This window comes from Bubalus kerabau, chromosome 3 (genome assembly GCF_029407905.1).
Source record: "Bubalus kerabau isolate K-KA32 ecotype Philippines breed swamp buffalo chromosome 3, PCC_UOA_SB_1v2, whole genome shotgun sequence".
Taxonomy (NCBI): Eukaryota; Metazoa; Chordata; class Mammalia; order Artiodactyla; family Bovidae; genus Bubalus; species Bubalus kerabau.
The window spans coordinates 188,659,598-188,781,493 of NC_073626.1; the positions used below are offsets into that span (position 1 = coordinate 188,659,598).

The 121,896-nt window shown below is 54.5% G+C and overlaps 1 protein-coding gene across 5 annotated transcripts; it reads right to left on the minus strand.

The window, feature by feature from the left end:
* Positions 1-36,907: 36,907 nt before the first annotated feature.
* ACTL8 (actin like 8) lies at positions 36,908-119,787 on the minus strand. 5 transcript variants are annotated; one of them, XM_055574322.1, is made up of 3 exons: positions 119,638-119,787; positions 40,535-40,932; positions 36,908-38,166 (listed from the first exon to the last, which is right to left on the minus strand). In XM_055574322.1, exons 2-3 carry the CDS (start codon positions 40,880-40,882, stop codon positions 37,417-37,419), a joined length of 1,098 nt encoding a protein of 365 aa, XP_055430297.1. In that variant the 5' UTR covers positions 40,883-40,932; positions 119,638-119,787; the 3' UTR covers positions 36,908-37,416. The 5 variants fall into 5 exon arrangements, with proteins under 5 accessions (XP_055430297.1, XP_055430296.1, XP_055430295.1 ...); XM_055574321.1 differs by lacking the exon at positions 119,638-119,787 and adding an exon at positions 116,393-116,550; XM_055574320.1 differs by lacking the exon at positions 119,638-119,787 and adding an exon at positions 53,315-54,574.
* Positions 119,788-121,896: the final 2,109 nt, after the last annotated feature.

Here is a 121,896-nt window from a genome sequence, read left to right on the forward strand (position 1 = left end):
TGCATGAAAAGCAAAGATAACACATTCTCCAAATTAACCACGTCATAATTATTTACTGTATTTTACTATCTCCGCTCTGAAGGTTTCTAAGCCCACTGTATTTGTGTGATGAAACTGCTTTCTGATGACATCTTACTGCTCATCTCTTCCAACTCCACCTTCAAAGATTTTACCTCTTTGTGAAGCTGGTAGCTTGCCATCAGGCATAGTGGGAGTGTTTACACCATGGAAACTGGCAACCGCTACAAACCTGTTCCTGCTTTTATTAGCGTCCTGGAGAGATTGTTTTCACACAGTTATCAGCATATTACAGCCTTGGATGTGGTCACAAACCAAAGGACGGCTTTACGATTCTCCACTACACACCAGGAGGACTGAGAGCGAGCCATCTTCACTCAAAAAGGACATTCCACTGCAGGAAACAGCACCAACTTTGGAATCTTTGAGCCTCCCTGTGGGAGGTAGACAATTCAGTGCACTTTCCTTTTTGGGGTCCAACTGCCTTGCTCATCTCTACACGGGGGCCTCCGTGACCACAGGATCCAGGTAAACAGCTTTCCCAGAGATATCCAACTCCTTGGGAAATATCAACGCCCAGCCCCCTGTAGTCACCGCTACCCCTGTCAGAGCAGGTCCTCCTGTCTCTAATGAGCAACCGGCATGATGCCCACGGCTTCATCCTGGGCCTGCTTAGATGAAGTCGATTCGGCCACAGCCTCCTGTCCACACTGTACACTCGTCGCCTCTGCTTTCAGGGCCTCTGGTGGGTGTGTATGTAATTCGAGTGGAGACGATGCAAAGTAGAGAACAAAAGTAAAAGATGTCAGACTTGGGAAGCATTCATGTCCCAGCAGCCACCTCATCTGTATGCCCTGAGTGTCTAGGAGGATCTTGGATTCATCTTGCAGTTCCTCCTCGGTGGAGCTGAACATTTGTGGAGAGTCTCAGGTGCCAGATACACGCGTGCGTGCTCAGTGGCTTCAGTGGTTTCCAACACTTTGCGACTCCACAGACCGTAGCCGGCCAGGCTCCTCAGTCCGTGGGATTTTTGCAGCAAGTATGCTGGAGTGGGTTGCCATTTCCTTCTCCAAGAGATCCTCCCGACCCAGGGATCGAACCTGCGTCTCCTGTGTCTCCTGCATTGCAGGTGGATTCTTTCACTGCTGAGCCACCGACGAAGCCCAGGTATGTGCTGGGCACCTTAAAGACACTCTTATTTAACTACTTTACACAGTAGGTATCATCAGCTGCCTTAATTTACCAGGCGATGGAGGCTTGGGGAGGTTGAGGATCCTTCCCAAGGTCAGTCAGTCAGTGAAAAGCTAAAGCCAGAATCGCAGCACTCTCTCGGCTGCAGACACATGTATGCTGCACCTGCCTGAAATAGTTGCCCTAGAATAAGGCTTGGAGCGTGAGTATGATCTCAGCAATCAGAGCTGAGGAGGAGGCTGCCAGTGGCATGATGTAGACCAGCGTGAACTCAAAGAGGCAGGAAATAATGGGGATTGGCAGAGAACACTGAACAGCTAGAGGTTTGCACAGGAGATGAATGGATTCTCGGGGACGGGAAAACATGTGACTACAGAGAGGTGGTAAGAAAGGGTGAGTGGCCGGGTGGGCAGGGGTGAGGATGAACGTGAAGTATGGGAAGGGGGAGGGCTGGAAAGGCAGACTGTAAACAGCAGATGGTGGTTGGAAGGATGGCTGGAAGGACGGACAGTGAGTGGTGGACGGATATGGGAAGGAATGAATGAACGGATGGGGAAAAGAAAGAAGGGAAGGGAGGGACGAGATGAGAGATGGGTGACCAAAGAACGGGTAGGCAGGTGGAAGGGTGGTTAGTGAAAGGCAGGCGGGTGGATGGACAGGCTGACCAGCTGCTGGACGGGTATTAACAAGAGCACGTGGAAGAGCTAAGAGTGGACCTGAGCCAGTGAATATTGAAAATGTGGGCAGGGGGACGATAGAAGAGGAAACCCAGATGGGGGGGCGAATGAGCCAGCGGGTGATGGTGGGGAGCAGCATGGAAGGGCTTTCCAGGCCCTTGGGTTTAGAGACGGTGAGTGACGGGATGGATGAGCAGATGTGAGAGCGTGTGGACAGCATCGTGATGGATACAGAGAAGGAAGGGAGAGCAAACACGAAGGCCAAGAGAGGGAAGGCTCACCCAGCCGCGGGCACCGGGAAAGGCCCCTTTTCAGAGGCACCTTTTGAGGTCCCTAGGGAAAGAGAGTCGCACCCAGACGGGGACCGAGGACCAACCGGAGACGGGCTGACACAAGAGACGGGCAGCCGAGCTGTCTCGGAGGCTCAGCCCGGGCAGCCCCCTGAGACCCTGGTCGAGGGGGTTCTGCCCCTGCCCCCACCCCCTCCTCCCACTTCCCGCGCCTGCCTGCACCCCTGCTCACACAGCCTTTTCTTGGCAAGAGGTTCCCTGGAGTCGAGCTGTGGGGCCAGCCCGTTTGACCTTCTCTGTTCTTGGACATAATTACTGTTATCCTAGATAATCGCTTTGAAATGACGCTGCCATTACACACCTTCCTGCTATTTGGCCCATTTGTCTGACAGCAGCCCTGTCCCAGAGAACAGGGGTTGCAACGGAAGAGCCTCGGGGGTGTTTTCTCTCTCCTCCCAGGCACTAGGCTTGCCTTAACCCTTCCCATCTCTGCTCTGGTCAACATGGAGCTCAGGACATCAGGAAGACAGGCCCTCCGGGCAGGGACCGGACATCTCTGGAGAGACTAGGAGCTGGGGGGCTCAGGCGTGGATTCGGGCACCATGCTGGGCCAGAGAATGTTCCAGGGGGCGGGGAGCGGACACCCACAGCCAAAGCCAAGAGCCGTGCAGGTAAAGGGAAGAGCCTAAAGTGGGGCCACGAGAGACCCAGGCAGCAAGCTCAAGGCGAAGACTGACCCTGAGCGGGCTCGATCCCTGGAAGGTGGGTTAGCGTCACGAGCATCCCGGTTCCCCCTTGTGACGTGCAGGGCGGGGAACGTGCGGAGCGCTCCAAGGCACGGGGCCACAGTCGGGAGACCCGAACGACTCTGCCCAGAAAGGGCACTTCCTTGGGGCCCGAGTAACGACGCCTTTAAGCCAGAAGAGCCCCGTCGTGGAGACCTATGTCAAGTCTGCGAAAGGGGTGAAGGTAAGACAAGCCCCTCCCACCCTGGGAAGGACCCCAGCTTCCCAATTCCACTTCCGTGGTTTCCTACCCATAGGCAGCGCTCCCAGGAGGGCTTGACCCCCGCCTGTCCAGGAGCTCTCTAGGGCCAGCCTGCTTGGAACACTGCCTTTGGGATTTTCCAGGCTTACACCTGAATCCTGGCCCAATCGCTAGGTAGCTGTGTGACTGAGGAAAGTGCCTTAACCTCTCTGAACCTGCTTGCTTGTCTGCAAAGTGGTGATAACAATCCCACTCACTTACAGGGTGGATGCACAGCATCCAAGGCAGAGGTGCTCAGTGAATGAAAACGCGAGGACCAGGACACGCGGTGATGCTCCCACGTCCCAGCCCTGCTGCCCTGAAGCCTGATCTCCTGCCACACCAGGCGTTGGGTCCTGGCGTCTCCCTTCCCACTGGCTCCCATCTGGCTCAGCCTGTCGCAATAACAGCGCCCGTCAGCTCCACCTTGGGACCCAAGCCACACATGGGGGCCTGGAGTTTCTGTCAGATCATCGAAAAAGCAAGAGAGTTCCAAAAAACATCTACTTCTGCTTTATTGACTACGCCAAAGCCTTTGACTGTGTGGATCACAACAGACTGGAAAATGTTTCAAGAGATGGGAATACCAGACCAACTTACCTGCCTCCTGAGGAATGAAGGCAGGAGGAGAAGGGGACAACAGAGGATGAGATGGCTGGATGGCATCACTGATGTGATGGATGTGAGTCTGAGTGAACTCCGGGAGTTGGTGATGGACAGGGAGGCCTGGTGTGCTGCGATTCATGGGATCTCAAAGAGTCGGACATGACTGAGCAACTGACCTGAACTGAACTGGAGTTTAAAGAGACAAAAAGGACCCGAATCATGAGTCCTTCAGGTCAGGCAGCCTGGAGGTCACGGCCAGAGAGACCCACTGAGGGAGGTGCATCAGGCAGTGTCCAGCCCTTAAGCTGGCTGACCATCTACAAAGAAGGGGCTCCCAGCAGCTTGCTTGGCTCCCAGTCCACCTCCCAAGACTCTTGGAGCTTCCAAGCCTCTCCTGCCCTCTGCAGTTCCCGTCTGTTGCCTCGTCACCTGTCTGGACTGTTTCCTAACACTCCGGCTTCTGGCAGCCTGGCCTGACTCGTTTCCAATTTGTCTGCATTGACCGTGACCACGTCAGGTGAACAGAAATGACCGATGTAGCAATGCATGGAGTGTTCCTGATGGGGGGCACAGGGGGCTCCCAAACCCAGTGGCTTCTCCATTATAAGCTGGACCCTCTGTGGGCATCGTCCATCTCCTTTAATTACCTTCATTACACTTTTCCATTTAAACGTGTCCTCTTACTTGGAAGAAATCAGCGTTCCTGAACTGCTTGGCTCAGCCGCCCAGGAGAGGTGCGAGGAGAAGCAGTGAGGCCCGAAAAGGCTGAGATCCTCCAGGATCTCAGAAAGAACTTAAAAAGAAGCCCAAGCCATCAAAGTCTAGCCTCGGGGTTCTCCTCCTGCAGGAAGCCCTCCATGGTTTAAACCTGCCCAAATAAGATCCGAGTCGCTGCCATGATTTGGGCACTCACAGCCAATCATTGCACTCGGGGCTGGCTGAGTATTAACTCACTTAGTAATCTCCCCATATGTGGTGAGAAAATAGGCTCAGAGAGGCAGGGTAATGTATTCAAGGTCGCACAACTTGTGGGAGGTTGGGTAGGGATTCCAACCAGATTCCGAAGCCTGTGCTCGCCCCACCAGGCCACATCGCCCATCATGTCACTCCTTGACGGAGGGGCCTCTTTCCGTGTTTGAAGCAGGTTTCTCAGTGACGGAAAACTGTCAAAGTTTTCTACCATTATTCTATCATCTCCAAGAGGCTGGGGGGTCTCCACGGGCCAGGATCACTGACCTCACCAGACCAGGAGCTCCTCGAGGGTGGAAGCTGTGCCTCTCCTCTCAGACTGGGAAGCTGCACCTCCCCATCAGACCAGCTCCTTGCAGAGGGAAGCTGTGCCCCCCTTCACCAGACTGGAGCCCCAGCTCTCCCTCCCCACCCGGCCCTGCCCTGCTCGGGCTGCCTGCCGCGGCCCCCACCTGTCAGTTACTCCCCCTCCCAGCATCTGGCCGCTGATGCTGTCTCTTCCCTGAGGCCCCCTCCTGGGGCTTCTCTCTTCAAGATAAGCAGCACATCCGTCATCTCAGGAACAGGTGCCATCCACGGCCATGCCCAGCCTCCACCAGCTGGAGCAGAAGGGAATCCACCCCCTTGGTCAGAGCAGCACAGCCCATGCTCCCGCTAGGTCCTACCCCGAAGGCGGCCCAGAGCCCACGCCTGGAGCAGGCCACGGGCAGAGGGTCGGAGGCTTGCCTGCGCCCGGCTCCACCCCAAGGGAGCAGAGGGAAGTCCTCGCTACCCCACTGACCCTGCTTCGGACCCCCACTTCGAGTTCCATTCCCAGGCTTAACTGACCAGCTGCGTGGTGTTTGGCGAGTCTCCCCTCCACTCAGCCCCCAAACCTCTGTCCCCGCCTTGGCCCTGCCCCCACTACTCGGCAGTCTGGGAGTCCCCGTCTGCAGGGTGGAAATGACACCCCGTTCACCCTTCCCCTCATGGGCTGCCTCAGAGGATGGACCAAGCCGCGGTCAGGTGACCAGAGGCTCCACCCGGGCTGGGAGGCCAGCCTCCCTGCGCCCAGGCAGATGCTCCGCACAAGTGAGGCAGGAGGCTTGACTGTCAGGGTGGCACCCGGGGGTCGTGCCACTGTCTCGTATCCTGGGTCTTTCTCATGCACTGGAGTCAGATATTCTCGAATTCAAATCCTGCCTCTGATACCTATGAAAACATAATGTGTATAACCCTTGACCTGCGCTCCCGCTTGTAGAATCGATCCTCAGACATTAAAGCCCTGTTAACGATGGGCGTCCAGCCATCACAGGACTGTAAGAGCAGAAACCTCGAAACAGCAGGGAGGGGCATTCAGAGGACAGAGTGAATGCTGGAGACCATGCTGTCAGCCGCTCGAAAACCATAAAAGTCGTAGCCTATATCCATCGCATTGACCTGAGATGTTCAGAATACATTTTCAAGCAAAAGGATACCATTAAGGAAAACACAGATTAAAGGAGAAGTTACGGAACAGCGTGGCGCATTTTTGTGTCTTTACAGGTCTGCGAGTATCACTGAAGCCCCAGACGGGACGCCAACGTGAGGGACAGATGAGAAAGCAACGCGAGGCAGTCTAACCATATCCACACACATTAGCATCTGTTTAAACTGTCTTAATGAGGATACGAAGCAACGGCAGTTTTTAAAACTCCCATCTCCGTCACTGATGTACAGTGGGACTTGGGCATACCGCTCTGACGAGCCTCAGTTTCTTCATCTGCAACATGGAAATAATTGTATAAGCTAACAACGTCTGCCTTGTAGATTCACTGGGTGGACTGCAGAGATCACGGCGCAGAGCAGGTCATTTCCCCTCTGCGGGAAGTGGGAGGGGAGAAAGGGAAGGCCACACCTCTGCATCCAGCAGCCCAGCTCCCATGGGGCAGTCTCTGTGACTGGGGTGGGGTAGGCTCTGCCTTCATCCCCTGCCACCCTTCCCGGCCGTTGGAAAGGCTAAGCCAGACTCCATCGTTTTGCAGCAGAATGACCTAGACAGATGCCCATCCTGCTCTGACATCCAGTGGGCACCCGCCTGGGCACCCCCAGTTATCTCCCACTGGCCTCCTAGGCGTGCACCACCCCCCACCATACCTAGCCTCCCCGAGAGGCCCAGAGTGACTTCAGGGATGGGCAGGCTCTGCAGCGCGGCCTCTGGATAGTGCCTGAGTGAGGGGAGGACGAGGCTTTTAGGTAAACATCGCTTGTAACACCGAGGCTTACAGCTCCGCCCCGCAAAGCTCACCTGAGATGTCTGAAACCAGCCAGACGTTCCAAAAGCGCTTTGCAAACACAGCTCGTGCAGGCTGCTGCCCTTGGGGAATTGGGGTTAACTTCTGGGCTTCTGCATGGAGGAGCATAGAGATTTGTTGGATTCCACCAGGGAGGGGCCTTCCCCGGTGTCTCAGACAGTAAAGAATCTGCCTGCAATGCAGGAGACCGGGGTTCAATCCCTAGGTAGGGAAGATGCCATGGAGAAGAAAATGGCAACCCACTCCAGTAGTCCTGCCTGGGGAACCCCCTGGATAGAGGAGCCTGGCGGGCTAGGGCCAGTGGGATCACAGGGTCTGACACGACTGAGCTTTCACTTTCAGCAGGGAGGGGAAGGAGGGGGGTGGGGATGGGGAAGGGTGGAAGAGGAGGGGAGCAGAGAGGAGGCACGAATCGAATTCCTGGAGACCTGAGAGCCTGTGGGTGCCCCTGAGGAGGAGCGAGCCCACCGCCCCGAGCACCCGCTGGACACCGCCCCCCACAGAGGGGCCCCGCGGGGACTGATGCTGACCGCAGGCACAGGATGCCGCCTGCCGTCACCGTGACGCCTCCAGAACTCATCGCCCTGAGCAGCAGAGAGGACCGCGGCCCTGAGTCGAACCAAACGTGAACTCAAAAGGACTGAATTTACCTGCAATTGTCTGAGATTGCATTTTCTGCCCTCAGGCAGAAAGGGAGCTTGGGACAGAAATCCTGTTCAGTGAGAGAAAAATAAAGTCACAGTGTTTGATACCCCACACTAGGTGGCTTAGAGATTCCTCATCTCCACACAGCCCCCGGATTTGAAAACAACAGAAAGAGTTGCCGGGGTGAGGGGGCGCCCCAGATCCCCACCCTCTCAACGTCCCCCATGTCCCACGGGGAGGTTCCGGAAACACAATTTGAAAACTTCTCCCCCAGCCCAGGGGATGGGGTGTGGAGCGGAGGGTGGCCGCAGGCCGCCCACCCTTGCTCTTGGGGAGCCCCTGTCTCCCCACATTTGAGTTGTCATTTCAGATCAGAGCAGACGGCGGCCCCGGGGAATGTCCCAGGAGCAGGACTTGGCGAGCACACATCTGCTCAGAACCTGGGGAGGACGTGCTGGGGCTCCTAGAGCAGCTCCGCCCTCCCCAGATGCTGTGGGTCCCAAGGGCTGGATAGCTCCGCCTTGGTGCGATTGAACTTGGGGCCAATCATTCTGCACTGTGGGGCTTTCCTGTGCATCGTAGGAGGCGGTCATCGGCCCCTCTGGCCTCTCCCCACAGGCCTGTAGCAGCGCCCAGCCTCCAATGATAACCACACGTTGCCAGATGACCACAGGGAACCAAGGCCTCCCTGCCCCAGCTTCCCTGTGCTGAGCATTCCTGCTCTAAACGGTCCCTCTGGTCTCCTGATGGTTTTCCAGAGGTTCTCCAGGTCAGGGTTGCTCACCTAAGCCCCTCAAAACCCTGGTACCCAGTCACTTGATGGAATCCTTCAGACAGGTGGGAACATCTGGGTCTCGGCCAGCCCATGTGATCATGTGAGGGGGGACTGCCCACGTGGACCTGGCCATCTGTCCCCGGAAATTCCTACATGGAACCAAGCGCTATCAGAGGCAGCATGGGGCCTGGAGCAGCAGAAGCCATTCCAGGGATGCACAGGAGATAACCGCCAAGGCTGGCACTCCAACCCCGCGGGGGAGGGCTGGTGGGAGGAGAGGCCCTGATGAGTTTGGAGGGGGTCTTTCCAGGCCCTCCCCGGGCCCAGGAGATGAGTCTCTCAGCATCACCCAGGAACCAGGGAGTGGTGCTGTGAGCAGGGAACCCCAGCCCTGGCTGCCCACCCAGTGTGACAGAGGGATGGTGACATAGCCCCACAGACTCCAAGAAGCCTGATTTGGAGGAGCGGGCTTGGGGAGAGGCCAGCCGATGGGGCAGAGACAAGGGTGGCCACACGTCTGAGCTGGCCATCAGGATCTGACGCGTGGCTCCAGGCTCCCGCCTGCCCGCCATGCTCCCCACCGCAGCCAGCCAGGAGCAGTGCGTGGCACAAGAGCTGAGCGCCGGGCTCAGCCTCGCCTTCCACAGGCATCCCTGGCAGCCTCGGGAGCCCAGCTGCATGCTTGGCACGGGGGCCCCAAGATGACCCAGCTCCAAGGCTTGGGCTCCAGGGGAATGTCAGGGAGAAAGGCATGTAGGTCACTCTTAGGTCTGACAAGAACTAAGAAGGGGGAGCCGTGGGATACAGGGAATATCTGATCTCAGACCGACATCTCCCTTGGGCTACCTGGATGCCCTTCAGAATCGCTAACTCATCACGTCCCCGAGGACGTGTGCACTCTGCCCTCAAACCTTCCCGTCCGCCGGCTTCACCATTGCGGGCGGAGCCACCTCAAGCCTGGACCCCAGCTGAGAGCAGTGGCGGAGCCTGCGGCCATCCCCTTCCCATCACTCTCCTGTCCGGGCTGGCACCAAGTCCTGCCAACCCCAGTTCTCACACGTCTTTCAACTCTAACTGCCTCCCACACCCAGTACCTGCCTGAGTCCCTGTGCTCACACGTCCGGCTCTGGCGGTCTTCCCGGCCTCCAGGGAGGGTGCATAACACAGAGCTGAGAAACTGCCTGGGATCAAAACCCAGCTTCACCATAAGCTACTAGTTGTGGGATGTAGAACAAGTTTTCCAACCTTTCTCAATTTACTCGTCTTTAAAATTTGCATCGAATTATTAGAGAAACACAAATCAAAACTACAGTGAGGTTCCACTTCACACAATGGTCAGAATGGCCAGCATTACACAGTGTACACATAACACACGCTGGAGAAAAGGGAACACTCCAACACTGTTGGTGGGAACACAAACTGGTGCAGCCGCCATGGAAAACCTCATGGACGTTCCTCAGAAACTGAAAAGAGCGCTGTCATATGATCTGGGCGTCCCTGGTGGCTCAGTAGGTAAAGAATCCGCCTGCAATGTGGGAGACCTGGGTTCCATCCCTGGGTCAGGAAGATCCCCTGGAGGAGGGCATGGCAACCCACTCCAGTATTCTTGCCTGGAGAATCCCATGGACAGAGGAGCCTGGTGGGCTACAGTCCATGGGGTCACAAAGAGTCAGACATAACTGAGCAACTAAGCACCCATAAACACACACATGTGATTCACCAGGCCCGCTCCCAGGCATATATCTGGACAGAACTATAATTCATAAAGATACATGTATCCCTATGTTCATAACAGCACGGTTTACAATCGCCAGGACATGGAAATAAACGTCCATCGACAGATGAATGAATAGAGACGACGTGGTGCATATGTATCAGTTCAGTCCAGTTGCTCAGTCTTGACTGACTCTTTGCGACCCCATGGACTGCAGCGTGCCAGGCCTCCCTGTCCATCACCAACTCCCGGAGCTTGCTCAAACTCACGTCCATTGAGTTGGTGATGCCATCCAACCATCTCATCCTCTGTACGTCCATTGAGTTGGTGATGCCATCCAACCATCTCATCCTCTGTCATCCCCTTCTCATCCTGCCTTCAATCTTTCCCAGCATCAGAGTCTTTTCAAATGAATCAGTTCTTTGCATCAGGTGGCCAAAGTATTGGAGTTTCAGCTTCAGCATCAGTCCTTCCAATGAATATTCAGGACTGATCTCCTTTAGGATGGACTGGTTGGATCTCCTTGCAGTCCAAGGGACTCTCAAGAGTCTTTTCCAACACCACAGTTTAAGATCATCAGTTCTCCGGTGCTCAGCTTTCTTTATAGTCCAGCTCTCACATCAATACATGACTACTGGAAAAACTATAGCTTTGACTAGATGGACCTTTGTTGGCAAAGCAATGTCTCTGCTTTTCAATATGCTGTCTAGGTTGGTCAAAGCTTTTCTTCCAAGGAGCAAGTGTCTTTTAATTTCATGGCCATAGTCACCACCTGCAGTGATTTTGGAGCCCCAAAAATAAAGTCTGTCACTGTTTCCACTGTTTCCCCATCTATTTGCCATGAAGTGATGGGACCAAATGCCATGATCTTAGTTTTCTGAATGCTGAGTTTTAAGCCAGCTTTTTCACTCTCCTCTTTCACTTGCACGAAGAGGCTCTTTAGCTCTTCTTCACTTTAGTTCTTTTGAATCACTTTGCTGCACATCAGAAGCTAAACAACATTGTAAGTCAACTGTACTTCAATTAAAAATTAAAATTAAATTAGCATAGTAATAGTACCCACATTATAGGGTTGTTCAGAGGATTGAGTTAATATGTATGAAGAAGTCGTAACTGTGCCTGACACATAATAAATGAGCAATAACTAGCAACTGTTATCTTTCCTCACTCCATCCTCTCTGAGGCAGCTGGAGTGATCGTCCTCATCTGCAAATCTGCCTTCATCTCCCATGGAAAGTGCTTCCCACTAGACCCTTCACAACCGGGACTCCACTAAGCACTTGTGTCAGCTATCAACTGCTGTGTAAGAAATTATCCCAGAGGGTAGTGGCTTAAACCAATGAGAAACATCGATGATCTCACCCAGGTTCTGAGGGTTCACCTCAGCTGGGTGTTTCCAACTCTAGGTCTCTCTTGAAGCTGCAGTCACGGTGTCGGCTGGGGCGGTGGCCACTGGCAGGCTCGCATGGGGCTGAAGGATCCACATCTCTGACGGCTCACGCACATGGCTGTTGGCCGGAGGCCTCAGCTGCTCACCACAGGCTCCTCCCCGAAGGGCTGCCTGAGATGGCGGCAGGCTTCCCCGCAGGCAAGTGACCCCAGAGCAAAAGAGAAGCCACGTGCCTTTCAGGAGCTAGCGTCAGGAGTGACCTGCCACCACTTCCGCCCTTTCCTTCAGGAATACACAGCAACCCCAGTACAGTGTGGGAGAGGACTACACAGGGCAGGACACCGTTCTGTAGGTTGGCTCCCAAGCCACATCCTTCCCCAGCCCGCAACTCTCAGGCAAAGCTGCTGGAACGGGAACGGCTGCATTTCCTGGCACTGCCCTTGCCAAGCCTCTGCATTTTCACACATGCCGTTCCTGCTGCCTGGAAATCTTTTCCTTCACATCTCAGCCTGGCCAAGACTCATGTTTCAAGACTCAGATAAGGACTTTCTTTCTAGAAAATTTCTCTTAATTCTCTTAAAAGATTCTTCTTAAAGAATCTGCCTGCAATGTGGGAGGCCTGGTTTCGATCTCTGGGTCAGGAAGATCCCCTGGAGAAGGGAATGGCTACCCATTCCAGTATTCTTGCCTGGAGAATTCCAAGGACAGAGGAGCCTGGCGGGTTATAGTCCATGGGGTCGCAAAGAGCCAGATACGACTGAGCAACTAACACTTCACTTCACTGTGTCCTAAGCACTGGTACTCAATGCTTCCCATGTAGTAACTCCTTTGGTCTCCTAACAGCTCCACAGTGCAGGCATTAACTTACAGATGGTGGAACCGAGGCTCAGAGAAAGTAGCTTGTCCAAGGTCACCCAGCTGGTAAGAGGCAGAGGCCAAAGTTGACCCCAGCTGTCTGACTCTTAGCCATTATTAACGCGGTGCCAGCTCTCTCTGCTTGACGATAGACTCCAGGAGGGTTAGGGTTAGGGTTGTCTCTGTGTTTCCAGGGCCTAGGACATTTCCTGGATCATAACTGAGAAGAAAGGGCTTAAGAAAGAGGAACAAAGAAAAGAAACGAAGGGAGGGAGGCATCAGGCTCTGAGCTGGGTCTGATGGGTGAGGACTCAAGTCAGGAGGCTGAGCAGGCAGCCTGGGTCCACCCGGGTCCAGCTCACCCTCCTCCTGGGAACCTGTGGGATTCCCAAGGCCCCGGGCTGTTCTCTGATCCCCTCCCCTGGTGGGAGAGGGAAAGCACCCTGCCTCATCACACACGCCCCTGCAGACTTTCATAGGACTGGCTCTTCATTTTCATGTCTGCTCAGGCGCTTGTTCTATTAAAGAAATGATTTAATTAACTCCAAGAAATGCAATTAATTTTAATTGTTCATGATAATTCATTGTTTAATACCCTATTAATAATTATTAAAAAATCCTAATGCCCAGTTGCTGTCCTATAAAAGGATAATTAAACACTCGTATGGGAGACACTTCATTTTCAAGGGCTTCAACAACATCATTTCAGCCTCCGGAGCACAGCTTCCTTGACTCAATTAGAACTGTGCTCATGTGGAGGCTCCCAAAGGTGGTGACTTCTTCTTTCTTTAGATTTATTTTACCTTGGAGAAGGACGGGGTGGCCCAGAAGCTGGCAAAGAGCTTTCCAGCAGGAGGAGAGCTGCTGCTTTGCGGTGGGGGCAGGGGAAACCTGAGGAGGTTTCTGAGTCTTCCTCTAAGCCAGGCAGGCCTGTCCTCATCTGGTCACACAGCACCTCTGTGACCTCGGATGGACAGCTCAGTTAGGCAATTAGCACACATTCGTGAGCAGGCAAAGTGATGCCCAGGTAAAGCTTACATTCTGGAAGCGAGGGTTAGACTATGGGTGGATGGGTGGATGGATGGATGGATGGTCGGGTAAATGGATGAATAGATAGATGGATGATGGACGGACAGGCAGATGAATGGACTGATGGTTGGATGATGGATACATGGATGGGTGGATTAAGAAATAAATGATTAAGCAAATTCTGTGCTCTGAAGATGCGTAACTTGAGAGTTGCAACGTAAATTGTATTTGGGGCAAAATGAGGAGTGCAGCCCAGGAGGCAGCATCTCAGATGCTCTGAGAGACGCTCTGAGAAAATAAAACCGGGAAGATAGAGCAAGAATTAGCAGAGAGGAATGCTTATTAGCCAGACGGGCCACGAAAGGCTTTCTGAGGAGGTGGCTTTTGTCCTGAGATCTGTATTTTGACAGAGTCCGTCTTACAAGGATCTGTGGGAAATTATTCTAGGCAGAGGGAAGAGCAAATGCAAAGACCCTGGAATGGGGGTAAGCCTGAAGTTTTTGAGGGATATCAGGGTGGATGAAGTGGCGTGGACAGAGATAGGAGGAGGATGGTGGGTGACGAGGCGGGAGAGGAAGCTGGGGACGCGACTGCGCAAGACCTCGTAGGTCAGGGGTCAGCAAACCCCAGCCGGGGCCAAACCCAGCCCACTGCCTTTCTTGTAAATAAAGTTTTATTGGAACACCGCCACGTCTATCTACTCACCTGTGAACTGTGGCTGCTTTTGTGCTTTTTTTTCCTTTTTGGCATGGTTTCAACAGAGACCATATGGTCCACAAAACCAAAAATATTTACTATCTGGTTCTTACAGAAAAGGTTGTCAACTCCTGTTGAAGGGATTTTATTCTAACTGCAGGGGAACCCCCGGAGGGTTCTAAGCACGGAGTGTCATGGTCTAATTTCTATTTTTAAACCTTCGCTCTGGCAGCTGGGTGGAGAGAAGGCTGGAGGGGCGGCAGGCAGGCAGCCGCTAGAAGGGGCTTTGTGGCCTGGGCTCTGTTGATGGAGGGTCGCTCCATCAGAGGCCAGGCGGGGAGAGCAGGCCACCAGGAGCCCCGCCACCTTCCGGGGAGAGGAGACGGGAAGTGCTGCAAGGGCTGGGGCTGGAGAAAGGGTCTGAGCTGGGAGGTCTTCAGACGCTTCAGCTAAGCTTCTTGATGGACTGAAATCCATCAGTCCCTACCCTGAAGCTGCCTCATGAGGCACTGATATGTGACATTTCCCCAGCTGGGGCTTGGCGTCCCCTTACTGACAGTGGAGAGGTTGGCCCAGATCTCCAGGGGCCCGTTCAACTTGACCTTTCTGAGTGCCTTGGTCCACCTGGGAAGCTGAGTCTGGAGCAGTCATTCCAACCCTTGGTCCAACCATGCCTCCCACCGCCTCCCGCCTGCCATGGGAGCCGGAGGACAGGGAGGAGCAGGCTGGGCGGGTGGGGCGGCCGGGCCAGAGCTGACCTCGGAGGACCAGGCTGACCTGGCCCGGCCGGGGTGGGGAGGGCATGGCCGGAACAGGAGAGCTGCGGACTGGGGCCGGGGGCTCAGTGCAGTTTCCTGGAGTAAAGAGAGGAGGTGAGTGTTAGAGCTCCACCCGGACCTCTCAGCTCCAAAGACATCCTGGGAGCCGTCCTTCATTCATTCTAGAACACCTGCTGAGACTCCTCCGTGGATACAGCAGCGAATAAAACATACAAAAATCCCTGCCCTCGCAGAACGTTAAATTCCACAAAAATACTTGGAACACCTATTATGTGCCAGGAGCTGGGTGCTACCCCACTGCACGGAGCTCCCACGCTCACGGAAAACCACTGCCCTCCATCAAGGCCCCCGGTCACGCCTGAGAGGTGGAACATGGCCCAGGGAGCCTCACGGTCCCTCTCGCCTGCGCTGAAGACCCTTAGCAGACATTTGGCCCCAGCATACAGGCTGAGAACCCGAGGCCAGTCCCCAGCAGGGGCTTTATCAGGCTCATGGGGGCAACAGGCTCATGGGGGCAACAGGCTCATGGGGGCAAAGAGCAGAACTTGAACCTGGGCCTCCTGGTGTCATTAATCTCCCGCACTTCCTCTGTCGGGGGCGGCCAGCGTCTCATCTGAGAGTCCAGGAGCCCCTGGTAGAGGGAAGTCTGTGAGTTTGGAATGTTGCAAAAGGAGGCGAAGTCGCACCCCACCCCAAGCTCCCCCAGCCAGGAGGCTGCCTCAGTGGGCAAAGGCAGCCCCCCATTTATCCACAGGCATCTGACTCATGTTCCAGGGCCCTGGCTGGGGTGGAAAGCGCGACATTTTCCAGGCCCTTGGGGAGACTGCTTGGCATTGGAGCCCACAGTGGCCTGAAGAGCCCCCAGAACAGCTGGTGTTCAGGATTCGTGTCCCCCACCCCCAAACGGAACCCTCTACCCTACCGCCCCAACAGAGCCTGCCCAGGGTGTCCAGAGAGCAGGTGAGAACTGAGGACGGGTTTTGGGGAAGGGACAGTAGGGTGGCCTGGGTGCACTCAGCTCAGGGCTGCCTGCTCTGGGGAGGCCAGCAGAGCCCTGCCTCCAGGGGTCTGGGCTGGCAGCAGCTTGCAGAGAGATGAAGCTGGGGGCTGGCCCAGGGCCTGTTTCTCGGACAGTCAGTCGTCCCGTGTGCGCACCTGTGACATCAGGTGAGCGGGCTGGGGCACACAGGAGGGGAGGGGCAGTGCCCTTAGTCGGCCAGGGAGGCGGGGCGGCAGAGAGACAGAGACACACACACGTGCACACACACACACGCACACACACACACAGAGGCGGGGCGGCAGAGAGACAGAGATACAGAGACGGGTGCTGCGCCACACACGTGTGCACACACGCACACGCGCACACACACACACACGCACACACAGAGGCGGGGGGTCAGACAGAGACAGAGACACAGAGACAGGTGCTACATCACACAGGCGTGCACACACGTGCACAAGGGCGCTGCATCACGTGCACATGCACACACACACACACACACATGCACATGTGCGCGCACGCACAGGAACTCAAGCTCCCTGGAATCCTACCTGCATCCGTCCATCCCAGGCTCCGGAGGGGATCGGCAGATTTGCCCTCTTGAGAGGGACCAGGGTGGAGGGTCCCCGGGGCTCTTCACCGTGTCTCTGCCCTTAAAGTAAACGCAGATCCCGCTCCTAACGCAGAAAGCCCGCCCCCTCCTACCTCCCGCCTCCTTCACCTGGTGGTGTCTGGACCACGGGGAGGGAGCTGGGGGCGTGCAGGGCAGGGGCGGGCTCAGGGGGGAGAAGGAATGACGCCCCATAGCCCCCAAGGCCTGAGTGTAGCCCACCCCCACTCTGCCCCAGAGGTCACGGGGTGGAAGCAGGGCTGAGCGAGTTGGGGGGCACCGGGCCTGGCACCTCCTAAACGCCTACTGTGTGCCTGGCTCTGTTTTAAGGCACCGTCTCCGAAGAAGTGAGTGAAGTCACTCAGTCGTGTCTGACTCTTTGTAACCCCATGGACTGTAGCCTACCAGGCTCCTCTGTCTGTGGGATTTTCCAGGCAAGAGTACTGGAGTGGGTTGCCATTGCCTTCTCCATCTTCGAGAATCTCCTTAAAATCCCCCGAGTAGGCCTTCTTCCGTCCTGGTGATCCTGCGGTTTTGTGCAGGACACAGGGGCAGTGGGGTGCTCTGCGCCCTGAGGAGTCCGGGGAGAGTGTCCTCTGCAGGGGTGGGGGTGTGGGTGGGGTCGGGCACAGCCGTCTCAGCAGGGGCACCGGGCGGCCGCTGCCTTGGGAGGCAATAAAAGGGGAGCCATCTGCTCCCGCCGCCCCCAGTGGGAGCGCCGAGACAAGGGCCCAGCATCTTCCTAATTTCCACAGAGAAGCCAGTACGGCGGCTGCGTCTCCACCCTGAGCACTTAAATATACAATTTACTTGAAGGAATTACACGCTGCCGCCTGCTTTTAAAATAGAGAAAAGACCCCCCGCAGAACTGTTTCCTTTCCCCCAGCGGCGTCTTCAGCAGAGAATCTGTCCAACCTTCTAATTGCACCATCTGTGCGGGGGCGGGCCGGGCCTCCTCCCCTCACCCGCCCGCTTGTCGCTTCTAACTCCGCATCCCCACCTGCAGGGCTCTTGCTGCGCGGCCCTCCCTCTCTGACCCCACAGCTGCCGGGGCCACGGCCGCGGACTTGGCTGGACGCCCGGGCCCTTGACTCTCCTCGTTTAACACACACGGTGCTGGCCTCTCAGCCCCTGACTCTGGGGTCCGCAGGGTCTCTTTTGGTGGCTCAGATGGTAAAGAATCTGCTTGCAATGCAGGAGACCCGGTTCAATCCCTGGGTCGGGAAGATCCCCCGGAGAAGGCAATGGCAACCCACCCCAGTACTCTGGCCTGGGAAATCCATGGACAGAGGAGCCTGGTGGGCTATAGTCCATGGGATCCCAAAGAGTCGGACACGACTGAGCAACTACCACTTTTACTTTCAGTATCTCTTTTAAATTCTGCCCCTTGCAGAATGTTCTGGAAGCCAGGCCCAGGGACCTTTTGCTGCCCCATAAGCAAGAGGCTAGCGAGGCTCCAGAGACCCAGCTGCACTTTCTGCTCTCCAGGCTACCATCTGGACCTTGAGGACCAAAGCAGGCCTGGGCTCTGAGCCAGGCCCCTCCCTTGCTGGCTGGGTGACACAGGGGGAGCTGCTCAACCTCTCTGAACTCGCGATTCCTCCATAAGAAAAACGAAAGGCTGCATCTTCTTCTATTCTCCCAACCACCTTTCTTTCTTGGGGTTCCCTCCAAAGCAGACAAGGATTTGGGTGCAGGTCAGTTATGAAGGAGGTGATCCCAGGACACCGCGTGCCCAGCACAGGAGTCAGAAGGGAGAGGAAGGGGGAAGGGAGGCCGCGAAGGTGAGCACTGAGCACCTTCCCGGGAGAAACGGGCCCCGTCCCCCTGGGGCCCTGAGAGACTGCACGGGCACAGCTCAGGACTGCCGCCCCGCGCGGAACACTGACTCCCGGGTGAGGGCTGGCAGCGTGCCTGGGGGTGTCTGCCCGCACCATAGGGAGGCACAGCCCCACTCACCTCCCTGCGTGGCCAGCACAGCAGCGACCACACAGCGGATGCTTCGCGAGCAGCTGCTCAGCTGCCCCGTTGCCCACCAAGCAAACAGCCGTGTTTAAAATTCTGATCTCATTAAAATTAGGACAAACGGCAACGCCTGTGGGCGTTAGGCCGGGTACTGCGTCCCAAGCCACTAGGCCACTCTCCCCACCTGGGTCAAAGCCAAGGAAAGCTGAGACCAGGGTCATAGCCTCTGAGGAAGTGAATCTCCAACTTCTCCTCCCTTGGCTAGACTGGCTTTCTCTGCCCGACTGCCACCTGCCCCGGGGATCCTGCCCTCCCATCCCTAGTCTGATCAGCCTCTCCCATCGGGCCGCCTGCTCTGATGGCTGCTTCTCCCCGGGGGAAGCTCCACTTTCCCCGCCCCCAGGCAAGCTGGCTCACAGCTGGGCCCCCTCCCACTCCTGGTGACATGGGGACCTTGCATGACCTCCATCTGGGGCTGTTTCAATATTCACAGCCACCTCCCCTGGCCCGAGAGCTCCTGCCTGGAGTCTGAGCGTCTGCGGGCCAGCTCCTGACTCATGCAGTGTGGAAGAGGACCCAGCAAGAGCTGGACAGGCTGGCTCGAGCCGGTCTGAGCAGTGACCCACCCTTGCCATCTGCATCTAACAGATGGCCAGAGCTCTGCAGCCCCTGCTACCTGGACCCTCTGAGATGTCCCCACACCTTGATCAAACCCTACAGGCCAGAGTGCAGACCCCCTGCGCTGAGCAGAGGAAGGGGAAGATCACCCAAACATATCCTACTGTTAGCTCTGTGCCAGGCAGCACTGGAACCTCTGGGATTAGAGTGAACAAAACCGACCAAGTCTCACGGAGCGAATGTGCTAAGGTCCGTGGAGGAAGAGGGTGTGGCATGAAGACAGGCGATAAACAAGCCGATGGATGGCTTCAGGGCTTGATACACATTCTCTAGAGGGAAAGGGCAGGGCGATCTGACAGCATGACCAGCTGGGGAGGGGACGTGAATGGCGAGGGGAGACATCTGAGGTTGTTATGCGAGGCCTCAGCCATGCAGGGGTTTGGGCACAGGCTGTTTGGGCAGAGGAAGAGGAAACAGCACAGCGCACGCCAAGGCCCTGGGGTTCGGGGGCTCACGGTGCGTGTGAGGGAAGCTGGATGCTAACATGCAACTGTGGGGTCTCCATCCGGGATTAGGCTCAAAAACAATAGACAGCAGATGCCAAGCACGCCCGCATCCTCAGACAAGGCATGAGCCGCCCAAGCAGCGTTTACAAAGAAGGTGAGGAGAGCTGGCCCTGCCACCCCGCACTCCCACCTCCAGCTTAGAAGGGGGTGGAAAGACCGGGAGGAGCTGGAGATGAGGGGGGCGGGGGGAACTGTTGGGATTCTGAGAGCTCCCCCCTACCAAGAGAAGGTGGGGTGCCCACCCTTCCCTCAAGCCCAGGGAGAGGGTCTTCAGCAAGAGGGTTTGATATGAGACCCCTGGGTGCTTGGATGGTAGGAGCACAACAGGGATGAGTGATTCGGAAAACGCCAAGGCGATAGTGCCGGGGAGGGGAGGGCCGCCTAGAGCCTGGCGCTGGCCCAGCACGGAGCCCCTTGGGGGCCGACGTGGGCATCGCGGGAGGCGGGGGGAGAGTCACCTAAAGCCTGGCGCTGGCCCAGCACGGAGCCCCTCGGGGGCCGAAGTGGGCATCGCGGGAGGCGGGGGGAGGGCCACCTACAGCCTGGCGCTGGCCCAGCACGGAGCCCCTCGGGGGCCGACGTGGGCATCACAGGGGGAAGTGGGGGCAGATCAGAAAGGTCCCTGGAGGAGCAAGGAGCTCCCCGCACAAAGCAGCTGGGGACTACAGAGTAGGTGAGTGACGGTGGGAATCCCAAGGACCAGCTGCAGGCGTGGGTGACCCAGTTAAATCAGGCCATTTAGTCTTCGGTCCAGTCTGACTGGATGTCCTTGTTAGAAGAGGAGACCGGGACACAGAGAGACGCCAGGGACGTGCAGAGCAGAGACCGGTGAGACACAAGAGGGTGCCACCTGCCAGGCACGGAGGGGCCTCGGACCCCAGCCCTGCCCGCGCCCGGTCTGGGGCGCCCAGCCTCCAGAACTGCTGAGCGAAGAAGCTCCTGTTGTTTAAGCCCCCAGGCTGGATACTTTGTCAAGCAGCCCAAAAAAGCGAGTGTGTGTGTGTGTGTGTGTGTGTGCTCAGTCGTGTCTGATTCTGCAACCCCACGGACTGTAGCCCACCAGGCTCCCCTGTCCATGGGACTCTCCAGGCAAGAACACTGGAGTGGGTTGCCATTTCCTTCTCCAATGCATGAAAGTGAAAAATGAAAGTGAAGTCGCTCAGTCGGGTCCGACTCCTAGTGACCCCATGGACTGCAGCCCACCAGGCTCCTCCATCCCTGGGATTTGCCAGGCAAGAGTACTAGAGTGGGGCAAATCCAAGGAAGGAGTAAACGGGGGGTGGGGGGGGGCGGGGATGGGCAGGGGGTAAACGTACCTAACCCTAACTCTGCTTTGCCAAGGTGAAGGCACAGGCCTGTGGAAGCTCCGCTGCCTTTGCAATAAAGCGCATTCCTCAGCCTGACATTCAAGACCACCAGATCAGCTCCTATCACCCACCAATGCTCCTGAGCCACCTTCACCCTTGACAGAACTGGCCGCCAGCCTTCTAACTCTTAGGTCCTCCTCTGTACCCTTGCATGGGATGATCTCTTCCTCAAAAGCCCTCCTTTGTCTAACTCCAACCCATCGTCTCAGGGCAAGTCCAACAGCACCTCCTCCAGGAAGCCCTCCTGGGCTCTCCCCCGCCCCAGGCTTCTGCTAGCGTTGAGATCAGTTTCCTGAATGTCCTTCTCCACTGAACCGTGAGCTGAGACTGCGCGCTCCATGCCCACTTGCTCTCCGGGGGTCTGACAGCGCGCCTGGAACTTGGATTAATGGAAGGATGCATAGAGCCGCCCTCCCCAAAAGGCGTGCTCGGTGAGACAGAGCGTCTCTGGCGCCAGAGCCGGCAGGGGCTCCTGAGGCTGCCTGCTCCGACCTGGGGAGCCGGGCCGAAGGAGGAGCCTGCTGCTCAAGGTCACAGGGCACAGACAGCCCCACGGGCCCCAGACCTCCCGCCTCCCGGCCCCCCTCCCTGCAGAGTCGCGGTTTCTGCAGCCCTCTCGGCCCCCTTGACAAGCGGAGTTTAATTATTTACGACAGCGCTTTAGAGCGGCGGGTGAACCCACTGGAACGTATTTTGTAAAAGTAATGAAGGCTCCGTAATGTGCGACCTCACTACAGTTCCCATCACTAAATCTTGGCCCAGGAGTCGGGCAGACTACATCGGCATTTTTCATCCCCTCCTTTCTCCCGGAGAATTGCAGGGTCTGCAGATGAGGGGTGTTTGTGACACAGAGCGTAGCCAAGGCGTTTTTTCTCACTTGGGGGACGAAGCCGTGGAACCAGAGGCTGACTCCCGGCGGTCAGCTCCGGCCCCGCCCAGGACACACCCCTCAGAGGTGTCCCAGGGTCCCCGGGGGCAGCAGACACAGCGACACGGGACTGAGAGAGGGCAGGGTCTCTGTTCTGCCTCCCTGGGCCTCAGTTTCCCCATTTGTAAATCAGGGAGCTGCTATTTTTTTCCTAGAAGATTCCAGTCTTTTCCCTAAGCCACTAATGGGTTTATTACAAGACAGTCACAGACTCTCAGGGACTCCCAGCAGCCCTCGGGCAGACGTCCACGCCAGCCTGCAAACGAGGCAAAGAAAGGCCGAGTGACTTCTCCAAAGTCAAAGCGCTGGAGAGCCGCAAAGGCAGGATTTGAACCCAGGCCTTCGGGCTCCAGGAAACACGCCTTTAGCCACCACCCCACAGGCTTTGCACTGCCCGTTTCCAACAGGCCAGGGGCCGTGATGGGCTCCTCACACGTGGTGACGCTTCCTACCTCCCCAATAATGACAAAGCGTTTTCGCATCCTCATTTATAGGCGAGAACCCTGAGGCTCACAGCGAGCCCAGACTTAAAAGCTGGGCTTCCCACGTAACGACAAGGCCTTGGGTCTCTCCACTGAGCTCTTCTGTTGCCCCTGGACTGTGAGACACATTTCCTGGGCTCCAGTAGCCACGGTCAACAACACTCAGCCTCCCACGAATACCCGAGAAAGAGAGGCATTGCCCCCAACCATCGCCTGCAAGGGCTGGGCGCAGACTGAGCGGGACCGGGAACGGGGTTTTGTTTATTTCTGGCTGTGCTGGGTCTTCACTGTAGCGCGCAGAATCCTTGCTGAGACATGCGGGGTCCTTCTTTGGCCCGTGGGCTACTCTCTAGTTGTGATGCCCGGGTTCCAGAGCACGTGAGCAGCTGGGCTTAGTGGCCCCAAAGAATGTGGGGTCTTAGTTCCCTAACCAGAGATCAAACCCTACATTGAAAGAAGAATCCTTAACTGCTGGACCACCAGGGAAGTCCAGGGATGGCGTTTTGAGCCAGACTGAATTGGAAGGGAAATGGAAAACCAGCCCGAGTCACTGGGCAGTGGGGTGGGGAAGGTGGTGGAAACTCAGATGGAGGGTGAGCTTGAAATATGCCAGCATTGGGGAGGAAGGCTGACAGAGCTTTAAATGCTGTGATTTGGGATGGGAGGCTTAGGTGGTAAGACTGAGGGTCTGGACGGTGAGCCCTTCGTGGACAGGAGCCACCCATCTGTGACTCTTCAGAGCTTAAGACTTAGCAGGTGCTCAGTAAATGGATATGCATGCACGCTAAGTGCTTCAGTCACGTCTGACTCTTTGTGACCCCGTGGACTGTAGCCCGCCAGGCTCCTCTGTCTGTGGGATTCTCCAGGTAAGTGCAGTGGGTTTGCATGCCCTCCTCCAGGCATCACCCCTACCCAGGGATGGAGCCCACGCCTCAGGCCTCCTGCACTGGCAGGTGGGCTCTTCACCACTGGGGCCCGGGAAGCCGGAGCAGATACGAGGGCGGTTAAATGAGGTGACCCGATCAGACCTTGTTGTGGCAGGATACAGTCCATAGTCGCCAAGCGTCAGACACGACTGAAGCGGCTCCGCATGCACGCGTGCTACAAGCAGGCCATCGTGAGGCCGTGCGGTCACTACTTCGGATTTCTTCTTTGTCTCTATAATCAGACCCGTATCTCCCACAGAAAGGTCTATCAGGCAGCTACCTAAATACGCAATCCTGCTGGTGAGAAGCTTTCAAACCGCTTCAAAAGTCAATTCAATAAATGTACCCACAAGACCACGCCAGTGTTTAACTGAATGCCAGAAAATTCTGTGATCAGCTCATCTGAACATCTTGCTGGTGTTTGGACTCACACACTTTTGCTTGGTTCAGGAGAGAAGAAGGTACTGGCTGCCCATTCTCTACAGAGAACTAACGAATCTGATCACACGGACCACAGCCTTATCTAACTATGAAACCATGAGCCATGCCGTGTGGGGCCACCCAAGACGGACAGGTCAGGGTGGAGAGTTCTGACAAAACATGGTCCACTGGAGACGGGAATGGCAAACCACTTCAGTATTCTTGCCTTGAGAACCCATGAATGGTATGAAAAGGCAAAAAGATAGGATGCTGAAAGATGAACTCCCCTAGTGGGTAGGTGCCCAATATGCTACTGGAGAAGACAGGATGAGATGGTGGGATGGCATCACCGACTCAATGGACATGAGCTTGAGCAAGCTCCGGAGCTGGTGATGGACAGGGAGGCCTGGCGTCCACGGGGTCGCAGAGGTGGACGCGACTGAGCGACTGAGCTGAACTAACTGAACTGCCCGTTCTCTGTAGACTGCACAACTGCTCTCAAGGAAGGATGATGTGATCATTCATTCATTCAAAACAACATTTGCTGAGGGTGCGCTGGCACCATTCTAGGCACTGGGGCTTCAGCAGTGAGCACAATTCGAAGTCCTGCATTCATGAAGCTTACATTCTAGCAGGGAGACAAACTCCAGTGTTAAACACAAAGCAGCAAGAGGAGAGAGGGGTGCGGGGCTGCTGGGCAAGAGGAGAGAGGGGTGCGGGGCTGCTGGGCGAGAGGAGAGAGGGGTGTGGGGCTGCTGGTTTCTCAGGGGGTCAGGGAAGCCTCTCTAGTGAGGTGGCACTTAGTTGAAGAAGCAAGGGGACAAGCTAGCAGATGTCTGGGGAACAGCGGGGGGCAAAGGCCTGGGCCAGAGCACACCAGCAAAGTCAGGGACCACCAGGGGGGCTACACTGGGGGGCAGGGCGGAGGGGGGAGGGGTCCACGCACCCTCCAGCAGGGCTCAGAGACAGTGGGGCAGGGCGGGAGGGGGCGAGGGGTCCACGTGCCCTCCAGCAGGGCTCAGAGACAGTGGGGCAGGGCGAGAAAGGGCGAGGGGTCCACGCATCCTCCAGCAGGGCTCACAGAGACAGCGGGTACTGAGGCTTTTACTCTGAGTGAGAAGTGAACCAACGGCCAGCTTTCAGCAGGAAGGCCTTTCCAAGCAGAGCACGTGACATTGTGTTTAACAGGCCTTGGCTGCTGAGTGCGTAGAGAACTACCTGCGTTGGGGGCAAAGCTGCAAATGCTCAGGCAGGCGGGGGTCCCACACTGGAACCCAGGGGAGAGAGGAAGGCCCACCGTGGTAGCTAGAGAGCGGGTGAGACGTGACTGTTTCTGGATGTATTTTGAAAGCAAAGACAAAAGGAAGATTATTTATTGCTACTCGGGCTCATCCAAGGTGAATCTGGATTTCAAGGTCTTGGCCACCAGGCCAACAGTTTTGCTTCGAACTGCCCGTGGCTGACACTGACATTCTCCTTCTTCACCCTAATCCCCCAGAAGCCAGAAGAAAAGAGGGTTTTCACATTAAAACTGTTAACCACCTCAGGGCGGGTGCAAGACCAGCTCTGCCGAGGCTGCTCTAAGATGCGCTGGGCAAAGCTTGGGGGAGTGAGCCTTCGCAGGGGGTCCAACCATTCCTGGAACGTGAACTCACTGCCCCTGGCATGGCCAATAACCCCGGAAGCACAACAGTGGCTATTCGTGCCAGCGACTCCCGCCTTAGACCAGCTGCAAAGACGTGTGCTCATTCACCAGCATTGCGATCACAACAAGAGCAGCCAACATTCGCTGCACGCTTCCTGTGGCCAGGCGCTGTGCTCAGCACTCTGCTCGCAGCAGCTCCCTCAGCTCTGTCCACCATAAGGCAGGTAATATTACAATCCCCATTTCACAGATAAGGGGGGTGAAGCTCAGAGATCCTGAGAATCAGCCTCAGGTCACACTGAGAGGGATAGAATGGGATAATTAAATAGTTTAGGAGTCCCACTAGGGGATTAAAGACAGAGTGGGAATTTTAAGGGAGTTTGGGAGCCTGCTTTAAGCTAGTAACTACTGAAGAAAAGAAGCCGGTCACCTAGCAACAATCTGTACCCCCTCAAAGGAAGACCAGCTGCATCCAAGGTCCAGGCACACTCAAGCCACAAAGCCTGACTAGTTAGAGCACAAAGACTGTGAACGTGGGGCCTGGATCTTGTTACAAGGGTCAGGGAGTTAATGGTCCTTGAAAGTAGCCTTTCTGTATGTAGTCAAGACAGAAATACAGGTGAGATGGGAAAAAGCAGGTAAAGGGCGACTTGATGCCGAAACCTGAGATTAGTCACCGTATTTTACTAAATGTTACTGCCCTTTCGCTAATACACAGGCCTTAAACAGCACCATGACAGTTCCAGTTTGACCCTTTAGGGTCAAAGGAGGAACTAATCTAAGACTTGACGTCTGCCTCAGGCTGAGGAAGAAGGTGGTCTTCTCCCCGCCTCACTTCTTCTTTGATTATGAAAATGTAGCCCTCCTTGTTCTCGGGGCTGCGCTCCGTTGCCTGCCCCCTTGAATCTCTCACAAACTTCCTATGCTGATAAACTCACTCTTCGCCTCTTGGCCCCATGCTGAATTCTTTCTGCAGTGAGACAAAAGAACCTGAGCTTTGGTAAGTTCTGGCACCGGGTAAGCAGTTGCAGTCGAAGGACAGTGGACTCGAGTCCCTGCCTAAGGCAGGGGCTGGGGCTCAAGTCCCAGTCTGAGTTTTGGCTGGCTTTGAGTTCCAAACAAGCTGGGGTGCGGCTTCAGTCCAGCTGGAAAACGACAGCAGCAGAGCCTGGGCGCAGGCCTCTCTAACTGCTCTCGCGGCCCTTACAGCTCCTCGCCGGCCGGCTCTCAGTCCCTGGAAGGCCCCCCCCAGAGCTCACCACCCAGGCCCACTTCTCATCGTCACATCATCATTAGCCCCTGCCCCCTGGAGAAGACTCTTGAGAGTCCCTTGGACTGCAAGGAGATCCAACCAGTCCATCCTAAAGGAAATCAGTCCTGAATATTCATTGGAAGGACTGATGCTGAAGCTGAAACTCCAATACTTTGGCCACCTGATGCGAAGAGCTGACTCATTGGAAAAGACCCTAATACTGGGAAAGATTGAAGGTGGGAGGAGAAGGGGACGACATAGGATGAGATGGTTGGATGGCATCACCGACTCGATGGACATGGGTTTGAGCAAACTCCGGGACTTGGTGATGGACAGGGAGGCCTGGCGTGCTGCGGTCCCTGGGGCCGCAGAGTCGGACACGACTGAGCGACTGCACCACCACCACCGTCTCACCCTTCTCCTCTGAGGCGGGGCCAGCTCTCAACACACACACCCTCCATCCATGTGCCCCCGACTCCCCCAGCAAAGCTCCACCCATCAACCATTTCCTACCTACAGTGAGACCACCTTAACTCCAGGTAGGGGGGCAAGCAGGTTGGAAACAGGCTCTGTATTTAGAGATGAAAGCCAAGTTGGTTGCTTATTGCAAAGACAACAAACTAATACCTTACTAAGGCCGTCGGGGAAGGTTTTTAATGAATATGTAATGACTAAGGTGTTAGATGAAATGGCATGACCGTGGGGGATCTTTTTTTCTCCAACCTTGCTTAGCTGGCTTTCTTCCGATGGGCCAGGCACTTGACTAAGTCCATACTCACGTAAGCCTTACAGGACAGCCAGGGTTGATGGCTTGTCTGCAGCATTTTACAGATAAGGAGCTTGAAGCTCAGGAAGGTGAAGCCGCCTGCCCAGGGCAGCACAGTCAGGGGGCACGAGCGGGCACTGCCTGCGCAGCCCACTCGCACGGGGGCGTTAGGCTGGCTGGGTGAGGGGCACTCGCACAGGGGCGTTAAGCTGGCTGGGTGAGGGGGCGCACCAGCAGGGAAAACATCACACCTGCAATTCTGTTCTGTTTACTTCCAACAAACCCATTCTTTTCTCTTAAGTCACACAGCGAACTGCCCTTGTCAGAATCATCAAAGACCCAATTAACCCTGAGCACTGTGGCCCCTTCTTTGCGAACTTCCCCCAGACCCACAGCTTTTCAGGCTGAGAATATTACAAAGCTGGTAGAAAACCAGCCCAGCAAGCAAGCATTTATTCTAGAGCGATACTGTGGGGAGGGGAGGCGGAGGAACTCACATGCATAAGAAAACCACCCACAGCCGCTAAATTCTGGCTGCCAAGCCTTTATTAGTGGTGATAAAAGGCGGCAAAACAGCACAGGGCTTTCCACTCCCCGGTGGGGGCTGCAGTCCCAGGAATGAGTCATGTTTTGACTGGTGGAGTTATGGAATTTATAATGGAGGCCCCAGAGAAATTAAACACGGATTACAGCCAACTCCCTCCCCCAGCCGACTATCTCCAGCAGCAAGGGCGCTGCTGGGCTACTCCACCCCCTCCAGGAGCCTGGTTGCTGGCTAAGCAGCGACTCTGAGTCAGGGTTGGAGGAGATGGTCCTGGCTGCCCTGCCCACCCTTTATTGAATTCCCGGCGGGGGGGGGGGGGGGGGGGTCTGTCCTCTATGTCCTGGGCAGCACCAAGCACCCAGCAGGGCTTCAGTGAAGGAACTGAGTGAATCTGTATCTTCACCCTCATCAGTGTTCTTGTGTTAAACATCATTTTCTTCCCGGAGGGAGCTGAAAGTCGAGGGGTTGGCCACAGAACTGGGGGTCAGAAGAAGTGGCCTGAATTTAGGCAAAGGATTCCAATGAATTCTACCTTATTTAAGAAGAGTTTGGACCCACCTCTCACACTCTGATTTTAGGGCCACTTTAAAACTCCTAAGAGCCCCGAGAGTGGCTGTATATCAAGATCGTAACATCTTACTGGAAAAGTTCATCAAAAGGACAGGATGAAAAAAGGTTTGCCTGCAGCACAAGAACTTTGGGGATATACTTTGTGACGCCTGTAACTGCTTGGTTGCTCTTGGAGTCACTGATCCCAGCTTTTTGTTACAGATGAATAACTCGGACAGGAAATTAACCCTTAATGAGCACCTACTATGTGCCAAGCACGATGTTAAGCCACTTCAGAAACATTCTTCAATCTAACAGAGCGTAGAAAAGGGCTCAGTACAAAGTGTGTGGCTAATAAATATTCACTGAGTGAATAAGTAACTTAAAGCCCACATCAGCCCGGGGAGGTGGATGCCATCATCCCCTCCCTACAGTGGAGGCCGCAGAACCTAAGAGGGGCTGTCCTTTGTCCCAGGGGACACAGCAGCCAAGTGGGGAACAGAGACGCAAGCTCAGGTCTGCCTGACTCTGACCAGAGCTCTAAGGGAAAGACAGCCATGGTTCCTCCTTACTCAGCAGGGATTGGTTCTTGGAAGAGGAGACCATGCGGAGGTGGGAAATAAGGCCAGGGAGCTGTCCGGCATTCGCGGTGCTGAAAAAGTCCCTGGAGCCAAGCCCGGGCGTCTCAGTTGGTACAGGGCACATCTTGTTCTCAACCTGAATTCACCTCCTTCACTCGCCTTGGAGATGACTCTCCCCAGGCCCCACACCGGGGGCTGCCTCTCCAGTCATCCAGGATCAGATCAGATCCGTCGCTCAGTCGTGTCCGACTCTTTGCGATCCCATGAATCGCAGCATGCCAGGCCTCCCTGTCCATCACCAACTCTGGAGTTCACTCAGACTCACGTCCATTGAGTCAGTGATGCCATCCAGCTATCTCATCCTCTGGCGTCCCCTTCTCCTCCTGCCCCCAATCCCTCCCAGCATCAGGGTCTTTTCCAATGAATCAACTCTTCGCATGAGGTGGCCAAAGTACTGGAGTTTCAGCTTTAGCATCAGTCCTTCTAAAGAAATCCCAGGGCTGATCTCCTTCAGAATGGACTGGTTGGATCTCCTTGCAGTCCAAGAGACTCTCAAGAGTTTTCTCCAACACCACAGTTCAAAAGCATCAATTCTTCAGCGCTCAGCCTTCTTCACAGTCCAACTCTCACATCCATACACGACCACAGGAAAAACCATAGCCTTGACTAGACGGACCTTTGTTGGCAAAGTAATGTCTCTGCTTTTGAATATGCTATCTAGGTTGGTCATAACTTTCCTTCCAAGGAGTAAGCGTCTTTTAATTTCATGGCTGCAGTCACCATCTGCAGTGATTTGGGAGCCCCCAAAAATAAAGTCTGACACTGTTTCCACTGTTTCCCCATCTATTTCCCATGAAGTGGTGGGACCGGATGCCATGATCTTCATTTTCTGAATGTTGAGCTTTAAGCCAACTTTTTCACTCTCCACTTTGACTTTCATCAAGAGACTTTTGAGTTCCTCTTCACTTTCTGCCATAAGGGTGGTGTCATCTGCATATCTGAGGTTATTGATATTTCTCCCAGTAATCTTGATTCCAGCTTGTGTTTCTTCCAGTCCAGCGTTTCTCATGATGTACTCTGCATATAACTTAAATAAACAGGGTGACAATATACAGCCTTGATGTACTTCCTTTTCTACCTGGAACCAGTCTGTTGTTCCATGTCCAGTTCTAACTGTTGCTTCCTGACCTGCATACAAATTTCTCAAGAGGCAGATCAGGTGGTCTGGTATTCCCATCTCTTTCAGAATTTTCCACAGTTTATTGTGATCCACACAGTCAAAGGCTTTGGCATAGTCAATAAAGCAGAAATAGATGTTTTTCTGGAACTCTCTTGCTTTTTCCATGATCCAGCAGATGTTGGCAATTTGATCTCTGGTTCCTCTGCCTTTTCTAAAACCAGCTTGAACATCAGGAAGTTCACAGTTCACATATCAGAATGCCCCGGTTCATCCAGGATAAGCTTCTCTATAACTGACAACAACTAGACCTCAGACAGACAACAGGAAGATGGTTTTTGGCCCCCTAAACCCACAAGCCCAGATATTGTCAATACCAAATTCCCACTCTAAAGCATCCTGGACAAACAAAAACAGCTTATCCTAGAGTCTAATGGAATGCACGTTTCCATCATCTATAGTCTTGTTCTGCTCAGGTCCCTCTCTGGGCCATTGTCCAGGCTCTTCCTAGAGCTCCAGCTCTTCAAGAGATATCGTGACTCTGCTTCCAATTCGGACAGGCCTCCCCATCACCCTCAGGATGGAGTCTTCACTCCTTGGTGTGACAGTCAACATCCTTCTAGAGCCGGCCCTACCCACCTCCACCTTCATTCCGCCCCACTCCCTACTACTCTTGTTCTCCAGCCATTCCAAGTATTCCATCTATTTAATCCCACACTGTATCAGTGCTGTTCATTGTTCAGTTGCTAAGTCATGTCCGACTCTTTGAGACCCCATAAACTGCAGCACACCAGGCTTCCCTGTCCTTCACCATCTCCCAGAGCTTGCTCAAACTCATGTCCATTGAGTTGGTGATGCCATCCAATCATCTCATCCTCTGTCGTCCCCTTCTCCTCCTGCCCTCAATCTTTTCCAGCATCAGGGTCTTTCCCAAGGAGTCAGTTCTTCGCATCAGGTGGCCAAAGTATTGGAGTTTCAGGTTCAGCATCAGTCCTTTCAGTGAATATTCAGGGTGGATTTTCTTAAGGATTGACTGGTTTGATCTCCTTGCAGTCCAAGGGATTCTCAAGAGTCTTCTCCAACATCACAGTTCGAAGGTATCAATTCTTCGGTGCTCAGCCTTCTTTATGGTCCAACTCTCACATCCATACATGAGCACAGGAAAAAGCATAGCCTTGACTAGATGGACCTTGTCAGCAAAGTGATGTTGCTGCTTTTTAATACACTGTCTAGGTCTGTCATAGCTTTCCTTCCAAGGAGCAAGCGTCTTTTAATTTCATGGCTGCAGTCACCATCCACATGGATTGTGGAGCTCAAGAAATCTGACACTGTTTCCACATTTTCCCCATCTACTGCCATGAAGTGATGGGACCGGATGCCATGATCTTCATTTTTTGAAAGTTGAGTTTTAAGCCAGCTTTTTCCCTAGGTCAAAAGCAGCTAGGCTACTGGTAGCAGGGACAGGCATTCCGAACAGGAGAGAGCTTGGGCTAACTCCTACTCCTCTGGCGAAAGTCATCTCAAGCACCACTTCCTGTCACTCCCCATGACCAGCTTCTCTCCATCCCTGTGACACCTTTGTGTATAGAATGTGAATCTGGTCCAGCACTCAATTACCCTTTAATGCCTTCCCCTGCAAAGTAAAGTAGCATTTTTTTGATGTTTTTTATCTCCTATCTGCATGTGACCCAGTAAAAATGAACAGAAAAGCCAGGGTCTTTTTGCCTAAGGACTTCTTCAATATGGGTTGGTGAATACAGATATAATAATAGCTGTTTTGGTCTGGCACTTTCTAAGTGTTTTACATGTGTTAACTCATCAAAACCATCTGGTAATCAGCAAAACCATGCTGAGGTAGATGTCTTTATTGGGTCAATTTTTCAGGTGGGAAAACTGAGGCACTGAAGATTAAGTAACTTCCTTCAAGGCAACAGAGCTAGAAAGCAACACAGCAACAACGTTAATCCCGACAGCCCGGCTTCAGAGTCTGACACCTTGTCTGTTTCATCACCTACCTCTCTAGGGAAAGGGGGCCTAGAGGTGGGGAGACACTGGACATCTCTTCTCCGGCCAGGAGGGTGTGTGTGCATACGTGCTAAGGCACTTCAGTCCTGTCTGACTCTACAACACTATGGACTGTAGCCCACCAGGCTCCTCTGTGCATGGGATCCTCCAGGCAAGAATGCTGGAGTGGGTTGCCATTTCCTTTCTCCAGGGGATCTTCCCCACCCAAGGATTGAACTCGGATCTCCTGCATCGTAGGCAGATTCTTCACCATCTGAGCCACCAGGAAGGTACTCAGTATTAACACTGTTTTCTGCATCAACAGAACCTGAAGCTTCTATCGGGGTTATCTCAGGGAACTCGGGCATCCAAATCCCACCCAAACCCAAGTACAAGATGCCAAGCCCCGTCAGAAACTGGCAACACAAACTGGCATGACAGAACCCTCACAGCTGCGAACGGACCCCCAGGGGCTCTTCCCTTTGTCCCCTCTGCCAGCCCCACCCAGCCCCTTCCCCAGTTGCCAAGACCCTGCCTCCCACTCCCCTGCACCTGGCTGCCCTGGCAGGCAGCCCCGGACCCCTCGTGAAGGGTAAGCTTCCCCCAGCTCTGAGCAGCTGCCAGACCATGCCCGAGCCCGCAGGCATCTCCTGGGCACCACTCACTGCCCTATCAGGCCTGGCGTGGCCCTGCACAGCCCCACGGAGGTGCTATTTTTAATTTAATTGGAGAGTCGGAGGAGAGAGATGGTACCCAGCAAGGGAGTTTTAAAAGCTTTCGGGGCGGGGGGAGGGGAGAGAAAGCAAAGCAGTTCGTAATTATATACCAGGCAGCCAGATTTGATGCTTGAACAGAAAGGTTAAATGTTACATTCAGAATAAAATGAGAAAAAGAGTTCTGATGACAGTTGCCCAGAGCTACACAAGGAATAAAAAATACCCCTTGCCCAGCTCTTCTCCAGCAACCTCTTTTCTCTCATACTCATTTCTGTGTTTTCCCCCTTCTGCCAAGAGTACACAAATAACCCAGTTTGGAGCACAAAGATTATTGTTTGATATATCAACACCTTGATTTCAATTCAAAAGCAGCTTTCACTCAAGCCTGGAAAAATCACACATCTTCATCTCTCAGGTCAAGGGATCCAACAAAGTCCAGAAAACTGGGAAGGTAGTCTGAAGCTGTGGGTAACAACGTGGGCCCTAGTATGGATCGACATAGATTCAAATCCCTCTTCTGCCGAGGGACACATGCTGAAGTTGGTGAAATTGGCTGGATGACACTTTCCTGTAGAGACAAATGGCACACTCTTTTCAACCTACCTTTTCCTGTAGGAACTGTGGGTGTGATACCAGGAGCTGCTGCAGCTATTTTGTGATCACAAGGCAACAAACTCTAAGTGGAAGAGTCCTTGACTATATAGATATACCACTGTTCCACTGGACTGCCTACTTGCTACCTGAGACCCCCCCCAAAAAAAACAACACCCCAATATGTTTTAGCCACTTTTAGTCTAGTTTTCCTTCAGGAATGCTGAATCCATTCCTAACTGGCAATGCATTATTAGCCTGAGCATGTGTGTGAACCTGAGCAGGTGCTTAGTATCTCTGAAGTTCAGTGGGGTCAAATATCACTTATTTCATTCACAGTGTGTGTGCAAGGATTAAACTCAATTCCCTTTGTAAAGCACTCACCACAGTGCCTGACAAGGCACAGTGGCTGCCGTTGCTATTAATACTCCTGATTAATAGGAGAGAAACATCCACTTATAAAATTTAAAGTAATATATTTCAATGCACTTTCTCGTTTTCAATGTGACTTCTCACCCTTTGTTTTGGTTCATCCTCAACCCCAAACCTTGGAGAGGAGAACGTTTTATTCCTACTGTTCACCTGGCTGACTCAGGGAAGATGCAGAAGCCCAAGACAGCTTCATTACTGGCAGGGCCAGCCTGTTACTCAAGTCTGACTCCAAGTCCATGGGGCATTTGAGGCCCCACTTGCCTCTGGGAACCACTGATGGCTAAGGTTCAGGGCTAAGGATGTGGATGAGAGAATGCAGTTCATGTGTCAAAGACGAGGTGAGTATGACTCTGGTCTCCAAATTCCTCCTCCTATTCCTGGAACTCTTCAAGAGTCCCTTGGACAGCAAAGAGATCAAACCAGTCAATCCTAAAGGAAGTCAACCCTGAATACCTATTGGAAGGACTAATGCTGAAGCTGAAGCTCCAATACTTTGGCAGCGTGATTCACTGAACTCATGATGCTGGGAAAGATTGAAGGCGGGAGAAGGGGATGACAGAGGATGAGATGGTTGGATGGCATCACCAACCCAATGGACATGAGTTTAAGCAAGTTCCTGGAGATAGTGAAGGACAGGGAAGCCTGACGCGCTGCAGTCCATGTGGTCACCAAGAGCTGAACATGACTGAGCGACCAACAACAAATCCCTGGAACATCAGGGTTACCCGGTGTCAGTCCTCCACCCACTAAACTTTTGGTTCTCTAATGTTAAGAGGCAGATGGGAATGAAGCATTAGAGAACCAAAGTCTCCCTCCAGAAGCAGCCATACAACAGAGTGGCTAAGAGCCCAGATCTGATTTGAACCCCACTTCTGCTGTTTACAAGCGGGAATATTGTTTTTGTTGTTGTTTTTCAGTCACTCAGTCGTGTCCGACTCTTTGCAACCCCATGGACTGCAGCACGCCAGGCTTCCCTGTCCTTCACTATCTCCTGGAGCTTGCTCAAGCTCATGTCCATCGAGTCGGTGACGCCATCCACCCATCTCATCCTCTGTCATCCCCTTCTCCTCCTGCCTTCAGTCTTACATAAACAGTAAGCTAGGACTCTTTCCTCTGTATTACTGGAATAAGCAAAAAGCCGCTGTAACCATCCCCAGATCTCAGTGGCTGAACACAGTGGGTTCTTCCTCGTGTCCCGGTGCCGTGCAGGTTGGTGGGCTTGGGGTGGAGACTCTTGTCCACTCATTTAGCCCCTGTGCCCCTGCAGCTCTTCCCTCCCCATCAGAGCCACTGTATCCCAAGGGCTCATAGAGCAATTTTAAAAACCAGGCACACGCCCAACTGGCCAGTACCTGTGTGCTCACGCGGTCCTACCTACAAGGATGCCTGGTGGTGTGAGCTCACAGCGTGCTGAGGAGGGAGGGGGCAAGTCACCCACAGTCCCCAGAAACCTCCAGCTCAGTCCACCCCACTGAAAACAGGCATCCTGCACACTCCAGATCACGTGACCTCATAGTATTTAATTTGCTTCATTCATCAGCTCCTGAAACAGATTTCCGGACAGACACACCTCATTTTCCTGCGCTTCACTTCAGAATGCTTCACAAATACCTGCTTTTTTTTTTTTTAAACCAACTGAAGGTTTGTGGCAACCCTGCCTTGAGCAGGTCTATAGGTGGCCATTTTCCCAGCAGTGTTTGCTCACTTTGGGCCACAGTCGGGCAGTTCTCGCAACCTTCCAGACGTTTTCATCATGATTATTACCGTATTTGTAATGGTGATGTGCGGTCAGTCTTTGATGTTACTGCTACAATACGTTGAGGGCTCGGGTAGGAGCATGTGTTAGCAATACAGCGGTTTTGGCTGCGTCGGTGCTCAGCTGCGGCGCGTGGCGCCTTCACCGTCAGGCAGGGACTTCTGCTGCAGCGTGCAGGCTCAGGAGGCGTGCCGCTCGGGCTCTAGTTGTGGCGTGTGGGCTTAGCAGGCCCCGAGGAACGTGGGATCTTTCCTGCCCGGGGATGGAACCCACATCCCCTGCATTGTAAGGTGGACTGTAACCGCTGGGCCACTAGGGAAGCCCCAGCAGTAAAGTCTTTTTAGGCTGAGCCACGTATGGACTTCTGGATGCAAGGCTGCCGCACTGGGCGGGCGCAGCATGAACGTGACCTGTACGTGCCCCGCCACCGCTGCTCAGCCGCTCGGCCGCGTCCGACTCCTTGCGACCTCACAGACGGCAGCCCACAGGCTCCTCCATCCATGGGATTCTCCAGACAAGAACGTGGAGTGGGCTGCCAACACCTTCTCCAGGGGATCTTCCTGACCCAGGGATTGAACTCGGGTCTCCTATATTGCCGGTAGATTCTTTACCGTAACATTCAGAGGGCTGTGTCGTGACATTTGCTTTCTCAGAGCCAGCTGGAAGCAAGCCCTTGGCACCCCAGGCCTGCCTGTACCCGTCACATGTGCCCCCGCAGGAGATACCAACCTCCTGGAACCAGAAACCTCATGCATCTTTTCACCGTGAAGTCCACAGTACCCAGCAGAATACCAGGCACGTGGTAGGTTCCCTGGTATTGACTGAATAAACACTAAACCAACAGGAACACCACTTCCGCAGAGCACCGGAATGTCCAGAAGGAGTGGGGAGGACGCGGCCGTCAGAGAAGGGCGCGCCAGGCCCTCATCCACTGGGCTCCGGGGGAACCACCGCTCACAGGTCCCTGAAGTCCCTACGGGCGGCCCGGGCCCCACCCCGGCACTCACGTGCTCACACTTCCTGCGTCCCCCCAGAGGGACTGCCCACCCTGTCCCATCCACAACCACAGAAACCAGCACTTCCAAACGAGTTATTTATTTGCATACGGAAAACAAGACCTCGGCCAGGGGCCCAAGGGCAGGAAGGGTGCACCAGGCCTCCCGCACCAACCCGCACTCACCTGGAAGGAGGGGGGAGGTCTACAGACTTCAACTCTCCCATCCCCACCCACCCTATCCCCTACTCAAAAATAATTCTCCCTTGCCCCCATTAAAACCTACTCAATCAAAAGAATGGGACCGCCCAAGAGAAATGCCAGGAAAAGACAAGCTACTGTTAAGCGTGAAGATGGCAGCTGGCAGCTCCATCCCAGTGACAGACTAGCCCCCCCTAAGGGTTTCCAGGGTGACAACCTGTCCTCCCATGGGGTGAATCCCAGTCTTGAAACAAGATAAAACCCTAGAGCCTAAAACAATCTCCCATGACCTCTGAATTCCAAAGCCGGCCACCCCACCCCGGCCCAGCCTCTCGCTGGGATGAGCCCCCCACGCGCTTCCGAGGGGGCTGGGCCACGGAGCAGGCCAGCCGGCTACAGCCTGCGCCCCTCGTCATACTCCTCCCTCGTCAGCCACTCGGGCTTGTACGTTGACAGGTGAGCCACCACGGACGCTCCCAGCCAGACACTAAAGTGCCGGCTGGAGCCCGCAAACACGGATGCCTTGGTGGGGAAGAAATGGCTGGCGAGTAGCTGGTAGAGACGCATGGTGAAGCCAGGGTAGAGGGTGTTGCCCCCGCAGGGCACCACGTGGGAGGTGAGCAGCGGGCGCAGGCTGGCCTCGCAGGCCTCGATGGAGTCCATGGCGGCCTGGGAGAGGCTGGGCCCCTGCAGGTCAAACACCTGGGGGCTGAAGAACATCTCGGGGGCCAGCCGCTGCATGGGGGTCAGCTCCACCTTGGTGCCGTCTGGCAGACGGTAGCTGTTGCGCTCGTCGGCGCCGTCCGGCAGGCTCTGATAGAAGTCCAGCTCGTCCCCCAGGTTCTGTGGCACATAGCACTTATGCATCTGGGTGCTGGCCACGGTGTCCAGCTGGAACAGGTTGTGGCGATTGTAATCTTCCTTGAAGAGGCTCTTAAAGAGATAGACCGAGAGGTCCTGGCCCGCAAACTCCAGCGTCTTCGCCCCGGGCCGCAGTGGGCGGCCCAGGTGGAAGGGCTGCACGCGGGTCAGGCCACAGCCTGAGTCCACCACCACGCCCGTCAGCAGGCCGGACGAGTACAGCGACATCTCCAGCTGGTCGGCCAGGAGGACGGACGGCACATTCAGCAACTCAAACAGGATCTGCAGGAGGGGAGCAGAGAGACGCTCAGCGAGCTCCCCAGGACCGTGCCAGGCAGAGCGCGAAGCGGCACAGACGTGCGTCCTCCAGGGACCGCCCGCCCCTTGCGGCTCACCCTGGGGGGACTCGGGAAGGCTCCTGGAGGATCAGAAAGAGCCAGGCTGGCCCTCGGGAGCTTGCTTGACGACGGCCTTTGGGAAGCCCGTTCTGGTGGACGGGCAGGGAGAGCCTGGGCGTGTGCACGCAGGCGCTGAGGCGCCTGGCTGTGTGAGCAGCACAGCGCAAGCCAGGGCAGGTCCAGGGCGGGAGCTGCAGCCTGAACTATTTCAGTTGTTTTCAAATTTTTTTTTTTAATTTTTGGCTGTGCCGGGTGTCTGCCGCACAGGCTTTTCTCTAGCTGCGGCGATCGGGGCTGCGCTGCGGCTGCAGGGCCCCTCTCGCTGTGACGGCCCCTCTGCTTGTGGGGCTCAGGCTCTCGGGGGCTCGGGCTCAGTGGTTGTGGCTCCCGGGCTCCAAGCACAGGCTCAGTAGCTGCGGGTCACGGGCTTGGCTGCTCCGCGGCACGTGGGACCTTCCTGGACCAGAGATCGAACCCATGTCTCCTGCATTGGCAGATGGATTCTTCACCACTGAGCCAGCACGGAAGCCCCTGAACCATTTTTTTTAATAAGACAGAAGTGATGAGAGAAGAAAGCCATGCTGCACACAGCCCACCGCCTCCTGAAAGGAGGACCAGCAGGAAGGGAAGGCGGCAAGGCGGGGGCAGTGGGGCGGGTGGAGGACGCTCACCTCCTGACATGGGAAGCCCGTTTTTTAAGATAAACACTTTCCAAACACCAGGACAAAGCTGGAATTCTGATCTTTAGAGTTTGGCAAGTCCCCCGGCTAATTTTTCCCCTGCCTGTCACCCCCCAGTCTTTACAGAGCACCCCACCCCCTCCTCCCCAACTGCCCAGCCCAGGCTGCGTCCCCAGGGCTGACACCACAGATGCAGAAAGGCTTGAACGGGCCAGCTCTGTAGCCCCTGGAGCCTCTGGCCACCTAGCCGCCTTTGCAGGCCCACAGGCCCACCTGCTCCCCTCAGTGGGAGGGAGCTCCATCCATTCCTATGCTCAGACTATTGTCCCCTTACCATCCATTCCCCATACAGAAGCCAAGGTCCTCTTTTTCCAATAAAAATCAAATGTGACCCCCTCACCCCATTTAAAGCTCTCCAGGAGCTCCATATTCACTCAGAGCAGAGGTTGGCAAACATTTCCTATAAGTAGTTCAGGGTATCAGATGTAGCAAATCAAAATACAAAATGCCCAATTAAATCTGAATTTTAGCTGGACAACAAATAGTGTTTCACTATATCCTATGACCTCCCGGGTGGCTCAGACAGTAAAGTGTCTGCCTACAACACAGGAGACCTGGGTTCGATCCCTGGGTCGGGAGGATCCCCTGGAGAAGGCAATGGCAACCCACTCCAGTGCTCTTGCCTGGAAAATCCCACGGACGGAGGAGCCTGGTGGGCTACAGTCCATGGGGTCGCAAAGACTGGGACACAACTGAGCGACTTCCGTTTCCCTTCACTTTATATTCTATGCAACATGGGATTCGCTGGAACAGTGCTTGCTGTTGATGGGAAATCCCAGCCTACCATGCATTTCATCTAGCAGACCTGCAGCGGCGAGCCATGGCCTCGCTCCCGCTCCTCAGTCCTGCTGCTGTGGGGTGAGAGCAGCCTCAGCTGACATGTAAGTGAGCGGCCGCGGGCACGTCTCAATAAATCTTTATTTATAAAGACAGACGGTAAGCCACACCTGACCAACTGGCTATAGTTTGCCAACCTTTGATTTAGAGTGAAGTCCAACCACATCCCACAGCCTACCAGACCGATGAGCTCCGGCCCCCGGCTCCCTGTTGCCACCCTCCCTAGCTTGCTGGGCTCCAGCCTCCCAGGGAAAGCCTCCCTGATCACATCAAAGGGGCTCCCCTGTTCCCCTCAGTCAGTCTCACCCCACTGCATTTTGGTTTTAGAACTGATTACTACCTGGAATTCTTGTTAACTTGCTCACTGTCAAGCATTCCTCCAGCACATAAGCTCTTTGAGGAACAGAAGGTGCTGTGTGAACATTTATGGAGCCGTGAGCGCCCAGAGCCCCCTCCCCACCGCACCCTGTTCACAGAGCGCTGACCTGCTGTGCCTCCTGCCCCAGGGGGCCTCTATGAGACCCCCCTCGCCTAACACGAGTGCTGGGCACACACGCGGGGCACAATCAGCATTCACGGCGTGAATGCTTCAGAGGGCGGAGCTCCCGTGCCCACGTGGGTCTGAACACAGTGTCAGGCCCGCTCCCTGGAGGGGCAGCCCAGAGAAGGCCTTACCTCCAGGGTCTTCTGACGGTCCACGGGCTCCTTCAGGGGGCTCTCTGTGACGATCACAGGGAAGTCCTCGTGCTCCAGCCGATGCTTCTCCAGGATAAACGACCAGATGTACTCCACGCCCTCCCAGTTGACGACGCGGCCCCGCTGCACGGGGTAGCTGAAGGTGTCGGGTCGGCAGATGTCGATGCCGAGACTCACACGCCGCCGAGCGCAGCTGGGGCCCGGGTTCTCCCGGCAGGGGATGTAGTTCACGACACTGGGCAAGACCAGCTGCGGCTCATTCCAGCCCGACAAGCCAGCCTTCAGAAAGGCAGAGCCGTGGTCAATGATGATGGTTCTTGCAGACATGGTGGAGGCGGGGAGGCCTGCTCACGGGCTCCGCAAGCAAGTCTGGCCACCTGTGGAGGGAGAGGACAGGGGTGACCATGCACCCCCTCGAGGCCGCCACTGGCTTCTCCACCCCACAGTCAAACCTCAGGCTCCCCTGAGCTCATCTGCTCACCTTTCCGGGCCTTTGAACAAGCTGCAACCTGCACCTGGAAGGTTCTTCCCAAACTCCCATTCTATGAAGTGCACCTAACAGGCCCCACCTGGATGGCCAGCCGATCCACTTTCCCCGCTTCCCAGCAAGCTTCTCCCCCTGCACTTGGCATGCCGTCCCCACCATGTGGGCATCTCTGCTCCCGGGGGCTCTCTCACGTTCTGCAGACCTGAGAAGCTCGTCACAGAGGACGGGCCTGTGGACTTTGGCTGCCTGACTGAGGACACGCGGGAGACGCCGCTCCAGCTGCGGGGCCACCGCCCTCGGGAGTAACAGCGAGAACAGGAGCAGCGACAGGAGTGACGACGACAACCGCGGAAGCCACGCTGCAGGAGACGCCCTCTTGCCCATCCAGTGCTGCGAGGCTGAGTGAGGCACGCAGCCATGTGTCCATCAAAAATGATCAAACAGCAGCAATTTCACAGGGTTTGACCCAGCACACGGTCCCACTTCCTTTTCACCACCGTCTGTACTGTTTCACCTCACCACAGGCCCTTTGGCAAGCGCCACCATGACGCTCACTGACAGGCAGGGCAGCTGAGGCACACAGAGATGAAACCCCCTCCCAGGGCCACACAACTGGTAAGACCAGGGTGAGACTTAAACCCAAACCAAACTCCAAAGAACATGGCGAGCATCAGGCGAGGCTGATGAGAAGATACAGAGTTTGAGTGTGTGCTGAGAATCTAACGGACTATATACAAGAGGCTCGGGTTACACAGCTGATCGTGACCGTGGTCGGTGCCCTCATCTGCACAGTGAGGGCAATTACAAACACACACACGCTGAGAAGGCAGGCGTGGTCACCACCTGATTTTCAGACTTGACTATAAAAACTGGACTAGCCAAGGCTATGTGGTATTGGTCAAAAAGGATAATCACACAGCTCTGAAGGACAGGGTGGAGAGTCCAGAAATAAATCCACACGAAAAATGCCACCTGACCTTCGACAAGGTGCAAAAACAATAACATAAGGAAGAAGAGTCTTTACAATAAACGGCAGGAACGACCGCAGGTCCCCACGCAAAAAAAGAATCTTGAATCCACGCTTCATACTTTGCTCAAGATTAACTCAAAATAGACCATAAACCTAAATATCAAACCTGAACCTATACAAGTTCTGAAACAAAACACAGCAGAAAAATCACTGTGATCTCCGAAGTTTTCTAAGATACAACATTAATAGCCTGATTCATAAAAGAGCAAATTGAGAGGTGGGGCTTCATCAAACTTAAGAACTTTTGCTCTTCAAAAGAAACTATTAAGAGAATAACGAATACAAGATACAGACTGGGAGAAAATAGTTACAAACCACATACCTGATAAAGAACTTTTATCCAAGAAATATAAAGGACTCACAAAACCCAATAATATGAAAATATCCCAATTTCTTGAATGGGTGAAAGATTTAAACACTTCACAAAAGACAATACAGGAATGGCAAATATACACGGGAGACAATGCTCAACGTCGTTAGGAAGATGAGAACCAAAAGCACCATGATGCTGCTGCACACCTATGAGAACGGCTGAAGCCGCAGGCCGACCACAGCAAGAGCTGACGCGGAGGCGGAGGCCCGGAGCCGCATATACGCCAAGAGCTGACGCGCAGGCGGAGGCCCGGAGCCCATGCGCGCTGCCGGCGGGGGTGCGGCACTGTGCTGCTACCGTAGAAAGCAGCCTGGCAGCTTCTCAGAAAGTCAAACATGCATCGACCACACAGCGTAGCGTTTCTACTCCAAGGATTTACCCAAGGGAAACAAAAGCTTCTGTTTGCACAAAAACACATGTTCCTGTGTTTAGAACTTTCACTCATAATCACTCAAGTGTAGAAACAAGCTAAGTATCAACTGGAGAGGCACAGACACATCTCCATCCAATGGACTCGCACTCAGCAAGAAAAAGGACTAAGTGATACACACAGTAACATGAATAATTCTCAAATGCATTGAGCTCCACGTGAGAGGTCAGACTCAGAAGATGCGTGCTGTGGGAGTTCCCGTGCATACAACATTTTGGAAAAGGCAAAAGCATAAAGACAAAACAAATCAGTGGCTCTCAGCAGCCAGGGGTGGAGAAGGGCTGGCCCCAGGGGGCGCGGGGCACTGGGGGTGGTGCTCTATTCTGGCTGCGGTGGTGGGCACACGACTGCATTTGTCCAAACTCCCACATGCACACGGTACAAAGAGTGGCTTCACTGAGTAAAAATTAAGGCGCAAACCCAGTGGATGTGGAGACAAATGAAAGATACATGAAATCCCCTTGCAGAATGCACATGGTCACAACTCAGCAGACTTGGTATCGAGGATGCACGTGGGTGTCTAGCATGAGAGACCCTGGAGCAGCTCAGCCTGAGGCCACGCTCCGGAGCCACCACTCCGCCAGCGGTGCGCCTACCTCCGTTTTTGAGCTGCAGCCGCGTCGACCTGGCGCTACAGAGCAGGGCAGCCACCGCCTGGCCCTGGCCAGCAGCCGCCCGCTGTCACCAGCCTTGGGCCTCTGGTTAGGCTTCCTCGAGTTAGCTCTGACAATAGATGGGGGACAGCAAAGAGAAGGAGCGAGACGGAACCAAGGCACCAGTCTCCTCCCTTGCCTGCTGGGACCGAGAGCGATGGAGAAACGGGCATCCAGATGACTTCTGGGACGTAGGCTGTAGCACCAACCTCTCTGCACCTCAAGAGCAGGGCAGCTCGTAACCGCTTCCTCCCCCCGGCGTCTGGAGCCAGGAGGCGCAGGCAGGCTAATGTCCACTGGGACGCTTGATCAAGTTGCTCAGTCTCGCCCCTGGCGTCTGGAACCAGGAGGCACAGGCAGGCTAATGTCCACTGTGACGCTTGATCAAGTTGCTCAGTTAGGGACCTCCAGGTGGGTGGCCCAGCTGCCCTGGCCTGGGAACTTGAGGATGGGGAGCAAGGGGCCATCCTCCCCCTGGACCATGACTGCAGGAAGAAAGTCTGGGTGGCTCCAAGGAACCCATCCCCAGGATGGAGACTAAAATGTACACATTCAAAAGCATTTTACTGAATCACCTACTGTATAAAACAAACCCCTACTGAGCATTATGGATCCAAATCATTCTGATGTGCTTCCTACCCTCCCAGAGCTTACACTCTACTGAGAGAGACCGTCAGCAAGCACCTGATCAATGCTTCACGCCAGGTGGGATTAGCACAATTAAGAGAAAGAAAATCTGGTAAAAGCAACACGGAGTATAAGGGGCACAGAGGCTTGGCATTATTCTAAACAGGACCTCTTTATAGAGGGACAGCTGAGCAGAGACCTGAGTTCAGTGAGAGAACGAGGCATGCGATTACCTGGGAAATCATTCCAAGCTAAAGGAACAGCAAGTGCAAAGGCCCTGAGGCAAAAGCTGCCGGCTGTGATCTAGGAGCATCCCCGAAGCCCGTGTGGGGGACATGGCGGGCGAGCGGACGGGAGCTGAGGGTCTCAGACGGGCTTTCCAGGGGTGCTGTGCTGTGCCTCGAGCCGAGAGGAGCCACTAAGGGTCTGAATTGGGGAATGAGTACTATCTGACTTGAGTTATAAAAAGGACCACTGGGCTGATATAAAGTTCAGACCATGAGGGCAAGACGAGAAGCAGGAGGCAGAAAGCCGAGAAAGATGCTGGCGGCGGCACCAAGCTGCTAACTCCCGAGGAGAGAGGTGCTCAGATTCTGGACGTGTTTAAGAAAGATGCGTACGACGCAGTGTGAGACAAGATGAGGAATAAAGTGCGATGCCAAGATTTTTACCCCAAAAAGCCGGAAGAATGACATATGCACTCACAAAGAGGAAGACTACGGAAGGAACAGGTTTCGGATAGGGAGGAAATCGGGAATTTGATTTTGGACACGATAAAAGTCTGAGATGCCTACCAGACACACACGAGGATGCCTTAAGGCAGAGCTTACAGTTACCTGAGCTGGAGCTGCACCTGAGGTCAGTGGATGGGCGCACGCATGCTCAGTCGCTCAGTCGTGTCTGACGCTTCGTGACCCCATGGACCGTAGCCCGCCAGGCTCCTCTGTCCAGGGATTCTCCAGGCAAGAAGACTGGAGCAGGCTGACATTTCCTCCCCCAGGGGGTCTTCCCGACCAGGGATCGAGCAACTGGTGTCTCCGTGTCTCCTGCGCTGGCAGGTGGATGCCCTACCACCAGCACCGCCTGGGGAGCCCTAGCGAATGGGTGGAGATGCAGATTCTGGGGATGCATGAGATCATGCGGGGACCCGCTGTAGAGGAAGACTGATGTCTGAGCGGCTCTAAGGTCTGGAGGCCGGGCCTTGAGAGGAACCAATGAGGAGGATGAGAAGCAGAGGCCATGGAGGTGAGCAGGAACCCAGAGGGGCCATCTCAAAGGCCAAGCAGAACAACTACTTCAAGAGAAGAGCTGCATGTGCTGAGAAATCAAGATGAAGACAAAGAAATACCAACTGGATGAAGCTACACAGAAGCCATCAGGCAAGAGAGTTTCACTGGAAAGGGGAGGAGAAAAGTCTGAGGCATGGGAGAGAGATTCTACAGAACGGAGCCTGCTCTGCAGAAACTCCAGCACTCTACAAAACAGCAAGCAGTGCCAAGGGAGCGCTGAGAACTAAAGAACATGGCCACCAACACAGTGTGCGCTTTCTGACCCTGGACACTGAGGAATGGGCTCCCGTCATGAGGTGCAGGGACATCTCTGGTACCAGTCAAGACGCAGTAAGTGCAGCATAGTCCTCTCTACCGTGAGGATAACTAACAAGTTCGACATCACACAAAAAGCAGCCCCCTGGAGACTCTGAACAGCAAAAGGGAAACAAAACAGACTGAGGAGGAAAGTCACACCCAGAGAAGCAGCCCCTGGAGGCGGCGGCTGTCTGTCTGCGTCCTCTTTTCCCTTGCAGCACTGACTTGAGGCATATAAAGCATGTCCTTTGACCATAAAGCAATTAAAAGAAGTCAAAATCAGAATGACATCTGGAAAATCTCCATATATGTGAAAATAATGGTACCTGGGTCAAAGAAAAAATTAGAAAATATTTAAACTGAAAATTGAAGTAGAATCTAAAAATTCAGGAGATGCAGCTGAACAGCACTCGGGGGATCCACAGCACTGTGGGCTCAGTCGCTCAGTCGTGTCCTGTGGCCCCAGGGACCGCGGCACGCCAGGCCTCCCTGTCCATCACCAGCTCCCGGAGTGCACTCAGACTCAGGTCCACAGAGTCGGTGATGCCACCCAACCATCTCATCCTCTGTCACCCCCTTCTCCTCCTGCCTTCAATCTTTCCCAGCACCAGAGTCTTTTCTAATGAATCGGATCTTCGTATCAGGTGGCCAAAGTATTGGAGTTTCAGCTTCAACATCAGTCCTTCCAATGAATATTCAGGATTAGTTTCCTTTAGGATTGACTGTTTTGATCTCCCTGCAGTCCACAGGACTCTCAAGAGTGTTCTCCAGCACCATTTATAGCATTAAATGTTTATATTTGAAAAAGAAAACCACGTTTCAAGTAAGCTTCCACCTTTAGAAGCTGGAAAAAGAAGAATGCGTTAAATTCAAAGCAAGCAGTGGATGTAAATAAAGAACAAAATCAATAGGGAACCAATACAGAAAAGTCAATAAAACCATAAGCTGGGTCTTTGAAATGATTAATAAATTGATAAACCTCTAGTCAGATTGAGAAAGAAAGAGGTAAGACACACGGGACTGCTGGCAGGAAGGAGGGGACATCATTTGGACACCACACATGTGAAAGTAACAAGAAGTGATCATGAACGATTTTGTGACTATCAATTTGACAACACAGGTGAAAGGAAGAAATTTCTTCAAAGACATAATCTGTTCAAGTTCACTCAAGAAGGAATATATAAACTGAACAGCACTGTGACTATGAAAGAGATTGGATTTTTAAAGAGATTGGGAGTTTAAAACCGCCCAATGAAGAGAACTCGAGACCAAATAGCTTCACTGGTAAATGCTACCAAAAATTTAAGCAAAGAAAAAATGATTTTAATTGTACACAACGTCTTCCAGAAAGCCGAAGATGAGGTCCCATATCTCATGAGGGCAATGTGACCTTGATGACCAAATCAAAGATACTGCAAAAAAAGAAAAACACAAACCAAAGTCTCTGATGAACAAAATTCTGAATAAAACATCAGCAAACTCAGCAATATATAAAAAGAGTAATTTGCTAATTTTTGTTCTTTGGTCGCTAATTTGAGTCCGTGTCCAACCCTTTGTGACCCCGTGGGCTGCGGCCCGCCAGGCTCCTCTGTCCATGGGACTTCCCAGGCAAGACACTGCAGTGGGTTCCGATTTCCTTCTCCAGAGGATCTTCCCAACACTCATCAACTAAATGGGGCTTTTCCCAGAAATGTAAAGCTGGTTTAAGATTTTTTAATTAATATAATTCAACCTACTGACAGAAGAAAGAAGAAAAACTACATGACCATCTCAGTGGGTGCAAAAAGAAAAACTGGATAAAATTCAACATAAACTTATAATAAAAACTCTCTACTACTAGGGGATAAAAGAGAATCTTCTTAACCTAAAAAAAGGCATCTCCAAAACCAAAAAAACCCGACAAATAATATACTTCAGTTTCCCTCCTAAGATCAGGAGTAAGACAAGGAGGTCAATTCTCACCCTCGGTGAACTGGGAGTTCCAGCCAGTAGCGCTAGAAGGCAAGGAGACTATGAAATCAAGAGCACATCAACTGGAGAAGAATAAACAAAACCGTTCCTGTGTGCAGAAGAACCCCAAAGTACTTACAAAAAAATATCCTAGTAGTAATAACTGGGCTTGGACAACTCCCAGGACATAAGTTCAATATTTTAAAAATCAATTGTATTTTATAAACTATCAATTAACAGCTGGAAATCAAAATTTCTTACAATAACATCAAAAACTATAAAATACTTTGGTTTAAATCTAACAAAACATGTTATACTGAGTACAATATGCTAACAACTACAAACACTGATGAAAGAAATCAAAGAAAACCTAAACAAATCAACAGATACGCTGTGTTCATGGACTAGAAGATTCAATATCATTAAGATGTTAATTCTCCCTAAATCGATCTTTAGATTTAATCCCAATCAAAATCAAGCTTCCCTGGGGCGAAGACGGTAAAGAATCTGCCTGCAGTGCAGGAGACGTGGGTTCAGTCCCCGGGTCGGGGAGATCTCCTGGAGAAGGGAATGGCTACCCACTCCGGTATTCTGGCCTGGAGAATTCCATGCACAGAGAAGCCTGGCGGGCTACGGTCCATGGGGTTGCAGAGAGATGGACACAACTTAGTGACTTTCACTCACTCACTCAAAATCCCAGTAGGATTTTTGTTTTAGATATCAACAAGACGATTCTAAAATTTATATAGGAAGACAAAGAAACTACAATAGTCAAAATAATTCTGAAAAAGAAGAACAAAGTTGGTAGACTTATACGATGTGATTCCAAGACCTATAATAATCAAAAAGTACAGTATTGGTGAAAGGATGGGCACTCAGATCAATGAAAAACAACACCCAGGAACAGACTGGGACAAATATAGCCAACTGACTGACAAAGACGCAAGGACATTTCAGTGATGAAAGGCAGTCTACTCAACAAACGATGCTGGAAAAACCGAATCCCTCCGAGAGGTTTAAAAAACCCTCAACCCATTCTTCACCTCTAATACAAACATTAACTCAGAATGAATAATGTAAACCATGATTATAAAACAACAACAACAACAAACCTGTGAGACTTACAGGAGAAAACAGAAGAGAAAATCTCTATGACTTTATCTAAGAACATCTAAGTGTTCTCAGATACAACATCAAAAGCAGAACCCATAAAAGGAAACATTTGTATCCTAGACTTCATCAGAATTAAAAACTCCTGCTTTTTGAAAAACGCTACTAATGAAAATTCAAAAGACTAGCCACAGGATGGCAGAAAATACAGTTCACCCTTGAATGACGCAGAGACTCTGACCTGCAGAGGTCCACTCACATGCGGGTTTTTCAATAACTGCGCACGACAACACTATGCTGCCCACGGGCGAATCCAAAGATGCAGAAAGGTGGACAGAGGACCAACTGCAAAGCTACATCCAGATTCTCAACTGTGCAGGGGTCGCTGTCTCTGACCTCCATGTTGTTCAAGGGTCAACTGTATTTGCAAGTCAAATTTCTGACATAGGACTTGTGTCCAGAATATAAAGAGTTATCGAAAGATCAATAATCAGAAAAGAGATGGAGGTGGCTCAAGGGGGTAGTGTAGGAAGACCCTGAGCTCACCCTCTCCCACAGGGCACACCAAACCTACAGCTGCATACGGGACAACTCCCTCTGAAAACTAGCTCATCCGCTCCTCAACAACAAAGGATCAAAGAGGCAGAGACGCCGCCTCACCCAAAACCCCATCCCCGGCCCAGAGACCCACAGCTGGGGGATCTCACAAGTACGGCGCTTCTCTCTGAGGAGAGAGGGGTCTGTATCCCACACTGGGTGCCCCAACCCTGGGACCTGCCCCGCAGACAGACGCCCCACCACAGCTGGCTTTGAACACCAACAGAACGCACATCCCAGATGGAGTGGAGACGCCACTCTTTTTTTTAACATGTTTTCCTTTTATTTTGGGGGTCACGCTAAACGAGACATACACGTTTGCAAAAAGGACGTTGGGCTTCGCTGGGCCCAGAGAGCTGACGGAGACTCGTGGGGTGAGGAGGGGCCCCGAGGGGAGGCAGGGAAATGGTGCCAGCTGGAGCAGGGACCCAACTGTGAACCCGGAAGACGTCCCCCCAGAATAAAAGCAAGTCCCTGCTGTATTCCAGGACAGGAAGGGAGCTGCTGGAAGTAGGATGGACAGGGTAAGCGTCTAGCTAGAGAATCCACTCTGAAAGGGCTTGCGGGCAGCCTCACTTGCCTCAGGACCCTTGGCAAAGGCAGGGAGCGTGCCGGTGCCTGGAGCACACACGAGAGCCTGACCGGCCAGCCGTGCAGCGTCTGCGGCAGGGACGGGGGCCCGCGGGGCTCTCCCCAGGATGCAGGCACCAGCCAGCCGCCTAGGTGGACGCCCTTTCTACCCCGCGAACCCCAGGGGGCACACTCCACCTCCATGCCACCCCCTGCCCCTGCTGAAGCCGGCAGGCGTGCCCAGCCTCACACTCCCCCTGGCCCTGCTAAAGCTGGTGGGCACACTTAGCCCCCACAGGGGACATCCCCTGAGTGCCTGGCTCTGGTGTCCAAGGGGGCTGGCATTTCCAGGCCTCATGGGCCTGAAACAATCAAAGACACTTCTTGGCAGGACAGCACCTGTGGGGCGCCGCACAGACCTGAGCCCGGAGCCCACTGCCAGGCTTCCCGTGGCAAGGCCCGGCTACGCCCGCAGCTTCAGCCGGGGGGCAGGCTACAGGCACAGCACACATCTAGAGGCCTTGGGTCTCTTTTGAAAGAAGCAGGTGGGGAGACGTGTGAACAAATGAAGAGAGAAAGGTAGGTGTGTGTGTGTGTGTGCACGCGTGTGCAATGGAATAGTACTCAACCATGACAAAGAATGAAAGTTTGCCATTTGTGATGGTACAGACAGACCTTGAGGGTATTATGCTAAGTGAAATAAGACAGAGAAAGACAAACACTGTATGCTTTCACTTATATGTGAAATATAAAAAAAATGAAAACTCACGCACACAGAACAGACTGGGGGCCACCAGAGGGGGGCAAAGTGGGTGAAGGGGGTGGAGAGGCTACAAAGTGAGTGAGCCACAGGGCTTTACTGTCCAGCACAGTGAGGGCGGCCAGCAATGCGGTACTGACATCTGAAAGTTGCTAAGACTAAATCTTAAAAGTCGTCATAACAAAAAAATGTTCTGTGACTTTGTGTGGTGACAGGTGGTAACCAGGGTTACTGGGGTGGTCATTTTGCAATGTATACAAATACTGAATCATTATGTTCTACACCTGAAGTTAATATAATGTTATAAGTCACGTATACGTCAATTTAGAAATAAAAAGACGACAGGAAATTAATATTTTAAAACTGGGCCAAAGATGTGCACATGCCGTCAAAGAGGCTTCACAGATGGTGAGCGCACAGAAAGATGCTAATATCACGATGGAAAGCTCGCTGAAACCACACTGAGGTGCCGCTACACACGCACTAGGCTGAGATAAAGTTTAAGCACAGAACCAACTGCTACAAGGTGAGAGACACTGAAACTCACATGCTGCTGCTGGGAATATACAAAGGCCCAATCAGGGCAAGAGCTTGGATGCTTCTTACAGAGTCAAACATACACCACTCAGCCCAGCAATTCTCCTCTGAAGAGCAGTAGAAGCTTAGGTTCGCATTCAAGCCTTTATGCCAATTTAAAAATCACTTTATACCAATGCAAATCACTAAGAACCGGAACCACTGGTTGTTCACCAGTTCTTCAACTGGGAATGGATACACAAACCGCGGTACACTCATTCCACGTGTTCTGCTCAGTAATGCGAGGAAACTGACCACTGAAACAACACCGTGACGCACTTCCAAAATCAGCCCGAGTGAAGGAGGTCGGGCCTACCTGCTGCCACCCACACTGACCTGGCATCGTGGGAAAGACACAGCCGAGGACAGAGGGCGGGTCACCCGGCACCAGGGCTGGGGTGGGGAAGCGCAGGCCACGGGGGAAGGGGCACAGCGCGGGCTGGGACCAGATCACACCCTGACGGCAGCAGCGGGTACACACCTGCGTGCACACATGTGTCAAAATTCAGAGCTACACGTCAAGAAGAGTGACTCTCACTGCACATAAATTTTTAAAAGCACATTTTGGGAACTATGGGTAAAATGTGAATATGGGTTATATTTTCAATGTTAAATTTCCTGCCCTTGATCACTATATTGTGGTTTTGAAAGAGAATATCCTTGATTTTAAGAAGATCTGTGTAGAGGTATTTACAGGTAGAATGTCATGCAATTTACTTTCAAATAGATCAGGGGAAAAAAGCATATATATATAGAAAAAGCCTCAAAGCAAATGTGGTCAAAAAAGTGACTACTGAATATGGGTGAAGGGTGCACTCTGAGGTGCACTGAACTATTCTTATAGCTCTAGGCATGAACAGTCTCTAAGAATTAAAAGCTCTGAGACAGAAAGGATGAGAGGAGGGAGGTTAGTTTACACTGGAGACAGCCAGCGGACAGGCTCCATGAAAGGAAGCGAAGAAACACAACAGAGGTGAAGAGGTCTGGGACCCCAGGAGGTCTGGGTTTTTTTAAGATGAGAAATAACACGCTAAGGGCTTATGCTGATTGGAATAATCCAGGGGAGGGAGAAAGGAGAACCACAATTAACTCTAGACGCTGCCATTAAGCTCGGGCCTGCTTCTCCACACCGTCCTGCACCTCCTGCCCCACAGCGCCGCTCTCCAGCCCCACTGACCTCTCCTGTCCTGTCCCGGGACCACAGCCTGTCCCTTCCTCCCGTGGGGTCCGGCATGTGCGTCCCTTTCTGTCTGAAACCCCTGTCCCTGCTCTTCAGGAAACCATCCTTCCAGTCTCAGCTCAAGGGTCATCCCCCAGAGAAGCCTTCACTGGACCACTCACTCTGTTCTCAGCCAATTTTACGTTAGCTCCTTTTATTATCTGCACTGCACTGAGCCAAGCAAGCACTCACTCACTTTCCTGTCTAGCTATCTCCCTCTCAAGAAACAGGACTCTAGATTCCAAGGTGGACAAGTTTTGGTCTTTGGCTTCCATGTTCCCATCACATCGCTGGCATACTTTTGTTAAATCCATCTGGGTTGGATGAATCAATTTCTTAGAATACTACCAACTCGCTGGCAGCACCACTGTTCCATATGGACTCGGCGCCCGTGGCCCTCAAAGAAGAGCTCCTCCGCAGGCTTCTGGTTCCCTGCCTGCTCAAAACCCCTTAACAGCTCCCACAGCCAATAAGGAGGCTTCCCAGGTGGTGCCAGTGGTAAAGAACCTGTCTGCCAGGCAGGAGACGCAAGAGATGTGGGTTCCATCCCTGGGTTCGGAAGATCCCCTGGAGGAGGAAATGGCACCCCACTGCAGCATTCTTGCCTGGGAAATCCCACGGACAGAGGAGCCTGGCGGGCTAGTCCATGGGGTCGCAAAGAGTCGGGCCCGACAGAGCATCGAAGCAGGCCCACACACGGGCAGCAAGATGAAGTCTGCGCGCGCCCTCGCCTGCAGAGGCCCCGGTCCTGGCCGCCGGCCGCCCTCCCGCCTCCTCTCATCTCCACGCACCTGGCGCTGCAGCAGACGCTGCTGTAAAAAGCAGGCCCCTCCCGCACCGCTGCTGTGTGCAGCTCTCTTCCACCCCACCCCAGCGGTCTTTGAGATGCCAATCAAACCTTCACTCCCAAAGGCAACGTCACACCAGACAACTTCCACCTGGCAGCTCAGGCCTCCACGGACCACACAACGCCCGCTGAGCGCTCACGGCGCGGTGCTCCCACAGATTACCCCACTTAACCTGCACAGCCCCGGACGAGGGCACAGTGCTCCAGTACTCTCTCTGGTTTGTGGATGGAGCAATTAAAGTTTAGAGAAGTGACGCGATCGGCTCCAGGACACCCTGGCTTCCGGGCAATCAGGAGTCAAACCCATGCCCGTGGGTTTCCAGAGGCCCAGCCGTAACTACCACCGTGATTAACCGCTGACCTAAGGTTAATCAGTTCTCCCAGCCTTAGTTTTCAGATGAGAAAACCTCCCTTTCGTGGATGTTTGAAGGATTAGCAATACCGTCTGAAGGAAACGGGGTGCAAACCTGAACACACTGGCTTTTGTTAAACCCGTGGGGCCCCGACTGCGCCTGCTCCCGTTAACTGTCTGCCCGGGGTCTCCCCTCCCCTCCGGGCCATCCCCTCTCCCCTCCCCAGGGTCTGCAGCGTTTGCACACAGGGCCCTTGAGGGTTTGTCCATCAGGGCTCCATCTGGGGCCCCTGTGAACTGCTCTGTGGTTATTAACATTTTGCAAGGAGTCCTCCACTTGGCCCTTTTATCTATTGGGTTGGCAAAAAAATTTGTTCAAGTTTTTCCATAACATCCTACATAAAAAACCGAACGAGCTTTTTGGCCGATCCAATCTCAGGGACTCTTATTTAAACACCCTGGGGAGGTCAGGGGAGGGTCAGTGCCAAGGGCTGGATGCCATCATCCCAGTGCTCATCCACTCATGTACCCACAGTCCGTCTCCAGGACCCTCTGCTGCTGGAGAACGCGGAGTGTGCTTCCCACAACCCAGGCACCCTGCCGGGCACGTCTGTCCTCATTTCAGAGCACAGCCCGTCTGTGAGGAGGCACTATCGCTGGCCTGTTTTATGCCTAAGGAAACGGAGCCACAGACATCTCACCCTGCTTCCCACAGCTTTAGCTGTAGATTAGGAGCTGGATTAGGGTCTGAACCCACAGTCTCTGGCTCCCGAGTCCATGCCTCTCACCAGGCAGCCACCTTGCTTCTCACCCCACAGCTGCTGTGTTCAGCACAGCACAAAGTCGTCCACATCCCACCCCATCGTGAACGTGTTGGGATACAGGCAAAGGGCAACGAGGGATCCTAATCACCTGGCCGTGGGTTAGGGAGAGCTACCTGGGTTCTCCAGTGGACCCACAACGACCCTTTAGAGGGAGGAAGACGCGACAACCCCGCTGGCTCTGAAGACGGAGGAGGGGCCGCGAGCCAAGGGGCGCAGGTAGCCTGCGGAAACCAAAACAGGCCGGGACAGGCCCTTCTCCAGAGCCGCCAAAAGAACACAGCCCTGACTTTAGCCCAGGGACGCCCATTCTGTGCTCTGACCTCCAAACAGCAAGGTAATGAATCTGTGCAATTTTAAGCATGACGTTTGCGGTCTCTTGTTATAGCAGCAACCACAGGAAACTCGGATGCCAGAGCAGCTGACAGCCCTTTCCTGCTCAAAGCTGGCCAGGCCATCGGGGTTCTGCGGCAGGGTCCGAAGGCAGAGCCCACCCCAGCACCCTCCCCTGACCCCCCATGGGCGGACCCCCTAAGGCTCCCTCAGGCTTTGTCTGCCTACCAGGGGAAACCAGACATTTTATCTCGAGACCAGACATGGCCCAGCTTCCCTGCAAACCTGGAACCAAGCTGGGAGCACAGAAGCCAGGGTCCCTACACAACAGGCCAAGAGCATGGGCTCCCAAGTCCCCTCCCTGGGGGCGAGGTGCTGGCAAGCCCCACCTGCCAGAGGCAGAGGGGTGAGACTCATTACAAGAAGCCTAAGGACAAGGGTGAAGTGGAGCGACTTCCCTGGTGGTCCAGCGGTTAAGAACTCGCCTGCCAATGCCAGGGACAGGGGTTCGATCCATGGTCTGGGAAGACTCCACATGCCACAGGGCAGCTAAAGCCCCACGCCCCAAACACTGAAGCCTGCGCCCCGCAACAGGAGAAGACACCGCAGTGAGGAGCCCACCCGCCACAACTCGAGAAAGCCCGCCTGCGGCAATGAGGCCCAGTGCAGGCAAAAATACACAAATGGACGTTTTTTTACAAGGTGGTGCTGATCCTTCCAAGGAGCATGTGGGTCCAAAGTGAAAGGGAAGTCGCCCAGTCGTGTCCGACTCTTTGCGACCCCATGGACTGCAGCCCACCAGGCTCCTCTGCCCATGGGATTCTCCAGGCAAGAATACTGGAGTGGGTTGCCATTTCCTTCTCCAGGGGATATTCCCGACCCAGGGATCAAATCCGGGTCTTCCGCGTTGCAGACAGAGGCTTTACCATCTGAGCTACCAGGGAAGCCCATGTGGGTCCAAGCTGAGCCTGTACCGTGGGAAGGGCTGGGGGCGCAGGGCAGAGTACAGAAACAGAAAGAGACATCAAATTTGCATGAGGGAAGACAGGGTTTTAATTACTCCTTTTCTTAACCTCATTGTGCCTTGAGGTATTTTAACATTACTCTCCCTGGCAGGAAGGATTGATTGACTGTCTCTTGGCATTCAGAAACCCTGATTAATGTAAAACTAACCAGTCGTTCTGCACTCTGGGGAATTAATCACTTAAATGTGGGAATTACTCAATAAACCGTTCAAACATGCAATAAACCAAGCCATTAAAAATTAATCGCTCGACATCCCGGCCATGTAAACAGGGCTAATAAGATCCTGGAAGCTTAGGGTGAGGAGGAAAAGGAAGCAGCTGGGGGAGCAATGACTTTAACCAGCCGCCCCCAAGGACCAGAGTGGACACACCGATGCCCGGGCCACACAGCTCAGATCACCGGGTCAGGGGATTCCACTTCCTGGGCCCTCCTGCCCTGGCCCTCGGACAAGGGCAGGCAGGCAGGCGAGAGAGAAAAGCAGCTCCCCTGGACTATTATGAGGACGTGCGGGGTTAGAGCTGCTGCCTGTGGCAAGCATTTACTGAGCACCTACTCCGTGCCAGGCCTTGTGCTGGGGTCCACAGATCTGAGCAGGGCTCTGCTGCGTGTTGCGTGTTGCAGATACCACATTTTTACAAACTGAAGGTCTGTGGCAATCCTGTTTCAAACAAGTCTATGGGTACAATTTTGCCAAGAGCATTTGTTCACTTCATGTCTCCATGTCACATTTTGATCATTATTGTAATATTTCAAATGTTTTCATTATTGTCGTATTCATCACAGTGATCTGTGATCAGTGATCGTTAACGTTATTATTGCAGAGAGATTATGACTCCTGGAACCTCCCTGGTGGTCCAGGGGCTAGTAAGACTCCACGCTCCCAGTGCTGGGGGCCCAGCGTCTCTGGCCAGGGAACTAGATCCCACTCGCTGCAAGTAAGACCTAGCACAGCTACATACATCGGTAATTTTTTAAAAAGATTATGACTCACTAAAGGCTCAGATTATGGCTAGTATTTTTTCAAATAAAATGTCTGTAATTAAGCTATGTACATTGGCTTTTTAGACACAGCATTATTGCACACCTAATCTACTACACTGTGAAATTAAAAAGTTTACGTTAGTACTCAGTCGTGTTCAACTCTGTGATCCCATGAGCTGTAGCCTGCCAGGCTCCTCTGTCCTGGACTTCTGCAGGTAAGAATACTGGAGTGGGTTGCCGACTCCCTCTCCAAGGGATCTTCCCGACCCAGGGACTGAACCCAGGTCTCCAGCACTGCAGGCCGATTCTCTACCGTTTGAGCCCCAGGAAAGTCCTCACTAGAGCAGAGTATAAACATAACCTTTATACGCACTGGGAGACCAAAATATTTGTGTGACTCCCCTTACTGCAACGCTGGCTTCATTGCCAAGGTCTGAAACCAAACCTGCCAGCGCCCCTGAGGTCTGCCTGTGCCCAGCGCCCCTGAGGTCTGCCTGTGCCCAGCGCCCCTGAGGTGTGCCTGTGCCCAACGCCCCTGAGGTGTGCCTGTGCCCAGAGCCCCTGAGGTCTGCCTGTGCCCAGCGCCCCTGAGGTGTGCCTGTGCCCAGCGCCCCTGAGGTCTGCCTGTGCCCAGCGCCCCTGAGGTCTGCCTGTGCCCAGCGCCCCTGAGGTCTGCCTGTGCCCAGCGCCCCTGAGGTCTGCGTGTGCCCAGCGCCCCTGAGGTCTGCCTGTGCCCAGCGCCCCTGAGGTCTGCGTGTGCCCAGCGCCCCTGAGGTCTGCCTGTGCCCAGCGCCCCTGAGGTCTGCCTGTGCCCAGCGCCCCTGAGGTCTGCCTGTGCCCAGCGCCCTTGAGGTCTGCTGTCACTGGGGGGGGTGTGTGTGTGCGTGTGTTAGGAAGCGTTTGTGTGTGTGCGTGTGTGTGTGTGTTAGGAAGCGTTTGTGTGTGCGTGTGTGTGTGTGTGTGTGTGCACGTGTGCATGTTAGGAAACATTTGTTTTCCAAAACATTGGCTATAAAGGAAAATACAGCAAGGGAGAGCAGTAGGTATTTTGGGAGAAGAAAGTTCTTACTTTGGACAAGCTGATCAGAAAAGTCTCTCTGAAAAGATGCCGCCTGCGTGAGACCTGAAAGGTGGCGGCACAGGCCTCAAGTGTGTCACGCAGAGACTGGACGGAGGAGACCGGAGTGCGGGCTTGGGGGCAGCCAGGAGTAAGGGTGCAGAGGGTCTGAGGCCAGGAAACCACAGAAACTAGCTTCTGCCCGGGGGACGCTGCCACGGACGGCTCCTGAGAGGAGAATCACGCTGGCCGTGGCAATGACACCAGAAGATGAGGCCAAGGCAGGTGCAGGAAGGCCTGCCGGAGGCCACCGAACCGTCGGGGGCAGCCAGCTGCTGCCTCCCCGGGGCCCGTGCCCCCTCCCTGATGGACAGCATCTGCTCTGGCATTGGGCCTGCCTGCCCCTCTTCCCCCACAGAGGCTGGGACAGGGCTCACTCGGCTCTCAGCTCAGCTCTTTCGTCCCAGCACTCTGACCACTTGTGATCAAGTGTGTCCCAGCACTTGTGATCTGGCTGAGGAGCCCCGCATGGCCCCCCACATGACTGTCAGGTCTGAAATGGCCCCAGTACCGCCTGAGGACGGAGCAGATCCCTGAAGAAGGACAGAGCCAAGAAAGTCACGGAGAAACGGGATCAGGAGCGTTTCTGGGTCACGCTGCTCCTGCAGCCAGACCCTCCTGAGGCGCCCAGTTCTTCCATCAGTCTCCTTGTGTGAAGCCAGCTTGGGCAGGTTGGATTCCTGGCGGACACGGCACCTCGCGCTGTGCGTATGTTTTCACCCAGGGCTGCAGGTGCTCTAAGCAGCAAGCACTGGAGCCAGCTTTCCAACTTACAGATAAGCAGACCCAGGCTCGGCGCCCAGGGGCACACTGCCAGGATGTGGCCACGGTGGAATGTGAGCCCAAGGACTGCTGGTTTCAGAGCCCTCGCTTTGGGCTTCTGTGCTCATTCTCTACGTCTCTCTCCCTGTGTGTGTGAGGCAAATAAGCTTCAGTCATCTCCAACTCTGCGACCCCATGGACTGCAACCTGCCCGACTCCTCTGTCCATGGGATTCTCTAGGCAAGAATACTGGAGTGGGTTGCCTGGCCCTCTCCAGGGGAATCTTTCTGATCCAGGGATCAAATCCACGTCTCCTGCGTTGGCAGGCGAGTTCCTTACCTACAGCACCACCTGGGAAGCCCGTCTCTCTCTCATATATATATGTCTTTAAAAATGTCTCTTGGTGGGCTTAATGATTTAATTTTGGAACAACAGGTGCCTCACACACAGCCCTCTCCCCTACCCACAGCCTCAGCAGCCTCATCGCTAACAGCATCTCTAACTATCTGAAGAACTCGCTCCTGCAGGGCCCTGAAGCGATATGGCATCTCTTCATGTCCCTGCAGCCCCTAGATAATGACAGACCCGGTCCTGCCGAGACGGGGATGCAACACCAGCCACTGAACTGCGGCAAGCTGCCCTCTCCCGGATCCTGTCCTGCTGGGGCCACGGAAGGAAGTGGACATGGACACTGACACCGAGGAGAAGCCACTCGGAGATGGCTGGGCGCCCTGTGGGGAGACAGCAGCCCGAGGAGCAGACGGCCAGGCACCATCCACAGGGGACGGACAAAGGTCAACGCGGAGTCTTCTCTCTGGGCCCCCACATGGTTCAGTCACAGATCTGAAAACAACAAAAGTTTCCAGAAAATATAAAGTGCAAACAGTGGTAAAAGAACCAAAGTGGACCCAATGGACTGTTCAACGAGCTGAGATGGTGACCAGAGGTTTCTTGACCGAAGCGCCGCAACCTCAGATGACTGTGTGGGCGAGTGCTGCCGAACTGATCATGCCCACAGAGATGTGGCACATACGTGCATTAGAACACTACTCAGAAGTGAAAGAGCGTGAAGCAACACCATCTGCAGCAACACGGGTGGACCAGGAGATCATCGTCCTGAGCGAAACTGTCTCAGACAAAGACAACTACGCAGAATCTAAACACGACACAAATGAACTTACCTACAAATCAGAAACAGACTCCCAGACACGGAGAACAGATGTGTGGTGGCCAAGGGCAAGGGGCGTGAGGAGAGGAATGGGAGCTCAGGGCCAGCAGACGCGACTAGGACGCACAGGCTGGACGAACAACAGGCCCCTCTGCACAGCACAGGGGGCCGTGTTCAACATCCGGCTGAAACCACGAGGGAAAGAGTGTGCATATAAACACGCATTCAGCTCCATCACTCTGCTATTCAGCGGGAAGCCACGCAACACTGTAAAGCAACTGAAACTCCAACTTTGAAAACTGATTAAACCAGCTTATAGAGTATCAGAAAAAAGGAAGGCTACCGAACCTACTATATGAGGCTGGTAAGGACTGAATGTCACAATGGAATAAAGACAGTATAATAAAGGAAATCACAGGCCCACCTCACTCATGGACAGATAATTCCAAAGTAAAGGCTCAGCGAGCCAAGTGTGAGTCAACCGAGAACAGCCGGTGCACAGGTGCGGTGCTGCGGCGAGCAGGCGAGGCAGAGTCAGACAGCTGGGCTCCGATCCCAGCCCCCCACCCCGTGCTCGCTGCAGTAACTCCCTGAGCCCAGCTGACGGGGTCCCTGCCCTGGACCCCGCCTGTAACAGGCACATGAACACCCCCTCCATCACAGCCCCGGCACCACGAAACCCCCAAGTCAGCACCCACATCCATGACTGACACTCTGGCCCCAGAAGACACTCTGCAGTATCTCCTGCTTGACATCATAGAAACAGGGGACCACACTGCTGCAACCAGAGGAACCCGGCCGTAAGCTGCAGCAGAACTGAACGGCAGACGCAGTTCAGGAGGAGAAGGGATGGACCTGTCCAGTCTCCCCCAGGGCTCACGCAGCAGGGTCCCTGCGGGGCGAAGGATGCTTCTGGGAGCTCCCACTTCCTGGTCGCTCTGAGTTTTAATCTGCAGGAGGCCAAAGGGATTCATGATTTTGCCGGATTAGAACAGTTTCCATAACAGCCTCATGTGGCACCTCAGGAACATTCTGAAACACTGGGACTTCCCTGGTGGCCAATGGTAAAGAAACCTCCTGCCAATGCAAGGGACACATGTTCGATCCCTGGTCCAGGAGGATTCCACATGCCACAGGGCAACTAAGCCGTACCCCACAAACACTGAAGCCTGCGTGCCCCAGAGCCGTGCTCTGCAGCAAGAGAAGCCACCACACGAGATGCCGCGCACCACACCTACAGAGCAGCCCTGTTCGCAGCAACTAGAGAACGCCCGCGCGCAGCACTGCTCACCCAGCGCAGAAAAAATATACGGATAAAAGCAGCACGGAGAAAACCACAGGACCCACACGCGCACAGGCAGACCTCAGAGGCATTGTGGGCTCTGCTCCAAACCACCCCCAGAAAGCGGGCGTCAGAATAAAGTGAGTCACACACATTCCTTGGTTTCCGAGTGCATTTAAAGCATTTAAAGTTACACTTTTTTATGTGCGCACTCCACTGCAGTCTATGAAGCATGCCACAGCGTTAGGCCTCAAAAAGTCGATGGATATAGCTTCATTAAAAATGCTTTATGGCTAAAAAATGCTAGCCGTCACCGGAGATGCCGCTATGTCACAATCCTTCTGCAGCTGTAACAGCAAAGCTCCCTGACGACGGTCGCCACAATGAGCATGACCATGACGCAAACGTCTGAGATACTGCAGACATTACCAAAATGACACGGAGTGACAGCGAGAAGGCAGGTGCTGCTGGAGAAGGGCGTCAACAGACTTGCCTGATGCAGGATGGCCACATTCACTTTAACACACACACACACACACACACACACACGGTCAGGGTTTCTCTGGTGGTCCAGTGGTTAAGAACCCCCCGCCAGTGCAGGAACATACTTGATCCCCGGTCAGGAAGATCCACGCACCTCCCAGCAACTACACCCGGGAACCACAGCTACGGAAGCCTGCGCCCTAGCGCGCTCCACAAGAGAAGCCCGCGCACCGAGGAAGGCCCAGCGCCCCCGAAGACGGAGGAACACGTGGTGAAAACCACAGCGCCTGCGAAGCACAAGAAAGCAAGCGAGGCTGAGCTCTAGACGCAATTCGGGTAAAAGCATGACACTGATTATTTATACCGGCAACTACATGGATATTGAACGCCAGAATTATATTTTCAAAGGGTAAATAAATTCAAGCTTTAAGTAAGTTTGAATGTAAACTTTTATTGATACATGTTTTGCTTTCTAACATCTGCAGATAATTTTACATTTTAAGATGAAAAACCTTTCGAAAGGTGAAGAAATTCTTTTTTGCATTTATCACATAGTTGATTAAAGTTTTATTTTGTATACTCTGAACATAATTCTGCCCCATATTTTAATGTGTTATATCACTAGTATCAATACAACACAAACCATAGGAAAGTCTGAATCACTACAAAATTTATTGTATTGGAAGCAAGAAGACTAAGTTTTATGGAATACATGTATAAATTATGAATTATGTATGACTGTGACTCATCCAAGTATCTCAGATTTATCCACAGAATATTGAAATGTGTACAAATAATTAAATTCTGTCATCTTGGTATCTCGCAGACTGGCACCTTGCAGGGTTTGATTGAGGTCTATTTCTCAGACAGGAGGGTGTAATCTATTCAACAGTCTGTCAGCTTGTTTCAGAACTTTAAGTGTTTCTACTCGATATATGAGCACCCACTCACACTCTTCCCCTGGGTCTACAAATGCCAGAGTGGGCCTGACTGGTGGTGGGGCGCTGAGCAGGTTAAGGAGTCTTTCTGTGCCTGCCTTGTCTCACCTAAGAAAGGGATAATAAGTAGTGCCTAGCTCATAGAGTTGTTAGAAGGACTGAGTTAATATTTATAAAGCACCTCTAACTCAGTCTGGCACAGAGACGGCCTTTATAAGTACTTTTAGACAGAGTGGGATTTAGCACAGAAGCACAGGAATTATTTCTCAAGACTGACAAATCCATTTGATCAAATTTAACATCTATTTATTTTTTCAAACTCAAACAAGAAATTGAAGAGAAGTTCCTTAACTAGATCAACGCTACAGAGTAAAACCTAAAGCAAATGCCATCCTTGGCTGAGAATCTCAGCCTTACTGCCTTTAAGATTAGAAATAAGGCAGGAAGTCAGGCCCCTGTTAGTGCTACTCCACACTGCACTGGAGGCCTGGCATTTTCAGCAGGCAGAATAAAACACAACATAATTGGAAGAAGAGAGGGAAAAAATATCACTGTTCACATCTCAGATAAACACGTCAGCATTTACAAAAAAAAATCTAAGAATCTGAATAGTTTGGAACAAGAAACTTAAAAATCGTCAGCATTCTTCGACACTGGCAACAGCCAACTAGAGACACAACAGAAGATGGGACACTGTTCATATTATCAATCAGAATACAAACTAGGGCTTCCCTGGTGGCTCAGTGGCAAAGAATCCGCCTGCTAATGCAGGAGACACAGGTTCAGTCCCTGGACCGGGAAGACCCCCCCGTGCCACAGAGCAGCTAAGCCCATGCTCCACGACGACTGAGCCAGCGCTCCAGAGCCCGGGAGCGCATGTGCCAAGCCCAAGTGCCACAAGTACTGAAGCCTTGCTCCGCAGCAAGAGACGCCTCTGCAACGCGAGGTCTGCGTGCCACGTCCACGCAGCAACAAAGACCCAGAAGAGCCAAAGATAAATAAATTACAAATATATATATAAACTATTCTGGAATTGACCCACCTGCCCAAGACTTGAACAGGGCAAGTTTAAAACTATTAAATAACCAAAAAAAAAATAAAAATAAAAATAAAAAATTAACAGGAAACCCAAATGTCAGGTTAACATTATTAACACGTTAATTCCACAAAGTAATCTTAAAAACTCAATGCAATTTCAGTATCAATGATGGTGAGGTTTTTTTTAAGAATTTGATCAATTAATTCTAAAATTCACCTGGAAGAAGAAAATGTCCTTCACGTACTCAGTCTCAAAAAGGAAGAGCAAAACATCTGGGCTCCCAGGGATTAACAGAGCTTCCAGAGGTGTAGTAATAAAAACAGCTGTGATGCTCACACACAAAGCAGATGAACCAACAAAACAGGAGAGAGTGCCCAGAAACAGAATCTTCTGGGTATGGAAAATCAAAGCGTGATAAAGGTGGTTCCCGAAACCAAAGGAGGAGTGATGGGACGTGGGTGTTGGGGGCAGGGGGTAGCACCGATCGACAGTAAGGAAAAAAATAAAGCTGCGTGCTTGCCATACAGAAAACAGAGCAGAATCCAGATGCATTATAGCCCTGAATTCCAAAAGTATAACTATAAAGGAAGCTAAGGGAAGAGAGCATGGGGGAATCTTTTTGGCCTTGGAGTCGGGAAGGACTTCTAAAACCAGGACAGAAAAATGCGTGCATACACACACTTCCTAAGGCCAGGAGGAGAGAGGGAGGGAGAGGTACGGACATAAAAATGATGGACTTCTATTCGGTGAAAGCACAGATGCATTTAACAGAAATCCATCAAAACAGGACAAGACACGGCAACGCCTAACAGTGACAAGGAAGGGTCTCTCACAAACCAAGAAGAAAAACGCCCCCAAAATGCGGAAACAGACAAACTGGATGAGGAGCTGATTCACCGAGGGGACCCGAGGATCAGCCACTGAACAGCCAGCGAGCACGCAGAGGTGTTCAGCCACACGCTCATCCGAGGCACACACAGGAAAGCAAGCAGACGCTTTGCACACATGCGGTTCGCGAAACCAGAAAGTCACCAAGTGCCTGTGAGGATGCAGGGAGGGGCAGCTCCCCGCACGCCAGGACCTTCCGCAGAGTCAGCTGGTGGAGCCTGAGGAGTGTCAAGGGCACGCCGCCGTGTCAGCTTTTCCCCTCCTGGGTCTACACCCACTTCGGACGCACCACGGGGCTGCACAAGGACACCCCTGCTCCCGGAGGCTGCTGCCCAGGGAGCGCTGGGCACCGTGAAACGCGGGCTTGCTGGGGTCATATCCACCGCACACACATCTTTAAGACAAGGTGTCCATAGGTGCGTGCATTTATCTCTGGGCTTTCTATTTTGTTCCAGTGATCTATATTTCTGTGTTTGTGCCAGTACCATCGTAGAAGGCAATGGCACCCCACTCCAGTACTCTTGCCTGGAATATCCCATGGACGGAGGAGCCTGGTGGGCTGCAGTCCAGGGGGTCGCTAGAGTCGGACACGACTGAGCGACTTCACTTTCACGTTTCACTTTCATGCATTGGAGAAGGAAATGGCAACCCACTCCAGTGTTCTTGCCTGGAGAATCCCAGGGATGGGGGAGCCTGGTGGGCTGCCGTCTATGGGGTCACACAGAGTTGGACACGACTGAAGTGACTTAGCAGTAGCAGCAGCCAGTACCATACTGTCTTGATGACTGTGGCTTTGTAGTAGAGCCTGAAGTCAGGCAGGTTGATTCCTCCAGTTCCATTCTTCTTTGTCAAGATTGCTTTGGCTATTCGAGGTTTTTTGTATTTCCATACAAATTGTGAAATTATTTGTTATAGCTCTGTGAAAAATACCGTTGGTAGCTTGATAGGGATTGCACTGAATCTATAGATTGCTTTGGGTAGTATACTCATTTTCACTATATTGATTCTTCCGATCCATGAACATGGTATATTTCTCCATCTATTAGTGTCCTCTTTGATTTCTTTCACCAGTGTTTTATAGTTTTCTATATATAGATCTTTAGTTTCTTTAGGTAGATTCCTAAGTATTTTATTCTTTTCGTTGCAATGGTGAATGGAATTGTTTCCTTAATTTCTCTATTTTCTCATTATTAGTGTATAGGAATGCAAGGGATTTCTGTGTGTTGATTTTATATCCACCTTATCTTTGACAAAGGAGGCAAGAATATACAGTGGAGAAAAGACAATCTCTTTAACAAGTGGTGCTGGGAAAACTGGTCAACCACTTGTAAAAGAATGAAACTAGAACACTTTCTAACACCATACACAAAAATAAACTCAACATGGATTAAAGATCTAAACCTAAGACCAGAAACTATAAAACTCCTAGAGGAGAACATAGGCAAAACACTCTCCGACGTAAATCACAGCAGGATCCTCTATGACCCACCTCCCAGAATGTTGGAAATAAAAGCAAAAACAAACAAATGGGACCTAATTAAAATTAAAAGCTTCTGCACAACAAAGGAAACTATAAGCAAGGTGAAAAGACAGCCTTCAGAATGGGAGAAAATAACAGCAAATGAAGCAACTGACAAAGAACTAATCTCAAAAATATACAAGCAACTCCTGCAGCTCAATTCCAGAAAAATAAACGACCCAATCAAAAAATGGGCCAAAGAACTAAATAGACACTTCTCCAAAGAAGACATACAGATGGCTAACACACACATGAAAAGATGCTCAACATCACTCATTATCAGAGAAATGCAAATCAAAACCACAATGAGGTACCATCTCACGCCAGTCATAATGGCTGCTATCCGCAAGTCTACAAGTAATAAATGCTGGAGAGGGTGTGGAGAAAAGGGAACCCTCTTACACTGTTGGTGGGAATGCAAACTAGTACAGCCACTATGGAGAACAGTGTGGAGATTCTCAAAAAGCTGGAAATAGAACTGCCTTATGACCCAGCAATCCCACTGTTGGGCATACACACCGAGGAAACCAGAATTGAAAGAGACACGTGTACCCCAATGTTCATCACAGAACTGTTTATAATAGCCAGGACATGGAAGCAACCTAGATGTCCATCAGCAGATGAATGGATAAGAAAACTGTGGTACATATACATGATGGAGTATTACTCAGCCATTAAAAAGAATACATTTGAATCAGTTCTAATGAGGTGGATGAAACTGGAGCCTATTATACAGAGCAAAGTAAGTCAGAAAGAAAAACACCAATACAGTATATTAACGCAAATATATGGAATTTAGAAAGATGGTAACGATAACCCTGTATGCAAGACAGCAAAAGAGACACAGATGTATAGAACAGTCTTTTGGACTATGTGGGAGAGGGATGAGGGGGATGATTTGGGGGAATGGCACTGAAACATGTATAATATCATATAAGAAATGAATCGCCAGTCCAGGTTCGATACAGGATGCTCAGGGCTGGTACACTGAGATGACTTGGAGCGATGGTATGGGGAGGGAGGTGGGAGGGGGGTTCAGGATGGGGAACACGCATATGCTCGCGGCGGATTCATGTTGATGTGTGGCACAACCAATACAATATTGTAAAGTAAAAAAAAAATTTTTTACTTTTTTTTTAATTTTATTTTATTTTTTAAACTTTACATAATTGTATTAGTTTTGCCAAATATCAAAATGAATCCGCCACAGGTATACATGTGTTCCCCATCCTGAACCCTCCTCCCTCCTCCCTCCCCAGACCATCCCTCTGGGTCGTCCCAGTGCACCAGCCCCAAGCATAATTTTTTTAAAAAAGAAAAGAAACTGAAAAAAATAAAAATAAAAAAATGAAAGTGTTGAACGGAAACAGTTAAATGAAACAAGCTCTTCAACAGCACAGTACCAGTGATGGAAGTTAACACAGAAGCCTACACGCTTCTTATCCACACACACACACACACACCTCAGCACAGAAGGAAAAAAGGAAAAGCACGTGTGTTCCATGAGGAGGAAGAGGACCAGAGTCCGGGCATGAAAGACTGGCAGAGAGGGAGAGCGGGGAGCTCCCCCGACAGGCGGTAGAACGGCACGAGCTGGCTTCACCCGGGAGCCGACAGGAGAAGCCTTTGTAATTGGTTTTGGCTTTTGAAAAGCCATGTGTCTCCACTTCCCTGGTAGAAATTAGGGCAGGACTCAGACGAACACACCCTGAAACCACAGCTCCCAGAAGCCTCCGCGGGCCTTTCAAATCTGTTATTCTAACGTTGCTGTTATTCAGTCGCTAAGCTGTGTCCGACTACACGACTCATGGACTGCAGCAGGCTGGGTTTCCCTGGCCTTCACTGTCTCCCGGAGTTTGCTCAGATTCAAGTCCACCGAGCTGGTGATGCCATCCAACCATCTCATCCTCTGCTGCCCTCTTCTCCTTCTGCCTTCCATCCTTCCCAGCACCAGGGTCTTTTCCAGTGAGCCGGCTGTGCATCCCTGGTGGCTCAGAGCGTAAAGCGTCTGCCTGTGACGCACAAGACCCAGGTTCGATCCCCGGGTCGGGAAGATCCCCTGGAGAAGGAAATGCAACCCACTCCAGTGTTCTTGCCTGGAGAATCCCATGGACAGAGGAGCCTGGTGGGCTACAGTCCACGGGGTCGCAAAGAGTCGGACAGGACTGAGCAGCTACACACTTACACTTAGCCAAAGGATTGCAGTTTCAGCTTCTCATCCCCTGCTGCCCTCTTCTCCTCCTGCCCTCAATCTTTCCCAGCATCAGGGTCTTATCCAATGAGTTGGCTCTTCGCATCAGGTGGCCAAAAGATTGTAACTTCAGCATCAGTCCTCCCAATGAACACCCAGGACTGATCTCCTTTAGGATGGACTGGTTGGATCTCCTTGCAGTCCAAGGGACTCTCAAGAGTCTTCTCCAACACCACAGTTCAAAAGCATCAATTCTTTGGCATTCAGCCTTCTTTATGGTCTAACTCTCACATCTGTACATGACTACTGGAAAAATTCCCTGTCTGTCTATATCTCTCAACTGTCCTTCCCTGCACTCAGCACAGGTCGGCTGTGAGTCTTCCTTTGAGATCCTGCACCCCCTCCAGGATGCTGTCCCCCAGGCCCTGCATCCCAGCATCAAGAGGGCCCTCTGCCCTCCCAGACCCCACCCCAACTGTGCATCCTAACTGCACCTTCGCTGCCCAGCTCCCCGCAAGATGTCAGCTCCTTGGGGGGCCTCATCTGTCCCCTGTGCCCCGGCTCCGGGCACCTCGAAAGTGGCGAATGTTTGCAGAGTGAAGTGGCAGCATTCTGCAGCACTCTCACCGCAGAGCCCTGGGCCAGAGGGAAGGCGGAGCCCAGGCTGGTGAGGCGGCTTAGCTGCACCGCAGACTTCACAGGCTTACAACCTGATACAACCTCACCTCTGCCTTCCAGGCAGAGCTGGACTAATGAGCTAACTCTATGAGCTTCTTGGAGTGAACCCAGGTGCCCCTGGAGCAGAGCAGTGATAAGAGAGGATGAGGACGGTGAACTTACCCGGGGATTTGACTACATGAAAAACCATCATGGGGAGAGGGGAACTTCCTCCCTCGCCCCCATCCTCTCCACATTCAGACCCCATGGCATTCTAGCGTCTTCATTAATCCAGGTCCCACCTCATCTCTGAAGCCAACTCAAGACGCCTTGCTGCCCACCCCACACCGCCTTGTGCTGGTGTAAGACTGCCCTGGCTGGAGACCCACGACACGCTCGGCACTGTGGTACCAGCCTGACGTTTGCCCCATCACTCAATCCTTGGACCACCAGAAAGCTGAGGATCCCTCTTCCCATTTTACGATGAGCAAACTGAGGTTTGCAGAGGTTGCAAACATCTAATAAGTGGAGGACACCACCAGAGCCATGCCCAGGCCCACAGGTTTCCAGAACCTTCTCTCAAGGATGCTCTACACTACTCCACAGGAGGAATGAGAAGAGGTCTGACTGTCCAGCAAGTCTGAGAAATGCTACACCCTTACCCTGTGCCCTTGGAGAAACTGGCAGCCTCTCTGGCATACCAAGGGCCCTGAGAGCCTGTTTAAGGCAGCATTTCTCACACATGTCACCACAGACCCTGCTTCCCGGGGCACTCATGTCTGCAGAACATGGCTTGGCAGACGCCCATGTGGTCAGCTCCAGGAAGGATGGGGCCCAACTCTAAGCAACCACAGCCTCACAGGAGAGACGGGGTTCCTAACATTACGACTGATGACCACGATGGGGAGCACCTATCACGCGGGGCTCATCGGCCATCACCTCAAGTCCCCCAGCAGCCCGAGGGGGCGCCATCCTGCCTGTGAGGATGCAGACACGGAGGCTCTGGGGTGCTGGGGGCCCGGCCCTGGACCACCAGTCGGGCAAGAGGGATTTGTGTCTCCAACATGGTCTGGTGCGAGGCCTGCACTTTCTCCAGGAACCAAGTGCTCCCTAGTCACGGGGCTCCCAAACCGGGCTCGAAGCCTGTGGTGGGGAACGTGGGGCCCAGAGTGATGGGCCACTGCACTGGGCCACCAGGGAGAGCCCCGTGGCTGCACCCTGGAGAGGCAGAGCAGGGGGCGCCCGTCAGCGGCCAGGGTGGGCTCTGCCTTCCACCTCGGCCCACGGGGCTGGCCTGGCCACCCTGGAGTCCCGGAGATATTCCAACTCTGTCATCCTGGAAAGTCCCAGCTTGGAGGTCAAGAAGCCGACTCTAGGACCACAAGGTAACAGCCCAACAAGCTGCCATCTCAACCTTCCCACTGGGTTCAGGCTGAGGCCAGAACACACTGTCGTATCACAGAGAGGGGTCCACCTGGAAGGGTTAGACGAGGACATCAAGAAGAACTGTCTCACCGCAAGTAAACTTTATGCCGAAAGCACACTGTCATGGCTGGAGCCAGCTGGGCCTGGGGTCTGAATCCCAGACCAGCCCCATGGTATCCGAGCCTGGAGGTCGGAAAGTTCTCCAATCTCCTGCGCCAGACTGCGTGCGTGCACACGCACACACACACACACACACACCCCTATCTCACACACACACACCTCTATCACACACACACATACACACCCCTATCACATACACACATACACACCACTATCTCACACACACACACCCCTATCTCACACACACACACACAGCCCTATCACACACACACCCCTATCACACACACACACACATCCCTATCTCACACACACACACCCCTATCACACACACACACACACCCCATCTCACACACACACACACCCCTATCTCACACACACATACACACCACTATCTCACACACACACACCCCTATCTCACAAATACACCCCTATCTCACACACACACACACACAGCCCTATCTCACACACACACACCCCTATCACACACACACATACACACCCCTATCTCACACACACACACCCCTATCTCACACACACACACCCCATCTCACACACACACCCCATCTCACACACACACACACAGCCCTATCACACACACACACCTATCACACACACACACACACACCCCTATCTCACACACACACACCCCTATCACACACCCCTATCTCACACACACACACACACATACAGCCCTATCACACACACATACCCCTATCAAGTCAAACGCCCCCAAAACTACCTCCCGTTCCTCCTCTTCTCCTTCACCCTCAGGGAATTACACTGTGCCCAGCAGAGTGGGTCTGGCATGCTCAGCGGCCAGGGCAGCCGGGGATCCACCAGGACTTGCTGCCCACCACTGACTTTAACGCCCCACAGCGGTGAGATGCCAGGGAAGAGCTGCACTCCCAGCAGACTCCACTGAACAGAGCGAGCCGCCCACTGGGTTCCCACTCACCAGCTCAGCTCTTAAAGGCCCCGAGGCACTCCTGGGGGGTGAGCCCTGATAGGGAGAGGGTGGCACGGGCAGGAGGGGCTGCGCCACACCGTACCCCATGCCAGACTGCTTGGTGCGCAGTCTTGGACTCGCCCGAGCTCATCTCTAGTTGGAAAACAGTCACATGTGCAAACGTGCAAACCCACACCTCCCTGTGCAAGTGTCGAGCCCTCTAGGGACGACAATCACAGCGACCTGGGGGAGTCCTAGGTGGGTGAGGTCACTCCAAGGTCGTCAGGCCCATACCCCGTTTCTACACGTATCTAACCCCGAGTGACTCACGTGGGCCCCACACCCTGCTTCTCATTTCAGTTTTACAGCCTCGCTGAACGCGGCCAAAGGGAAACCGCTCCCCCAGCATTCTCGTGTGCGCGCCACTCCCTCTCAAAGAGCGTTCTTTTTTTATTGCTCCTAAATCTTTCCTGGAGTAGCTTTAGCTTCCCTCTTAGTCCCAAGTAATGGAGGGAAGGGAAAACTAAAAATAGAAGGAAATTTACATGTGCCGAACACCTGTTGAATTTTACCACATTCTTATTTAATCCTCCCAAGAACCCTGCGAGGTGGTGAGGCTGTTTTTGGTAGAAGATAAAGGCTGGGAGAAGCCCAGGTTTGCACGGGATGAAGACTTCCTTTCCCAGCCTTCGCTGCCGCTAGATGTAGTCCCAGAATGGTTAGCGGGCGTGTAGGGTTAGGTGTCTATCCGCAACGTCGAGGAAGGGCCCCTAATGGGGGAAAGTGTGCCTTCCTCTGTCCTTGCTCCCTTCTGCCAGCTGGAGCCCCACATCTTGGAACACGAGTATCTTGGAGAAGAAAATGACTACACGGCAGAAACAGAGGAAGAGAGATCTCGACACAGCGGGCGCCACGCCAGCACAGACCCACCTCTAAACTACGTGAACTTAAGGGTGAACCAACTTCTGTGTTGCTGAAGCCTCTTATTGGGGGTTTTTCTGCATTAATCGTAAATGGATACAAGGACCTATGTATGAGGTCATCTTCTGCAGACCTTATTAACAGACGGCCTACTTCTTCAGCCTTTAAAGGGTTAAAGGGAACTTCTGGTGTCACTGATCGCCCTCTCCAACAGGAGTAGTTCTGCTTTTAAAGACACTTTCTCTGAGGGGGAAGAACTGGAATCTTTACATTACTCCCAACTTCCCCTCCAATGAGAACCAGAGCTTCACAGAGGAATTTAGAAAACGTTACATTACTTCATATGGTAGGAAATAAGACACAACGGGGGAAAAAATTCACTGTAAAGAAAAAAGTAGAAAAAAATAAAACGAGATCAGGAAGGCCTATATACACACTTGCAGCACTCCGAGCTTCCTGCAGACAAAGCAAGAAGGGAAACACAACCAACACACGCCGGCTGCTGCTCAGTGCCCCTTTCCCGGGCCTGAGGGCACGTCTCTGTGGAGCCTGGGGCGGGGCCGGCGCACTGCAATACAAGTCCTGCAGTTACAGCGTTCAATCCTCCCAGCCACCCTGAGTATCACTGTGAATTGCCATCCACAGTTTACAGCTAAAGAAATCCAGGCAGACTTAAGTAACTCTGCCCAAGGTCACCCATCTAGGAAATGTCAGAGCCAAGATTTCAATCCAGGAAATCAAGCATCATAATCCAGGCTTTTAACCAAGGCGGTTGAGATTGGCCTCACCTGGGTTCAAATCTCACTCACTAACTGCTGCTGAGAGACCTGGGCAAGTGACTGCACCTCCCTGAGCTTCTACATCCTCAGCTACCAGTGGAAATAATCTCAGAAACCAGGAAGAAAGCAGCAAGAAGAGAACACGAGGGGACTTTCCTGGCGCCTGGGGCCAAAACCAGAATGAGAGACAAGGAGGACCAAGTACCCTAAGAGTCAAAACACAGCTGACAAGTAACTGCTGGAAAGTGCGGCCAGACCACCCCTTCCCGTCCCCTGCCAGGATTCGCCAGGAGGCAGGATCAGTTCAGTTCAGTTCAGTCACTCAGTCGTGTCTGACTCTTTGCAACCCCATGAATCACGGCACGCCAGGCCTCCCTGTCCATCACCAACTCCCGGAATTCACTGAGACTCACGTCCATCGAGTCATGGTGATGCCATCCAGCCATCTCATCCTCTGTCGTCCCCTTCTCCTCCTGCCCCCAATCCCTCCCAGCATCACAGTCTTTTCCAATGAGTCAACTCTTCACATGAGAGGGCCCAAGTACTGGAGTTTCAGCTTTAGCATCATTCCTTCCAAAGAAATCCCAGGGCTGATCTCCTTCAGAATGGACTGGTTGGATCTCCTTGCAGTCCAAGAGACTCTCAAGAGTCTTCTCCAACACCACAGTTCAAAAGCATCAATTCTTCGGCGCTCAGCCTTCTTCACAGTCCAACTCGCACATCCATACCTGACCACAGGAAAAACCATAGCCTTGACTAGACAGACCTTTGTTGGCAAAGTAATGTCTCTGCTTTTCAATATGCTATCTAGGTTGGTCTTAACTTTTCTTCCAAGGAGTAAGCATCTTTTAATTTCATGGCTGCAGGATAGGCAGCCCCAAACACCAACTCTCCTGACACAGGCTGTGTCCAGAAGGGCAGCCTTACAGACAGCAGTGTGCTGGCCGTGGAGAGGTGACAGGCAAGGAGAGGACGGTCACCGAGCAGGTGTCGGGAGGTGCCGTCAGAGGGAGGGCACGCCAGAGCGCACAGAACCCACCAGGCAGGACAGGCGGCTGCGCCCACTGCAGCCTGCCTGGTCCAACAGAGAGCAGGCCCTGCTCCCCCACCTCCTGGAGAAAGCCAGAAGAGTCTGGGGTGGGAGTGACATAGCTTTAGATGAGGCACAAGACCCACAGCTCTGAGACAGACTGGACTACAATTTAATAACTAGAAGGGCCAGAAAACAGCAAAACTTGCCTGAGGACATTAAGACCCAGGAAGAGAACACAAAGGAATTCCATTAAGGGTGGGAAAACTCAAACCCATTTTTACCCACAAAGCACGAACACTCCTCGGTTAACTGGCTACATGGATAAACGAGCAGGAGGGTGGACAGTGCTCAAGAGAGAGGCCCCGTGAGCTCTGGGATGAGACAGGAGCCACTGTCCCCCACGTCAGCATAAAGGTGGTGGCAGGAAGAGCAGAGCCCTGCGGGAAGGACAGGGCGGGTCAAGTAGGAGCTCGGTGGAGACGGACGAGTGGGACTTCCAGTCACCCATCTGAGGCCTGAAGGGAAGAGAAAATAAACGCTGTCCTCAGACCTCTGGCTCCGTGGAGGTTTGCATTTCATGATGAGACACGCGGGGCTGGACCTCCCTGGTGGTTCAGGGGTTAAGAACCCACCTGCGAGCGCAGGGACACGGGGCCCCTCCCTGGTCCAGGGGGTCCCACAAGCCGCGGAGCAGCTAAGCCTGTGCCCCACAACTGCTGAGCTCGCGAGCTCCAACCACTGAACCCTTGTGCCGCAACTCCTGAAGCCCGTGCGCCTGAAGCCCGCGTCCCTCAACCAGAGAAGCCACCGCCAAGAGGAGCCCGCACAGCACAGGGGAGCCCCTGCTCGCTGCAACTGGAGGAAGCCACGTGCAGCAATGAAGACCCCGCACAGCCGAAACAGGCTTTTTTGAAAATGCATAACAAACTTAAAAAAGGAAGATGAGGCTTTTTCCTGGGTCTGATGCAACCGGAAGACGCTTCCAGATATCTGAAAGCAAAGTCACAGGATCACATCACTTTCAAATACTTCTTATAAACGGGGGTGTTTCCACATGTGATCAAACCAGTCACAGGTCCGTGAAACCCAACTCTGTGCTTCCGTTTCCAATCTGTCACATCCTCTAGGAAGAGTTGGGCTTCCCTTGTGGCTCAGCTGGTAAAGAAACTGCCTGCAATGCGGGAGACCTGGGTTTGATCCCTGGGTCAGGAAGATCCCCTGAAGAAGAGAAAGGCTACCCGCTCCACTATTCTGGCCTGGAGAATCCCATGGACTGTATAGTCCGTGGGGTCACAAAGAGTCGGGCATGACTGAGCAGCTTTCACTTTCACTAGGAAGAGTTAAAATGCATCTCGTAGGAAGGAGAGAGTTGGAACGACGGGGTTCAGGTGGGTGGCCCTGGGCAGGGACATTTGCCCACAGTAGGCGCCTAGTAAGTGCGTGGTTGGCCCTTCATCGAGCTCAGATTGAGGCAGCTGTCCTCAGTCGACTGAGCCGCTCTGATGCAGAGAAGTAGGGTCCCGAGGCATGGGGCCTGGCTGCAGCCCAGCCACGGAGGGGCAGGGTTCCAACCCGAGGCAGCCGCAAGTCACGAACCTCACAGATGGCAGTGAGAAGGGGGCCGTGAACACGCCTCCCGTCTCCAGTTCGGAAGAACCAGCTTGGGGACGAGCTCTTATTTTTTTCTCCCTCTCTTCCTCGTGTGATGTGTTTCTGACAGTAATCAGAGATCCATCCCCCTGGGAGCCAACAATAATGATTAATGGTGTTAAATATAGCTAGAGACTGCCGGGGCAAAATTAGGTGCCATGCATAAAACATCAGCCTCCCCGTCAAGCAGGCAAATCAGCCGGGCTCCGGGGCCTGGTGCCCACGAATCAGCGCCCTCCACCGGGCGCCCGATCCAGTTGGCCTCCTCGTCGTCTGCCCGCAGAGAGGAGTCTGCCAGGGGGCCTGGCTTTCAGTGTGTGCCCGTATGTGCCCCCGATGGACCTCAGGGACACCACAGCCCCTGAGGTGACCGTGAATAAAGGAACTGCTGTGAATCTGAGATGAACACATACATGCACTATATACATATATGAAACAGATACCCACCAAGGACTTCCTGTGTAGCACAGGGAACTATCCTCAATATTTTTTAATAACCTGTAAGGGAAAGGGGGGGCCTCCCTGGTGGCTCAATTGGTAAAGAGTCTGCCTGCAATGCAGGGGACCCAAGTTCCATCCCTGGGTCAGAAAGATCCCCTGGAGGAGGGCATGGCAACCCACTCCAGTATTCTTACCTGGAGAATCCCATGGACAGAGGAGCCTGGCGGGCTACAGTTTATGAGGTCACAAAGAGTGGGACATGATTTAGCAATTAAACCACCACCAGCACACAAGGGAAAAGGATCTGAAAAATAACAGATATACGCACATGTGTAAGTGAACCACTGTGCTACACGCCCAACACTAACACAGCACTCTAAGTCGACTATGTGTCGTGTGCCAAGTCGCTTGGTTGACTCTCTGCAACCCTAGGGACTGTAGCCCGCCAGGCTCTTCTGTCCATGGGATTCTCCAGGCAAGGATACTGGTGTGGGTTGCCGTGCCCTCCTCCAGGGGATCTTTCCACCCCAGGGATCGAACCCACGTCTCTACGTCTCCTGCCCTGGCAGGCAGGTTCTTTACCACCAGCACCACAAGGGAAGCCCCAAGTCAACTGTACACTCATTTTTAAAAAAGGAACTGCTGTGGAGGATGGAAGGAGGGTGTGCTTGGGCCCCACACAGAGCTGAGTTCAAATACCAGCTCTTCCACTTCCTAGCTGCATGGCCACGGGCAAGTCACTTCCCACCTCTGAGCCTGAGTCCGCTCTTCTGTGAACAGGCCTGCTCACAGCCAATGGAGTGAGAGTCAGACACTCAAAAAAAAAAAGGTAAACCCCCTTCCTCCTGCTGCCATCCCCAAATAGCTGTGTGGCCTAGAGCAAACTGCTCACCCTCTCTGAACCCAAGTTTCTCCCCTACGAAATGGAGGTAGTGATGTCGACCTTCACGGGCATGGAGAACACCTTTGCTGCTGTTCAGTCACTCAGTCACACCCGACTTCTTGCAACCCCATGGACTGCAGGACGCCAGGCTTGCCCCTCCTTCACTAACTCCCGGAGTTCGCGCCCATGTCTCAGCACATCCCTTCACCGCACTGTGGACGGCAGTGAGAGCCACCCAAACGCCAGGTGCTGTCCTGAGCTGACCCCCAGGACTCAGACACTGAGTCTCGCTCTCAGGGTTCCTCCTGACAGTCTAGTGGGCACACAGGCAAGAAATTAAACAGACCAAGTAATGACAAATTATAAAAGATTTTCTAAAGGAAAAGAAAACAGAAGCTAAAATAAACTGTAAGCGGGATTGGAAGGGGCTGTTCCGAGGAGGTGACAGATGCGAAGCGGCAGCCTTCCAGGGGCGCAGGAGGAGCTGTTTCCTTCCCGCACTCACTCTCGGATCTCCCCGACCACGTGCACAGCCCTCCCGTCTGCGTCGGGGGTCCTCTCGCTCCTGGGGCGGCCAGGGACGGCCACAGCCCGCATCCCACGGAGACCACGGTGCTCCAGTCGTGACTGAGCACCACGTCCCGCGTGCGAGCTTGTCCCTGGAAGCCTGCGCTGCCTTCATCTTATGTACATCATGAAACACACACAAAAATACACCGTCAGAGGAGGAGGGAGGACATAAATAGAGCTGAACTTCTGATTCTGCCTCCTACTCTCCGTGGTTCCTTTCACACCCTCCTGGGCATCCACAGAGCCCACTTGGCGACCACTGATCTGAGCCCAGAGATGCCCAAGGCAACCCAGGAGGCCAGCGGGCAGACACCGGCTCCTGCAACACGGACGTGCCAGACAGGAGTCGCTGTGGCAAGCGCGCCAGCCCAACTCTCTCCCACACGTCCCCTGGCGCTGGGCATCAGCTCTGGGTCTCCTTCTGTTCTGCACTTGGCTACTGAGGCCTGGTCCTGGGCGCCCCTCTCCAGCTTCCTACCTCCCCTGAACCTCCGTCTTCCCACAGGTCAGGGCCCCTCAGGGAGCACAAGCCCCACCGCCCCCTCCCACTGCCCCCCAGGACCCGCACCCACCTTCCTCACCTGGCCAATTCAGCAACCATCCCCAAAGCATCAGCCAAGGCAACCCCACGACATCCAACACAGAGCCAATGATACTCGTGTGGGGTCCACAGATGCAGTGCCCATGGCGGGCAGCGACCCTCCCGGGGGCTTGGGCCACTCCAGGCCCCACCTGTCCGCTCTGAGGGTTGAGGGCACTGGGCCTTGGCACACCTGACCCTGAGGCCTCACTGGGAGGCTCTGAGCTGAGGGGCAGCCCTCCTGAACCCCCACCTGTGTTCCATCCTGTGATCCCCCACGGGACACAGAGCTCCCTAATGGTGGGGACGCTTCTTCTTTACCCCAGGTCTGTGGTGTGTGACCCAGCCCCTGGCTCAGGTCGTACCCTTGACAAATGTTTCTTAGACTTCACTGTGATGTGAAAGGAAAGCAAACACGGGCAGGTGAGGACCTTCATAACCAAAGAAGACCACGGAGACCCAGAAACCACGGACAAACAGACAAACACTCCTGGGACTGCCCTGCTGGTTCACGGTTAAGACTCCACCTACCAATGCAGGGGGTACAGGTTCAATCCCTGTTCAGGGAGCTAACTTCCCACATGCCTTGCACCCCAAAAAAAACAGAAAACAGAAATAATACTGTGACAAATTCAATAAAGACTTTAAAAAGGGCCCACATCAAAAAATCTTAAATTAAAAAAACAATTTAAAAAAAGACACGTATTCCTCACTATATGACAATTCTAAACTTTTGTATGGCAAAAGAAACCATAAACAGGGTTAACAGGAAATGCAGCATCTCTTGCAAAAGAACTGCTCCACAGAGACCAAAGAGGGTTAATACGTACGCTATACAGAGAGCTGACAAGTCGACAAGACGGAGACAAATGACCCTTTGGACAAATGAGCAAAGGATTCACACAGGCAAGTCACAGGCGATTGCATCCAAATGGCCAAACAGATGAGAAGCAGCTCAGACCCACTGCTAGAAGGGGAAATGCAAATTAAAAGTAATGATAAGCTGTCACTTCACACCTCTCAACCTGGGCAAACTAGCAAGACCAATGACAAGGCTTACCGGCGGGATGCGGAGAAAGATGAGTTTCCAGTTACCGGGGTGAAAGTGCACAGCCTCTGGAGAAATGAAGCTACAAAAACTGAAAGTACACAAACCCTGTGACCTCGTGATTCAACTCCTGGAACCCGGCCCCAGAGAAACAGAACGGAAGGATGCGCACGTGGGCGGGTGTCCATCTTCATGCTGTTTATTGTGGTAACAAACAGGAAATGAGTGACCATCGACGGGGGAACGGCCAGGGGGATTGCAGGACATGCAGGCTCTGGAAGAGTGTCCAGGACGGCCAGGGGGATTGCAGGACATGCAGGCTCTGGAAGAGTGTCCAGGACGGCCAGGGGGATTGCAGGACACGCAGGCTCTGGAAGAGTGTCCAGAACGGCCAGGGGGATTGCAGGACACGCAGGCTCTGGAAGAGTGTCCAGAACGGCCAGGGGGATTGCAGGACATGCAGGCTCTGGAAGAGTGTCCAGGACGGCCAGGGGGATTACAGGACATGCAGGCTCTGGAAGAGTGTCCAGGACGACCAGGGGGATTACAGGACATGCAGGCTCTGGAAGAGTGTCCAGAACGACCAGGGGGATTACAGGACATGCAGGCTCTGGAAGAGTGTCCAGAACGGCCAGGGGGATTACAGGACATGCAGGCTCTGGAAGAGTGTCCAGAACGGCCAGGGGGATTGCAGGACATGCAGGCTCTGGAGGAGTGTCCAGAACGGCCAGGGGGATTACAGGACATGCAGGCTCTGGAGGAGTGTCCAGAACGACCAGGGGGATTACAGGACATGCAGGCTCTGGAAGAGTGTCCAGAACGGCCAGGGGGATTACAGGACATGCAGGCTCTGGAAGAGTGTCCAGAACGACCAGGGGGATTACAGGACATGCAGGCTCTGGAAGAGTGTCCAGAACGGCCAGGGGGATTGCAGGACATGCAGGCTCTGGAGGAGTGTCCAGAACGGCCAGGGGGATTACAGGACATGCAGGCTCTGGAAGAGTGTCCAGAACGACCAGGGGGATTACAGGACATGCAGGCTCTGGAAGAGTGTCCAGAACGGCCAGGGGGATTGCAGGACATGCAGGCTCTGGAAGAGTGTCCAGAACGGCCAGGGGGATTGCAGGACATGCAGGCTCTGGAAGAGTGTCCAGAACGACCAGGGGGATTACAGGACATGCAGGCTCTGGAAGAGTGTCCAGAACGGCCAGGGGGATTACAGGACATGCAGGCTCTGGAAGAGTGTCCAGAACGACCAGGGGGATTACAGGACATGCAGGCTCTGGAAGAGTGTCCAGAACGGCCAGGGGGATTACAGGACGTCCAGGCTCTGGAAGAGTGTCCAGGGGGATTACAGGACGTCCAGGCCATGGAAGAGTGTCCAGAACGGCCAGGGGGATTACAGGACGTCCAGGCTCTGGAAGAGTGTCCAGAACGGCCAGGGGGATTACAGGACGTCCAGGCTCTGGAAGAGTGTCCAGGGGGATTACAGGACGTCCAGGCTCTGGAAGAGTGTCCAGGGGGATTACAGGACGTCCAGGCCATGGAAGAGTGTCCAGGGGGATTACAGGACGTCCAGGCTCTGGAAGAGTGTCCAGGGGGATTACAGGACGTCCAGGCCATGGAAGAGTGTCCAGGGGGATTACAGGACGTCCAGGCTCTGGAAGAGTGTCCAGGGGGATTACAGGACATCCAGGCTCTGGAAGAGTGTCCAGGGGGATTACAGGACGTCCAGGCTCTGGAAGAGTGTCCAGGGGGATTACAGGACGTCCAGGCTCTGGAAGAGTGTCCAGAATGGCCAGGGGGATTACAGGACGTCCAGGCTCTGGAAGAGTGTCCAGAACGACCAGGGGGATTACAGGACGTCCAGGCTCTGGAAGAGTGTCCAGGGGGATTACAGGACGTCCAGGCTCTGGAAGAGTGTCCAGGGGGATTACAGGACGTCCAGGCTCTGGAAGAGTGTCCAGGGGGATTACAGGACGTCCAGGCTCTGGAAGAGTGTCCAGGGGGATTACAGGACGTCCAGGCTCTGGAAGAGTGTCCAGGGGGATTACAGGACGTCCAGGCTCTGGAAGAGTGTCCAGAACGGCCAGGGGGATTACAGGACATCCAGGCTCTGGAAGAGTGTCCAGAACGGCCAGGGGGATTACAGGACGTCCAGGCTCTGGAAGAGTGTCCAGGGGGATTACAGGACGTCCAGGCTCTGGAAGAGTGTCCAGGGGGATTACAGGACGTCCAGGCCATGGAAGAGTGTCCAGGGGGATTACAGGACATCCAGGCTCTGGAAGAGTGTCCAGGGGGATTACAGGACGTCCAGGCTCTGGAAGAGTGTCCAGGGGGATTACAGGACGTCCAGGCTCTGGAAGAGTGTCCAGGGGGATTACAGGACGTCCAGGCTCTGGAAGAGTGTCCAGGGGGATTACAGGACGTCCAGGCCATGGAAGAGTGTCCAGGGGGATTACAGGACGTCCAGGCTCTGGAAGAGTGTCCAGGGGGATTACAGGACGTCCAGGCTCTGGAAGAGTGTCCAGGGGGATTACAGGACGTCCAGGCTCTGGAAGAGTGTCCAGGGGGATTACAGGACGTCCAGGCTCTGGAAGAGTGTCCAGAATGGCCAGGGGGATTACAGGACGTCCAGGCTCTGGAAGAGTGTCCAGAACGACCAGGGGGATTACAGGACGTCCAGGCTCTGGAAGAGTGTCCAGGGGGATTACAGGACGTCCAGGCTCTGGAAGAGTGTCCAGGGGGATTACAGGACATCCAGGCTCTGGAAGAGTGTCCAGGGGGATTACAGGACGTCCAGGCTCTGGAAGAGTGTCCAGGGGGATTACAGGACGTCCAGGCTCTGGAAGAGTGTCCAGAATGGCCAGGGGGATTACAGGACGTCCAGGCTCTGGAAGAGTGTCCAGAACGACCAGGGGGATTACAGGACGTCCAGGCTCTGGAAGAGTGTCCAGGGGGATTACAGGACGTCCAGGCTCTGGAAGAGTGTCCAGGGGGATTACAGGACGTCCAGGCTCTGGAAGAGTGTCCAGGGGGATTACAGGACGTCCAGGCTCTGGAAGAGTGTCCAGGGGGATTACAGGACGTCCAGGCTCTGGAAGAGTGTCCAGGGGGATTACAGGACGTCCAGGCTCTGGAAGAGTGTCCAGAACGGCCAGGGGGATTACAGGACATCCAGGCTCTGGAAGAGTGTCCAGAACGGCCAGGGGGATTACAGGACGTCCAGGCTCTGGAAGAGTGTCCAGGGGGATTACAGGACGTCCAGGCTCTGGAAGAGTGTCCAGGGGGATTACAGGACGTCCAGGCCATGGAAGAGTGTCCAGGGGGATTACAGGACATCCAGGCTCTGGAAGAGTGTCCAGGGGGATTACAGGACGTCCAGGCTCTGGAAGAGTGTCCAGGGGGATTACAGGACGTCCAGGCTCTGGAAGAGTGTCCAGGGGGATTACAGGACGTCCAGGCTCTGGAAGAGTGTCCAGGGGGATTACAGGACGTCCAGGCCATGGAAGAGTGTCCAGGGGGATTACAGGACGTCCAGGCTCTGGAAGAGTGTCCAGGGGGATTACAGGACGTCCAGGCTCTGGAAGAGTGTCCAGGGGGATTACAGGACGTCCAGGCTCTGGAAGAGTGTCCAGGGGGATTACAGGACGTCCAGGCTCTGGAAGAGTGTCCAGAATGGCCAGGGGGATTACAGGACGTCCAGGCTCTGGAAGAGTGTCCAGAACGACCAGGGGGATTACAGGACGTCCAGGCTCTGGAAGAGTGTCCAGGGGGATTACAGGACGTCCAGGCTCTGGAAGAGTGTCCAGGGGGATTACAGGACGTCCAGGCTCTGGAAGAGTGTCCAGGGGGATTACAGGACGTCCAGGCTCTGGAAGAGTGTCCAGGGGGATTACAGGACGTCCAGGCTCTGGAAGAGTGTCCAGGGGGATTACAGGACGTCCAGGCTCTGGAAGAGTGTCCAGGGGGATTACAGGACGTCCAGGCTCTGGAAGAGTGTCCAGGGGGATTACAGGACGTCCAGGCTCTGGAAGAGTGTCCAGGGGGATTACAGGACGTCCAGGCTCTGGAAGAGTGTCCAGGGGGATTACAGGACGTCCAGGCTCTGGAAGAGTGTCCAGGGGGATTACAGGACGTCCAGGCTCTGGAAGAGTGTCCAGGGGGATTACAGGACGTCCAGGCTCTGGAAGAGTGTCCAGGGGGATTACAGGACGTCCAGGCCATGGAAGAGTGTCCAGGGGGATTACAGGACGTCCAGGCTCTGGAAGAGTGTCCAGGGGGATTACAGGACGTCCAGGCTCTGGAAGAGTGTCCGGGGGGATTACAGGACGTCCAGCTGCTAAAAAGAATGACCTAGAACTGTAGCTATTGGTACAGAAGGATTTCCACAAAGGACGGCCGAATGAGTGATGATCTAGGAATGATTTTGAGATGATGGGAATGTATGAAAGGATCTCTATGAGATCATTAGTGTGCTTTCAGAGTGGGAATCAGGGAGGATTATGGCACTGGTTAGCGTAAGTTGCTCAGTCGTCTCCAACCCTTTGCGACCCCATGGACTGTAGCCCACCAGGCTCCTCTGTTCATGGGATTCTCCAGGCAAGAACACTGGAGCGGGAAGCCATTCCCTTCTCTAGGTCACTGGTTAGGGGAATAAACAAAAGATTGGAGATAAACAAAGAAAGGAAAATTACACCAAAATTTACAATGCAGTATTTATGCATTTATATAAAACTGCCTATGAAAAGAATTTACTTCTGTGTGCAAAGAAACCCCACGTTTGCGCCCCTCCCTCCTTCACTCCTCGCGACTTCCTGCTCACTTTCATCCCCCACTTTCTTCACTCTTCCTCTCGGGTCATACAATTCAGACAAGAAAAGCAAGAAGATTCCAAATAAGAAGTAATACCTTATTGATCTGGCCCCCTTAACTCTCCAGAACACAGGTTGGAAGTACAAAGCAAAACGAGATCTAACAGCCAAAAAGGATTATATGTTCTTCACCCGAGGAAAATGCTTTGAGCTAATTACTCTTATTTCATACAATTTTAATAAGCCTATCAAACCCACTGTGGCAGACATGCCTAAAAGCGACCCCAGGGATCCACTCCATGGCATAATCCGCTCCCCTGACAGGTAGGCTTGCTTCTAACCAACAGACCATCACAAAGCTGGTGTGATATCACACCCACGACTGTGCCGCATTACACCACTGTCTCAGCAGGCTGAGAGGGATGCCCCCCACCTGCCCCGCTGGCCTAGAAGAAGCAAGGCTCCAGGCTGCAAACGGCCCGTGGAGAGGCCTTGAGGCCAGGCCTGCGGGAGCTGCGGGGCCCTGGGGATGCCCACAGGCCTGGAGGGCAGCCCTGGCCAGCAGCCAGGAAGAACTTACATCCTTGGTCATCCAACCACAGGGGACTGATTTCTGCCAAAACCCAAACTAGTTTTGAAAAGATTCTTCCCTGATCAAGCCTTCAAATGAGAACACAGCCCAGCCCACTCCACTGCAGCCTCATCAGACCCTGAGCACAAGGCCCAGCTAAGCTATGCCTGAGCTCCTGGCCCACAGAAACCATGCAAAAACGCGTGCTGTTTCCCACCTCTAAATCTTGTTATTTGTTATGATGAGGTAAGCAAGAAGTAACACGCTCATCAAATTAAGAAATAAAAGGGTGAACTGACGGTGAGCCAATATCTGTAAGAAAAGGCCATCGGGATGAAGAACAGCACCCCCATCATAGCGGAGGGTCGCTACCTAAGACCGAGGGCGCCAGGAGGAGAGCGAGGATGAAAGGAGGAGTGAGCCTTGCATCAACTGCAAGAGCAACAGCCTATCGGACAGACGCTCTTACCCTCAAGTGGAACGGAAGGGACCGTCCGAATCCTCTCTGCACGAGTCAAGCAGGCCTCCCTGGTGGCTCAGTGGTAAAGAACCTGCCTGCCAGTGCAGGGGACCTTGTTTGACCCCTGATCTGCAAGACCCCACATACTGGGGAGCAACGAAGCCCAGGGGCCTCAACTACTGAGCCTGTACTCGGGAGCCCAATGCTGCAACTACAGAGCCCACGGCCCTAGAGCTGGGGCTCTGCAGGAGACACCTCGAGAAGAGCACACACGCAACCAGGGAGCAGCCCCCACGAGCCCGAATCAGGGAAAGCCCAAGCAGCAAGGAACTCTGCACAGCCGAAAATAAACAAATCAAGTGTTTAAAAAATAAAGTCTATGCCTCAAAAAAAAAGCATCGACAGCACACTGCAGCACGGATCCTTCCCAGGAAGATGGCTCGGCACGCACGAAGAGGCGCCCGCGCCCGCCACGCGCACCCGCCACGCACACCCACACACCCGCCACGCACAACCACACACCCGCCAGGCGCACCCGCACACCCGCCACGCGCACCCGCGCACCTGCCAGGCACACCCGCACACCCGCCAGGCGCACCCGCACACCCGTCAGGCACACCCACACACCCGCCAGGTGCACCCACACACCCGCCACGCACACCCGCCAAGCACACCCACACACCCACCAAGCACACCCGCCACGCACACCCGCCATGCGCACCCACACACCCGCCAGGCGCACCCACACACCCGCCACGCACACCCGCACACCCGCCAGGCGCACCCGCACACCCGCCAGGTGCACCCGCACACCGACCAGGCGCACCCGCACACCCGCCAGGCGCACCCGCCACGCACACCCACCCACCCGCCACGCACACCCACACACCCGCCACGCACGCCACACACCCGCCACGCACGCCACACACCCGCCACGCACACCCACACACCCGCCACGCACGCCACACACCCGCCACGCACGCCCGCACACCCGCCACGCGCGCCCGCACACCCGCCACGCGCGCCCGCACACCCGCCATGCGCACCCGCACCCCCGCCGCGCACCCGCCCGCCACGCACACCCACACACCCGCCACGCACACCACACACCCGCCACGCACACCCACACACCCGCCACGCACACCACACACCCGCCACGCACACCTGCACACCCGCCACGCGCACCCGCACACCCCCCACGTGCACCCGCACACCCAAGCACACCTGCACACCCGCCACGCACACCCGCCAAGCGCCGGGGCTGCTTCCATCTCACAGGTGACACAGCAGAGGTTCCAGGGTCACACGCCCTACCCTGTGTCTCCTCTAAGCCGCAGCCCTCACTCTCAGCAACCACGCTGCCTCCCTGGCCTCAGTGTCCTCAATCTGTGAAATGGGGAGAGTCGAGGGGCTCACCTCCTGAGGAGCAGACGGGCTGATGCACAGACAGCGTTTGGAGGAGCACCTGGAAAGCGCTGAGCTCTCTTTCCTACTGTTACGGCTCAGTCGCTCAGTCGTGTCTGACTCTCTGCGACCCCGTGGACTGCAGCACGTCAGGCCTCCCTGTCCTTCACTATCACCTGGAGTTTGCTCAAACTCATGCTATCGAGTTGGTGATGCATCCAACCATCTCGTCCTCTGCCGCTCCCTTCTCCTCCCGCCTTCAATCCTTCCCAGCATCAGGGTCTTTTTCGACGAGTGGGCTCTATGCATCAGGTGGCCAAAGTACTGGAGCTTCAGCTTCAGCATCAGTCCTTCCAATAAATATTCAGGATTCATTTCCTTTAGGATGGACTGACTGGATCTCCCTACAGTCCAAGGGACTCTCAAGAGTCTTCTCCAGCTCCACAGTTCACTCAGCCTTCTTGATGGTCCAAATCTGATATCTGCACACGACTACTGGAAAAACCACGGCTTTGAATATATGGACCTTCCAAACAACGAGGACAAAAAGAACAAAAGTTCAATTTCTGAACTCTGGGAGAAACGGGTTAACGTAACTCCTCCAAGCATATGGCCCTTTTCTTCACACACAGGGCTCAAGGAGACTAGCCTTCTACCAACAAGGAACATAAGGGAAAGGCCGTCCTCCCACATCGGAGACCAGACCACGGAGGCCGGGAATGGTTGAACCACCTGTCCAGTCCTCACACCACAAGGCAGAATGGAAGACGGGCGCCTGTTTAGATCTAGAGGGCAACAGAGGACCCACCCCAGAAACCCTTAAGTTCTAAGTTATTAACAGTTCAAAGGTTTTCGGCCAACTGGCTAAGACTCCCCTTTTTACCAGCTCAGGCTAAGAGCTACTGCTCATTGCAGAATTCCAGGCTAGTGGAACCCAAGAAACACATACCCCAGAAAACAGAACTTCTTTTCCTTAAAATGGAAATGAACACTTACATGGGCTTCCCCAGTGACTCAGTGTAAAGAATCCACCTGCCAATGCAGGAGACACAGAAGACCTGGGTTCGATCCCTGGGTCAGGAAGACCTCCTGGAGGAGGGCATGGTAACCACTCCAGTATTCTTGCAGGGAAAAGCCCATGGACAGAGGAGTCTGGTGGGCTGCAGTTCAAGGGGTCGCAAAGAGTCGGATGCGACTGAGGTGACCGAGCACGCACGCACAAACACTTCCATGCAGAAGAGGCCTGGAGACGGTGCCCCTCACGCCATGGCCACGCGGGTCTGGACCCCCTCCACCTCTCGAGAGCACGAGGACTCAGCTCCAGGGCACGCCACGGGGCTGCAGTCACGGAGGACACAGAGTGCCAGCAGCCAGTGGGACGGGGCGCCTCTCCCTCTGCTCCCGGCCAGCCCAGCCCAGGACACAGGCGTAGGGCAGCAGAGCTTCAGCCACAAACACCACACAGAACAGGCCAGGCCGCCTCGCACATGCGCAGAGCCAAGCTGTGGCTGCCCGTGGAGAGAGGGGTGGGGAGGGGCTGGGCAGGGCAAGGGGCAGCGTGGGGAGCGCACCATCTACGGGTGAACGGCGAGGGAGATCAGGGACATAAAGGGGCAGCGTGGGGAGCGCACCATCTATGGGTGAACGGCGACGGAGATCAGGGACATAAAGGGGCAGCGTGGGGAGCGCACCATCTACGGGTGAACGGCGATGGAGATCAGGGACATAAAGGGGCAGCGTGGGGAGCGCCACCAACCCTTCACCACAGCGTTCAGCGCCGCATCATCCATAAACACGGACTCACTGTGCTGCACACCTGAGACCAACATGACACTGCGAATCAATGATGCTTCAATAAAAAGCTAAAAAATCACCACCACCACCACCTTTAGAGAGCCCACGCGTGATCTGACAGAGACCCAGCCGGGATCCCAGGAAGCACTAGAGCCCGGGGGTCACCCTCGGCTCTGGGCATCCCCATTCCCCACACAGGATGGGGGGTGGGCCTGGGACTCTTTGTGACCCCCATGGGCTCCTCTGTCCGTGGAGTTTTCCAGGCAAGAATTCTGGAGCAGGCTGCCTGCCCTCCTTCAGGGGATCTTCCGGACCCAGGGATCAAGCCCGAGTCTCCTGTGTCTCCTGCGTTGGCAGGCGGGTTCTTAACCAGCTGAGCTGCAGGGATCCCCCCCACCACACAGACCCAGAGTCAGATAAAGGCTTTGAAACGGGAAATCCATAGATCACTTCACTGCTCAAGGCTTACAACACACATCCCTGCACAGACGCGCGTCTACAAAAGAAGCTGAAAGGACGTTCACAACAGAATTGTTTACAAAGGAGGACAGGAACAGGGCCATGCGCCCCAGGAGCAGAAGATGGTGAAGTCCCACACATCCAGACCCCAGAATCCTATGCAGTCAGGAGAGATGCTTCGTGACCGTCATTTCTTCCCATAAAGAAGTATTTAGTATTTTAGGTTAAAGCGTGAGTTTTACACTTTATTAAAACCCTAAAACTCTTACAAATATTATCATCCCCTTCCTGTCAAACAGAATACAGAGGAAGAGGTTCCCAAGGCCGTGGACAGAGGCGTTACCCGCCAATCTGCGGGGGATGAGATTAAAGGCATTTTCTTTCTCAGTGCTTATCTGCATGTTTTCTTACTGTGAACAGATAGTGCTTTGTACAGTTTAACAAAAAAGAGATGAAATAAGTAATTTAGCTTTTAAGACCTGGGAGCACTTTCACCCACGTTATCTCTTGTAATCCTCAAAACCAGAAGCAGACATGAGGGCTTCCACGGCTGGCCCCTGACCACCAAATCCGACCCAAGCCGTCGACGCTGTGTGCAGTATTTCTTGCCGTTTTCTTCCTCTCTGTTCTTCTAAGCCCTTCTCCTCCGGCGGGGGCCCTACCTGAGGTCTCTGGGGACCCAGGAACGGGCCTTAGTGTGGGGCAGGCACACGCCCACTGAGTCATACACCAAAGCAGTCGTGTTTAGAAGTATATTTTCCTGGAGACGACACGGAGAAGGTTTTGTTCTTATGTCTGGGGGGTCAGGGGGCGTGCTGCACAGCTTGAGGGATCTCAGCTCCCTGACCAGGCACTGAATCTGGGCCCAGCAGTAAAAATCGCGGAGTCCAACGGCACTGGACAGCCAGGGAAATCCCAGTATTCCAAAGGTGCCGTGGCCCCCGGAACGTATGGCCCTGTGCCAGGCCCTCCAGAGCACCCTTCTCCCAGCTCCTCTCGCTCTGTCAGGCCCCTTCCCTGGCCAGTTCCCCGGAGCCCCCCTTCTTCCTGTGTTTCCCATGACCTGTCCTCTGCCCTACGGTCCCACCTGCCAGATCTGTGTCCTGAAAGACTGCCGGACTCTCATCTCGGGGCTCTCTGACAAATCAGAGAAAGTTACATGTCCTCCAGGGAGAGTCACACACACTGAACTCCATGACGGCTCTAGGAGGCCGGCACCCTCCCGAGGCCCACCCATGGGCGGGCTCCGTAGCAGGCTGAACAGTGTCCCTCCCAAATCTCATGTCCTCCAGAACTTCAGAATACCACCTTGTTTGGAAATACAGTAAGTCCCCTACATACGAGCCTTCGAGCTGCAAACTTTCAAAGGTTCAGACGTGCGCTGGCAGGCCCAGCCACGCGGCTGTCAGCAGCTCGCGGGTCTGGCGGACACCGCCGCTGCCGCCGTCGCGCGCTTCAGTGCACAGAGCGCAGCGGCGCAGCATCTTCACTTCGAGCCCAGCGCCTGCGGCTGCGATGCTGATGCAGCTGTGCTGTTGTTCACTCACTCAGCCACGTCCAGCTCCTCTGCAGTCCCGTGGACTGTAGTCCGCCAGGCTCCTCTGTGCACATTTCCCAGGCAAGAATACCGGACTGGGTTGCCACTTTCTTCTCTAGGGGATCTTTCCAACCCAGGAATCAAACCCAAGTCTCCTGCTCTGACAAGTGGATCCCTGACCACTGAGCCACCTGGGAAGCTCACAGCTGGCAGTACTGTACTTCTCAAGGCACTGCACTGTAAGAGCAAACACGCTTTATTTTCGTGTTCGTTTTTTTATATTTGTGTGAAAAGGATTATAGACCCATTACAAACTACCACACAATTGCACTCATCTCACACGCTAGTAAAGTAATGCTCAAAATTCTCCAAGCCAGGCTTCAGCAATACGTGAACTGTGAACTTCCAGATGTTCAAGCTGGTTTTAGAAAAGGCAGAGGAACCAGAGATCAAATTGCCAACATCCGCTGGATCATTGAAAAAGCAAGAGAGCTCCAGAAAAACATCTGTTTCTGCTTTATTGACTATGTCAAAGCCTTTGACTGTGTGGATCACAATCAACTTTGGAAAATTCTTCAAGAGATGGGAATACCAGACCACCTGACCTGCCTCTTGAGAAACCTATATGCAGGTCAGGAGGCAACAGTTAGAACTGGACATGGAACGACAGACTGCTTCCAAATAGGAAAAGGAGTACGTCAAGGCTGTATATTGTCACCCTGCTTATTTAACTTCTATGCAGAGTACATCATGAGAAACGCTGGGCTGGACAAAGCACAAGCCGGAATAAAGATTGCCAGGAGAAATATCAATAACCTCAGATATGCAGATGACACCACCCTTATGGCAGAAAGTGAAGAAGAACTAAAAAGCCTCTTGATGAAAATGAAAGAGGAGAGTGAAAAATTTGGCTTAAAGCTCAACATTCAGAAAACAAAGATCATGGCATCTGGTCCCATCACTTCATGGGAAATAGATGGGAAAACAGGGGAAAGAGTGTCAGACTTTATTTTGGGGGGCTCCAAAATCACTGCAGATGGCGACTGCAGCCATGAAATTAAAAGACGCTTACTCCTTGGAAGGAAAGTTATGAAAGCTGAAACTCCAGTACTTTGGCCACCTCATGCGAAGAGCTGACTCATTGGAAAAAACTTTGATGCTGGGAGGGATTGGGGGCAGGAGAAGGGGACAACAGAGGATGAGACGGCTGGATGGCATCACTGACTCGATGGACATGAGTTTGAGTGAACTCTGGGAGTTGGTGATGGACAGGGAGGCCTGGCGTGCTGCGATTCATGGGGTCGCAAAGAGTCAGGCACGACTGAGCGACTGAACTGAACAGTTTCCCTGGTGGCTCAGATGGTAAAGAGCCTGCCTGCAATGCAGGAGATCTGGGTTCAATCCCTGGGTCAGGAAGATCCCCTGGAGGAGGGCATGGCAACTCACTCCGGTATTCTCACCTGGAGAACCCCATGGACAGAGGAGACTGGCAGGCTAAGGTCCATGGGGTCACAAAGAGTCAGACACAACTGAGTGACTAACACTTTCACTTTTCTGAATCTGCACGTGCAGGCCAGAGTCCCCTGGACACTCCCCGTGGCTGCCTCTCTGTCGGAGCCTCGGGGTGCCCCCTCGGCCCCCAACCCCCCCGCCTCCAGTGTTCCTGCTTCATGCTGATTCCATCCACCCAGGCTCTGAACCCAGCACCCTCAGACACAACTCACGCCCTCCCCTCCCACATCCTATTAATAAAACAAAGTAAAAATTAAATTACTTCTAACACACCCCCAGTCTGCTTTCAAGAGGGCCGGATGGTTTGAAATTCTAATTTGTTTTCCAAGGTCTTAAAATAATTTCACAAGAGCCGCAGCGCCGCCGCCCCCACCCCGCCCGCATCACACAGCAGGCTCAGACAGCAGGGCTACCAGGCGACACATCAGAACTGTGAGCAGGGAGGACAGTGTCTGGACCACGTGAGGGCTGGGAGCAGCTCCCTGCCCCCCAGGCCCCAGGGGCCGTCTCGAGCAGGACCCCACCCTCTCTGGACCGCAGCTCTCCCCTCTGTAACACGACACGGGAGGCGTTCCAAGTCTGCTCAGGCTAAGGTCCCTTCCTGGCTGCTGCCAGTCACGAATTCAGAGCCACTGGCCCGGTCTGGACTTCTGGACTGCGATGAGAGTCCTCGGGGCTCATCCAGGTGCAGTCCCCCTCCCCGGGCACGTGGAAGAAACGTCCCAGTCCTGGGCGGGGCCGAGTCCAGTTCTGGCCTGTGACATGTGAGCAGGAGTGGTCCCTCCTGGGCAAAGGCACTGAGCCATCTCCACTCGCTGCCCCCTTAGCAGTGACCAGGGAGGCCCTGGGGCTTCCCAGAGGGTGCGGTGGGAAAGACCCCCCTGCAGTGTCGGAGACACAAGAGACACAGGTTCCATCCCTGGGTTGGGAAGATGCCCCAGAGAAGGGCATGGCAGTTCACTCCAGGATTCTTGCCTGGAGAATCCCATGGACAGAGGAGCCTGGTGGGCTACAGTCCACGGGGCCACAGAGTGTCAGACACGACTGAGTGAGCAGACAATAACAACAGAAGCACCACGCTGAGATGGTGGAACCAAGGTCCACCCTGGGTCTCTGAGTTACAAAGCGGGAGGCAGCCATCCTGGAGAGCCACCCAATTCACCTCAGACTTGGAACAGGCAAAAGCCAGATCTGACTGTTTCAGCCACTGAGGTCGCAGGACGTATTTATCAGAGCAGCACAGCCTGGCCCCACCAGACTAACACAGGTACTATTTCTGATCTGATAATGAGGAATCTGGGCAGAAAGTAAAGGGGCCTGCATGAAATCACACACCGACAGCAGCCAAATCCAGTGAGCAGAGACTTGCCAGTGGTTCAGTGGTTAAGACTCCACACTGCCTATGCAGAGGGCTCAGGCCTGATCCCTGCACAATGTGCCCAGAAGATTTTAATTTTTTTTAATTAAAAAAAAAAGCAGACAGTGAGACCAAGACTGAACGAGCAAGGGGGTGAGTGGTGGGGGTCTCAGACTGACTCTAACGTGAGCCAGGGGCAAGGCGCAGGGCAGAGGGCAGAGACAGCTTCCCAGCGAGGTCCACCCCAGCTGGATGTTAAAGGGACGAATGAAGGTGGAGGAAGGACAGATCTGAGAGGGGAATCAGCAGGTACAAACACCCAGAGGAGAAATCAGACACGGAGCCGTGACTGTCGAGCATGGCTGGCGTCTCGGGGGTGGCAGGGAAACGAGGGCTGCAGAGGCAGACACAGGAGCCCCGCGGCGGAGGGGCAACCAGAGGCTTTCCCAGGTCGTGCCTGGAAAACCAGGGCGAGGCGGCTTGCAGCCGTGTCTGTCCTGACCCGGGAGGGCCTGCCATCAGTTCGCCTGTCGTCTCCCCGTCGGCCGCTCAGCTCTGGCACTTCTGCAGCCCGCAGGCGTGTCAGTCAGCGATGGGGAGGGTGGGCTCCCGGGACCCACCACCGCCGGCTACTGGGTTCAACCACAGACACTCCACCTGAGGGCAGTCAGACCCACGTGAGCCCAGGCAGAGCAGGAAAGGCCTCAGATCTCTAGCCATCTCCCTTCCTGTGCAGAGAAGCGGGCACAGAGAGGGGAAGGCACTTGCCTAGGGCCTCCAGCAAATCCACGGCACGGCGTCGTGACTGGCCCCAGCTGTTCCTTCACTACTCCACTTCTTAGATCCTGGGGTCCTTGGGATTTACGATTCACTGGAAACTGGCCCTTTGCTGATTCAGCAGCCATACCCAACCACACACCTTCCACTGACTGGCTGTTAGTTCTGGCTTAATATGCAAGGAGGAGGGCAAAGATGACCCAGGATATTAGGGGCAAATGCTGAGCTTGGACGCCTTCACGGGTCCCGGCAGAACAGGCCCTGCACTCCACCAGCCCCGGGCTCCTCCCCACCCGCACTCCCCAGGAGCCTGAAAGACACCCTGGGGTGTGGCCCGAGAGTGCTTCAGCCTCACTGCCCCTCTGTGCTGTGAGGCTGAGAAGACAGCAGGCCCTGTGCACTGAAACCAGAAGAATCTCAAGGCCTGGTGCCTGGGAACCACTTCCTGTTCACCCCAGAAGGGATGCTGGCTGCTGGCAGAACGCATGCTATTGGATAAACACGAATCTCAGAACACAGCGACTCCCAACTGTCCCCAAGCCTGAGCCTGTCTCCCACTCAGCTCTCAGAGCAGCCAACAGGCACCTCCACACGCGTCGCCAGCCTTCACAGCACAGACACGACGAGAGCAGAAAAGGTAAGAGGAAAGGGCCCCGGCCCAGATGGCAGGTTTGAGCACACCGTCCACCACTCTGCTGCCCTCGTGCCGTCGGGGCAGACATCACTAATCAATCACGGACTCCCCCCTACTGAGCACAGCCTGGAACCCCACCACAGCCCATTCCTGTCAGCAGCAGCCATCTATCAGAGCTGGCGCACGAGAGGAAAGCCACTCCCCACACCTGCCATCGCGGCCACGGGTCTCAGACATGAGGGCTGCCTTTCACCTCTGGGCGTACATTTGTCTGATGTCGTGAGTGAAAGATTCAGGACATGGCTAGAAGGGGAGGAAGCGTGCCTGGGAAGAGGGATTGCAAGCGGCACCCTGCTGGGCAAGAGCTGCCAGGCGCAAGGAAGCAGTGGGCAGGGGAAGCTGGCGTCTGCATGCTGTGAACCCAGGCAGCGCTCTGAGAGGCCACGAGGCTCCTCGAGAGCCAGGACACGGAGCTCAGACTTCCTGAAGGGTCTGACGGGGTGCAACATGTATATTATTTGCATTTTTCACTTCCTCTGCTGTGGTCCGTTTATTGGCTTAGAAAAAGGGAGGGAAACCGTGAAAAGCAAGGTCACCCTAAGGACTGGTGCTAGAACCAGGCTTACTTAAAACTCTCACAAGTGCGCCAGGCAAAAGAATGTGCGCGAGATTGCCCAGACTGCCAAGGCTGCAGATGGTGCCGCCTGCCTGCGAGGGGAAACGAGGCCATCAGGCCGTGTGGCAGGGAGGAGGAAGCAGCGGGCAGTGGCAGGGAAGCCAGGAAGCCCGGAACAGGAGCAAGGCAAGCTCAGGACCAACACAGAAGCTCCTCCAGCCACTCCAGGGACCGAGCCTCCCAGATTCACTGGCCCCAGGGGCTGACACAGAATCGGTTCAAAGCCATCATCGTCTAGGTCCACAGCAACAGCTCCCAAAGAGGACAGTTCTTTCCGAAGCTGGTGGAAAAGACAAGGTGAAGGCTGCGTGGGCAGGTCGCAACCCCAGGGCCTTCTGCTGCTCTCATCACGAGTTTCTGTCCACTGCTCCCTGTGGCCCTCAGGGATAGGTCATTGGTCTTGGTCAGGCAGACGAGGCTAAAGGTACAAACCCATCCCTGTCACTTCCTGCCTGTGTGACCTTGGCCAGTGACCCCACCACCTGCCCCTCGGCAGCTCCTCAGTAGAGACAACGGCTGCTCCCAGCACTGAGGACGAGAGGCGAGGCGCCCTGCTCTCCACAGACACTCCGGGGCCTCTGTCATCAGTCTGTACAAGACTCCCACACTTCTCTTCTCCAGCCCTCAGAGAGTAACAGCAGTCACGCGGAGCCCTGTCGTCTCTCAGACATGCTGCTCTCCTATCACCGTGCCCTTCTGCCTGCAGGGACCTTCCTTCACCCCACCCTACACTCCCAGGTAGCTTCTCTGCTTCCAGTCCTTTCACTGAGGGATGCCTCCTCCAGGAAGCCCCTCTGACTCTTCCAGGTGGACTAGTTGCTTCCCCACTGTCCGAGGATACCCCTTCTAGCTCTAAGACCCCCTCTCCACCCCATGCTGGCTTTACTAGCCTTGTCTGTCCACCCCACCAGACAGAGATATCTAGGGCAGGTGAGGGTTAGGAAGGAGGGAGGTCGGGAGAAAGCCCAGGGAGCTCCAAGAGAAAAGCACTCCCACCTAAACAGGATGTGTAGCTAAGTCAGCCCAAGGCCCGGAAAGCATTCTCTTTGGGGACTGAAGGGGCTGTGAGTGTTCGCTGTCCGCAGTCACAGGTGACCCTGCGAGGGGCTGCAGACTTTTGGAGGTCCACCCTGGTCCAGGCCTACAACGGGTGCCTTTGAGCGTCACCTCTGGGCACACCTGAGCTTTCTGCTGATGGCGCAGACCTGGCCAGCTATCCTGCCTGGCCTCTGGCACCCCCATCCGCTTCTCTCTACAAAACCTCCTGCCTGCCCAGCCTGCTGCTGATTTAATAAACTTTTTGGCTACCCCCACCCCAAGAGGCCCCTCTCTTTCCTTCACTTCCATAGAGTTAACTGAGGCTCTGGAAGCCCATCAGTGGGGTGGGCAGGGTGCAGCCTCTACAGGCCCCTCCCAGGACCCCCATTCCTGCCCCTACTCCGTTGGACACCTTGGGCCCCAGACTTCCGGCCTGATGTCAGCCCTGGGTCTCTATCTGTTAGGTGAACTCGGGCCAAACACTGCCCCATCTGAGCTCAGTTTCTCTCCAGGTAGGTTGAGAGAGTCAGAGTTAATTCTGCTCTGATCTCACAGTTCAGTTCAGTTGTTTAGTCGTGTCCAACTCTTTGCGACCCCATGAATTGCAGCACACCAGGCCTCCCTGTCCATCACCAACTCCCAGAGTTCACTCAGACTCATGTCCATCGAGTCAGTGATGCCATCCAGCCATCTCATCCTCTGTCGTCCCCTTCTCCTCATGCCCCCAATCCCTCCCAGCATCAGAGTCTTTTCCAATGAGTCAACTCTTCGCATGAGGTGGCCAAAGTACTGGAGTTTCAGCTTTAGCATCATTCCTTCCAAACGACTGATCTCCTTTAGAATGGACTGGTTGGTCTCCTTGCAGTCCAAGGGACTCTCAGGAGTATTCTCCAACACCGCAGTTCAAAAGCATCACTTCTTCTGATCTCACAAGTCCCTTCCAAAGAGCCATCGGGACCACCCTCCCTGAATCCTGGGGAGGAAGCACTTCCCAGGAACCCCTAGACTTCTCTCTCCTCACTCCCAGGCTCCAGGGCTGAGGCTCCCACATATGAATCAGATTTTTTTTTAATGAAGGCTAGAGGCTGTGTCCAGGGAGAAGGCAGAGCCTGACAAGGCAGGCGCATCCTGCGAGGTGAGAGGGGACACCTGTCACCAGAGGCTGGATGAAGATCCTGGCACGACCCTCCCGGGGGGTGCGCCAGCCTCCTTCCGGCTGCCCTGGCAATCAGCTGCCACCATCACCACGCAGCCTGGCGCTCCCAGCATGCTAAGCTGCTTCAACCGTGTCCGACTCTTTGCAGCCCTCTGGGCTGTGGCCCACCAGGCTCTTCTGTCCATGGGATTCTCCAGGCACGAATACTAGAGTGGGTAGCCATGTCCTTCCCCAGGGGATCGTCCCGACCCAGGGACCGAGCCCGCGTCTGTTACATCTGCCTGTACTGGCAGGCGGGTTCTTTACCACAAGCGCCCCCCCAGCTGCTGTCAAAGCAGGGAGAGCTCTGACGCACCCCTCTTGCGGACTGCACTCCAGGACCCCTGGCCCTGTCTTCTCCTCAGCACGCGCCTGCCTCGGGACCTTTGTACTTGCTGCTCCTCTGCTGGAGCCCCCGCCCCCTCCCCCTCCCCCGACAGCTGCACGGCCTGCTCTCTGACCTCTGGAGCCTCTACTCGGACGGCACCCTTTCAGTGGGTCTTTCTTGGCCCCTGGGGAGTTAAAACCGGAAGCTTCCTGAAATACTCTCCAGAGTCCCAGTCCCACTCCCTGCTCTATCTTTCCCCTTTACACTGACCACCATCCGGCATAGCGCTCCAAACAAGCAGGGGTGCTTGTCTGTCTGACGTTCACTGAGTACCCACTAGGTGCCAGGAGCTGTGTCTGGCCCTGAAGACGTAACAGGAGACCAGGCAGCCCACGCCCCCGCCTTGGCACACTTCTGAGCCAGTAATAAACCAAGACGCCCAGCGTGGCTGAAGCCAAGGCCACCACAGCTGCTCCGCGGGCAGAAGAGTGTCCCCCACTCCCCAAAGGGGGGCTCTATGACCAGGACCAACACAGGAAGCCGTTATTTGTAAGGCTGCTGAGCCTTTGGTCATAAAAGCCCCCTACTGCCCCACCCCCCGCACCAGAGCCAAACGAGCCCAGACTGGGGACTCAGAGAATCCCGGACTTTAACTCCCGATCTGCTGTCTGCAGTCTGCACATCAGACTGTGGCTGTCTGTGAAAAGGAATGAAGAGACACCTCTGGGGTCCTCGTGAGAACGGACCCCCATTTCTGACTACTCCCAATGTGCCAGGCATTGCGCAGACAGGACTGCACCATACCCTCTTCATCACCCTACAGAGGCGGCATCACTACCCAGAGAAGGGAAGCTTAGAAACCCTGTCAGTCCCCCAGAAACCAGCATGGGCCAAGCACTGGGCTAGTAGCACTCTGCGTTGTCACTTAGCTTAATCTCTCATTACACCTGTGAGAGAGATCCTCCTCCTATCTCCATTTTACAGACAGGGAAAGCCAGGCACGGGGCACCCAAAGTCACACAGCCGAGAGGAGAGCACACTGAGCCCCTGCGTCACCGTCTCTTTCTCCTCCAAACAAGACCACTCCCCACACGACGCAAACCGGGACGGAAACTGGCAGTCTAGAAAGCTCATTCCAGGTACAGTGCCGCGGGACTTTCAGGCACAAATACACACGCGTGCGTGAGTGGGGCTGAGCTACCCCTTTACTCAGCCGTTTCTGAGACAGCCAGCCCTTATTCCCGCCTGAGAGTGTGCTCTCCACGCGCTTTCACTGCCCTGACATCGTTAAGTTCTCTCCTTTCAGTGAGGGCTCAGAGAGGTGTGGCCACGTGCCTGAGCTCACACCGCAAGCTGCCGTGGGCAGTGATACCCAGCCCAGTGCTCTCCTGACCTCAGGGGCGCCAGCAGGCACCCAGCTGGTGGCGAGAAGCTGCCTGAATGAGGAAGTCCGCTTTTCTGACATGCATAAAGCAGGCCCCTAATCCTTGTTATTAATGTAAATAATATTCTGGCAGAGAAAGCAAGCTCCCTGCCTCCCCAAGGGGCTTCAGGGGATTACGTCTACAGTGTCCGCTGCAGTAAGGACAATAACCGGTTGACTCTTATTAAAACTCCAATAATGCTGGTGTGATTGCGGCTTTGATAAGCGCACTGCTGCGCGCGGGGGTCAACCACGTTAGGAAAATGTAATTAGACTAATAAATTCCGGGCAATCCTTTTGTGCTTTTTTCTCCCTCTTTGCTCCAAGGAGGAGCCACGTACCCGACCCCATTACCCACGTGGAGGCCCCACGGTGGACTCTGCTGCTAAGGGAAGTAGACCACAGATGGCCTGGGCCTAAGAGGAGGAAGCCCTCGGCCCCGGGCGCGCCGGCTGAATGGCGGAGGCTCCAGGGAGCCGGGGGTGCGTGAGGGGGGCTGGACTTAGTATAGGACCTGGTGTGGCACCTCGAGATCTGAGAGAGCAGCTGACGGGAGCCACAGGGGAGACAGATGTTAGGGGAGGCTCAACCTCACTCAAGCCCCCGGGCCACCCCAGCCTTGAACTGCGGAGCACCAGCCCCCACCTGGGGGGAGGCGACTCTTACAAGGAAGCCTCTATTTAGGAGACCCTCCCACACCTCCTAACACCCGACTTTTCAAAGTCCAGTCAATTTGGTTAGAGCACTTGTTCGGAAAACGCCGATCTGTTCCAGGGCAATCCCTGTGTTGGGGGACAATTTGAGCATCGTGCAGATTTTCCATTTGCTTCCACGGGATTTCACCCACAAGGAGCAGCAGGCAGACAGAACAGCTGCCCTGCTGAGCCAGGAGGGAAGACAGACGTGCACACCTCACTGGGCCAGGGGGCCACCCACGCTGGGGCCACAAGCCTCCCTCCCGTCACTTCCCAGGCCCTCTCACCTCCCCACTCTCTCCCTTTGGCCCGTTTTGTTTTTCTCTCCATCCTCTTGCCTTTTCCTTTCCGCACCTGCTTTCCTTCCTTCCTCGTGCACGCTGGGTGGCAGGCGTGTGAACTGCACAGGTGGCCAGCAGGCAGGACGGCACACACGCCCACAAGCAAACGCCAGGTGTCCTTCAAGACGGAGCATCACGCTTGGTAGTCTAACATTCATGCATTTCTTAACCTGAACCGTGGACAGAACACAGCTGCCACCGCGTTCGACTTCTACTTTTCACGTGCTTGAGTGTTGTGCTCTTAACCCCATTTTCCCATAAGCCCGCGGCTTTTACTGTGTGATTTTAGGCAGCACGATGGTATCGAGGCACTCAGAAGGGTCTGTTACAGAAAAGGGGTGGCTCTTCTCGTGCACCAACCATCCTGTGAGGCAAGAGCAGCAATGGGGACCACGTGCCCGTCACACAGGCAGGAACGTGCCGCCAGGGTGGGCCGAGACTCAGCAATGACGTCACGCTGGCCGCACTCTTGGGTTTTCACGGTGATTGCTCACATGTTCTGTGTCCAGCAACGGCAGGAGAGCCAGGTGAGAACGGGCTTCAGAGTTAAGTCCCAGCTCTACTGCCCAGCTCTGTACCCCGAGCAAGCTGCAACAAGCTCCCCATGCCTCAGTTTTCTGAGCTATATGATGGGAGCAGCTCAGAGTGGTCATGAAATTATAAAGTTAATGAACACAGCAGACCACTGACTCTTTTACGCTGTTGCTTAGCTCAGTGCCTGGGGCACTGCCCCCACCCCCAAAACGCTGGCCACACTCACCATCAGGCCCCCGTGACCTCCAGCAGCAGCTGAAAGATGGACGCCGGGGATGGGAATGGAAGATGGGGATGCCGGGTTGGCAGGTGCAGGCTCTTGGTGCCTGACCCAGATTCAAATCTCAGCTCTCCCTTCCTCTTCTGTGGCCCCAGACGGGTATCTGGGCTCAGCCTCAATGTGTTCATCCACATGATGGGGTAAAAATTAAACACTCCTCATGGAGCAGCTGAGGATTCACGGACTCCCCCGTGTGAGTCACTCGAGCAGGGGGCCCAGCACGTGAAACCCGTGACCCCCACCCGGCATCCCCATCTGCCGTCACCCTTGACTCACATGGTGTGGTCCTCTGCCCCGGGCTCGGCCCCACCACCCTGCGGGCCCAGGGAGGCTTGTGCTGGGCCGGAGTCCCTTAACCCCTCACCCATCCGTGCCCTGAGGACGCCGGCACAGAGGCCGAGAGAGGACCACACGGCCAACCACTGGGGGGGCCAGCTGTGTGCCGCAGGGCAGCTCCTCCCTGACCCTCCCGGGACACCCCAGCAGCCTGGGCCCAGGGCGGACAGGAGAGCAGAGCTTGCGCCCCGGCTGGCCGTCAGCAGAGGCGCTACTCTTCACGTGCACACACTCACGTCACGGTGAGCGACAGGGAGGCCTGGCATGCTGCAGCCCATGGGGTCGAGAAGAGTCGGACACAACTGGGCGACTGCACGGCAACAATGCGCTCCAGCCTCGTGAGCGCCCCACCAACAAGGCGACGCCTTGTGGCCGCCCCGCGGACGAGGTGACACACTCCCACTTCACGGAGGGGAAGCTGAAGCTCAGAGAGGCTCACAAAGGCAGGAAGCTGCGCCGCTGGGGTCTGAGCCGGGTCCGCGGCCAGTCTTTGTTCCCATCCCACCCTCCGCCTCCCACCACCTAGCTGGCAGGTCCGGCCACGTGGCCAGCTCATCCTCTATCCCCCCACCGCCCTCCTGTTAAAGAGGAGCAATGCCGGACCCACCCACATCTCCAGATTACTCAAGAAGCAAGAGGGCAATGTGCTCTGAGATCAGGAAAGGAGACCTGGAAGAAGGGGAACCTGCCCAACCTCCCCCGCCCCTGGCCATAGCCGCAGGAGCCCAGCTCGGACCCCAGCGCATCCACGTCCACTCCCCGGTGACCAGGCCCGAGGCAGTGTGGCAGTGGCATCTGGCCTGTGCTCGGGCACGTCCAGGGCAAGAGCCCACCACGCCCAAGGCAGTCTGCTCCAACTGCAGGCATCTCGAGCTGCTGGAAGCCTCGGACCCCAGAATCCGTGAGGCCCAGCAGACACCCTATTGGGCTGCGGGGACAAACTGCACCGTCCTCCCTGAGCACAGTCGTCCCATGCCCCTCCTCCCCACAGCGCTTTCTGGGCCAAATATTTTACTGCCTTCAGCCCCCCCTTCAGGGACGAAAAGGATAATGAAGAAGATAAAGGTAATTTCAGCGACTAACATTTAACGAACATAAAATGGGCATTATTCTACATCAATCAGCAAACTCTGGCCCGTGGGCAGAATCCGCCCGCCTGCCTGTTTTTATCTGTATGGCTTGTGAGCCAGGAATGGGTTTCGCATGTTTAAACGGTTGGGGGAGGGGGAACCAGAAAAGAGGATCACTGGTGGCACATGGCAAGTACATGAAATTGCGATTCCGGGGCCTATAAAAATAAAGCTTTATTGGAGCACAGCCCTGTCCATCATTTACATATTGGCTACAGCTGCTTCAAGTTACTACGGCAGAGTTGAGGAGTTTGGCAGAGACTCCAAGGCCCAAAAAGGCTCAAATGTTTACTATCTGGAACCTTTACAGAACAGTTTGCAGGTTCTTATTCTAGACGCTTTACATGTACCATCTCAGTCCTCAGCACAACCCACGAGGAGCTGAAGGCTACGACCTTCACTTCACAGACAAAGGAGCAGAAGCTCAATCACCCAGCTGCCCAATCCCACGGCCTCATGGTGGTGGAATGCAGACTGGAACCCAGACAACCTGAAACGTGTCTGCGTCTCACCCGCTCCCCTCGTCCTGCAGGAGCCCAGGGCTGACGTCTACCACGCGCCACAGGCCATGGCGCCGTCTCACTCCCCTGCCTGTCGGCCCTCCTGGCTTTCGCTGTGCCTCACGGGAATGACCAGAATGCCTGGTCAGCTCATCGGCCACTGTGACTCCAAAATCCTCTCCTAATCCTCGTGGCTCTTTGTGATCTTTCCCAAGCCCACCCTTAAATGGGACTATAAACCCACTGCTCTCTGGATACTAAAAAAAAATCGATCCACAAGCACCCTCCAGTCTAGGGACAGCAGCAAATATGATAAAGTCAGTAGCTCTTGCCAGAGGTCTCTAAAACTTTATGAGAGCCAATAAATCTTGCTCTCGGGCTGCCCACTGGCTTCAAATAAACCCGTCGTGCCCATGATCTCCCAGAAGCAGAAAGCAGAAGTCCCTGGGACCGCTGTCCAGGTTATGGAGATCTCAAGGCCTCCCTCCCCGCTCCTCGCTCTCCGTGAATATACAGGAGGGGAGACTCCAGCTCTGTCGCCATGGAAACCAGGCTAGGCTACATCTGCATCAGGAAGGAGTGAAGACAGACGTTAGAGGCGGAAGTACTCCAGAGGGAGGTCCAGACACACGGGTCCCTAATCTGAGATTAAAGTTTCTCAACGAGCTTTCTGCCCCATTATTAACTCTGAGCTCAGATGCGCATTATAAACCACAGAGCTCATCCATAAACACAAATCAGTGTATCTGGAAGGCAAATATTTGATTTTTATTTACATGCATATTAAATAGAGCCGTATCTCAGCTGGCTAGAGGAAACCCAGACAGAACAGCGCGGGCACTGCCAGCCAGCAACCGCAGGCCAGCGTCAGACCATGGAGCCGCTACCATCGGCTTCCACAGAATTTCTAATTAAGTTGCTAACAGTCAAAAGTTGAAATATTTTTCCAGCACAATTCAGAGTTCTGCCTGTTTTGGAAAAGAACCTAGAGATTGGGCGGTAGCTACCCCAGGTAGCAGCAGCCAGCCGGCACTGATGAGGGACCGTCCCTGCAGGCAGCACCTGCGTGTCAGGCCCCACTGTCCCCAGCACCCTCTTCACACCTCGTCTCTCCTGGAGGGTCCCTGCAGGCTCCTGAATTTGTGACATCCCACCCGAGGACCCGCACCCCCACTTTACTGGTAGAAACACCGAGACCTACAGAGGAAAAACATCGTGCCTAAAATGCAACAGCAGATTCATGACAAAGCTGGTCTCCCAACATGCAGGGCAGGACTCAGCTCAGACCTGTCAGGAAGGAGGGCCAAGACGCTGGGTTAGTATCTGTCAGCTGCAAATGTGTCTAAGGTAAAAATTAGACTTTTCTGCTGACTCCAATTTTGCCAGCTTCACTCCATCTCTTTGCAGGGAGCAGCGAAGGAGGATGGAAAGCGCTGCAGAGACAGGGAGAATGTCTCCTCAGACCCTCCCCAACCCCCGTCTCCCACCACCCCTGCCGGCCCACGGCCGCGCCCAATGCTGTCTAGGACACCGAGGAAGACAAGGCTGGGGCCGCAGCCCAGGACAGGCAGGCAGGCAGCCCCCAACTTCCCAGCTGATGACTGCAGCTCAGATGAGCAGAGAACATCAGCTGGGCCGGGCTCAAACCCCTCTCTGGTATTTGCTCGCCGTGTGGCCTTGGCGAGGTCACCTAACCTCTCTGAGCCCGTCTCTTCACCTGCATGCAGGAGCAGCAGCGGCACTACGGGGCTGTCTTGCTGTGCAGGCTCGACAAAGCCACACCAAAGCACCTGGCAGAGCGTCAGGCACACGGTCAGGGTCACATCTGACCCTTTACAACCCCGTAGCCTAACAGCCCGCCAGGCTCTTCTGTCCATGGGATTCTCCAGTCAGGAACACGGGAGTGGGTAGACTCCCCCTCCTACAGGGGATCTCCCCGGCCCAGGGGTCAAACCGGGGGTTCCCGCATCGCAGGCGGGCTCTTCACTGTCTGAGCCCCCAGGGTCCCCATAAACCAGTGTACCCCACAGCCTCTCAAAATCTGCTCCCACACCAGCCAGCCAGTCACCGCCCCCACCCCGCGCCTGCTGACCAGTTCCACCCTCCACCTGCAGCTCCAGCCACGCTGCCCGCTGCCCGCTGCCCACCAGCGGGCGACGCACGGCTGGCCTCGCCTGCCCGGAGCCCAGCAGGCACGTCCTCGCCTCTGTGACTCAGCCCAAGCAGTGAGCCTGGCTCAGAACACCGTTCCCCACACTCGCCCTGCAACTCAAGACCACCCGGATCCAGGGTTCCACAACCTCCCCGAGACCCTCAAACCTCTGTCCACCCTGACCTCTGCTCCTTCATTCCCCCGGAGGAATTTGGTCCTGTTCTCTAATATTCCGTAAGGTGCCACCCTCTGCCTTTAGCATCTTGAAGGATGCGGTTCACACATCTTTGAGTTCCTCTGAGGGGACATTAGGTGTTTATAATGGCCACACACCCAGCCCCTCTTCTTTTGACACCAGCACCCCAAATTCCTGTCCTGGACTGATCCTCTATTCCAAAATCCAGTCTTGGCAGGACTACTGATCACAAAGTTCCAAATGCCCCCAAGCCCGGACTGGTCAAAGCCCCATCAGTTAGATCCGTCTCTCCCAGGACATGGAATTCCATCCTGCATGGTCCTTGGAAGCTGGGGCTGCCCACCCTGGTGGTGCAAGTGGTAAAGAACCTGCTGCCAATGCAGGAGACTCAAGAGATGTGGCTTCAACCCCCGGGTCAGGCAGACCCCCTGGCATAGGAAACGGCAGCCCACTCCAGTGTTCCTGCCTGGAGAATCCCATGGACAGAGGAGCCTGGCGGGCTACAGTCCACGGGGTCGAAAGTGTCAGACACGGCTGCGCACACACAGTGCCCATCCCGGTGGGTCCCAGAGGCTCTGAACAGGTCTTGCCAAGAGACCGCCTCCCTAGAGTTACCTGAGCTCCTGGCCTTTTAAAGCCAGTCCTTCAGTTCAACCTGATCCCATAAACTTGCTTCTGGCCAATTCCTTTTCTGCTGAAGTTTGCAGAAAAGAGCCCTCCCTGATTCGCTAGAACCCCCATCACATACGTGCTCCCACATGCTTCCCAGAGCCCAGCCCACAGACGCCCGTCAGAGAGGCTCATGGGCACCACTTCTGCGCAGCCACAGAGGCCATAACCCTCATGCTTTCGAGAAAAAGCCAGGATTTCAATGGCTTAAGTAACACAGCTTAATTTCCCCCATGTCAGCAAAACAGAATCCAAGTGCACCGAGAAAACAAGTGGAGCAGTACCTCCTGCTTGAAAAAAATAACAGGGAACAATGAGACGTTACCGAGCAGATTACACGTAAAGCAGGTTATTTCTGCAGACGTCAAAAATAAAACCTGAGGACCTAAGCAGGACAAACGCAGCATGCATGGACCTTCAGTGTTGGCTGAGAATGCAGAGAGGCCAAAGGACAAGGCTGTCCCACACCAGAGCAGCACCAGGGCCTGGGCAGACAGGCAGCCCACCCGTGCCCCAGAGCACAGAGGAGGCCTGACACGAGGGAGGGCCGCTCAGAGCCAGCCGGCGGCCGAGAGGGGAGGGGAGAGATGTCTAAGGAGAGCGGGCTCAGAACCACCGTGGCCCAGGCAGCCAGGACCCTCCCCGTCTCCTCCGCACCACGGCAACCACCTCTGCCTGTCTCCTCTGCCGCTGCATCGCCCCACAGCCTTCCCCAGCAGCGCACGTCAGGTTGTACTCCTCTGCCCGAACGCCCCCACCAGCACCCTCCACGCTCATCTTTCCGACCTCAGCTCCGCCCACCCCCACCATGGGTCCTCCAGCTGGCTCCGCAGGGCCCGACCACGGGGCCATTGCACACTGTTCCCTCTGCAGGAAGCCCCCTCCCCATCACGTCCTCACGGTTACTGCTGGCTCCCCTCGGGTCTCTAACCCACCCCCCTGCCTCTCTAGCTAAGATCTGCCCTCTCCCATCACAGGGCCCTCCTTCCTAACTCATCTTTCTCCACGACTCTCCCATTCTGAAATGGAATTATCCATCCACTTATGGTTTGTCTCCCCCAGCTGGAACAGAGGCTCCATGGGGGCAGCAACCTTGTTCTGTTCAGGACTGAATCCCTAACACCAAGGACAATGCTTGGGCCACAGACGGTACCCATAAACAAGGGCTGAGTGAATGAACGGAGTCCCTGAAGAAAAACCAGAGTACATCCAGGAAGGTTCACACGGCAGGATGATCAGAGGCCTGGCCCTGGGAACTGCCTGGGTTCCAGCCCCATCACCTCCCGTCCGCCCGCTCCCGGGTCAGCACACCATCTCTGGCTTCAGCTCCTCATCCGTAAACTGGGGATGATAACAGGCTCCACCACAGCGGGCCGGGAGGATGAAACGCGTTACTATACAAGGCGAAGTGGATGGTGCCTGATGAGCCGTGCGTGTCCAAGGTTATGATTTTTGCTTTTATGTGACTGCTCTTCAAATGTCAGCCGGGTGGCAGAATCCTCAGGAGGTCCTCACCAAGGGGGCCTCCGGGAAGAAGGGGGGAGACAGCAGGGGAGCTCCACCCGTGGGGACGGGAGGCCCCGGCGCGAGCCAGGCGCTGCCACCGACGCCGTGCAGCTGAGACACGCAGCCCCTCCGCCCAACACGCCAGGCGAGCGCCACGCCCCACGGGGCCGCCGCGGGGCCGCAGCGCGGGCCAGCCGTGCGCGCACAGAGGGCGGGGCGGTGACGCACGGCGCCCGCCCGGGTCACGACTCGGCGCGCACAGCAGCCACGAGGCCAAAAAGCCAGAGCACAGGCGACGACGCTTGCAACACACGCCACGACCCCCGGCTCCCTGTGGAGATGTCGGCTGTGCTTTCAAAACCTCAATTACGGGGGCAGGGAGGGTCACGGCGCCTCACATTTGGGTCACAGGATCAGGCAAGAGCTGAGGGTTATGCAGAGGAATTCCAGTGATCACTCCTCGGGAGGGCTGGCTGCATGAACTTCGGCTGATCTAAAAGCTGGGGTGAGATTTAACCACCCGGGAGTTGGGTAGAAACACACAGGGGACCCCTGCCTCGCATCAGGGTCCCGGGGAAATGACGCCGCTGTCGTGACGAACGCACAGCTCCTGTCAGGCCAAGCGACAGGAAGAAAAGAAGCCAGATGTCACAGCAGATCAGCGGGCCCTGCCCGCCTGTGGTCGCCACGAGGCAGACGCTGTCCTCAGAGACCTCGCCTTCCAGGGCAGTGGAGACAGGCCATTTCCACCTACTACAGACAAAGCGAGGTCTGTGTCACGGGCCCAGGGCTCAGGATAGACCCCGGAGGCAACACCGAAGCTGAGCCCTAAAGGATCATGAGGAGCCAGCCATGGAGGGGGTCTGGGCATTTCCCTTCCCCTCCCTGGGCCTCAGTTTCTTAGCCTGTCAAATGGGTGTAATTAGCATGCCTCCTTCCTGGGGTTATGACGAGGGTGTGCTGAGTGTACAGACGTGAAGCACTGCGCTCGGGTCTGGTCCGCAGGGTTCACGGAGAGGCTGTGGTCTGGAGGCCAGGAGGGGGCTGTCGCTTGATGAAGCATGAGCCCCTCCCCTGTGCCAGACCCAGGCAGCCACCAAGACGCAGCGGTGAACTGGAGGAGACACACGCCCCGGCCCCAGGGGCCAGCGCAGGAGGAAGGCTGCCCAGCGTGGCTCCAGCAGCACCCTGGTCACAGTCTCTGCCCGTGAGCCTCAGGCTCGCCCCACCTCGCCTCCTACACGGGCTCCCAACTGCACCCCTCCCCCGCAACCACCGCCCAGCTGCCCGCTGGGACCTGTGTCCCGATCCCTGAATCAAGGTCCTGAGCAGCTGTGACAAACACAGAGCCCGGGGCCGCGCCCCAAGGGACAGCTTCTGCAGGCCTCAGCAAGACCCGGATGCCAGAGGACCACACGCAAACTTGTCTGCCCGTCACCCGCCCAGCCCTGAGTCCCCAGGGCCTGGCGCTCAGTAGTGCTCAGCGCAGAAGACAGACACTACTGACCAGATCAAAGCCTCCTTCCTCCCCTCCAAGGGCCCAGAGGGCAGTCACCACACGAGACCCAAGGGGTGACCGGCTGTGCCTGGCCCCCAGGGTTAGTGGAAGGGAAGGGAAGGACAGGCAACCTGGGCACAGAAATGCCTGCTTCTGAGCCGCAGTTCCTCATCCTGAGGATGGGAGCCGTGACTCCAAGGTTCAGAGAACTCCAGGCTCAGAGGATTTTGATCTCAGACAGCTTCTAATCCAGTCCCTCACACACCTGACCCACCTGGACAATGGCCATTGGCCCTCTGCTTGCATACCCCCAGCAACGGAGCCACACCGCCTCATGAGAAAGCCCACCACACAGGCAGACTGGTCTACTGATGGGAAGTTCTCGGGGGCAACCCACTCCAGTACTCTTGCCTGGAAAATCCCATGGACGGAGGAGCCTGGTAGACTATAGTCCACAGGGTCACAAAGAGTCATACACGACTGAGCGACTTCATTATTATCATTCTCGCTTCACAAGCCAGTCCTGCCCTTTGACTCCGCAGGCTGAAGCTGCTACTCATTTCATCCAACTGCAGGGAAGTCACAGGAGACCTGCCAGGGTTGGAAGGCCGGCTAAGCGTGGCAGGCTCAGCGGGAGCACCCGGGGTCCAAGCCCCGGACCACCACTCAGCAGAGGTGTGACCCTGGCCAAGTGACCCCTCCAAGTGACAGCTTCCTGGTAAAATGGGGGAATAACAGTGTGCCCATTATTACATCAGGTTGGGGTGTGTGTGAGAGAGAGTGTGTGTACACACTCAGTCACTCAGTCATGACTGACTCTGTAACCCCATGGACTGCAGCCGCCAGGCTCCTCTGTCCATGAGATTTTTTCAGGCAAGAATACTGGAGTGGATTGCCGTTTCCTCCTCCAGGATGTCTTCCTGACCCAGGGATCAAACTGCTGTCTCCTACGTCTCCTGCTTTTCAATCGGATTCTTTACCACTGAGCCACACAGGGTTGCCGGCAGCCTAGCTCAGAAGCATCCCAGGAATTCTGCAATGCCAAGGGAGGCACTGGAAGCAGGCAGATCCCAGGCCTTGAAAGCTGGGCAAAGGGGGTGGATCTGTCCTCAGCACAGCCTCGAAGGCCTCCGTCTGTTTCACTCATGGAGAGGGGACTGGCCCGACAAGTCACAAATAAACGGCCGTGCCCTAGATGGGACCAGGGCCTGGGGGTCCCAGTGCCTGCAGCTCACGGCACCCGGCAGACTCTAACATTCTGTGCCCACCCAGCCCCCAGTGCCTGGACAGGGGCCCGGAATCAAGCACAGCTCGGGCTGTGGGCAGGGGCTCGGAGCAGCACAGAAGCAGGGCCCTCTCTGCAGGAGGCTAAGTGGGAGCCAGCCCGGAGATGCTGTGGGCCTATTAACACACGGGTTTCTGCATGAACTCCCACAGGGAGCCAGGCGGGCAGAGTCAGAGGAATGAGGGCCTGGAGACAAGCAGAGTTTTTGTAAAGAAATATTCAGCCATTAAAACCCCAGCTCTGGGGCCAGGCTTGGGCTGCATACTAAGTGGGGCTGGTGGATTGTCAGCAGCGCCTGGGTGGGGGGAGGAGGAGGAGGCTGGAAGGGACCTAGGCCTCAGGAGGAGGGTCCACGGAGGGGTGCCCCAGGAGGCTGGGCCACTGTGGTCAGGAGCTGCCCCTGGCCAGGGGCACCCAGACTCAAACAGGCCCGCCTGTAATGTCCCTGGCCACAGCGACCAGAGTGGCAGGAAGAAGCAGCATGCAAAGGGGAAGAACACACCCAAATTTCAGGCTAACTGCACGTGAGCTGCCGGCCCCGCCCCAGACTCTTATTACTGAAGGCCACGCACGGGCCAGGGAGTGCTGACATCTGGGGCCAGGCGAGTCTCTGCCGTGGGGAAGGGCACCCTATGTGGTGTGATGGGTTTATTAGCATCCCTGGCCTCTACCCAGCAGACGTCAGCAGCACCCCTGCCGTCCTCCCGGTCCTCCCATCTGCTCCTGGCCTGCCGTCCTCCCGGTCCTCCCGTCTGACAACCCCAAGTTCTGACAACCAAAGTCCCCTGAAGGGCAAAAAAAAAAACATGGTAAAGACTACTAGGCTAGAGAGATAAAAGCCATTAAACAACAAGCCTGATCTCACTGTCCCCGTTTCAAACCGTCCCTGGCACCATCGCCCTCGGCATGGAGCCCAAGCTCCGTGGCTTGACATTCAAGGCTCTGCCCCATCAATGCTCACCATCCCCTGCCCCACATCTGACCCTCCAGTAGCAACACAGCACAGGTCATCCCGCCCAGAAGCCTTCCTTGCTCCTGGCCTGCCATCCTCCCGATCCTCCCGTCTGCTCCTGGCCTGCCGTCCTCCCGGTCCTCCCGTCTCCTCCTGGCCTGCCGTCCTCCCGGTCCTCCCGTCTGCCTGCCTTCTGCCAGTTTGTGTTTAGAGTCCACGCAGATGTTACCTCCTCCAGGAAGCCTTCCCTGCTGCTCCCCACCCCGAGGAAGTTGCACACTCTCTGTGCTCCCACGCCCCGTATTGCACTCCATCATATCTAACTCCAACTAAGCACTCTGTAGGCAGGACCATGTTGCAGTCACCTGCTTGCCCGGGCCAGCCTTCACCCTCAGGGAACTTTCAACAGAATGAGTGGCTCAGACAGCAAAGAATCTGCCTGCAGTGCAGGAGACCCAGGTTCAATCCTTGGGTTGGAAAGGTCCCCTGGAGAAGAGCATGGCAACCCACTCCAGTATTCTTGCCTGGAGAATCCCATGGACAGAGGAGCCTGGCGGGCTACAGTCCATAGGGTTGCAAAGAGTCAGGCACGACTGAGCAACTAATACTTTCTCTGCCTCTTACTGAAAGGGGACTCACTCTTTCCTTTGGTCAAGAAGGGAAATCCAGGGCGGCTTCTGTGGCGGCTCGGAGGTAAAGAGCCCACCTGCCAGTGCAGGAGACGCAGGTTCGATCCCTGATCCAGAAAGATGCCATATGCCGCAGAGCAACCAAGCCCGTGACCCCCAACTACTGATCCTGTGCCCTAGAGTCCTGCTCCACAGTGAGAGAAACCTCTGCAGAGAGCAGGCCGGGCACCGCAGCTGAACAGTGGCCCCTGCTCGCCACAACCAGAGCAACAGACACCCAGCACAGCCAAAGATGAACAAACAATTTAAAAAAAAAAAAAAAGAGGAGAAATCCAGAGCTCGAGAGGACACCGATAAACTCGATCAGGACCAGACTCTCAGGGAAAGACAGAGGGGCCTCGGGGAGGGACAGAAGGGCCGCACACCAAGGCCGGCCACCTGAGCGAGGGGCCAACCAGACGCTGTGAGCACACCAAGGGCCCTGGCACCCCAGAGAGCTCTGCCGCCAGCTTCCGAGGCCTCAGCCAGCTCCACGCCTCGTGGCTCTGCTTCCGTCCTTTGCTACTGGATCTGGGACACATCGCCGAAAATCACCGTCATCGTGACAGAAAGTACGAGAGAAGTCACTGTCTCATTAACCCTGCTGACGGCCCTGGGAGCTCACGCTCCCACTCCGCGAGCAGGCAGCCACAGCTCAGACTCACCGGGCCCTCCGCTGGTAAACCACAGAGCTCTGCCTCAACTCGGGTTTCCTGCCGCGGACACCCACCACCCCCTACGCCTCTCAGATGGAAGCCCCCAGCCCTCTGTTCTTTTGGGCAGAGATAGCGGGCAGAAGGGAAAACAGGAATAAGATGAAGGAACACTGAGCTCTAAGCCTTCCAGCGCCCAAGGCCTGGGCGTGAGCCCAGAAACCCTGGAGAGGGCCTCCCGCTAACGAGAAACTGGGACGAAAAGATGAAATCGGACCCTTAAAAAAGCCTCTCCAAGCCTGCGGGGGATTCACTGTGCCCTCTGAACCATCCTTTCCAGAGGGGAAACTTACCAGACTCTCCTTCCAGGCGAGAGGCCCCAGGGAAGGGAGGTGGGGGGGGGGGGGGCACCGGGAGGGGCTCAGAGCAGCCAGACTCCAGGCTGGGGGCTCCCACCGCCAAGCCCAACCTTCCCGCAGGTTGAGGTGGGAGAACCACGGGGCAGGAACATGCAGTGTGACTGAGGGAACCCGGAGGCTCCCCTGCCCACCCCCACCCCTCACCCACGCCATCCACTTCTGGTGGTCTCAGCACTGCTGTGACCTGTAACCTTCCATGCCTGGGTTGGCTTGTTCACCACCCATCTCCCCCCTCACTATTTTAGACACCCTGAGACCCCTCTGGATGGGGTCAGCACAATGGAAGTTCATTCTAAGACCTAAACCCCACCGTCATTCAAAGCTCACAGGCGCCAGTGCCTTTCCCCAGCGCCCACCCCATCACAGGGTCTTTCATGCCCCAGTGGGGTACCAGGGAAAGTCCTAGACCCTCACTCCAGCCCCAAAAGCCTCCCCTCCCCAGAGGCGCCCTAGCGTGGCTCGGAAGGAGAACCAAGGGATCAGAGACCCGCTCCTGCCGGGAGTCTCTCTCCTGCACGCTCACGCTGACCTTTCCCATCACAAAGATGGAGACCAAGTCCCTGGTCCACACAGCAGATCACGGAGCTACCGCGGAGCCGGAAGCCCCTACAAGGCCGATTCTCCCCTCCACAGCCACCAGCAGCCCAAAGGAACAAGCTGCAGGAACACCCAGGCTGAGGCCTGGCAGGGCGGGGGCGGGGGGGGGGGGGCACCCAGGGAGAAGGCGTCCCTGAGGACAGGCCCTACCTCAGGGCTCGGCTCCTCACATCAGCATCGGCCCCTCCATCCCCAGAGACTCCAGACGCTCCAACTAAAAGGTCCCCCTCAAAGTGCCTGGCAGGGAAAGGGGCCCAGCGCCAGAGTTAGCTGTCCGGAGGGGAGCCGGGGCCCAGGGAGGGAGGAATCCCGACGGCTCCTGGCCCTGGTGTTGGCCAAGGAGAGAGCGCGTGGCCGGCTGTGGGCCCAGGCGTGTGCCCCAAGCTTACAGGGCCCGAGACGGAGGGGCAGGCGAGTCTGTGCTTGGCCGCGAGGCAGGCAGGGAAGGCCAGGGAGGAACGGACAGCGACCACGGAGAGACCTCCGGCCGAGCAGGCCAGGGGCTGTGTGTCTTCAGGTCTCAGGCCCAAGCCCTGCCTCTGGGGGTCTGGACCCTGGGAACCACCCTCTCTGGGGTCGGGTAAATTATCTCCACCTTCAGAGCTGTTTGAATCCTTTTCAGCAAGAACCCCCAATCTCCCCGGCTCACCCCAGCCACCAGGAACTCGAGTTTGCCCCCAAAGTACAGTCTTGCTCTCAGGATGAAGGAAGGGGGCTGGACTTCAGGAGCCCCTGGCATCCCGGTGACCTCAGAGGAGTCCCTCGGCCACCTCAAACCTTCCCATCCAAGACAAAAGATGTCACCTCCAACCCCAGATGTGGAGGGCATAAAATAAGCCAAGCACCAGAACAAAGCCGTATATTGTACGAGAACAAGGCTGGGCCCACATTCTCAAACACCTTTATTCTCGGTGTTCCTCTGGGACGGACGCTTGGTAAGTAATTGTCCCATTTCAGAGATGAAGCTATGGAAGCCCAAGGGCGTTATACTGCTGGTCACACAGCGTCTATTAGCAGGACTCTGGCCCAGAAAGGCTGCTGCCTCTGACCAGGAGCCTGCCTCAGGCCCCAGAGGAGGATGGGGCGAAGCAGAGAAAGCCGAAACGTGCATTAAGCGCATTCATTAAGCGCCTGCTGCGTGCATTCAGGATCATGCTGAAATGCCACGACCCCCAAGGTTCCAATGCAGAGGGCGCTCTTCTTCCTCCCTCTGCAGTGAAGGAGGCCCACATAGCCCAGCCCCCCAGCCCAGCCCACCACGGGGATCTGGATCACTGCGATAAGGACATCTGCAACCTTATTTAAAAGTCACTACCGCACAATTAGAGGCACTTACCCCCTCAGAGCCATCCTTCTCCTCCGATCGGTTTTATAGCCAGTAATAATTCTTGTAAATTCCTCAACAGATGGAAATTTTATTTGACTAATCATGGCCGTTTGACTTGCTGGGGGGCAGTGGCTCGGGGCTCAGGCTGGCAGGGTGCCAGGTGAGGTGATTGTCAAGGGGCTGGGCAAAGAGCCCAGAAGCCAAGGCCACCTTGTGGGTCCACTCCCCAGAGGAAAGCCACAAGACGGTGTCGGGAAGCGCCAGGCACTGAGCAGCAGTGGGCAGCTGCGTGCTGCCTTTTCCGGGTCCAGAGGTGCCTCTGGGCAGGGTGCTGAGACCCCTGTCCACCCCTCTAGGCTCTCTCTGTGGACACATGGGAGCTGGTGCCAGGGAGAAACTGGAACACCCAGGCTTAAACCCCCAACTAAACCAGCATTTTGGCTGCACTGCCCCATGCACACCTACCCCATGCCAAAGGCCGCATGGGCATCATCCCGTTCAGTCCTGCCAACAGTTGTGTAGATGCGTGTGAACATTCCCATTTCACAGGTTTCCAAACAGATGCCAGAGCATGTGCGACAGCCACAGAGCCGAGCTTCCGCCTTCATCTCAGGGACGTGAAGGCTGGTGCTCTCCCCCCAGCTCACACAGGGCCAAGAATGCTTCTAAGACCCACACTGAATCCCATCGCTGCTACAAAAAAACACCCCATAAAACTCCCAGGAGCTTCTCAGCACCCTCCAGACAAAGTCAAAGTCCATTAGGCTGGCCTTCACAATGGAACTGATTAGAGGTATCTATCCAAGAAATATGAAAGCATATCACACAGAAAATCTTGTCCATTTGACAATATGTATGGCAAATGACTCATAACAGCCCTAATTTGGAAATACCAACAGGAAACGGATAAACAATCTTATGATCTATATATCCCTTTCCAACCGACAGGAGGGAAGCAGCACACCGCGATTTGAACAGAGCAAGTTTCATATAAACAATTATCAACTGTAACAGCAGACTGCATTAACAAGGCCCAGCTAGAGAGAAGTAAAGAGAACTTTAGAGAATAGTACCAAGGAAAAACCCCCAAGGCCTAACAGAGACCCTGATGGACAGTCTCCACCACCACGACGTGGATCGAACAAGGCCCCCGGGAGCACCCCCTCCCCCAGGATGAGAGCCCGCCCAAAGAGAAGCCGCCCTAGGCTGCAGGGGAACCCCTACGGAAGAATGCCCACACACACTCCCCCCAGCACGGGCACCCGGACCTCACCGAGGGGCACGCCTGTGGCTCGGGCGCAAAGCACCGCACACCCGCGTAACTTGCTGGAAATCCAGCCTGCGGGACTCACCGGAAGTCTGCCGTGAGGAGCGCCACACGGGAGGCTCACTCGAGGCGTCTCACCAGAATCACCCCACGACAAAACCGCCCTTAAAGGGATGCGGGGTGCGCCGGCTGCCGCACCACGGCTGCCGTGACCGGGCACGGGAGACGCTGCGCACGCGCGCTGCAGACGCCGCGCGCGCTCAGGAGCCCGCGCACATGCGCGCAGAGCCGGGGTGGGGGGACGGGCGAGCGGGGGCGGCGCGCGGCTCTCCGGCGCCCTCTACAGGCTGACGCTGAGCTTCCTGGTGGCCGGGGGCAGCCGGGGAGGAATTTACAGGGCCCAGCTTCACTTTCAGTCCGCAGGCAAGAAGGGTGCGTTTATCCAGCATACCCATTTCTTTGATGACTCAGCTTCCACGTGAGCCCTTCTCACGTGGAACCAAACCCCTGTATGACAACACAACTCTGTATCTCTACCTAAGAAGACACAGCTACCCTTCTTACACGCAAAGTTCTCACCCTCTCCATAAAATGAAGCCAACAGCCCCACAGCCGTAAGACTGTACCTGCTGCTGCTGCTGCTGCTGCTCAGTCGCTTCAGTCGTGTCCGACTCGGTGCGACCCCAGAGACGGCAGCCCACCAGGCTCCTCTGTCCCCGGGATTCTCCAGGCAAGAACACTGGAGTAGGTTGCCATTTCCTTCCCCAATGCATGAAAGGGAAAAGTGAAAGTGAAGTCGCTCAAGACTGTACTTCAGTTCAGTTCAGTCGCGCAGTCGTGTCCGACTCTTTGCGACCCCATGAATCGCAGCACGCCAGGCCTTCCTGTCATCACCAACTCCCGGAATTCACACAGACTCATATCCATCGAGTCAGTGATGCCATCCAGCCATCTCATCCTCTGTCGTCCCCTTCTCCTCCTGCCACCAATTACCCCTCAAATTCAGTCACAGTTCCACAGAATATTGTTGCCTAAAGACTATATTTTAAAGCTAGCTTCCAAAAACTTGCATGCGAAATAAAACTGGAAAGGGGAGAAAACGAAACTGATGCAAAGTGCGCTTATTCCACGTATTCATTCAGAAACTGCATAACTAACCTAGGGGTGGGTCCATGGACCAAACAGGTCCACTGTGAGTCAGACGGGAGCCAAGACTCTATTACCCATCATAAGCGCCCACTTTGACGTATGGCCCACAGTGGCACTGCAGGTCCCTGGGAATTAGTGTGAATTCAGAGCCTGAGCCTCGTAATTTAAGAACCGTGTGGGCATTTCCTGTGCCCCAATGCACAGCCACTCTGGCAAATGGCTGCCAGTCCCTGTGGGGCAGATTTGGAGGAACAGTTACAGCAAGTACTTGCGGCAATGATGCAGGCTCCTTCTTCCACAGGACCTGGCCTCCAGAGGGCTTCTGAGGCTGTGCAGCAACGTGGATCTGGAATCTGCAGGTTTCATGTAATACATCCAGCCCAACACGCCTGTCTCCCCAAGCCCTTCAATTCCCTCTTGCACATCACAGCCACTAACGGCACCACTGAGCCCAGATTTCAGCGAGTCAGCCAGGTGAGCTGCCAGAGGCACCCTCCACTGCACACGCGAACAATCAAACCCAGACTCGCTAGTCAGGGCACCCACAGCGGTGAATTCAGCCCAATCCGGTGTGATACTCTGCCCTCTTGGGTCAAAAACTCTTATAATAAACTCCCACACACGTTTCCCACATTTCTGCTGATATAGATTAGCAAAAGTGTGGCAATTCTTTTGCATTTTCCCTCATAGGTCCTATTGAGTCCCAGTCACCAAGGAATGGACTGAGATTTGACCCTTAAAGTGTAGTGACAAGAGAGGGTGGTTATGGTGAATCTTAAGGAAAACAGGCATCCCCTTTCAGGGTACCTGCCTCCACGGAGGTTATTACCCGGTTTTTAAGCAGAGGAAGAACAGCCTCCTCAGACACTGGAAGGAAAACTCCCACCACCCATATGGGATGCTCACAGCCACTTGGAAGTTTCAGACCATCAGTTTCATCTGGGTCCCGCAGATGTCCCCATCCCACGTTTCAGGACCCCCTTCTTTCCCAATTAATGCCCTAATTTCCACATGAGCAATTTGTCAAGATGTGAATTCAATTGTGGTTATAATTCAGCAACCAGCACAATTAAATTTTTTATTTGATTTTCAGCAATATCAGCCCTGGGGCTGCAAGAAATAAGAACTTCTGTAAAGGGCTGTCATGGGAACTCGCTGGTTCTCACACCACATGAGAAGAGGGACTTAATGGACCTTAGCTTGTTGTTTTCTCTGCGTAAGTACTCAAGAGCCCTCCAACGAACCCACCCCACCCCACAGTCCTTATAGCATCATTACTGCCCTAACAGTCAAGGGCAGTATCACTCAGGCTCCCAAGGGATGTAGCGCTTTACCTCAACCCACCACGCGTAATATCTCCATTAATTGTATGGCCACTACACGCCTTGGGTTACCGGCATTCCATTTCCTATTAGCAAGGGCTCATGCTCAAGCCCAAAGACACGAGGAAACTAATCCATAAATCTCATATTTACAGGTCAATCTCCTGTTATCTCTCCTGAAACCAATTCTATATTGGTTTGGGTCCAACTGAGAAAAAGAAATCACACAGTAATTTTAACAGGGAACGTTTCAAATGAAGAATTATTCAACCGTAACAGGGGACTGAACCAACAAACAAGGGCTAATAGAAGGAACTATAGTTAATGTAAGAACAGCAGGTGTACGAAGCGGCACAGCCCACAGAGCTGGGATCCAGCCTCAGAGCATCCACCACTCACCACTCAGACACAGTCCCCAAGGAAGAGCCTCTCGGGGCTTGCAAAAGTCCAGAGAGAGCCCCCAGGACTGAAGAGGAGCCCTCAAGAAAGAGCCCCCCAAAGCCACGGCCGATACAGAGCCCGCGGGGAGCACCCTGATCTCGGGGCTAATATGGAGCCGAGAGGCGCCCAAAAAACAAACCTGCCACCAGGCTGAGACAGAGCCCTAAATGGTGCGAGAGCCCCAGCCCAAAGAAGACCTCCCACCCAGAGCTGACACACAGCCCCCAAGTAAGGGCCCCTCCTAAACCTTAAGCAAACCCCCAGAAAAAGGCCCTGGGCAGAGCCCCCCAAAGCAGCGCCCACACACCCCCAGCGCGGGCACCCGACCTCACCCAGGGGCACGCCTGTGGCTCGGGCAGAAAGCTGCTCCGTGCCGCACACCCATGGAACTTGCTAGAAATCCAGCCTGGGGACTCACCGGAAGTCCACTCTGAGGGATGGCACACGGGCTGCTCACGGGCGTCTCACCAGTCACCCCACCACAAAACCACACTTAAAGGGAAGCTGGGTGTCAGCCGCTACACCACGGCCGCAAAGACGCGCGGGAGACACCACGCACGCGCACGGGAGACGCCGCACGTGCTCAGGGACCCGCACGCACGCAGGAAGCCAGGGGGCGGGGCCAGCCAGGGGGCGGGGCCAGCCAGGGGTGGGGCGGGGCCAGCCGGGGTGGGGCGGGGCCAGCCGGGGTGGGGCGGGGCCAGCTGGGGTGGGGCGGGGCCAGCCGGGGGGGGCGGGGTGAGGCGGGGGCGAGGCGGGGCCAGCCGGGGTGGGGCGGGGCCAGCCAGGGGTGGGGCGGGGCCAGCCGGGGGGCGGGGCGAGCGGCCGTGTGCCTCTCCAGCGCCCCCTACCAGCTGAGGCTGAGTTGCTGTGTGGCCAGGGTCAGGGGGTGGAGGTTTAAAGGGCCCAGCTTCACTTTCCATCCGCAGGCAAGAAGGATGAGTTTAGAACTACAGAGCAATGGTGAATAGCCAGCAAGCAGTGAAATATCAGCCAGCAATGAAAAAGACGGAACTACTAATACAGGGATTAATCTTCTAGGTATTATGTGGGGTGAAGGAAACCAGATAGAAAACGGAACATTCTGTACGCTCCTGTTTATATCAAGTTCAAATATAGGCAAGCTAATCTACAATGACAGAAATTTTAAAAACAGGATAGAGACATTTTACTGAAAAGGGGCACGATGGAGCTTTCTAGGGTAATGAAAATATTCTCTGTTGTGATTGGGGTGGTGGTAACACAGCCATTTACATTTGTGGAAAACCTTCATATGGAACTGTCAATTTCTGTGCATTTAAATGAAGATAAACTACAACTCAAATTTTAAAAATTCAGTTCAGTTCAGTCACTCAGTCGTGTCTGACTCTTTGCGAGTAGCCTCCCCCCCCAATTTTTGGCTTCAAATTCAGTCACTGTGCACTTCTCGCGCACGGTAGGTAAACATGTTTGTGTAAATAAACGTGTGCTCCTGTGTTCTTGCCTGGAGAATCCCAGGGACAGAGGAGCCTGGTGGGCTGCTGTCTGTGGGGGCACACAGACTCGGGCACAACTGAAGTGACCTAGCAGCAGCACGGATCTTTTTTTCTGTTCTCACATCTAATTTGACAATCCCCCCAAATGATTAAGCTACTGGCCTGCCTTTCTGGGCTCGCGTATCTCTTAGCTCTTAGCTCAGTCGTAGCTTGTGCTGTGCTGATGCTCACTGCAGAAGGGCCAGATGGACTATCAGAGGGACCAGCATGCTGCGAGCGCTCTGTGCTTCCCTCTGTTTCCAACAGATGCCTCACAGCCTGCGCGGTCGTTACTGCTAGCAACCCCATCTTACAGATGAGGAAGCTAAGATACAGTTTGTCCACACTCTTAACCACTTTGTCTTGAGTCAGACTGTCGGAAGTTCATATCCCAGCTCCCCCAACTTGCTAACTGTGAGTGGTGGGCAAGACAACTGATTACTCTGAGCCCTATCCTTCTCTTCTCCAAAATGGGGATGATATTTGCCCCCTTGGGTTGTCATAAGGTACAAGTGGTTTATCCACATAGACTATTTAGCACAGTGTCCATTTGTGGACACATGTTCACCATGAATAAACAATTCATCGATTCTAAGACCCACATGTTTTCACATGTTTACACCAGCCTGCGCCTTGCAGCCCATGCATCTCACAACGTCCATGTTTTCACATGTTTACACCAGCCTGCGCCTTGCAGCCCATGCATCTCACAACGTCCATGTTTTCACATGTTTACACCAGCCTGCGCCTTGCAGCCCATGCATCTCACATGTCCTCGGACGGCAGCTGTGGTCACGCGGTTGTCACAGCCTGTGCAGGAGGAAACCCGATCAAAGCGTCCGTATGGCCGTCGCTTCCACGCCTACGTGAGTACCAAATGGCTCTCTCCATAAGAATAAAAGTACAGCTGAGAAAGCGTCATGCCACGCTTCAGTTGGCAGGCACTTTTCTTTCTTGCTGCATAAATTAATGGTGTATCTTACAGTTGATGCCTTCTCAGATTTGATGAAATGCAGTACAGTGTTCTCATCACAGGCCTGTCTGTCTTCCTCCAGAAGATGATTAGATTACTGTTCCCTATTCTTCTTGCTTCCCTATTAGAAAGTTAGACACCTATGCCTTTGTCCTGTGACTTTGCAGTGCCCCCCCACTAAGTAGAAAAG

What these genes read in the sequence shown, in the direction of transcription:
- ACTL8 (XM_055574322.1), bottom strand. Translation starts at nt 40,882, where the DNA reads ATGTCTGCAAGAACCATCATCATTGACCACGGCTCTGCCTTTCTGAAG. An exon ending in ACCGTCAGAAGACCCTGGAG is followed by an intron (nt 38,167 to 40,534) that starts GTAAGGCCTTCT and finishes CCCCTCCTGCAG; the next exon opens with ATCCTGTTTGAGTTGCTGAA.